At 42.6% G+C, this 144,179-nt stretch overlaps 1 protein-coding gene, 1 non-coding gene and 3 pseudogenes across 2 annotated transcripts; 1 reads left to right on the top strand and 4 right to left on the bottom strand.

The window, feature by feature from the left end:
- The first annotated feature begins 2,348 nt into the window (after positions 1–2,348).
- FBP2 (fructose-bisphosphatase 2) lies at positions 2,349–40,438 on the top strand. The gene is made up of 7 exons (XM_010371999.2): positions 2,349–2,640; positions 7,533–7,695; positions 10,205–10,297; positions 21,968–22,108; positions 25,837–25,974; positions 35,534–35,653; positions 40,019–40,438. The coding sequence occupies exons 1-7, from the start codon at positions 2,471–2,473 to the stop codon at positions 40,211–40,213; spliced, it is 1,020 nt and encodes a 339-aa protein (XP_010370301.1). The 5' UTR covers positions 2,349–2,470; the 3' UTR covers positions 40,214–40,438.
- Positions 40,439–51,026: 10,588 nt separating this feature from the next.
- On the bottom strand, positions 51,027–98,706 carry LOC104669125 (annotated as a pseudogene).
- LOC115894052 lies at positions 87,581–87,683 on the bottom strand. Its single transcript, XR_004054108.1, has one exon. It is a non-coding gene; the product is annotated as a U6 spliceosomal RNA (small nuclear RNA).
- On the bottom strand, positions 96,233–96,681 carry LOC104669121 (annotated as a pseudogene).
- Positions 98,707–99,077: 371 nt separating the features above from the next.
- LOC104669123 lies at positions 99,078–112,113 on the bottom strand (annotated as a pseudogene).
- Between the last annotated feature and the right edge of the window lie 32,066 nt (positions 112,114–144,179).

Genomic DNA, 144,179 nt, shown 5'->3' on the forward strand with positions numbered 1-144,179 from the left:
CACCAGGTCAGGAGATCGAGACCATCCCGGCTGACACGGTGAAACCCCGTCTCTACTAAAAATACAAAAAAAAAAAAAAAAAAATTAGCGGGGTGGCGCCTGTAGTCCCAGCTACTCGGGAGGCTGAGGCAGGAGAATGGCGGGAACCCGGGAGGCGGAGCTTGCAGTGAGCTGAGATGGTGCCACTCACTCCAGCCTGGGGGACACAGCGAGACTCCGCCTCAGAAAAAAAGAATCACATAAAAGAAAGAACGCTGGCCTCAGGTAGCTCTGGGCTGAGATTCCAGCTAGTAGCTGTGTTACCCTTAGGAAGGCCTAGTTTCCTCATCTGTAGAAATAGCACTACTGGATCAAATAATTGGGTGGATTAATGTGTGCCACACACTGAGATAGAGGTGTCATCTCTCTCCATCTGTCCATTCACCTCAGTGTTGAAAGTTGAAATAGATTGAATGAAAATCACAAAAAGGGTATGGGATCCTGTATTTGTTCTATTAAGAGGTGGCATATTCCTCGGCAAATAAAGATAGACCCCGCCCCCCGCCCCCCGAAAAGAATTAGAACACTGTCACATAGCAGTTCTTCTTCTGGGGTTGTATCTGACTGAAGCACCTGCCCAAATATAAGGATGTTTGTTGCTTTACTATTTGAAGAGCAAACTTATCTAAATTATCTGAATGTTCACATGCTGGAAGGAAGCAAGCCTCTGTGTGCTGACTTGGACATCTTCCCATAATATTTGCTTTCTGGAACTAAAAAAATATATGAATAACATATCTATATTTGGGATCTTAAACCTGCATAGTAAGAACTGCTGGTATATCTTAGTTTTATCTGAAAGTTTCCACATAAATTGTGAGCACCAATGCCCATCTCAACCACTTGGTTGCCCTCCTCAACCAGTTTGGCTGATCCAATGCCAGTGCCCACCTCCTGCTGCAGGCATCACCACGCGACCCTGATCTGGCCGACCCTGTGCACAGGGAAGTCTACGGAGGTGGGAGGACGGCTTCCAGGAAAATTGTTCTTTCCTAATGAAAGGGAACTGATGCGGTTGGAGCTGCCCTTGCTCCCCATCTTCAATGGGGGCCAGGTGTTCAGAACGGCAGTGACATTTTGTGCCCACAGGATGCCAAGCAAGGGGCACAATCCAGCAGACCAAGGATGACAGAGACGAGACAGAGGGGGCCCCAGCGGAACCACGAACAGCCGAATGAATGAATGGCAGCTGCCACCTCCTAGTGCACTCGTGGCCTGTGAGGAAATAAAGCCCCACGTGTAAATTGCTCCAGGTGCTCTATTACCTGCAGCTGAACACATTCTAATTGACATGTCAGGGGGAGAAACCTTCAGAGAAATGCGCATGTACTACTGTTTTGTGAAATGAGATTATGTACGATTGCACAATAGTTGTGTGCACGTTGAAAGGCTGGAAGGGCGATAATAGGTAACAAAGTACTGAGCACCTACTATACCAGGCACATCTCATTGCAGCCACTCTGTAAGGTGGATGCTTCCTGTCTCACTCATTTAAGAGTGAGACAACTGAGGTTCCAAGGGGTTTAATAACTTTCCCAAATCATGCAACCAACAGACAGCCAGCTTGGGACTCAGAGCCAGGCCTGGCCGGCCCTAAAGAAAGTGCCTCCACCACCATACGCACCCGGCCAGTGCCTACTGGCTGCTCAGACCGCCACCAGCCCTAGGAGCAGCGATTTCTGGAGAGTGGGGTGGGAGGATGGGCTGGTGGTGAGGAGGTTTTTCTTTATCCACTTCTTTAGTGTTTCCTTTATAATAAGCAATTTTTGTTACAAAAGTGGACATCCAGAGATATTGACAAAATAACACTGGTGCCAGGAACTGTGCTAGGAATATAATAGTTTTCTTCCAGATCTGGATCTCTGTGGATATCCACCGGTCATACACGCTTATTGGAAATAAAAAGCATTCTTTCCAAACTTACTCCAAGCCCTGGCTAAAGGGATTCTGGGGTTGCCATTACGTTACTATGTGACCTATGTCCCAGATAAGGAACCTGCCAATCTGCCACCTCCGCCCTGGAGAGCCAGGCTCTGCAGTCACCATATGTGAATAATCCTTTGGAGCCTGGAATAAGAGGGCTTTATGCGTCATTTTCTTACCAACGGGGTTTCTCACCTCCCACCTGTGCCTGAATGGCGGCTTCTTGGTATCCTGAAAGGGGGTGCTCGGCAGGAGAAGCAGCTCCATGTTTCTAGGCTATTTACAGACTGCTGCGGCTCCCTGGCAGCTGCCACAGTCCCCGAGGCCAGAGGGAGTTCCTTGAGGGCCCCAGCAGTTGTCTGAGTCATGTGTTTTGGGCGCTGTTCCTTAGAGGTCCTGGCAGGACCAGCACAGATTTCTTATCGGCTTCCACACTGCGGAGCCGCAGCCCTCAGAGGTAAGCAAGGTTTCCTGCCGGCCGAAAAGGATTTGAAGCATTCCAGCCACAATGACGGACAGAAGCCCCTTCGAAACCGACATGCTCACCCTGACCCGCTACGTTATGGAAAAGGGGCGTCAGGCCAAAGGGACCGGGGAGCTCACCCAGCTGCTGAACTCCATGCTGACGGCCATCAAAGCCATCTCCTCGGCCGTGCGCAAGGCCGGCCTGGCCCACCTGTGAGTCCGGGGGAGCAGGCATGGGGCCCAGAGCACCTCAGGCCCAGGCAGGGGTGTGGGAGGCGGGAAACTGGGTCCGAAGCTTATTGGCCTGTGTGCCCTAGACGGGAGCTGCATTTCCAGGTCCTAGCATGTGTGCTTTGATCACGGGCCTTTGACTTGTTTTGAGAAAGGAGCAAAAACATGCTGTGAAGAAATATACGTATAATTTTTCCAGTTATCATAATGATACCAAGTGCAGTGGCTTGTTGCATTAAAGTATGTATCGTGTTATCATGACTTGTATTTGCACAGAGAGAGCCTCACTGGCACAAAGAAGTAGAGGGATGACCTGAAACATCTCTTTATGTCTTTCGCAGACGTGAGCGTTTTCTTGTAATAAGCTTTGCTTAATGTTAGGAGCTGGAAATTATTCACGACACGGGAAGCTTGGTAGAGCCCCTTCCTGCACCTGCTCTCTCATCACCTAAAGGAGTGTTTTGCTGGCTACGTGTTTTGTTTCTTCTCTGTGACTCTTGATCTTCACCTCCGCTTGGTGTGCAGGAAGCTGGGAGGCGCTGGTCCTGGGAGGCGAGTGCAGAGGGTTCTTCCACAGGGTTCGCTTTGATGCTTTACTCCGCTTGGTGTGCAGGAAGCTGGGAGGCGCCGGTCCTGGGAGGGGAGCGCAGAGGGTTCTTCCACAGGGTTCGCTTTGATGCTTTATCCAAGCACGGATGAGGCCAAGCTCACATTACACTGCTGATGGTCACAGCCCAGTGTCCAGTTTAAGTCTGATAAAAAGAACCCAGCGGTCGGGCGCGGTGGCTCATGACTGTAATCCTGGCACTTCGGGAGGCCGAAGCGGGTGGATCATGAGGTCAAGAGATCGAGACCATCCTGGCAAACATGGTGAAACCCTATCTCCAATAAAAATACATCATCCTTGCGTTTTTCCGGTGTGTGCTGCTTCAGCTCTGTTTTTACCCCATTTGGCAGTGACAGCCACGCTCTGCATTGAGGCGCCGTCCAGAATGTGAGGGCAGCGGCACCCTGTCCTGCTCCTGTGGGTGAGAGCCTTGCCGACGGATGGTAGACAGGGACTTTGCCTCTCCCTGTGTGGACCCTGCTATCCTCAGCCCAGCTGCCTGAGCCCATCTCAGGGCGATTCACCCACACGAATCGGGCTCCTCCTCTGTGCAGGGCTCCTGGCTACGCAGTGGCTGCCTGTGGTAGGGGTCTTGCTTATCTGCTGCAAAACTGACTTTATGGCAGCTGAGCAAGGAGACAAAGTGGTCCTAGGAACTGGATAATCGAGGTGCTTATTAACTTGGCATTTCCCACCGTGTGATAATGGGCAGTGATTTACTCTCCCTAGGACCTCAGACTCCCTTTGTGAAATGCAGAGGATACTAGCACCCCTAACTCTGAGGGTTGTCGCAGAGTTAGCAAGTGCCTGTGATGACGACTTCAACTGTGCCAGCCCCCTAATACATGCACAGTGCCTGTCACCACCGTCATTCCAAGCTCACACTAGATTTGCCTGTGCCTGAGCCGTCAATGACCACTGGGTGGCAGGCGCAGCTCATGGAAGCCTCTGGGCGGCTGAGGCAGGGTCCTGGGGCCAGCAGGGGCCCCATATCCCAGCCGGGACCCCATATTCTGCCAACTTAGACAGCATCCTTCCCTGGCCCCTGTGTAGCAGACACCCAGGGAGGCAGCAGGGGAAGCCCAGTGGCTAGAAATTATTTCGTTCTAAGAAGATACTTGGGTTATTTTTTAAAAAGACCCTGGCATTGCTTCTCAGGGAGGCAAAGGGTGGTCTTCCATCCTGCAGCAGCCAGGCTGTATGTGGCCTGTCTCACGCCCCCACCACCACCCAGGCAGGGGACTGCAAGCCCCTGGCTCGTTCTGGGGAGACATTTCTAGCACAGGCTCCGTGAATGCAATTTAAAAGTTATGAGCGTCTCCTTTTCCCCTTCTCTTTCCTCTTCTCCTCATGGTAGGAACAAGAGAGGCTGGAATACCCGTCCAGAGCCTCTCCTTGACTTTCTCATGGCCATGGGGGAGCATTTCTTTAGAGACTGGCAGTGAGCTTTAGTGCCAGTCAGAACTCTGCAAGATACTGTCCTACAGGCTAGAGAGCCCCTTTCACCCATCATCTCAGGTGAAGCTATTGCCAGGAACTCCCATCTCCTGGTGAGTTTCCATTCTTTCTAGGAGGATGGGTGCTGCCCAGCACCTGGAGGGAGGATGCAGGGGGTCGGCTGAGGGGTGGGGTTAGACGGATGAGGGGGGATTTGCAAAGCACAGGATGGAGCCTGTTTCTCAGCTGTGCCCACCGCAGGCCTGGGCCGGCTGTTCATTCTGCAGCGGCAGGTGCATCCAGATTCTGTGTCGAACAAGGGCCTGTGTTTGTGGTCCCCTGAAACGCAGATTCAACCTAGTTTTGTTGCTGCTATTGTTTGCTTGCTTTTGTCCTGACCAGGAGGCACAGTCTTTGGGGTGAGGCTGCTAGGAGTGTTTTCCAAGGCAGCTGACTGCTCACATCATGGTTCCTCAGACACCAAATGATGTGCCGTGGGTGGGGGTTGGTGTTGCGGGGTGAAGTGGGGGTGCCGTTCAGGGGAGAGGGTGGGAAATGAGTTTGTTCCCGGCTTAGGGTAGATCAGTGGTTCTCAACCCTGGCTGCTTGTTAGAACCACCTGAGATTTCCTTCCACAAATAAATGACATTCACAACAGGAGGGAAGGGAAATCCCTTTCTTGCCATCCTTTCCTCATCACTCAGTGAACAGACATGGAGCATGTGCTGTGTGTCTGGCACTGCAGAAACAGACAGAAGGACGGATCCTGCCCTCTGCAAGCAGTTCATGCAGCAGGAAGCTGGTCCGTGAGTGTGGTGAGCACTGAGGAGGGATGATGAGGTGTGTCTGGTGTGTGGGGCACACCTGAGAGGACCAGGGAGGTGTCCCAGAAAGGAAAAGGAGGAATAGCCGGAAGAAAGCTGGGCAGAGAGCACTGCTGTGGTGGGAACGCCATTAGTGAAGGCGAGAAGGACCAGAGCCCCTCGCTGGGTGCTGGCCCAGGGACATCTGTGGCTGCTGGAACGTGAGAAGGCGGCAGGGTGGCTGAGCCTCGCTGCAGTGGTGCAGGGTGGACACATGAAGGATACGGCTTCCCTCAAAGTGGAAGAAAAAATCCTGCCACTGTGGAGCTCACAGACAGTAAACAGGAGCTAGATGGTGGTCAGGGCAGAGGAGAAAATGCATCGAGTAGGACGTTGGGGACCGGGGATGCTGCTCTAGATAGATGGGCAGAGAAGGCACCACTGAGACATGAGCCTGGAGCCAAAGCTTGGCTGGGGTGGCCGCCGCAGGGCTCTCGAGGAGGACTGTCCCAGGTGGGGCAGCAAGGCCAGTGGGCAGTCACAACGCAGGTGTATGCCTTGGAGGTTTCAGAGGCTGGGGCAGGCCCTGTGAGGACGAGCGAGACAGGCAGCCATGCCAACCTGGGCACAGAGATTCCACGGTGGTGCCTGACAGCCGCTTGGGGACTTGGATTTTGCCTTTGGGTGAGACTGGAGGGCACTTTAGGAGGACCCCTCCTGCTGCTGTGTTGAGAATCCCCTGAAGGGGCAAGGGTGGAAGTGGGGAGAACTTTGCATATGAATACTCTAAAACCCAAAGCCTCTAGATAGAATTTTTTTTTGAGGTTCTCACTCCATCGCCCAGGCTGGAGTGCGTGGCATGATCACAGCTCACTGCAACCTCCACCTCCCCCGGCTTAGGTGATCCTTTCATCTCAGCCTCCCAAGTAGCGGGGACTACAGGTGTGTGCCACCACATCCAGCTACATTTTGTATTTTTTTGTAAAGACAGGGTCCCACTGTGTTGCCCAAACTGGTCTTGAACTCCTGGGCTCAAGTGACCTACATGCCTCGGCCTCCCACAGCGCTGGGATTACAGGCGTGAGGCCCCGTCCCTGACCAGCATAGAATTCTCATAATAGTACTCTTATATTGCTTGGGATGGCAGTGAAGAAAAAAATGAAATAAGTCTGCCCCCACATTTCCTTCTCAGTTCAAGTAACACCAGGCTACCACAGGGCAATTTTAATTCGTCCCAGCAGGGCGCTGTGTGAGGATAATCCACAAAGGCTTGAAATTCCAGGGGTTGGCCAGGAGCGGTGGCTCACGTCTGTAATCCCAGCACTTTGGGAGGCCGAGGCGGGCAGATTACGGGGTCAGGAGATCAAGACCATCCTGGCTAACACAGTGAAACCCCGTCTCTACTAAAAATACAGAAAAAAATTAGCCAGGCGTGGTGGTGGCATCTGTAGTCCCAGCTACTCGGGAGGCTGAAGCAGGAGAATGGTGTGAACCCGGGAGGCGGAGCTTGCGGTGAGCAGAGTTCGTGCCGTTCCACTCCAGCCTGGGCGACAGAGCAAGACTCCTTCTCAAAAATAAAATAAAATAAAATAAAATAAAATAAAATAAAATAAAATAAAATAAAATAAAATAAAAACATCAAATAAATACATAAAATAAAAGAAAGAAAGAAAGAAATTCCAGGGCTGGAGACTACGGCTCTTTACTTTTGGAGCCCTCAGTTATGGCGATGGGACTGATTTGATGAACCCCCCATCTGCTCCATCTCCCTGTGCTGAGCATGGATTTGTGTTTTAGTGAGACTGAATCCTGGGTCATCTCACTGGGAGGCTAAGAAAACATGACAACGACTCCAAGGTGTAAGGGAGGCAAGGCTGCGAGGCATCATCGCCTTCTTCTGCACGTGTGACTTGGAGACTCCAGAGACACAGAACAAGAGGGGAGTGCACTGCTGGCGTTCTAGCGTCCCCGGCTCTTTGCTGGAGTTAAGACCCCCAGTGACTTCATTTAGCCTTTTGTCTCCTCAGGTATGGAATCGCAGGAAGCGTGAACGTGACGGGAGATGAGGTGAAGAAACTGGACGTGCTATCCAATGCCCTGGTGATCAACATGCTGCAATCCTCCTACAGCACCTGCGTCCTGGTCTCAGAGGAGAATAAGGACGCCATCATCACCGCCAGGGAGAAGAGGGTGCGTCCTGGGGCTGCGGTGTCCGCACTGGCCAGTAGATGATGATACTGAGCCAGAAATAAGCTGCTTTGCTTTTCTTTAATTCCCGGGATTTTCCTCTATTTCTTGACATTTGTTTTCTGGAAACAAACGATTGCATACTTCTCTAGTTGGAAGTCTTGTGCCGTCTAGTGAAAGAACACTCCACAGTAGGACAGTGATTCGTTCAGGAACTAGTTCCGAGTGATGTAGGAACCGCCTCAGTGGACGCTCGTTTGTGGCTGTTCACTTAATCAGTGACAAGTGCCACATTTTTGGGGGCTTAACCTTGTGGAGTCCAGGGAAGAGCTGTGCTATCCAGCCTCTCGCTCCCCCGGCCTTCTCATCTCCACCCCACCCGCAGCCCGCACTTTGTGAGGGGTTGGTTTCAGCAGATTTCTTCGTACCTGACAAGCTGTTAGACTGGTCTGGAAACAAAACCACCAGCCTCCTGCGCTCCTGCCTCGTAGGATGTGAAGCCGGTGAACGCAGGCACGGCTGGGCAGGGTCTGCATTCACTGTGGGTTCACACACAGCTAGTTATTCAGAGAGTTTTGCTGATGGCTAAAAGGTTCAATCAATGTTCAGCTGCAATACAGTCAACAGACAAGAGGCCATTTCTTTGTGATTAGCTGGAGGAATGGAAAAGAAGATAAAGTAAAGCCAAATTTATTTAACCTCTGCTCTATGCCAGGTACTGCACAAGGCACTTTCACCCTCATCTCACGTAATTTAAGCTACATCACACCTATTACTTCCAACTTTCAGTTTCAGTTGATATGACTCTTGTTTCTCTCTCCAGTCTAATCTACCATTGTCTTCTCCGACTGGCCTGAGCCACATAGGTCTTCAGGCCAGTTCCTTTATTTACTTATTTGTTTGAGACGGAGTCTTGCTCTATTGCCCGGCTGGACAGGCTGGAGTTCGATGATGCGCTCTCAGCTCACTGTAACCTCTGCCTCCCGGGTTCAAGCAATTCTCCCGCCTCAGCCTCCTGAGTAGCTGGGATTACAGGCATGCGCCACCACGGCCAGCTAATTTTTGTATTTTTAGTAGAGACGGGGTTTTGCCATGTTGGCCAGGCTGGTCTCGAACTCCTGACCTCAGGTGATCCACCCGCCTCAGGCTCCCAAGCTGTTGGGATTACAGGCGTGAGCCGCCACGCCGGGCCCATGCCAGCTCTTGAATACTCCAAACCTGCTGATCTCTCTGCCAAAAATTCTCGTCTCTAGGATGGGCACAGTGGCTCACACCTGCAATCCCAGGGCTTTGGGAGGCTGAGGTGGGAGGATTGCTTGAGCTCAGGAGTTTGAGACTAACCTAGGCAACATAAATAAAGATACAAAAGACAAAAATTTAACTCGGCATGGTGGTGTGCACCTGTAGTCCCAGCCACTCGGAAGGCTGAGGTGGGAGGATTGCTTGAGCCCAGGATCTCTAGGCTGCAGCGAGCTGTGACCACACCACTGCACTCCATCCTGGGCAACAGAGTGAGACTCTGTCAAAAAACAAGACAAAACAAAAACAAAAAAACAATTTTGCTCTCTAGGTCTCTGTGTGTTCCTTCATCTCTTAATTCTAGTCAGGCCTGTCATCAAATGTGACCCCCTCATGGCTCTCCAGCAGCCCCAGCCTGCGTGGGTTTTCCTTAGGGCACGTGCCACAGTCGGCTTGCGTGTGTGCTGCCCTGTGTGTTTTCTGTCTGATCTCCTACTGGAATGTCAGTGCCAGGAAATCCAGCCCTGCTCTCGGGATCACTGCCCCCGCCGGAAACAAACCCCAGGCCTTGAACAGTTCCCACAGTTCCCAGCATGTGCTGGAAGCTCAACGTGTGTCTGCTGAACGCATGCATGCATGAATGAGTGGGCTAAACTGGATTATTTTTTGAAAACTGGATTATTATACAGATGTTGGGGAATTTCCAAGTTTAGAGATTATCTAACTTTTCTCCTCTGGCTGAGCAAGAAAAAAAAAAAAAAACAGAAACAAAGCTCAAATGAAGCTAGGCCAATACTCACTGGAAAGTCAGGGAGAACTAAATTGAGTGGAGGGAGAAATGACCCTCATTTCACTGGGCGTCGCATTACCCGTGTTTAATTGACCTGGGGGCTCTGGTCCCCTTCACTACGGGTCTCTCAGGACCTTGCACACAGGGGACTATAAAAAGGACCTGGGGACTTCTCTCGATGGCTGGAGCTGCCTGTGACAGCAGAGTTGGGTGGCTGTGGGGGACATGGGTCTCTCAAGACTGCACCCACTTTATCTTCTGGTCTTTGAATCAGACAGGAGAGATGGATAGAAAATCCAGAGGAGTATTTGTGTATAAGCCGGCACCTGCCCTCCGTAAGTCATGGTGCTTTTTGATAAGGATATGCCGTGGCTCTCCATCTCTTTTCGATGTGGTGTACTCTGCCACGCACAGCCCTGACACAGGGCAATTGTGCTAATGGGAACATGTGCTGACCAGTTGGTGCTTCCTTCTCTGATTTAGGGGAAATACGTGGTCTGCTTTGACCCACTGGATGGATCTTCCAATATTGACTGCCTGGCCTCCATCGGAACCATCTTTGCCATCTACAGAAAGGTGAGTAGACAGGCTGACATTTCGCACCTCCTTCCTGTGGCAGTCTCTGGAAGATTCCTGGGCTGAGAGCTGTGTGTTTGGAGTCCTACCCTCTGTCTTCTCACCAATGAGAAAAGCCACTGTAGCAAACCACCAACTTCTCTCTGCCTGGGGCTCCCATTAGAAGAACTGGAATGGCAGTTCTCCCCCTGCCTACTTTCTGGCATTCCTGGGAGGGTAACACAGAAGGACAGCTGGGATCTTGTTTTGAAAGTCTGGGTGCAACACAAATGTCAGACGTGGCATTAGGTTCCAGGTGGCATTCTGAATCTCTGACATCCTCTCCCCCTCTTGCCTCATCTCTCCTGTCCCCAGTCACAGAGTTTTCTGCTAACACTCATTGGATTAGATTGAACTAATCTAACCTGGATGGTCCGCGGTGATCTCCCTATTTGAAATCTGAACCCTGAGTACACCTGCGACGTCTTCGTTGCTATGTAATGCTGGGTGTTCACAGATCACACAGAGATTTTCAATTCTGAAAACTTGTCCTTCATTCCATATAAAATGTACAACAGCAATAAAATCCATAGCAACCTTGCCAGGTGCGGTGGCTCACGCCTGTAATCCCAGAACTTTGGGAGGCCAAGGCAGGTGGATCACTTGAGGCCAGGAGGTGGAGACCAGTCTGGGAAACATGGTGAAACCCCGTCTCTACTAAAAATACAAAAATTAGCCAGGGTGATGGTGCACACCTGTAATTCCAGCTACTCAGGAGGCTGAGGCAGAAGAATTGCTTGAACCCAGGAGGTGCAGGTTGCAGTAAGCTGAGATCATACCACTACACTCCAGCCTGGGTGACAGAGCAAGACTCTCTCTCAAACAAACAAGCAAACAAACAAACCATCCGTAGCAACCAAAGAGAACAGTAAGCAGCGTGCCAGTGATATGGTGTATGAGAGTCTTCTATGTATTAGGACGTTGACTAACCCGTGCTGTTACAGAGTCTTGAGAGGGGGAATCTATGGCAGAAATATGAGTATTTAAGGCCTGTATAGTTTGGGTTGTATTGTGAGAATAATCTGGTAGATATCTAATTCTCAGCCTTAATTCATGCACAAGTGTTGCCTTGGGCTGTAGTTAGGATATCTAAAGTCATATGATTTAAAGACATTGTGGGATTAAGACAAAATACCAGTTTGCCTTCCTGTGTCTTGTGGAGCTGAGGATATGTTTGGGAGTTATTCAGGAAGTATGTACAGCATTTAGTTTTAATTATACATCATGGTCCCCACTGTCAATTACATCTGGGGTTCCTGTGGGGCGTGACAACAGGTTGGCAAAATATACATATTTAACAGGCTGGGCATGGTGGCTCACGCCTGTAATCACAGCATTTTGGGAGGCCGAGGTGGGCGGATCACCTGAGGTCAGGAGTTGAGACCAGCCTAGCCAAAATGGTGAAACCCCATCTCTACTAAAAATACCTAAAATTAGCTGAGCACAGTGGCGGGCACCTGTAATCCCTGCTACTCAGGAGGCTGAGACAGGAGAATTGCTTGAACCCGGGGGCCAGAGATTGCAGTGAGCTGAGATCGCGCCATTGCACTCCAGCCTGGGCAACAATGGTGAGACTGTGTCTCAAAAAAAAAAAAAAAAAAAAAAAAAAAAATGTGCAGGGAGCAGTGGCATGTAACTATGGTCCCAGCTACTTGGCTGAGATATGATAATTGCTTGAACCTGGAGGTAGAAGTTATAGTGAGCTGAGATTGCACCACTGCACTCCAGCCTGGGCAATAGAGCAAGACTCCCTCTCAAAACAAACAAATTACACACACACACACACACACACACACACACACACACACACACACATTTAACAGATTATAGGAGGAGCTATGAGTATCTATGAAGATGGTCCTGACATGTATGTATTGAATAAATACGCATGTATGACCCATGTTTATTTTGGGGTGGAGACTTAACATGCAAATGTATTCCATTTAGGCCCTATCAAAGCTCTTTCTAGGACATAAAGGCACACGGTGTGTGCTTTCTGTAGACCGGCCAGACCTAGCCCGTGGTTGGTGGTCTTTTATCAGGAGAGCTACTGAAATTAATCTCTTGTCTAACTAAAGCTGCAGTTTCGGCTGGTGGAACAAGAGGCTGGGGGCGAGTTAGTCAGCTGATCTGAAGGCCAGCGCTTGTTTGGCTGCTGGAGAAAAAGAAAAACCTATGGCAGTTAGGACACAGCTTCCTCTTCAAGTGCAGGAGTGAGTGACTAACCCTTGCCTGGCGTGGCCTTAGGTCCCATTTCTAATTGGGTATTTTACGGTGACAAAGAATCTATTTTGTCAATCTTAGGGTTTTCAGTTGTGCCTAATTCCAAAAAGTGGGGGAAGGTATAGGGAGGCATGTCTGAGCCTGCTTCCTGCCGCGGCCCGAAGTAGTTTTTCAGTTTATCTGGGGATTTCCTTCAGCCAAGAGGCAGGTCCATTCCGTCTGGTGAGAGGCTTAGGATTTTATTTTAGTTGATATTCTCTCTTTTTTGTCAAGGTATTCCAGGGGCAGTATTGATGGCCAAGCTTTTATTTTGTCCCATATAGATGCTGGGGTGGTGTGGTTACCTTCCCTGGGTCCATCATGTTCCTCGATGGCCCAGGGACTTAGAGTTAAGACAGTGAAAGCCAGTTAAATGTTCCAGGCCAGGTGGGAGTGGAGGTGGACAGGCACTCATTAACCTTAAAACCCCTTTTAAGCAATGTGAAAGCCAAAAACCCAAAGCCAAAAGGCAAAGTTCCAAAATTGACTTATCTACAAATCTATACATTGAGCTACTGTGAGCTTGGCTAGTAGCACTTACCTGCACAAAACGCAAGCATTTTGTTCAGCTGTTGAAGCCTCTGTGTGTCCGTCCTGGATTTGGAGGCTCTGAATTAATTTGATCCCATGAGACCGGCCCTTACTATCTCAGATGCTCACTTCTTCCACGATAGTCCTTAGGCCTGGGGGGATTGAATAGTTTCAGTTCTGGAGGTAAAACAAAATATAAAGAATTAGTGATGTTTTAAAGCATCATAAGCCCAGCCTAGTTCTGAGAATGGCAGGAAAGGAGGTTATAAGTAGTTAAGCATTTTAATTATTTGGTATTAAGGCACCAAATAAATCATATTACTTTAGACAGAGGCAAAATTAATAAATTAATCTTACTGGTTTTGACTGCAAGGCTGTCTTTGTGTCTCATTAAAGCAGGTGACTTTGATTGTCACCTTTGCCTGGATCCAGAGACAACGCTTTGGTTGGCTTGAGTTTGGTATCAATACTGGCAGGAGTCGATGCCTTCTTTAGATGGAATATGCAACCTGGAGTCAAAGCCCTGTAACTTAACTGCACAAGGATTAGTTAATAATAAGGGCCTTTTTTAGGGAGTGGAGGTCGTGGTACTAGAGACTTTGACTTGACTAGAACCTGTAAAATGATTTTAAAACCTCGTGGTGATTAATTGTTACAGGTTTGGTAAACCCCAGCAGAAAGTCAGAAACTGAATTTAGGATTCAATTTTGAAAATGTCAAAGACGTCAAAAGGGCTCAAAACAATTGATTAAAACAGAACTGTAGGTCACTGTTAAACAATAGTTGCTCATTTAACCGGAGTGATAATCGAAAGATTTAAGAGGCAATCCAGGCTAGGCGTGGTGGCTCTCACCTGTAATCCCATCACTTCGGGAGCCTGAGGCTGGTGGATCATTTGAGGCCAGGAGTTCAAGACCAGCCTGGCCAACATGGCTAAACACTGTCTCTGCTAAAAATACAAAAATTAGCTGGGCATGTTGGACCAGCTACTTGGGAGGCTGAGGCATGAGAATCACTTGAACCTAGAAGGCGGAGGTTGCAGTGAGCTGAGATCGCACCACTGCACTGCAGCCTGGGCAACAGAGCAAGACTCAGTCTCAAACAAACAAACAAACAAACAAATAAAAGGCAATACAGAAGGTTATATGGATGCACAAACCTTAATCCTTTCAGATCTCAGCTTTTCTAAGCAATTAAACCCTAATAAAGAAAACATAGGAATTATTTTGATAAAATGTAAAGTGTTATTTCTTAAGCCAATTACCAGACAGGAAAAGAAGAACCTGCAGTGTAGCTGCTTCTCCTCAGGGGAAGCCTATTTGGATAACCTGGAAGTCAAACCTGGAGTGTATCAGGGAAACCTGGAGTGTATCATCAGGGCAACCTGGAGTGTATCATCAGGGAAACCTGGAGTGTAAACCTGGAGTGTATCAGGGCAACCTGGAGTGTATCAGGGAAACCTGGAGTGTATCAGGGAAATACATAATTCTTAGCAACCGCATGAGAAGCTTTCTAATTATGTTGACAAATTTAGACATATCAAGGAAAGTACAGAATCAGGTAATAATGTAGGAAAACATTGCTTTTCTAGACCTTTAAGATAAAACATTTTAGTGCCAGGCCATAATAATAAAATTGGAGGAAAAAGTTCACAAGAGTTGAGGAAAAAGCTGAATGAGAGTTATCCTCTCAGGCCTTCTCAAGGGGAGAAAAAGCTGAAAGCAGCAAGACACAGCAAAGCCAAACTTCCGAGATATTATTCTGAGAAGTTTTTTTTTTTTTTGGAGACAGAGTCTCACTCTGTTGCCCAGGCTGGAGTGCAGGGCGCCATCTCGGCTCACTGCAAGCTCTGCCTCCCGTTCACGCCATTCTCCTGCCTCAGCCTCCCCAGTAGCTGGGACTACAGGCGCCGCCACCGCGCCCGGATAATTTTTTTTTATATTCTTAGTAGAGATGACATTTCACCGTGTTAGCCAGGATGGTCTCGATCTCCTGACCTCGTGATCCGCCCGCCTCGGCCTCCCAAAGTGCTGGGATTACAGGTGTAAGCCACCGCGCACGGCCTATAAAATTATTTTTAAAAAAGGATACAATTTACAGAATTATATAGTCATTAGAATTATTATTTCTACTAACTTTAAATTTTAGTGGAAATTTAGTAAGCAAGAAGTCCTGAACTGTTTGTCAGATGTTAGCATTTTATAGATGAAGTCATTTCACAATTTTAGAACCATGTTTTCCTATATTTTATTGTAAATTAGTCCCATAAATTTATTATAATTCTTTAAAAATTGGAAATGCCCATTCAATAAGCATTTATTATTTAATTTAAAGTAATTTTAAGATTTTAAATTATAGAAAAAAATCCACTTACAAACACATATTTACGTATATTTCATTTATGTGTATTTACTTTTTTTATCTTTAAGTTTATCTAGATTCTTTTTGAAAACGGGTGTTATACAAAGTTAGTCATTATTTAAAGTTATTTCCCTGTTAACCATTTTTAAAGTCAGAACATTAGGTGAACACCTAAGTAAGAACCTCAAAGTAAATCCACGGGCATTTTGCCAATAACTGGAGGATTCGGTTGCTTTCATTGAACTAACAATCCTAACTTATTCTTATTTGTCAAAAACATTACACAAAGATTGCTCTGTGTTTGGTTGGGTTATAGTCTTGCAATCTTTGTGCCAAACCCTGACACTTCAAACTTTTAACAGAGGCAAATATAAAATTCATTTGCTTAGATACAAATGTATGCTGATGACTCTGAAGGCATTTTTGTTTTTATTTTACAAATAATTTTGAAGCCAGTTTCATTTATCAAAGATTCATGCGAACTTGGAAAGCATTTGAACTTAATGTATGTGTACTCATTAGTTATAAGCCAGTTTGGTAGCATGCTAGACGCAACACAGAACATAACTATAAAATGTACATTACATATCTAAACATGTATACATCCATATACAAACAAAGATCTAAGAGCTTTTATCTGAGAACTCTAGTCATGAGAGAGCATCACAAACTCACTGACCTATGAAAGACGGCTGGCTCCACGTTGTTTTTCTGACAAAATTGGAAGCTGTTCACACGGCTAACTTTGTTTGCCCTGGTAGGTAATCCAAGGAAAGCTGGCAGCTGACATTTTGGGGAAAGCAGTCTCTACGGCAGTTTGGTTTTTTTCTTTTTAAATCTTTTATCCTTTTTTTCTGTTCAGTTTCAAATGAGTTTTCAATGTTTACATTCGATTTAGACCATAAACAATGAGTCTTGTCTCAGCACCAGCAGCTTCGTAACAGCAGATTTAAAGCAGGCCGAAAAGAGAGGAAGGGAGGGAGCTAAAGAAGATTCTGCTAAACTCCACAGTGAAGGTTAACTATTTGAACCTGTTGTAATTTGCCCATCAGTTTAAAATGTGCACAAAATGGGCCAGAATATGTAACCAGTCCCAAAGAAGATGACAAAATCAGAGGCCATGATGTCGGAAACTGTTTTTCTCCTTCAAGGCGAACCCCTGGATTGGACAGGAAATGAGAAAAAGAAAAGAGAGAGATGTAGAGGAGAAAGGTCACGTTTTACAGGAAGGAAGAGGAAAGAGAAAGGAAAGAGGGAGGCTGTGAGCCTTCCAGCCACTGCCAGTCATGGAGTCAGTACCCAGGTTTATCTCCTGTCAGGGAGAGCCTCAGCACCCCAGACCTGCATGGTGTGGGATGAACCCTTCCCACCTTTGCAAGTCACCAGTCAAGGTGAACTGTTTCCAGCCGGAGGGAGCTATGGGTGCTTTTGGCCAAGAGGAATAAGGCTGTAGGTGGCTCCAAGATGATCAGGAGGATGACTTGGAAGAAGTTGGGGGAGGGAGGGCTGAGTAGAGCTCCAAATCCCTCACCTCAGTTTCCAATGCCCTCCCCACCCCTGCCCTGGAACAGCCCGAACCCAGCAAGGCCCCAAGGCTGCCACAAATACAAATGCATAAAATGCTCAAATGGTGTCACTAGCGGCCAAGTCTAAATAGAGCAGAGCCCCAGTGACACCCAAAAAGAGGCAGACGGTGGTCAAATGCACTCCGACTAACTCACCAAGTTCCAAACTTTCAAAGTTCCCAAATTCCAAAGTTTGTCACTTCTCTAAAGTCACTTTCATTGCACCAGTGAGACATTGGAGGCAGCAGGCACTGCAGCAGGAAGAGAAAGAGAGGATCCCCAAGACAGAAGCATCTCGGCAGCTGCCGGAGACTCCCTAGCGTTCCAGCCAAGGGGTCAGGCAGCCACAAGCAGCCGGAGCCCACAGGCAGCCCTAGGCCCTGCCCAGTAGAAACCAGACCGTGGGCTTGGGCCCCCGGAGCACACTGTATGGGCCACTAAAATTGTAACTGAATGCAGGTCCACATGCTTGCTGCCTGCAGAGTCCAGCTAACAAGAGTGAGGCCGGTTAGAAAGAAAGTGACTTTATTAACCACAACCAGTAAAGGAGAAGTGGCAGATTCCCATCAAAGCAACCACTTTGACTATTTCAGGGGAAGGGAGGGGTTTAAAAGAGGAAAACTTGACTAAGGAGGGCATGCAGGAATTGTGCTGAGTGCCATATCTCTGTGTCTTGTTTTTGTGATTATCTTTGGTGCCAGTCCACCTGGACCTCAGGCTGACATCGTCTCAACAATGGCTGAGTTGTTAATTAGCCACATTGAAGTAATCTCTGGAATTTTGCAGCTAGGTCTCCATGTTTGGTCTGTCTGTCTCAAGATTACCTCTTGGAACTTCTAAGAAGGCACATAATAGATACTAGCATGCAGCTAGCTAAATGTGCAGGGAGTATATATGGTGAGAAAGGGAGCTATTTTAAAGCTAAGAGAAAAGGCTTCTGCCATTTGCTTCAAGGTTATATCTTGAAACCCAAGAGAAGGGAAAAATGTTTTAAAATATATTATGAAGTTAAGCTGCCCAGTTACATTAGGAAGATGGAAATTAAAACCACAGTGAGACACCATTCTCCTCTTCCAGAGTGGCTAAATCTAAAAAGACTGAGCATACCAAGTGTTGGCAAAGAAACTGGAACTCTTAGACCTCGTTGGTGGGACTATCAAATAGTATGACCACTTTGGAAAACATTTGATAAAGCACCTACTAATGCTAAGCAGATATTTACACACTGTGGCCAAGCAGTTTCACTCCCGGGACCCACACAGAGGAAAGGAATGCTGTGTCTGCCCGAAGTCGGAGAAATTAGTCATAACAGCTCCAAACTGGAAAAATCCAAATGCTTATCAACATGAGAATGGAGAAATAGCGCAGCTTGCAGTCAGCCGAGATCCCGCCACTGCACTCCAGCCTGGGCAACAGTGCAGACTCCGTCTCAAAAAAAAAAAAAAAAAAAGAACAGATAAATAAATTGTGATATAGTCATGCAGCAGAAAACGACATAGCAATGAAAAAGAACAAACTACTGCTGTGTGTAACAACACAGGTAAAATTGCAAAGAAATAAACTTGAAAATCATAAGCCACACAAAAGAGCACATGCAGTGTCATTTCATTTCCATAATGTTCCAAACCAGATGAAGTAAGACTTGGTGATGAAGGTGAGAATAGAGGTTACCGTTGGCAGGAGGTGATAGTGACTGGGAGAGATTACTAGGCCTGGCTTCACTAGGCATAGAGTCCACTAGGTTGCTGGAAATGTTATATAAATGGATGTGGATGTTATGTAAACTATTCTATAAATACACATAAGTGTATATTATATATTTGTAAAAATTTATCAAGATGTGCCATGAAGATTTGCATGCCTGCGATATGCTTTATACCTCCAAGGAAAAAAGTCCACATTTCATAATTTCTACCACCAAATACATGGAGCTCTTGCAATTTTCATTAATTTTACCAAATAGTAGTGGTAGGAAGCACCACCTGTCTGATGGACTTAGATATTTATTGGTGTAGAAAAAAATAAAAAGGCAGCATGAAATCATTTGCAAACTATTATAAAATTTACTGAGAAAGGTGTCATGGCCATGAAGATTGCTGACATAAGCTAGGTTTTTGAAATCTCAGGACCGTGTTAGACAAATACAAAAATGGAACCATTCTATTTTTTTCCATGCATAGAAATAAATTACAGATGAGTTGATGAGTTTGCTGGAGAGGTAGGGAATAAAACCAGAAAGAAAAGACAAGAATATTCATGTCATCCTGTCTTGATGTAGGAGAAATTCAGTATAAACATAAAGACAAGAGACAAAAGCGTATGGAATGTCATGAATAATTTTAATTCTAAAAGTGCACTGCAAAAACGGGCACCATAAATAAAATAAGAAGACAATGACAACTGAGGAAAATATTTTTGACATATACAAGACATTAATATCTTTTATGTATAAAGAACTATTAAACAAGAAGATGAATATCCTGATATAGAAAAATAAGCAAGACATGAAATAGACAACTTACAAAATAAAAATGGTCAAAATAAACATATAAAAGTTTTTACCTGACTCATAAAAAATAGAAGTTAAGGCCAGGCGCGGTGGCTCACACCTGTAATCCCAGCACTTTGGGAGCCCAAGACGGGCGGATCACGAGGTCAGGAGATCAAGACCAGACTGGCCAACAGGGTGAAACCCCCGTCTCTACTAAAAATACAAAAAAATTAGCCAGGAGCGCTGGTGGGCACCTGTGGTCCCAGCTACTGGGGAGGCTGAGGCAGGAGAATGGCATGAACCTGGGAGGCGGAGCGTGCAGTGAGCCGAGATTGTGCCACTGCATTCTAGCCTGGGAGACAGAGTGAGACTCCATCTCAAAAAAAAAAAAAAAAAAAAAGAAAGAAAATCCCAAGGAACCTACAAACAGAAAACCAAAACACTTCCTAGAACTAGTGAGTTTAGCGAGGTCACAGGATACAAGATCAAGATACAAAATCAACTGGATTTCTATATATTAGCAATAAACTAATTCATAATTATAATTACATTTTAAAATATGTGCTATTTACAATCACTCAAAAAATGGAATAGTATAAATCTAAAAAATGTGTATAGGGTTCTTAGGCTGAAAACCACCACGTATGCATGTATATGTGTGTGTGTGTAAACTCACATGTGTGCTGTGTGTGTGTGAACTGAATTCAGTATCCACGGACTATATATGTGTGTGTGTGTAAACTCACATGTGTGCTGTGTGTGTGTGAACTGAATTCAGTATCCATGGACTATATATGTGTGTGTGTGTAAACTCACATGTGTGCTGTGTGTGTGTGAACTGAATTCAGTATCCACGGACTATATATGTGTGTGTGTGTAAACTCACATGTGTGCTGTGTGTGTGTGAACTGAATTCAGTATCCACGGACTATATATGTGTGTGTGTGTAAACTCACATGTGTGCTGTGTGTGTGAACTGAATTCAGTATCCACGGACCAGACTGTGCTAGGTGATGGGAAAACAGACATGAACAAGATGGAGCTAGTACTTGCCACCAGGTCGCTCATAGTCTAGCTGGGAAGTCAGACACTAGGCCCATGAATGAAAATGTGTTGGGAGCTTCAAAGAAGCAGCTCTGAGTGCTCATGGCATCAAGCACTGGAAGACCAGACCATGAGGTCAGAACACTGGGGCAAGAACATTCAGGTTTACAAGGCTTCTACACACATCACCACAATGCTGTATTCCAACTCTAGGTTTCTGGAAGAGAGACTCACATTGGGCCAGTTTGAATCACAAATCTATGAATCTATCCTTGACCCCATCAAATATGTGTGCATATGTGTGTGTGTGCGTGTGTGTGTGCGTGTGTGCATGTGCATGTGTGTGTGTGTGTGTGTCGTGGGAGGTGGGGTAACTCAATACAAATGTAGCAGCTGAGAGTCCCCGTTTTGGATAAGGGGGTGAGGAAGAATCACTTTGCACCGGTTGGATGCACCAAGGGCTAGAGAAGGACAAGAAGGAGCACCAGCATTTAAGGAATCAGAGGAAGAGGTGCTGCGGGGAAGAGAAGCAAATGAGAAGGAGCAACCGCAGAGTCAGAGAGAAAGCCAGAATCAGGGCTTCCTGCGGCTGGGCGAGTTGTGCAGCCTCTCCAGCTGCAGTAGATTGTTCATCTCAGGTGGTTTTGCTCTCAGAGTTCTCCCTCTGAGCCATGGAGGTGATGGTGCTGTCTGCTCCAAAGGGCTGTTGAGTGCGCAGAGTGAGATGCTGCCCGCTCAGCTCAGTGATCTGAGTTGTGAGTATCGTGGCTTGGGAACATGGCTTATGACGAAGAGGGGCTATGGTTTTAGCATCTGGGAGTGCTTTTCCTGGCAGGCTACAGACACATACGTTTGGGAAACAGGAAGGAAGAAGTTCAAGAATGGCCTTTGCCATGGCTCAACTAGAACTGTTGGCAACATGGCCGCTTGTTTCCTCTGGATAGATTTGCAGCAGCTTAAAAATCTTTTTTTTTTTTTTGAAATGGAGTCTTGCTCTGTTGCCCAGGCTGGAGTGCAGTGGTGCGATCTCGGCTCACTGCAAGCTCCGCCTCACGGGTGCATTCCATTCTCCTGCCTCAGCCTCCTGAGTAGCTGGGACTACAGGCACTCACCACCATCCCCGGCTATTTTTTGTATTTTTAGTGGAGACAGGGTTTCACTGTGTTAGCCAGGATGGTCTCGATCTCTTGACCTCGTGATCCACCCGTCTTGGCCTCCCAAAATGCTGGGAGCCACCACACCCGACCCGTAGCAGCTTAAAATTCTAAGAACTGCGCTTCCTTCAGTGGTTTGAGGAGACTGAAGCCCAGGCCCCTGGCAAAGGGTTCTCTCTGGAGACAACAATAACACATGGCATTTGTCTCCTCTCTTCCGCAGACCTCAGAGGATGAGCCTTCTGAAAAGGACGCCTTGCAGTGTGGCCGCAATATTGTGGCTGCAGGTTATGCACTGTACGGTAGTGCAACCCTGGTGGCTCTCTCCACAGGGCAAGGTGTGGACCTCTTCATGCTTGACCCGGTAGGTACAGATTATGGCATCACCTGTGCCTGGGGACTCCATACACCTCTGTGCCTTAATGCCAGTTCTCTGCGATAATGTCCTGGTTATTCCTAATACTTGTTTTGGGGACCAGGGGGCCTGAGAGCCTAGTTTGGGGAGCCAACACCATCATCAGACACCATGAAGGGCTTCTCTCACAGTGAGGGCACTCGGGGGTAGGAGTGTCCTGCAGAGCCAGTTGCGTCAACTCAGGCCCTGTCCTTAAGGAGCTCATTTTCCAAAAATTCACTCAGTCTCTTTGGCTTATGAGAACTCCGTGGTTTAAGAATCACAATTGTGCAAATTTCCAGCAGAAGCTTGGGTTCGTTAGAGCAGCAGCATCTAGTAGAATGCTCTGTGCGTTTCACTTTTAAATGCTGGATGCCTTGTGTATCACTTGTGAAGTGCTTTGCCAAGTATACTGAGGTCTTGTGAAAACTCAGATAGTGTTGACCAAAGAACACCTCAAAACCTGTTGTGTTCACTTAGACCAAAGGTGGGTATTTAAATTTTTGATTTACAGATGTTTATTGAGCATCTACTGTGTCCCAAAGCACCATTCCAGACAGCGGAGATGGAGCATTGATCAAACACACATGCCGGCCCTTGTGGAGTCACATGTTAGTGCACATGTGTGGAGAGAGGAGTTGGCAAAATTTCAAAATGACATGGAGTTAACTCACAAAACAGAGTTTACAGTATGGAAACCCAGAAGCTTTTCAAATAGAATCTTTTGTCTATACGCCCAATAGACCAAGACCCATCACAGTTTGCTAATGCCCTATGTTCAAAGAAGCTGGCAAACCCTGAGAAATTCTGTGACTTACAAATATTACCCTCAGACAAGAAAACACCCTTTCTAAAGTTGTTGTAGAATAACCGCTAAGAGTTAGATAATTCTCCGTAAGCGGTAGGAATGTAAAGTGCCTGCCCTATGAAATTTACATCTGTTAATGCATTTAAATGTCACAGTGGCTCTATGAGATTATGTCCCGCTGTTTTCCCATTTTCAGATGGGGAAAGTGAGGTGTAGAGAGAGAGAGTAACTTGCGCACGGTCAAACTAGTGACTGGTATCAGGAGTCACGCTCCAGCAGTCTGTGCTTTAATTACTCTACCACACTGTATTTCCAAGATAACTGCTCTTGAGTACAAGCAAAATATCTCCAAGAACATTCTGAGCAGTTCTAAAGGTGATGGGAGGTGTTTTGACTCAGGCACCCAACTCAAGGATTCCCAGGCACAGACAGATCCTCTGTTTTCTGCCCTCAGTCATGACAGCAGGGCCCAGTTTGGACATGGGTGGGCGCCAGAGCTTGTCAACATGACAGAAGGAAGAGATGAACCACAGCATCTTTCCAGATCTCTGTGTATTAGCCTGAAACTCTTTAGGATCACATCACCCTCCTAAAAAGGACGTTTGAGCAAAGACCCAGTGCACAAAGCTTAGTGCCTACTTGACATCCAGCAGAGGCAGCTTGTGGCAGTTGTCACAGTTAGAAATGCCATGGACAGCGGCCAGCAGCTCATGGAAGCAGCATTCCCTGGTGGGTCAAACAGCCTGTGAGATCTGTGGGTCTGCAGGACTGGTGATTTGATTTTGTCAGAACACACATATTGTTCAGGCACAGAGAGACCACCTCCTCTTAACCAACTCTCCATTGTGGGATAAAGCTCAGTGTCAAGGCGCTCATTCACAAATGGGAGCTGTTGTTTCTTGTGACAAGGATCTGGTTTCTGATCAGCGGTAACAGAGTGTATGAGAGCCCATATTAAAAATCAGCGGTTGCTGGTGACCACACAATCAGAACAAAGGAACACATTTTCCAGGTTAATAAAATTGTGGAAACAATATTCCCGGGGCCTGGGAGTCCCAGCCCCAGCCCCAGCCCCAGGAGTGCATCAACGCAAAGCGTTTTCACCTGCCCTGATGCAGAATGAGCGCCTCTGTCCAGGTGGTGAGGGAGTGCCGCTGTTCAGGTGACGGTTACACATCTCCACCCTCTTTGCTGAAAAGCAAGAGTAAAACTGACCCCAGCTCAGTTAAGTGAAAGGAGTTACTGCATTGATGGGAAATGCAGGACCCTGGCTAGGAATGGGCAGGACTAGAGGACCAGGAAGCAGGAGGCACGGCAGTGGTCTCGCAACATGGCCGGTCTGGCCCAGACACCAGCCCTGGTGCTGCACCTCTCACTCACGTTTCAAATCCCAGGGAGGGTGTCTCATTTTCAAGCTAAGGCACATGCCTGACCTTGGCCTACAAGGGGCCCAGATATGAGTCTTCCTAGACTGGCATCCAATGAGAAGAGTTAATTATTCAAAGCAAGTCAGGGCACTTTTCAGAAGTAGAAATCAGCGCCGAGCTGCTCCAAAGCAACAGATGCCCACAGCAAATTAAAGCTCATGAGTCAAAGACCATCACTCGCTGCACCTGTAATAACTGGAAGTTAGATTTAGCAGGCACCGCAGAGCAGCCGTGGAGTGTTGCATAAGGAGGGAGTTGAGATGGGCTTATAGCACATCTCAACAGGATTTGAGGAAGAGAGGGTCAGTCTGGATTGGATATTGTCTGGAAGTGGGTGCCATCAATGACTAGTTACCCTAATAATTTTTATCTAGGAGGCAGGGAGATTGAAGTCATTGATACAGAAGTGGTTGTCACTCATGTTAGGCAGGAGAGGATTGCTGAGTTGTTTTTGTTATTGAGTCTCCTTGGCACTGACTGGTTTCGGACGCGGACAGTGCCACCTCTCGTAGCTGCACCTCTGCCATGTGCTGTCATTCTGTGGCCTTGCCTCTTTTTATCCTGGGAATACCTCTGATGTTTCGTGGGAACCTTCTGACCTAGCTGCCAACTGTGACCTGTCATTTTGGAGTTTTTCACTGTCTCAAAATCTTTGACATTCATCAAAATGGATCTGGTTTCCAGGCTCTGATTTTCCTCCTAGTGACTTTGACAGACACGAGCATTTAAGGTGGTATCTGCCACAAGCCGGTCACATTTTTAATGACTTTTAGTGATATTACCAGAACTAGACAAAGGGGTATTTGGGAGATGCCCTACAGGTATTGACCACGGCGGCTCCAGGGGAACTGGAGAGGGACTGGGCATAGTTCTATTAATATGTCTGAGGATTCCTTTAGATTTTACCAACTTTTTCCTTATGCTGGATGAATACAGTTTCTTCCTGTTTTCCCCAGATAAGACTGGGATAGCAGAAACTGTGAATGGTTTCTACAGTTTAATCACTAACATAAACAAAATAACTGTACCACAAATTAATGGTTAAAATGCATCGCTCATACAACAATGTAACTTCTTCCTCTCACTGCTGATGGCCCATCTTCCTGAAAATGTTAATCTGGGGGTGAGAACCTGGGAGATACACACAGTTGGGTTCCTCCTAAAGGAGGAGCCTCGCTGACAGAGGAAGGCACAAAGGAAAAGAAAGAAGACTATGGGCCTCTTCCTTTGAATTGTCTTCCTGCTTGCGGTGTCACTGCTTGAGCTTCCTGTGTGGGCTCCATGTGATCCCTGATCTTCCCACCAGTTGTGAAACCACCACAGGACAGGCTCAGAGTGACCACAGCCAAGCCCTGGCTCTACCAGCAGGCCCCCATCTTCTCCTGCTGATTGTGGGGATCGTGCGGTTGGCTTCTGTTTCCTGGCTTCTCTTTTCTTCCTGGCATCTCTCTTCATGTTGCTAGGCTCTTGGTGAATTTGTTCTGGTGGAAAAAGATGTCAAGATTAAGAAGAAAGGAAAGATTTACAGCCTGAATGAGGGCTATGCCAAGTATTTTGATGCGGCCACCACTGAATATGTGCAGAAAAAGAAATTCCCTGAGGTGAGTGAAGAAAGCCAGGTGGGTGGCACAGAATGCTGTCCCCATGGGGTCCTGTTCGGGTGGTGGCTTCAGGGGCTTTGCTGAAAGAGGTTGGTGCCACTGTTTATGGCTGTGGTCAGTAGGAAGATGATGGACTCTGCCTTTCTTCATAAGCATTTAGTATCTTATATAGCTAAAATTTACCTTCTAAAGGTAGTACTTATCTTTACATTTGAGCTTTTCCAGGATAAATTCTTTATAAAGAAGGTAGGGATCACATTTACAAAATTCAGAGCGCAGGCCGGATCCTCTCTGAAGTCACTTGTTTAAACTAAACTCCAACCTATAGATTCACTCACTCAGTTGAATTTGCTTTTAGAAGAAATAATTATATGAGAGGCCCTCAAAAAGCTCATGGAAAAATGAAATTAAAAGAGATTAAAAACATAAAATATAAACTTTAGTTCTCAACACAAGCTCCATCAAGTTCAGATGATTTTGTAAGGGCTCATACCCACCCTTTAATCCGTCTGTAACGAACTGAGGTATGGGAATTTAACCCTGTCAAGGCTGTCTTTATAATGTTATTTGCCGAAGAAAAATGGGTGCCCTTTAAAGGTTTTTTAAGATTGGGAAACAAAAAGAATTCAGAAGGAGCTAAATCAGGATTGTAGTGATTTTCCATCAAAACCCTTGCAAGACTGCCATTGTTTGATGAGAAGATTAAGCAGGAGCACTGATGTGGTGGAGAAGGACTCCATGGTGAACTTTCCTGGGCTTTTTCTGCTAAAACTGTGGCTTTCTCAGAACACTCTCATAATAAGCAGATGTGGGCCAAGGATGTTTCTCCCCAGTGTTGTAAAAATGAATGGGTGTAATTATGAAGGGCAAATTGTATCCTCTATCTTCAGAGGCCCTTGCTCTCCTCCCCCAAGTTACGAGCATCTATAGTTATCCCTCCCTCCCGCCCTCGCTCCCTCCTGCACTCTCACCTATCTCTCTTTCTCTCTCTCTCTGTCATCTATCTATCTATCTATCTATCTATCTATCTATCTATCTATCTATCTATCTATCTATCTTTGATAGATTTCTCATAGCTTTTCTTTACAGAGCAAAGGCTAAAGAGTAGAAACACCTGTCTCTGTTATGTCAAGTCCTTCTGGGCTAAAACACTAGGAGCTTAGGAAGATGGGTTCCATCTCTAGTTCCTGATAGTTCACTGTGTGTCTGTTGAAAGATTCTTTCTGTATTTAAATGTTTTGATTTTATAACTTAATGTTTTCTCCAAATATAAAAATTATGTTCCTGTGTAACACATCACATGGAAGACACCAAAAAATATAAGAAAATGTAAACAAAATCCATGTGTAAGATACTCCACCCTCAGAAACCCCACTGTGGGCCACCACATCTGGCTAGTTTTTTGTATTTAGTAGAAACAGGGTTTCACCGTGTCGGCCAAGATGGTCTCGATCTGACCTCGTGATCCTCTGGCATCAGCCTACCAAAGTGCTGGGACTACAGGCGTGAGTGACCACGCTCGGCTGAACATCTTGATACATTTCTCTAGGGTTTGTTTTCTGCAAATGTGCTTACCCAGTTACCAAATGTGGTTCAACTGGAAACAGTTTTTAAATCTGCTTTTCTACTGACTTCACGAGCATTTCCGAGTCAGTAAAAGTTCTTCAAAAGCATATTGCTGTACCGTAACATGCTTAATCATTCTCAGGTTGTTCCACACTTAGGCTGCGTCCAGCTTTTCACTCCATAAATAATGCTGTAGTGAGCCCCTTTGTACCTCATTTTGCTGATCTGAAAATTCCCTTAGAAGGCATCCCTAGAAGTAAGGCTGGGCCCGGTGGCTCACGCTTGTAATCCCAGCACTTTGGAAGGCCAAGGTAGGCAGATCACTTGAGGTCAGGAGTTTGAAAACAGCCTGGCCAACATGGTGAAACACCATCTCTACTAAAAATACAAAAGTTACCTGGGTGTGGTTGGTAGGTGTCTGTAATCCCAGCTACTTGGGAGGCCGAGGCAGGAAAATCACTTGAACCCGAAAGGAAGAGGAGGTTACGGTGAACTGAAATTGCATCACTGCCCTCCAGTCTGGGCAACAGAGCAAGACTCTGTCTCAAAAAAAAAAAAAAAAAAAAAAAGGGTATGAAGGCATTCCTAGAAGTAGGATTTCTGGTAAAACAGAATTCTGGAACCTCACTTCAGTCTTCACTCTCAAGTCAGGCCAAGGTGCTTCACCTCGGGTCTGATAGAGTGTTAAGTAACTAAAATAGGAGAAGACTTGGTAATTTTTGCCTAAATGTGGTTTCACGGCATGCAGCTAGGAGACAACAGAATATGATGCTGTAATTATCATTATAATTATGATTTGGGGGTGTTTCAAGGTGATAATAATAATAGCTAACATGTATTGGGTGATTAACATGTCGTAAGCCCTATTTTAATGTTTTATGTGTAATAGCTCCTTTTATCTCATAACAACTCTTGGAGGCAGGTACAGATGGGGAAGCTGAGGCACAGAGTAGTTCAATTACTTATCCAAGGTAAGTGGCTGAGCCAGGATTCGAACCCAAGCATTCTGGCTGTCAACCCATGCCCTTAACCACAACGTGAGCCTGCTTGGAAACAATCAAGTGGGGCAGAATCCTCACTCCCACACACAGGTGCGTGGTTCAGGGCTGCCTAACCTCAGGGGAGACAGCGCCTCCCTGCTGGCTGCGGAGTTTCTGCCTCCTCCACCCCGGTTCCTCTTCCTGCTTTATGAGCTGTGCACCTGCTGGGTGTGGACAGGACAGAAGCCCAGCTGCAGAGCACCCAATTCCGTATCTGGAAGGGAAGAGGAATATGAATCAGGCTGTTCTCAGGAATCTGCTTATTGTGGAGGAAATGAATGAGAAACACTGCTTCAGGGCTCTGGTAGTTTGTTTTGCGTTCATTTTCATTTTTGACAGTTGTTAGAGCATTGCACTTGCCTAATTAGCAGAAATATTTCCTTACATTTGTCACAAATTCCACCTGTTGGTGCAGTGCCAAGTGTGAGCCATAAAATTGGAGTTACTAAAAAGGATGGTGACCATGAATTATGAAGGAGGTGACTAATCATTAAAACTGTCATCATTTTATTTATTTAACTTTATTTTATTTATTTATGTATTTATTTTTATTTTGAGATGGAGTTTCCCTCTTGTTGCCAAGACTGAAGTGCACTGGCGTGATCTCGGCTCACCACAACGTCCGCCTCCCCGGTTCAAGCGATTCTCCTGCCTCAGCCTCCCGAGTAGCTGGGGTTTCAGGCTTCTGCCACCACACCCGGCTAATTTTTGTATTTTTAGTAGAGACGGGATTTCACCATATTGGTCAGGCTGGTCTTGAACGCCTGACCACAGGTGATCCACCTGCCTCGGCCTCCCAAAGTGCTGGGATTACAGGCGTGAACCACCACGCCAGGCCCATCGTTTTATTTTTAATTGACATATAATAATTGTACATATTTATGGGATACATAGTGATGTTTCATTATATATAATGTACAGTGATCAGATCAGTATAATTAGGAAATCCATCATCTCAAACATTTATTATTTCTCTGTGTTGGGAACATTCAATATCCTCCTTCTAGCTTTTTGAAAATATGTCCGGGCCGGGCACGGTGGCTCAAGCCTGTAATCCCAGCACTTTGGGAGGCCGAGACAGGTGGATCACGAGGTCAGGAGATCGAGACCATCCTGGCTAACACCGTGAAACCCCGTCTCTACTAAAAAATACAAAAAACTAGCCGGGCGAGGTGGCGGGCGCCTGTAGTCCCAGCTACTCGGGAGGCTGAGGCAGGAGAATGGCATAAACCCGGGAGGCAGAGCTTGCAGTGAGCTGAGATCCGGCCACTGCACTCCAGCCTGGGCGATAGAGCGAGACTCCGTCTCAAAAAAAAAAAAAAAAAAAAAAAGAAAATATGTCCGATATTATTGTTAACTATGTTCATCCTACAGGGGTTCAGACACCAGAACACATGCCTGTGATGCAGGTGTGATTTTATTTTTCACACTTTTATTTTAGATTCAGGGGTAGTTGTGCAGGTTTGTTATATAAGTAAACTCGTGTCAAGGGGGTTTGTTGTACACATTGTTTGGTCTCCCAGGTACTAAACCTGGTATCCAATACTTCTCTTTTCTGCTCCTCCCCTTCCTCCCTCCCTCCACCCTCAAGTAGGCCCCAGTGCCTGTTGTTTCCCTCTTTGTATCCATGTGTTTCTCATCATTTAGCTCCTACTTATAAGTGAGAACATGTAGCATCTGGTTTCCTATTTCTGTGTTAGTTTACTTAAGATAATTAGGCCTTCAGCTCCACCCATGTTCCTGCAAAAACATCATGTCATTCTTCTTTATGGCTGCATAGTATTCCATTGTGTATATGTAGCACATTTTCTTTATCCAGTCCACCACTGATGGGCATCTAGGTTGACTCCATGTCTTTGCTATTGTAAATAGTGTTGCAGTGAACATACACGTGCATGTGTCTTTACAATAGAATGATTTCTATTCCTTTGGGTATATACCCAGTCATGGGATGGCTGGGTCAAATGGGATGGCTGCTTTTAGCTGTTTGAGAGATCATTACACTGCTTTTCTCAATGGTTGAACTGATTTACACTCCCACCAATAATGCATAAACATTCCCTTTTCTCTGCAACCTCACCAGCCTCTGTTATATTTTGATTTTTAAATAATTGTCATTCTGACTGGTGTGAGATGGTATTTCATTGTGGTTTTGATTTGCATTTCTCTAATGAGCAATGATATTGAGCTTTTTTCATATGCTTTTTGGCTGCATGTATGTGGTCTTCTTTTTTTTTTCTTTTTTGAGATGGAGTCTCTCTCTGTCGCCCATGCTGGAGTGCAGTGGCACGATCTCAGCTCACTGCAACCTCTGCCTCCCGGGTTCAAGTGATTCTTCTGCCTCAGCCTCCCAAGTAGCTGGGACTACAGGCACATGCCACCATGCCCAGCTAATGTTTGTATCTTTAGTAGAGATGGAGTTTCACCATATTGGCCAGGCTGGGTGTGTCTTCTTTTGAAAAGTGTCTGTTCATGTCCTTTGCCCATTTTTAAATGTTTTTTTTTTCCTTATATATTTAAGCTCCTTATAGGTGCTGGATATTAGACTTTTCTCAGATGTATAGTTTGCAGAAATTTTCTCCCATTCTGTGGGTTGTCTGTTTATTGACAGTTTCTTTTGCTGTGCAGAAGCTCTTTAGTTTAATTAGATCTCATTTGGCAATTTTTGTTTTCATTGCAATTGCTTTTGGTGTCTTTGTCATGAATTCTTTGCCCATGCCTACATCCAGAATGGTATTGCCTGGGTTGTCTTCCAGGGTTTTTATGGTTTTGGGTTTCACATTAAGTTTTTAATCCATCTTGAGTTAGTTTTTGTATATGGTATAAGGAAGCGGTCCAGTTTCAACCTTCTGCATATGGCTAGCTAGTTATCTCAGCACCATTTATTGAATGGGAAGTCATTTCCTCATTGCTTGTTTTTGTCAGCTTTGTTGAAGGTCAAATGGTTGTAGGTGTATGACCTTATTTCTGGATTCTCTATTGTGTTACATTGGTCTATTTGTCTGTTTTTGTACCAGTGCCTTGCTGTTTTGGTTATTTTAGCTCTGTAGTATAGTTTGAAGTCAAGTAATATGAAACCTCCAGCTTGTTCTTTTTGCTTAGGATTGCCTTGGCTATTCTGTCTCTTTATGGTTCCATATGAATTTTAAAAGTCTTTTTCTAGTTCTGTGAAAAATGTCATTGGTAATTTAATAGGAACAGCACTGAATCTGTAAATTGCTTTGGGTGGTATGCCCATTTTAACAATATTGATCCTTTATATCCATGGGCATGGAATGTTTTTCCATTTGTTTGTGTCATCTCTGATTTCTTTGAGCAATGTTTTGTAGCTCTTATTATAGAACTCTTTTACCTCCATGGCTAGCTCTATTCCTGGGGATTTTATTATTTTTGTGGCAATTGTGAAAGGGATTATGTTCCTGATTTGGCTTTTGGCCTGGCTGTTTTTGGTGTAGGGATGGTAATGATTTTTTTGTATGTTCATTTCGTATCTTGAAACTCGGCTGAAGTTGTTTATCAGCCTAAGGAGCTTTTGGACCAATACTATGGAGTTTTCTTTTTTTCTTTTTCTTTTCTTTTTCTTTTTTTTTTTTTGAGACAGAGTCTCACTCTGTTGCCCAGGCTGGAGTGCAGTGGCACGGTCTCAGCTCACTGCAAGCTCCACCTCCCAGGTTCACGCCATTCTCCTGCCTCAGCCTCTCGAGTAGCTGGGACTACAGGTGCCCGCCACCACGCCCGGCTAGTTTTTTGTATTTTTAGTAGAGATGGGGTTTCACCGTGTTAGCCAGGATGGTCTCGATCTCCTGACCTCGTGATCTGCCCACCTCGGCCTCCCAAAGTGCTGGGATTACAGGTGTGAAACACCACGCCCAGCCGACCAATACTATGGGGTTTTCTAGCTATACAATCATGTCATCTGCAAAGAGGGATAGTTTGACTTCCTATTTTCCTATTTGGATGCCCTTTACTTATTTCTTTTGCCTGATTGTTCTGGCCATAACTGCCAATACTGTGCTGAATAGGAGTGGTGAGAGAGGGCATCCTTTTCTTGTGCCAGTTTTCAAGGGGAGTGCTTCCAGCTTTTGCCCATTCAGCATAATGTTGGTTGTGGGTTTGTCATAAATGGAGCTTATTATTTTAAGGTATGTTCATTCAATACCTAGTTTGTTGAGAGTTTGTAACATGAAGAGGTGTTGAATTTCATTGAAAGCCTTTTTCTGCATTTATTGAGATAATCAAGTGGTTTTTGTCTTTAGTTCATTTTATGTGATGAATCACATTTATTGATTTGTGTATGTTGACCCAACCTTGCATCCCAGGGATAAAGCCTACTTGACTGTGGTGGATAAGCTTTATAAGGTGCTGCTGCTGTGTATTTTGATGAGGATTTTTGCATCAATATTCATCAAGAATATTGGCCTGAAGTTTTTTTTTTTTTTTATTGTGTGTCTGCCAGGTTTTGGTATCAGAATGATGTTGGCCTTACAGAATGAGTTGGGGAGGAGTCTTTCCTCTTCAATTTTTTTGGAACAGTTTCAGTGGAAATGGTATCAGCTCTTCTTTATATATCTTGTAGAATTCGGCTCTGAATCTCTCTGGTTATAGGCTTTTTTTGGATGATAGGCTATTTTTACTGATTTAATTTTGGGGTTTGTTATTGGTCTGTTCAGGGATTCAGTTTCTTCCTGGCTGTTGCAGGAGAGTGTATGTGTCCAGGAATTTTTCCATTTCTTCTAGATTTTCTAGTGTGAGTGCATAGAGGTGTCCACAGTAGTCTCTGATGGTTTGTATTTCTGTGGTGTCAGTGGTAATATCCCCTTTGTTATTTCTAGTTGAATTTATTTGGATCGTCTCTCTATTTTTCTCTATTAATCTAGTGAGCAGTCTATCTATCTTATTCCTTTTCTTTCAAAAAACAAACTCCTAGTTTCATTGATCTTTTGATTTGTTTTTTTTTTTTTTTAGACGAAGTCTCACACTGTCACCCAGGGCTGGAGAGCAGTGGCGCCATCTCCACTCACTGCGGCCTCCGCCTCCCAGGGCCGGAGAGCGGCGGCGCCATCTCTACTCACTGCGGCCTCCGCCTCCCAGGGCTGGAGAGCAGTGGTGCAATCTCTACTCTCTACAACCTCTGCCTCCCAGGTTCAAGCAATTCTCCTGCCTCAGCCTCCCAAATAGCTGGGACTACAGACACACACCACCACACCTGTCTAATTTTTGTATTTTCAGTAGAGATGGGATTTCACCATGTTGGTTGGGCTGGTCTCGAACTCCTGCTCTCAGGTGATTCACCCACCTTGGCCTCTCAAAGTGCTGGGATTACAGGCATGAGTCACAGGGCCCAGCCATGAATTGTGTTGTGTGTGTGTGTGTGTGTGTGTGTGTGTGTGTGTGAGAGTCTCCTTCAGTTCAGCTCTATTTTGATTATTTCTTGTCTTTTGCTAGCTTTGGAGCTGGTTTGCTCTTACATCTCTAGTTCTTTTGGTTGTGCTATTAGGTTGTTAATGTGAGATCTTTTCAACTTTTTGATGTGGGAATTTAGTGCTATAAATTTTCCTCTTAACACTGCCTTAGCTGTGTCCCAGAAATTCTGGTTATTTTATCTTTTTTCTCACCAGTTTCAAAGAATCTCTTGATTTCTGCCTTAATTTCATTATTTATCCAAAAATCATTCAGGAGCAAGTTGTTTAATTTTCATGTAATTGTATAGTTTGAGTGATTTTCTTAGTCTCGATTTCAATTTTTATTGAGCTGTGGTTGGAGAGTGGCTGGTATAAGTTCAGTTCTTTTGCATTTGCTGAGGATTGTTTTATGTCTGAGGGTGTGTTCAATTTTAGTGTATGTGCTATGTGTGATGAAAAGAATGTATATTTTGCTGGTTTTGGGTGGAGAGTTCTATAGCTTTCTATTCTATAGATGTTCTGTAGCTATAGTTCTATAGATGTCTAAGAGATTCATTTGGTCTAGTGTTGATTTGAGGTCTTGAGTGTCTTCATTAATTTTCTACTTCAGTGATCACTGTCAGTGGGGTGTTGAAGTCTCCCACTATTATTGTGTGGGAGTCTAAGTCTCTCTGAAGGTGTCTAAAAGCTTGCTTTATGAATCTGAGTATCCCTGTGTTGGGTGCATATCATTGAGGATAGTTAGGCCTTCTTGTTGAACTGAGGCCTTTACAATTATGTAATATCCTTCTTTGTCTTTTTTGAACTTTATTGGTTTAAAGTCTATTTTGTCTGAAATTAAGATTGCAGCCCCTGCTTTTTTCTGTTTTCTATGTGTTTGGCTTCCATCCCTTTATTTTGAGCCCGGAGGCAGCACTGCATGTGGGATGGGCGACTTTCTTTTTCTTTCTGTTTGTTTGTTTAGAGGCTCTTTTAAGATTGCTGCAGGATACTGTCTCATACTTTAAGCCGTCCTACATTTGGTAAGTCCAGTCACACAATAAGGTTTGAGGAGCTCATAATGAATGAAATGCACAACTATATAATCTTTTCAATTCCTACACTAGTGGGTGGAGGATAGGGGATCAAGAAGGCAGAGGTCACACCAACTGGACTTGTGACCGCGAGTAGGTGCTAGCTCTTTTTTTTTTTTTTTTTTTTTTTTTTTTTTTGAGACGGAGTCTCGCTCTGTCGCCCAGGCTGGAGTGCAGTGGCCGGATCTCAGCTCACTGCAAGCTCCGCCTCCCAGGTTTACGCCATTCTCCTGCCTCAGCCTCCCGAGTAGCTGGAACTACAAGCGCCCGCCACCTCGCCCGGCTAGTTTTTTATATTTTTTTAGTAGAGACGGGGTTTCACCGGGTTAGCCATGATGGTCTCGATCTCCTGACCTTGTGATCCGCCCGTCTCGGCCTCCCAGAGTGCTGGGATTACAGGCTTGAGCCACCGCGCCCGGCCGGTGCTAGCTAATTCTGAAAGCCACTGCATCTTGTCTCTTCTCTTTCTGTCTTCTAGGATGGCAGTGCTCCCTATGGGGCCAGGTATGTGGGCTCCATGGTGGCTGACGTGCACCGCACCCTGGTCTATGGAGGAATTTTCCTGTACCCAGCCAACCAGAAGAGCCCTAAGGGCAAGGTAATTCTCCCTTGTCCACTGGCTGTGCATCTGGTCAGGGAGGAGGGGAGCTCCCTCCCCTCATGCCTGCTGTTTGGCTACTGCACTGCTTCGTGGCATGTCTGTGTGGGGATGGGCAGGGGAGGAAAAATACAGGGAGCTGTAGTTCCCTTGAGTGAGTCTCCAGGCTGTGGGAAGTTTGAAGAAGGAGGCAAACAGGCTGACGTTATGTGACTGGTGGTTCTCACTGGTCTTACCCCCTCCAGCCTCACACCCACCATTCACCGTAAGCCTGCTGTGTGTCTCATTTTCCACAGTCTGCGTCTGACTTTTGGCTTCAGCACCAGCTGATTTGGTGTCATGGACCCCATAGGGAGCCTAATAAAACTTATCAACACACTTCCCAGAACAAATGCATGTAAACGTACACATTACATACACATTACACATTGAGGGGGTTCACTGATGCCCTGAAGTCCACCCAAATATCCCCTAGAGAATTTCCAAACCCTAGAATAAGAACTTCTGCTCAGAACTCAGCCAGTATATCTGGAAAGGTAGTTCCTGGAAGGTGTAATTGCAATTTAATGATGCAAAACTGAAAATACTTGTCTTATCAAGTGAGAATCTTATGATCCAGCTGTCTTGCATAGAACCTCCCATAAAAATGCATCTGAATTTTAGCCGATCACAGAAATAGTAGGTAAGTAGTCAAATCAAATGAAGGCCTCTGTTTTCTCTGACACACCAACAACCAGCAACACATTTTTCTGTCTCTCAGAGTCACCTTGAGATTTGAGTTATTCGAATGCTAAGAATCAAAGCCATGCTGAGAGATCTAACACAGCACACTGAAGCCAGAGAGACTTTAATAGGTTGGTGTAATCAGGTGTTTCTCTCCATGTGAGGGCTTAGCCCGAGTGTATTCACCCACTGAACTAAGAGCACCGATAAGCCTGCAGAAGAGCTGCTGAAGGGAAGCTAAGCACCATGGAGGACTAAGTGAGGCAAGTAGAAGACATGGAAATTCTTTTTTGTTTTTTTTTTTGGTGGGGGGAGGGGGACAGAGTTTTGCTCTGTCGCCCAGGCTGGAGTGCAGTGGCGAGATCTCGGCTCACTGCAAGCTCCGCCTCCCAGGTTCACGCCATTCTCCTGCCTCAGCCTCCCAAGTAGCTGGGACTACAGGCGCCCGCCACCACGCCAGGCTAATGTTTTGTACTTTTAGTAGAGATGGGGTTTCACCGTGTTAGCCAGGATAGTCTCGATCTCCTGACCTCATGATCTGCCCGCCTCAGCCTCCCAAAGTGCTGGGATTACAGCCACTGTGCCCGGCCAAGATGTGGAAATTCTTAGAACCACTCTGGTCACTTACTCAGTTACACTGGGGAGAATATAAAGATCAATTACTACTGATTATTCAAATGATTGTAAATGAGTCAGAAAATACCCACATGGGATCACATACTCATATCCTGTAAGCACACGTCACTCCATAGATAGATCTGCGTTTGCTGCGCATAACCACCACCCATTCTGAAACTTCTGTTGGATCCTGATCTCTGCGTTTCTGCTGTCATGGTCCCTGTGCCCACCTCTGTGTGTGTGTCTGTGTGTGCACGTGCATGTTCCTATGCTGTGTGTGCCTGCATCTGTACAGCTGTGTAGATTTAATTGCAGGGAAAGTACAGGTCATGGTCGGGTGTGGGGGCTCACGCCTGTAATCCCAGCACTTTGGGAGGCCGAGGCAGGCATATCACGAGGTCAGGAGATCTAGACCATCCTGGCTAACATGGTGAAACCCCGTCTCTACTGAAAATAATAATAATAAAAAAATTAGCTGGGCATGGTGGCACGTGCCTGTAATCCCAGCTCCTCAGGAGGCTGAGGCAGGAGAATCGCTTGAACCTGGGAGGTGGAGGTTGCAGTGAGCTGAGATCGCGCCACTGCACTCCAGCCTGGGTGACAGGGCGCGAGTTCGTCTCAAAAAAAAAAAAAAAAAAAAACTTAGCTGGGCGTGGTGGCGGGCGCCTGTAGTCCCAGCTACTTGGGAGGCTGAGGCAGGAGAATGGCGTGAACCTGGGAGGCGGAGCTTGCAATGAGCCGAGATCGCGCCACTGCACTCCAGCCTGGGCGACAAAGCGAGACTCGGTCTCAAAAAAAAAAAAAAAAAAAAGTACAGGTCGCATGTCACATGGCCTGCAGGCCAAGGTGCCATGAAGTCCTGGGCATTTTGGTATTAAATTTCCTACAACAAGGGCATCTGAGGTCAGAGCAAAAGTAACTTGGCTCCAAGACAAGCACATTATGTACTAAGGCTGAGATTTTTTTGGTTAAAGTATTTGAATCAACAGGGTAATTGATTACAGTCTGAGACTTTATTGTCTGATACCCCAAATCCCCCCCATAAAAGGGGAGAAAAATGCTGAGTGCTACAGGCTGTCAAGGTGAGGGTCTCCTTGGCTAGACTGTCCTGGACAGCGTGGCCTCCAGTGTCCCTCCTGTGGGTAATGAAGGACAGAACTATCCGCCCCCAGACAGCCCGCATGCACCACAACTTTTTTACACCCTTCTGGGCACCCATTACTTTAAGAGCCAGAGGTCTAGGGTGAGGGCATCTTACACTGTCTGACCAAAATGGCAGTAAATACCCCCATGGAGTCTTCACCTACTTTCCCTTGAATGCCTGGATCTCCAGCCTAGACCAAATATATCGTGTTTCTCTCCTTAATATATATAATATATACAGTAGAAAAATATAACAACATATAACATATAAATATATAATATGATATATAATGACGTAATAATATATAAATATATAATAGAACAATAGAAAAAATTCACTATAATATATGACTGTTTCTGAAAGTAGTTTAAACGTATCACCAAAACGGACTGGAAGAAAAGGATGGTAAGGAAAGGCTGCACACAGCTGGGTCAACCATTTTGTAAGGTGATAGTGGAGAATGAACTTCTGGGAAGTCACAGGTTGCACTGATGGGGAGAAAGGAGAAGATGATACTGAGTCATGCACAGCAGCAGGGCCTTCGGCCAGAACGACACCCTGAATCTAAGGTGATGGGGGTGTGTGTCGTGTGTCAGGCCGGGGGCGTCATGACATCATCACAGAAATAGACCTAAAAAGTCCATTCAATCCAACCCCATTCATTTCAATTCACTGTGTACTCACAGGACACGGGCAGCCTCCTGCCAGTTCTCATGTGCCTGCAGGAGGGTTAGAGAAGGCCTTCCTTCCTCTGAACAGGCTCAGCCCGGGGTCTTGTGCAGAGACTGGCAAGCAGGGCACAGGCTGATTTCAACCCAATTTCTGCCCTCGGCTGGGACCCCCAGTGCAGGAAACACAGTGGCCTTGCTTGGACACTTCCTTTGTTTTTGAGACAGGCTCTTGCTCTGTCTCCTAAACTGGAGGGCAGTAGTGTGATCACAACTCACTGCAGCCTTGAACTCCGGGGCTCAGTTGATCCTCCTACTTCAGCTTCCTGAATAGCTGGGATCACAGGTGTGCACTACCACACCTGGTTAATTTTAGAATTTTTTGTAGAGATGGGGTCTCACTATCTCAAATGGGGTCTCAACTTCCTGGACTCAAGTGATCCTTTTGCCTCGGCCTCCCAAAATGCTGGGATTACAGACAGGAGCCAACACTTTCAATGTGTCAGGCACTACTGAGAGTGGAGATAGTACAGGGACCAGCTAGGATGGACAGCAGCCTAGGGAGGAAGCCAGGCACTAAAGAGGCCTCAGTGTGATGAGTGGTACCAGAGGGGAAGTACAGGATGCTATGGGGTGCAAACGATGGGATTTCGCTTAGTCTAAAGGGGCAAAAGACAAGACCATTGAAACACCAGCAAACTAGTTAGAAAAGTCAAAGCTTAAGGTGTGGAGCTCCTCCACACAATCCCAGCCACTGTGGCTGTCCCCAGAGAGGCAACCCGGCATGCTTGAGGTGACCTTACTGTCCCATCCAAGCCTGACTCTTTACCAGCCTTGAGGTCTCACACACGAGGGCTTCCACCCAGGTCTGCAGCATCAGTTTGCCCTTGTTGAACCGAGAAATAGGAGCCTAGATCTCGTATCTCCAAGTCAAGAGGCAGCTCCCTGGTAAGCACAAGGATCACAAGATGGGCAGATACCTGGCTCAGCCACCTGGCCAGAGGGGCCCCAAGGCTTCTGGATGAGCGCCATCTGATGCATCTGGCCTGCTGTAGGCTCTAAAGCTCGGGCCCACTCTTGTGAGGCGCATGGTGCACTCATGCTAGCCAGATGGAAGCTCCACAGTGCAAACTGCTCCCCCAACTTTAGGGGCATGGCTTGGGACATTTGGCCACTTGCAGAGTTTATTCACCTGCCTCTGTTCCTCCACAGCTCCGGCTCCTGTATGAATGCAATCCCGTGGCCTACATCATTGAGCAGGCAGGAGGCTTGGCGACCACGGGGACCCAGCCTGTACTGGACGTGAAGCCCGAGGCAATTCACCAGCGAGTCCCCCTCATTCTGGGGTCCCCAGAAGATGTGCAGGAATATCTCACCTGTGTGCAGAAAAATCAGGCAGGCAGTTAGCAAGCTTCACCCCACATGCTCTCCTCTCTTTGTCTTGTACCTTGTCTAAGGTCCCTAAATGAATGATAAACAGAGATGGTAGCAATGAGTATACAAAAGGTAAATCCACTTAATCACATACAGAAGAGCAACAACAAACTGCTTGTGACAGGTTTGGAAGCCACAGGCGATTCTGTGGTCAATGTGAAGGACTAGAAATAAAGATCCCACATGTGGAAAGAGCGACTTTGGCTTGTCTTCTGTCAGAAACAGCAGCAAATATGGTTATAATTCTGTCTGTCAACCCACATAATTGGCGGCTGTATGCTTGGGGGCAAAGAGTACATAGATTAGTTAAGAATTTGTCAGCCGGGTGCGGTGGCTCACGCCTCTAATCCCAGCACTTTGGGAGGCCAAGGCAGGCAGATCACGAGGTCAGGAGATCGAGACCATCCTGGCTAACACGGTGAAATCCCGTCTCTACTGAAAATACAAAAAATTAGCTGGGTGAGGTGGCGGGCGCCTATAGTCCCAGCTACTCGGGAGGCTGAGGCAGGAGAATGGCATGAACCCAGAGGCAAAGCTTGCAGTGAACTGAGATTGCGCCACTGCACTCCAGCCTGGGTGACAGAGTGAGACTCCGTCTCAAAAAGAAAAAAAACAAAGAATTTGTCTTGGCTGGCTTGAAATTTGAACCTAGTGTCTTATCCTGTAGTGATTACCTCCCTCACATATAAATTTCCAGCTTAGTATCTTAGAAGAGTATTTGTGTCTTATTTTGGATAAACCTGAGTTAGAAATCTCATGGCAGTTAAATTCTGAAATTTCTGACTGAGCCTATTTTCGGAGTCTGTAACTTGGATGACCAGTCACAGTTTGAGTGGAAAATGGGGTCACTTATTGTCAAAGCCAGAAACTAAATAGAGTCAATATTTAGAAATTAACTACTTTTCTCAACCTCTTCCCCTGCATTTTCAGTTTTTGGGGAAACGTTTTAATCTATTCTAGGGACTAACTGGTGTACACTGGTTAAATGACTCGTCACTTGTCCAAATCACGTTCAGACTGGGGAGGAGGTGGCTTATGCATCTGAAATCTCATCTTGTTTTCGGAAGAATTGCTCTGAACACCTATGGACCTGGAGGCTAAGAAGGACATTCATGAAAGATGGACAAATCCAATCCAATCCAGAAGCATTTAAAGCAAAGATGCATCAGGAGAAAGTCAGGCTTAACCTAGAAATTCAAGAATGATTCAACACGGAAAAATCTATTCCAGTAATTCGTTAGGTTAGGGGAAGGCAGTGGGGGTGGGACCCGGCGAGGCTCTGGAGGAAGCCAGGCTGTCCGTTCCCACGTTAGCTCCGGCAGGGTGGGCGTCGTTCTGTACGCAGCATCGTTCCTCAGGCCAGCATGGCCTGGCAGCTTCAGCAGATGCAGCAAAGTCTTATTACACAACCAAAACATTTTCACCTGCCCCAAAAGGAACAAAGAGTTGCTTTGTTCTGGGAAGAATTATGATTCTAAGCAATGGGCTCTTCATACTTTCTTCGGCACGTCATCTGAACTTATATACTATAGATCAAAACTGAAATCCTCCCTCTGAAATATCTTTAGAATACCTTGATTTAGTGAGTTTGCCCCAGGTAGTCTCAAGATGACACACCCGGAAGGAGAAGGCCTTGCTGGAAGCAGAGCTGAGAGGCAGCACCTTCAGCCCTGGCCTCCTTGGTTTGGTGTATGTGGTGGATGCTCAGGGAAAGATCGATTGGCCCTTCCTACGTGTTCTTAAAGCTGAGGCTGTGGGTCCCTGCATATCAAAGCCAAGAACAGGGAACTAGGGGAGAGGCTGGGACTAGAGGAGAGGCTGGAACTAGGGGAGATGGCTGGGAGTAGCCATTCTCAGAGGCTACTTATCAACAGTTTGAAGGCATTGGTGGAACGGTGTCTTGGTAACCCTTCCACAGGCAGGTCCACAAAGACCGTCCGCTGGGCTCCGCCTGAGTGACCTGAGAACGCCTTCCGCTTGGCTGCTCATTCTCTCCTGACAGACTGCCTTTCCAGTTTAAATGGTGGCATCTGTCTCAGAAGAAATCCAATTGCTCTTTCCATTTTCAAGGATTCCTGAGGACTTCACTCTGCAGGTCTGGCTCCACTGGGAACCTGGGAGCATTCAGGGAGGAGGTGGACTCCAACTGTACCTTGGGCAGATGGGCTCCAGCAACTGGGAGGCGGACCCATTAACACATCAAAAGAAGAAAAAGCCATAAGGCCATGTTAATAGGCACGTTTTAAAAAGCAGACAAGCTGGTTGGGCGCAGTGGCTCAAGCCTGTAATCCCAGCACTTTGGGAGGCTGAGGCAGGTGGGTCATGAGGTCAGGAGATCGAGACCATCCTGGCTAACACGGTGAAACCCTGTCTCTACTAAAAGTACAGAAAAATTAGCTGGGCGTGGTGGCGGGACTAGTAGGGGTCCCAGCTACTTGCGAGGCTGAGGCAGGAGAACGGCATGAACCCGGGAGGCAGAGCTTGCAGTGAGCCGAGATTGCGCCACTGCATTCCAGCCTGGGCGACAGAGCGAGACTCTGTCTGAGAAAAAAAAAAAAAAGTATACATTAGACACTTTAGGCACTCTACATATATTTTCTCATATGATCCTTCAATACATGCATGAGATAGGCAATACACTTGGATTTAATTGCTCCATTAGGGTCAAAGACCAAAAACCTCATTACTATGCCAATGTTAGAGATTCTTCTTCCAATTAAAATAAAGTTACCAAACACCATTGCTCCTGCCATAATGAGAAGACATTGGTTGAACCTGCCTTTTTTATTTAAAAAAACATATTTTTGTTTAAAGCCAGCAAAAAATTGTGGGCCTAAAGTTTCAATGGACTAAATTTCAGAGAAAAACAAGCCCATCCTTGGTGATCACAGATTAGCAGCGGAGCCCATCTCTGAGGACATTTGCTGAATCCGGGGCCTTGAGTAGGTAGAAGAACAAGCCTACGATGTGCAGAAACAGCTAGAAATTAATATGAGGGCAAACGTTTACAAGCGGAGTCCATTTGGAATAGCCTGCAGTGAGGATGTACGCCCTAGAGCACATATAACTCAGGGAGAAAACGTATAATTTTACTCAATGTGAAAACATCTTCGGAAATAGCTCACTCCGTGCTGTCCAGATGCAGTCCTGTACTGTACAGACTAAGAATAAGAATCATCAAAGTGGAAAAACCTCTGCCCCCGCTCCAAATCCTGGTTCACACAGGAGTAGTACTACTGGAGGGAAAAGCCGTACACATCCCAAATGAGGGAAAGCCTTTATATATCAGTCGTTTCTTATGAGACATATGAAAATTCACACTGGAGAGAAACTGTATGAACGTTAACAGAAGTGAGAAAGGCTTTAGATATTCCCTACACCTGAATAAACATTTAAGAAAGAACATTCTGGAGAAGCCCTATGGATGTGAGGGATGTGGGAAAGCCTTCAGCAAGCCTCAAAACATGCACATATGAGGAGTCACGCTGGAAAGAAGCCCTATGAATGTGACAAATGTGGAAAAGACTTTGCCGAGTCATCAGAATTAAAAGTCATCTTAAGATTTACAGTAGTGAGAAGCCCCGTGAGTGAAAGGGGGGGAAATCATCATGAATTTTTTTCACCATACTGAACATGTGAGGAGGACACACTAGAAGGGAGCTCAATGAGTTAATATGCATGAGAACATCTTTCCTGAACTCTCATATCTTACAGAAGTGTGAAAAGAAACTCTGTGAAGGTAAAGTCTATGGAAAGCCTTTCATCTTCATTCATGTCGAGTACCTATTTGTTCTCACGCTGGAGAGAAGCTATGAAAGTAAGGAATATGAAAAAAAGCCTCAGTGTTGCCTCAGACTCATAGTTCGTACAAGAACTCATACTGCAGAGACTGCTTATGGAAGTAAAAAATGTAGAGAAGACCTCTTTAAACACTTATCCCTCCTGTTACATGATTCCACACCCAGGAGGGAGATTGCAATGGGAATAAATATAAGAAAGTTTCAGTTCCAGCTCTTCACTTATCGGGCATGAATGAGCACATAGTAGGACTGAAGGACTGTAAATGTTAACAGTGTTGCCATTATCATTGTCTTCCCCATCAGTTAAGACCCAAATTCATAATTTTGTAGTTTTTCCCTTCTTAAAAAAATGGTATGACAGATAGCTGTCTTAGCACCCTTTCCATTCTGCCACCTTAGTGTTGCTATGTAGTTGTAACATGCTTGGTTACAATTCACTCACATACACATGGTTTCATTTTCAATGTGAAGCTCCTTTCAGCTCCGCTCAATTTAGATTTAGAATTCATCTGCTCCATGATACCTTTTTTGTCAGTTTGTTTTAACTGGTCACAATTTGACTGCATTATGGTCACATTATGTGGTTTTAATGGTGCCAATTTGGGGTATGTGTTATGACTTTCATTTTGGTCTAATGTGGCCAATTTGGTCCATTTCCCTGCTATATCCATTATTCTTATCTTCTTCACTAAGGGAACATAGATTCACTTTTCACAAGGAGCACTGTTGAAATGTCTTTATTTATTTATTTATCCTTATTTTATTATTTAATTTATAATATTTTTGGAAAATGGTCTCACTCTCTCTCCCAGGCTGGAGTGCAGTGGCATGATCAGAGCTCACTGCAGCCTTGAACTCCTGGGCTCATGTGATCTCCCAGCTCAGACTCCCGAGTAGGTAGGACTGCAGGCATAACAGCTGTGCACCACCACACCCAGCTTTTTTATTTCTGTAGAGACTGAGTCTCGTTATGTTGCCTGGACTGGTTTCAGATTCCTGGGCTCAAGTGATTCTCCCACCTTGGCCTCTCAAATTGCTGGAATTACAGGCATGAGCCACCATGCTGGCCCTGATTAATGTCTTTAAATGAGTTTCCCAGTTTTTCTCATAACTGCAGTGAGCAGAGCTTATAGTCCTGGCCAGTGTTAAATGCAGAATTCACTGGTTTGGATTTCTGAAAATCTGTTTGGAAAGGGGTGAGTTATTGTTCCTGTTTTCTCTTAACCAAGTTCCCTTTGTTCTCTCTGCTTGCTGCTCTCTGGGAATAGGATGAAATGCCCTGAGTCAGGTTTAGCGACTTGAAGACCATTGGAATGATGGTCCCAACAACAAAACTTTCAATATACAAGATTCTCACTCCTCAAAGGCATGTTGGGTATCCATGGCTGCCCTGGACTATTTCTGGACTTGTTTCATGAAACTAACTTCTAGTAGAATTAAGAAACATCTTAGGAGAGATGTTTATAACAAATTAAATGATAAACCTAAAAAATGAATAAACATATTATAAAAATAAAGAGAATAGACAAAATGGGCTTACAGACGCTGACTGCCACACATCCTTGGCGCTCACCCCCATGGATGCCTCACCTACTGTGACGCTTGGAGAGCTGGCTGCCATCACTCAAGAAGTCAGAACACAGTGGCCTCTACTGCAGCATCAGGGAACAAAAACTAAGACTGTCAGCTCTCAAGAAACCGTACTTATGTGTGCATGTGTGTGTGTGTATGCGTGTGTGTGTGTGTGTATGACATAAATTTATTCAGTGACTTTGAGATATCTCATACTAAACAGATAAAATGAATTAAAACGAGTGCAAATTTCTGGCAACAGTACTTCACCTCCCCATTATTTATCCAGAGCAGTGAAAATTGGCACACATCACAGATCCTTAAGTCATTCTCTGAATCAGGAGGAGAAAAGAGGAGAACAGAGAGAACTCACTGTATGTTCCAGTAACAGGGCTGAGTGCTGTGCCTACATGATCTCACTTGATGCTTGCAATAACCCTGCAAGAGAAAAATAAAAACTCACACACACACTCACACACAAAGTCACATATACACACATACACTCGTACACACACGCACACATAAACTCACACATACACACACATGCTCAAACACACACTAGAAACTGCAGAACAAAGAAAGCATTGACAACTAATAGAAGTATAGTGCTGGCCAAGCAAAGTGGCTCATGCCTATAATCTCAGCACTTTAGGCCAGGAGTTCAACACAAGCCTGGGCAACATAGCAAGACACCATCTCCACAAAACATTTTCTTAGATAAAAATCATTTTTAAAAAGAGGTATAATGCCTAAGGGCTCAGGGAAGCAATACCCCTATGGCTGTATGGTAAGCAGCAGGCAAGGCTGCTTGTCAGACCAAAGTGGTAGTGATTCCAGGGTTCCTCTGCACACTTAGCCAGGAGACTGGCGAGCTCAGCACTGCCTGGGTTCACTTCACCCTTCTACAGCTCTAAAGCTCTGGCAAGTGGGAATAAGCATAAAAGAAAGTGATATTACTCAGGACTCTCTTGACCGCATGTGATGGAAACCTAACTTGATCCAGCAGAACATTTAATTCTCTCTAATTACTAAACATGTCCATGAGTAGATGGGCTTCTGGCTCAGTGGGATCAGGGGTCAACTAACATCAGCAAGGCTCATTCTGTCCCTTCATTTCCTGTGTCAGCTGTGCTTTTCAGGCAGGCTATTTTGAGAGAGCAGCAAAAATGGTCCCATAAATTTCATATCACTTACTTCCTTGCAAATAGCTATGCTAATGGAAAGAAAGCACCTCATTCCCAGCAGTTTCATCAAAAGTGCAGGGATGACTTCCATGAGCCCAGCTTGGACCACACGCCCACTCCTGAATGAATTACCCTGCTGATCTGATTGCCCAGGGTGGGTCAGCACCTCCCAAATCCCATGGACTAGACATGGAGGAGTGGTCCTCCCATGCGAAAAATGGAAGGACAGTACCAGAGGATTACGGGTGGGAGGGCCTCATCTCTATATAAAAAGTATGAGCATATTTGTGTTCTTTGGTACACTCATTTATAAAGTCACTGGCAAGAAAATGAGAAAAACCCACATACGACTTTCTACATGCTTCTGTGCTTTGTTTCCAACACTGAGCTGTGAGAAATTTAATTATTTAAACAGAACTTTGAAAATAAATAACAATTTGGGAGAATGGGGACAGTTAGCTGATGTGGCACAGGTGAACAGTTCTTCTTTTGTGCCCATGAGGACACAATTCTCAGGAGCCCGCCTGGGGTCTCCTAGGACAAGTGTGTGGGCACTCACTGGCTGCAGTTCCACCTTGGAGTCACCCTGGACTCTCAGGAAGACACTGGTTCTGGATTCAGCTGAACTGAATTCAAGTTCAGGCTCTGTTACTCACTGGCTGTGTAATTCTAGGTAAGTCACTTGCTCTCCTTGAGTCCCATATCCTCCTTGGTAAAATGAAGAGGTAAGTTATTGTTAGGTTTTGAAAGCAAGGTGAGGGTTAAAGAAAGAGAGACAGTTGGCAGTTTCAACAGCAACACCTTTATTGCCAGCAAAACCCTGCGGAGGAGGAAACCAGCTTAGTGCCAGTACCAACTGCCACTCACAGGCTGGGGTAATCATGGGACTGGGAGGGAGGGGTCTGGGCAGTAGAGCTTGCTGCCCAGCAGGATATGCCAAGGATGTTCCTGCAGTCAGGCTGTTGGGCTTTTGCCCTGGACGATGTGATAAGGATGTTCCTGCAGTCAGGTGGTCAGGAAAGATATTTCTCACAGCCCGAATTCCCATGGAATGTTTCACTCTGACCAGGGTCTGCAAAATGGCTGGAGGTTTACAAAATGGTACAGGTTAGACTAACAGTAACATGTCCCGGGTAGACAGTTTTTCAACAGCAAACTTCCCTTCAGCATCTCCCTGTATCAGACATGGTGCTAGGATCCAGGCCACAGAAGAAACAAGATAGATGAGGCCCCTGCCATCCTGGTGCTCATGTCAGTTGAAGAAAGCTAACAGGTCATAAGACTAGGTCAGATGGTGGTGGCAATGACAGACGTTACCAGAGTGAGATGAGCTAGAAAGAAACTGAGGGAGCTGTTCCAAACACAGTGACAAGGTGCGACTTCTCCAAGAGGTGACCTTTGAGCAGAAACCTGAGAAATGTGGAGGGGGCCATGGAGAAGGACCAGTCCCTGGAGCCACCCCGGGAGTAAAGACCCAGTACAAGGTGGGCAACAGAATGGCCTGACCTGTGCGTCCTTCATGCTTCCTTCCTCAGTGGTGCCCAAACAGAAACATGGGGCAACTTCACGCAGGGCCCATGGAGGAAGCAGGAAGCAGCAGCCTCACTGCAGAGCTGTGGTAGGGATGAAATCTGGCCCAACAGTGAAGCTAGAAGCAGGTGCTACTTACTGACCACTGACCGTAATGCAGGTCATGAAGCATAACCAGCCCCTGAAGGCACGTCCAGGGCCAGACAAGCTGGCTGGGCTGCCAGCATCTTAGTAGAGATCCCAGGAGATCAGATGCGCTGGTTAGGAGGGGGAAAAAAACAGGAAAGCTTCAGAAAATTCTAGAGGACCCGTGACACTTAGCATGAACTCCCCCTAGTGGGATCTGTATGGCATTGCTGGTTCTAAGGAGTTGGTCCCACCACCCCCACCTGCCTGTTTTCCCATCAGGGAAAAACTCGGAGTGGGGTCCACAGAAACAATCCCTGTGGAAGGGGAAAGGGGGTTTCTCATCCAAAACCAAGGGAGAAGACCCACAAAGCACCACTCATAAGGAGCAGAGGGGCCTGCAGGGAGAAACGGGGTACTGCTGCTCATTTGGGTATCTGCTTCCCAGTAGCAAAGGGGACCATGCAGGATAGAGGGGCTAAGTGAACCCTGGGCTGTGGGGGTAGGGGAGCCGGTGCTGACTCACTGTTGGAGGTGAGCCACCATAGGAGGCTTAGACCCCCTCCCTGCAGCCTCTCCAGTCTTATAAGGAGATGGTAGTGTGGTCAGTGGGGGTATCTGGACGCAGTCAAAGGGCACAGGGATTGATGCCTCCTCTGGACTCCTCTTTCAGCTGCAGAGTCTCCCTATGAGTTCCTGGAACAGCTTCTCCATGGCCCCACCAGCCTGGGGGGTGGTGACAACTCCCAGATGACACTAACCCCATGGCCCTACGCCATCCCTCCTGAGTCCCCTTGGCCCTGCCCACACCTTTGTAAACAGCTTTTTCTTAATGACCCTTCAGCCGCTTTGAGGTCCCTTCTAGCACCTGACTGCCACATTCCCCGGAGGGACCAGACGCCTCGGCACAGGAGCTGAGGTTTCCACAGGCACAGAGAAAACACTGTCCCAACTGTTGGAATGGAGTTGGGAGTGGAAAAAAGAATGTTTGTTTTCAATGCCTCCACTTACCAATTGTTTCTTTTTATCACCTTAAGGCTGTGTGGCATTTTGAAGTAGAATTAGTAATCTACATAATTACAAATTATGTTCTTTTTTTTTTTTTTTTTTTTTGAGATGGAGTCTCGCTCTGTCACCCAGGCTGGAGTGCAGTGGCCAGATCTCAGCTCACTGCAAGCTCCGCCTCCCGGGTTCATGCCATTCTCCTGCCTCAGCCTCCCGAGTAGCTGGGACTACAGGCGCCCGCCACCTTGCCTGGCTATTTTTTGTATTTTTTAGTAGAGATGGGGTTTCACCGTGTTAGCCAGGATGGCAAATTATGTTCTTAAAAATTATGTTCTTAAAAGAAACTGCTCAGTGCCATGCCTGACACAAGGTGGAACTCCACGATGAGATGTGTGAGAAGCCAGGGTGCCATGGTTACAAACAAGGACTCCAGGTGCAGACTGCTTGGTTCAAACCTGGACCAGCAGTGTTAATTTTGGCAACTTTCCTGGTTTTTTCACCTAAAAACTAGAAGTAAACACAAGGTTATTGTGAAAATTATTTAAAGTAAGCAAATTGCATATAACAACACCCCCAGGCACGTGGTCGCACTTAACATGTTTTTCATTATTACTCTTAATGAGGTTAAGAGTGAGTGCACAGGCACCAGCCATGAGCCTGGCTTTCTCTGGCACAGGTGTCAGATACCCTACTTTTAATGTCCTCCATTCATTCATTTGACCCTGACAAGGGAGGAGTCTCATGGGAGAGCAGCAAGAATCCACATTAGGGCCAGAGAGCCCATGGTCAACGTTGAACTCCTCCACTGTTCAGCTGTGTGATTTTGGGCAAGTTACTTGCCCTCTCTGATCCTCACATTCCTTTTTGGTAAAAACGACAGGATGACAGGTCTATGGGGATCAGAGCCAACAGAAACATGTGTGTCTTAGTCTGAGTTTTCTGGAAGTAGATCCTGAGGCACAGATTCAAATATAAAAATTTTATTTGGAGATGACTCTAGGACAGTAATTCTACTGCCAGCTCTTCCTTAGGGTGCTAATCCCAGGAAACACCGGTAAAGGAGTGGGGAACTGAGACAGGAAAGGAATGCAGCAGTTAAAGGGACCTTCATCAAGAACGTTTCCACTGTGGCAGCCAGGACTCAGCCCTGCCAGGTACCTGCGAGAGACATCATAGAACATGCGCCTCAGAGTCATCCCACCCAGAGCAAGGGAGCTGGGGTATTTATCCACCAATACCCACCAGTCAATCCTCAGGGATCCTTCCAAGGGCATAATTCCTCCAGAATGTCCTGCCTGAACTGCAAGGGTCTGACCTGGGGTTGAGGGCAGGGCCCCTGACAGCATCTCCAGCAATGAGCAGGAACACAGCCTGGCGTGCACAGTTTCAGTCACTCAGTAACTCCAACACACACACACACATACACATTCTGTTGGAATGGAGTTGGGAGTGGAAAAAAGAATGTTTGTTTTCAATGCTTCCACTTACCAATTGTTTCCTTTTATCACCTTAAGGCTGTGTGGCATTTTGAAGTAGAATTAGTAATCTACATAATTACAAATTATGTTCTTAAAAGGAGCTGCTCAGTGCCATGTTCTGAGGCACCATGCAGGGCGGTTGTCTCTGGACCTGCGTCTTGGTATCATGGAGCCGGACTGGGCCTGGTGACAGGGCCCTGATGGGGTTGTCCTGGGGTGTCCAGAGCAGATGCAGAATGGAATTGCTGTGAGGATGAATGAGATGACTCTCAGCACAGAACAGGCACCTGGTGAGTGCTCAGGGATTGCCCTCAGTAGCTGCCCAGAGGCCAAAACCACCCACCTGATGGCGACTGTCCCTAAGCCAGGAGGAAGAGAAGAGAGCAGGTTCCACTCACCTGAGTCTGATCAGTCAGCTGTGCTGAGATGTGCCTCTCACCTAGAAAACAGTCCTTCACACAGAGCCACTCACAGACACTGCTGTGTGCCTCTAACTGCTCCACAACACAGAGGCGATGGGGGCTCAGCAACAGTGACATCGTGGGGTGACACAACCCACCAAAATGGGAGCCTATTTGGATCAAGAGGGCCCAGAGTCAGTGTCCTCTACCCCCTGAACTGACATGTGTGCATGCAGTGTGTTTGTGCATGCGTGTGTGCCTGTGTGTGTGTGCGCGCGTATGTGTGGGCTTGTCTTGCTTCTCCCGCCAGGCCTAGCTTCACTCACCAGTGTACCCAGGTCCTCATCACTGTCACCACCAGGGTCTGGGGCCAGCATTATAGCCTCTACAGTGCTCCCCAATCTCTGCCCTCCCAACCCAGGGTGGCCCTGGGGATGCAGAGAGAGGAGGGGCACCCGGCAGAGCAGAGAGGGCTGGCACCCTCTCTAGGTGGAACATAGGTTGTGTGTAAAGTTGTAGGTCTGCCAAGCAGTGCTGGATTCAACATATCTTCTCACGTTTTCTTTTCAGCAGCCCTCCAGGGTGCCCTGACTCACTTTTCCTACAGATGGAGGAAAGGAAGCTCCACAGACAAACCCCCTGCCTGAGGTCACACAGGGGCCAGTTGGCCAGGCTCCTACTGACCAGGCACACCTGACCGGGTCCCCGCTGACGCGTTCCCTAATGACCTCTTCTCCATTGACCAGGTCCCACTGACCAAGCCGCCACTGACCATGTCTCCCTAGCCAGGCCCCCACTTAATGGGTCTCATGGACCAGACCCCAGTGACCAATTTCCCACTGACATGGTCTCCACTGACCAGATTCCCACTGACAAGACCACAATGTACCAGGCTGCCACTCACCTGACCCCCCACTGAACAATTCTCCATGGACCAGTCCCCAGCTGACCGAGCACCCTCTGACCAGCCCCTCACTGACCAGGCTCCAAGCACTAAGGCCCCACACTGACCACGCCCCTAGTATACTGAATAGACCCCATCAACCAGCTTTTCATTGTTTATGTTCCAACCCATCAGGCCCCACTAATAAGGCCCCCACTGACCAGGTCCCCACGGACCAGGCTTCCAATGACTAGGTTGCCAGGTGCCCACTGACGAGGCCTTCACTGAGGAGGCCACTGCTAACCAGGTCCCTGCTGATCAGGTCTCAACTGACCAGGTCCTGATGACTAGGTCATCCCTGACCATGGTCCACTGACCAGACCCCTGAGCAGCGGTGCTCAAAATCTTGTTCCAATGCCCTCCTCAGCCCACAGACCCTCCCTCCCTGCATGTGTGCCCAGAGGTCAGGCCCTGGGGATTTTCCTGGGACAAGGCCTCTCCTACAAGACACAGGGAGGGACAGTCAGCCTCAGGCTCTAGGTACCCAGCTCCACACTCACCCCACAAGACCCTCTGGGCTCATCTCAAAGGAGACAGTGAGGTGGCCTGGCACTGCCTGGACATGCCATCTACCCTATTCCTGAGTGTCAGAGTGGGAGGACGGGAGGGACATTTGGCAGACGAGACACCCTGTGCTGCTGGGTCTCCCAGGGGCCTTCCCGCAGAGCCTGATCTAGAGACACAGCACAGAACCTGCAGGGAGACTAACCCAGAACCCTTGAGGCTGAGCCAGGGACCACATGAGGACTGTCCCCAGACAGCCAGAAGGCCCTTTGCTAGTTTCTTGGTACCTCAGTGGATGCAGCAGCTGTTCTTCTGTTGGGGAGCACCAGTGAGCACGTGCTGGGGAGGGCTCGCCTGTGCTTCCTCAGTGGCTCCACCTCGGCTTCTAAGAAAAATCACTCACTCCAGGGCTGGGGCAGAGAAAATACAAGATTAGCTTAGAACATCTTGTGCCAGAAACTGAAAAAGTGCTGACAGAGTAACGGGGACAAATCAAAAAGACATAAAGTCAGTTTGAAATATCTACCACTGGCCTAATCTTGGGGAATTGGAGCACTAGAATCATGAGCTTTCCCTTCTCCCTTATTTATTGGTTTTGTTTCTCCATGTAGAACCAAGAAGAGAATAAGAAAATAATCATCTGGCAACCATCGTAGCAATAATTGTTCAAACACAAGTCATCCATGAAATGCTAAATCTAGTTGGTTCTGAGGAGTAACAAGATATTTACAGAGCCTCAAAGTATCTCCACACAAAATACTGTCGAACCACAAAAAGGAAATTGTAACATTAGCATGGACAAACCTGGCAGGTACTCCTTAAGTCTCCTACTAGATATAGTAATAAAAACTGTAAAATGCAAATAAGCCTTCAATCACCTTTACTAAAGTATCAATGATGACTTGGTTGTTTGGCTGTTTAAACAGCAGACATTTGGGCAATTTGAGTATGTCAAACTCACTAACAATGGTTTTCATTCGCAAGATCCTCTTAAAACTTAAGGAGGCTAAAAAACATCATTCAAAATACCCTATAAATTTTCATCATACATATGATACAAAAATATTCTATTTCAGTAAATATTGTGATGTTGTATATTTTATGAGAAACAATTAAAATGTCACGTAAATAGCCCAGTAATAAAGTTTTATAATCTTTTAAATCATAAAATTTTTCCTTAAGATTTTATGGTTAAGGCCGAGCACGGTGGCTCACGCTTGTAATCCTAGCACTTTGGGAGGCCTAGGCAAGTGGATCACGAGGTCAGGAGATCGAGACCATCCTGGCTAACACAGTGAAACAGCATCTCTACTAAAAATACAAAAAAAAAATTAGCTGGGTGTGGTGGCAGGCACCTGGAGTCCCAGCTACTCAGGAGGCTGAGGCAGGAGAATGGCGTGAACCCGGGAGGTGGAGCTTGCAGTGAGCCGAGATCACACCACTGCACTCCAGCCTGGGCAACAGAGTGAGACTCCATCTCAAAAAAAAAAAAAAAAAAGATTTTATGGTTAAATATTCTTTTCATTAGATGTGGCTTACCAGTGAATTCCATAGAAGAAAGTAGACGGGAGCAAGTGTCCAACACAGCAACAGCTGGAAAGAAAAAGAAAGAATTATGTTCTTTACCTAAAACATTTCAGTTAACTAAGTGTGAGTTTAAAAACTAAAGAGTCAGAACATTATCAGAGTTATTAGGAATGAGAAATATGTCTGTACAATTACAATACAAAATTACTATTAAATAATTTACACATGTCATTAATTCTAATTGTGGTTAAATATCAGAGGTTTTTCATTCTTCATTCGTCTACTCAACAGCCATGTGCTAAGGTACTAAGCACTGGAATTACAAGATGAAAATGGTATGGTCCACCTCCCAACAGTCATATGCTATAACCTAAAAGACAGGCAGGGAATGTCCGTATAGAGTCCTGGATACCATGACAGGTACACAGCGGGGCACTACTGGAACACACAGAAGGGACATCTATCCCACTTTTGTGTCAATATTGAAGGCTTTCTGGTGGAGGAGATATGTAGGTTGATACCTGAAGGACAAGGAAAAGCTTGCCAGATAGAAGGAAGGGGTGAAGGCAAAGAGCCTGAGGTGAGGAAGAGCCCTGCAGAGTTCCATTCTGTCCAGTTTGGTGCTAGAGCAAAGGGCAGAGTGCGGTAAGTGGTGAGAGACAAGGCTGAGTAACTTGACAAGAATTACATTGACGTGGGTGTTTTTATTTCATGGTGAAAATTGTGGAACTTTTTCTGAGAACAAGTGTAAGCCAATGACACAGTAAATGACAGAAGATTTAAAATGTCACCTGTCAAGTGACTGCTTATGAAAGGTATTGCTCAGCTAAGTATTTCTAAATGAGTCTGAGGTCTGTTGGCCTTCAGTCTCTACCAGAACCCTGAGAACCTGATGATGCCGTTGTTTTCGGAGAACCCTTTCAGTGTGCTGGCTGACAGCTCCATGCGGATGGCAAAAGTGAAGAAACTGTAGAGCCAGTGAAAAGAGATGCATAGACTTCTTGGGAATTTTTTAAGCTATGGAACATGATGAATTAATGGTGCATAAGTATACTCTTCTCTGTGAAAGTTTTTGTTTTCACCTCTTTCATTAGATGTGTGTAAGAAAAAAAAAAAAAACTTAATGTAGCATCTACTAACCCAACAATGAAAAGGAATGCCATTTGCTATTTATACTTTATTTCTAAAATAAACCTAAATTTAATTAATAAATTTTGCCAACATACTTTTCTTTGTTTCTCTAATTATTTGTTCTACACATCCGGCTCCATCTAAAATAAGTAAAAATAGTACATTATCATGAAAATAATATATCACTTACAAAATGTGGCCTTTAGTATTTTTAGTGACTAGACATAACTTGAAGTTTGCTTAAATAGAAAAATCACATAAATAAAGTAAAATTTCTATTTATTTTATTTCATTTTATTTTATTTTATTTTTTGAGACAAAGTCTTGCTCTGTGGCCCAGGCTGGAGTGCAGTGGCACGATCTTGGCTCACTGCAACCTCCGCCTCCTGGGTTCAAGTGATTCTCCTGCCTCATCCTCTCCAGTCGCCGGGATTACAGGCGTATGCCGCCATGCTCAGCTAATTTTTTGTTTTTTTGTTTTTTGTATTTTTAGTAGAGATGGGGTTTCACCATAAGGCCAAGCTGGTCTTGATCTCCTGAACTTGTGATCCACCCACCTAGGCCTCCCAAAGTGCTGGGATTACAGGCGTGAACCACTGCGCCTGGCCTACTTATTTTAAGTTTAGATAACAGAGGATGTATCTGTGTAATGCTGTTTAATCTGACAAAAATACAGTTAATATTGGTCTGCTGCATATCTATGATTGTAGAAAGGTGGTGTTTTATTAGTAGAAAGGTTAAACAATGGACAGGCGTGGTGGCTCATGCCTGTAATCCCAGCACTTTGGGAGGCTGAGGTGGGCAGATCATGAAGTCAACAGATCGAGACCATCCTTGCCAACATGGTGAAAACCTGTCTCTACTAAAAATGCAAGAGTGGGTGTGGTGGCATGCACCTGTAGTCTCAGCTACTTGGGAGGCTAAGGCAGGAGAACTGCTTGAACCCAGGAGGTGGAGGCTGCAGTGAGCCAAGATTGTGCCACTGTACTCCAGCCTGGTGACAGAGTGAGACTCTGTCTCAAAAAAAAAAAAAAAAAAAAAAAAAAAAGATTAATCAAAGTCATCTTTTGCAATGAATGCATTACTTTGAAATTCTTAGCAAAATTCTGCCCTTTATAAAAGTTTAATCCATTTTTTTCACTTCAATAAATTTTTTCTTTAAAAGAAATTTCTATTCTCTACTTATAGCAAACTTTCTGTATAGTAAATTTTTGTTTTTAAAATTTTTTTTTCTCGTTTGTATTCTACATTAAGGTGGTACCTGTGTAGGTTTCTTCCAAAGGTATATTGAGGGATGCTGAGGTTTAGAGTACAATGGAACCCATCACACAGGTAGTCAGCATAGGACCCAAGAAGTGGTTTTTCAACCCTGGCCCACTCGGTCCCTCCTCGTTCTTATTTTCCAGTGTCTATTGTTCCCATGTTTATGTCAATGTGCACCCAAAGTGTAGCTCCCACGAGTGAAAACAAGATATTTGGTTTCTGTTTCTGTGTTAGTTTACTTAGGATAGTGGATTCCAGCTGTATCCATGCTGCTGCAAAGGACATGATTTTGTTCTTTTCATGGCTGCATAGTATTCCATGGTATATACGGAATTTTCCAATCTACCTTGGATTTTCAATCTACCTTGGATGCACCTGGATTGACTCCATGTCTTTGCTATTGTGAATAGTGCTGCAATGAACACACATGTGCATGCATCTTTTTGTTACAATGATTTATATTCCTTTAGGTATGCTGCCTAGTTTAGTAATGGGGTTGCTGCATCCAACGGTCATTCTTAGTTCTTAATTTTCAAACTGCTCTCCATAGTAGCTGAACTAATTTACATTGCCACCAATGACTTATAAATGTTTCCTTTCCTCCACAGCCTCCCCAACATCTTTTTTTTTTTTTTTTTGACTTTTTAACAAAAGTCATTCTGACTGGTGTGAGATGGCATCTCACTGATGTTTTGTTTGGCATTTCTCTGATGGTTAGCAATGGTAAAGCCTTTGTTAACATGTTTGTTGACCATTACATGTGTTATTTTGAGAAGTGTCTGTTCATGTCCTTTACCCATCTTAAATGGTGTTATTTATTTTTTGCTTGTTGATTTGTTTAGGTCCCTTATAGATTCTGGATAATAGGCCTTAGCTGTCTACATAGTTTGTGAATTTTTTCTTCCATTCTTTAGGCTGTCTGTTTAATCTGTGATAGTTTCTCATGCTGTGCAGAAGCCCTTTAGCTTAATTAGATCACACTTGTCATTTTTTGTTATTCTTGCAATTGTTTTTGAGGACTTAGCCATAAATTAATTGACAAGCATGATGTTCAGAAGAGCATTTCCTAGGTTTTCTTCCAGGATTTTTATAGTCGGAAGATGTACTCTTATGTAAGAAAAGCACACATTTTTTGTTTTGTTTTGTCTTTTTTTTTTTTTTTTTTTTGAGACATAGTCTCCCTCTGTCACCCAGGCTATAGTGCAGTGGTATGATCTTGGCTCACTACAACTTCTGCCTCCTGGGTTCAAGAGATTCTCCTGCCTCAGCCTCCTGAGTAGCTGGGATTACACATGTCTGCCACCATGCCTTGCTACTTTTTGTACTTTTAGTAGAGATGGGGTTTCATCATGTTGGCCAGGCTGGTCTCAAACTCCTGACCTCAGGTGATCTGCCCACCAAGGCCTCCCAAAATGTTGGGATTACAGGCGTGAGCCAAGGCACCTGGCCAAGCACAAAGCTTTTAATATAAAAATGGAAATGAACACTTCAGTGTTTTGTTTAATTCATAAGATGTACTTATTTTGGATTCTATTAAATAATAAACATCCATATGTGGTTAAGTGTTTGGATGCCAATCATTCACTTGTGATTATGGGTGGGAAGAGTTGAGATGGTGCAAAGAAACTTTTTTTTTTTTTTAATTTTCAAGAGGTAGTCTTGCCCTGTCGCCCAGGTTGGAGCACAGTGGCAGGATCTTGGCTCACTGCAACCTCTGCCTCCTGGGTTCAAGCAATTCTCTGCCTCAGCCTCCCTAGTAGCTGGGATTACAGGTGCTCACCACCACATCCAGCTTTTTTTTTTTGTTGTTGTTGTTGTTGTTTTTGTATTTTTAGTAGAGATGGGCTTTCACCATCTTGGCCAGGCTGGTCTTGAACTCCTGACCTCGGGACCCACCTGTCTCAGCCTCCTAAAGTGATGGGATTACAGACGTGAGCCACTGCGCCCTGCCAGTGCAAAGAAACTTTATAAGTGGTAGGGCCTGATGTGGTGGCTCATGCCTGTAACCCCAGTACTTTGGGAGGCTGAAATGGGAGGATCACAAGGTCAGGAGTTCGAGACCAGTCTGGCCAATATGGTGAAACCCTGTCTCTATACTAAAAATACAAAAATTAGCCAGGTGTGGTGGCAGATGCCCATAGTCTCAGCTACTCGGGAGGCTGAGGCAGGAGAACTGCTTGGACCTGGGAGGTGGAGGGTGCAGTGAGCCAAGATTGCACCAATGCACTCTAGCCTGGGTGACAGAGCCAGACACCATCTTAAAAAATAAAAAAAGTGGTATGAATCATAGCCAAACTACAATCAATTAGATAGTAAGCCAAAGCATGTCAAAGTATACCATCAGTTATTAGGCAATAACATGCAATTCTGAAATCTTACTTAAATGCAGCTTTCAAATAAATTTTAAATGTGTCAGTTTAGTCACATTTATTGCATAATGTTAGCAAATCTCTTGAAGATGAGAGCTCCAGGGAATTAAAAAATGTAAAGTTCCCATTTCTTTTCTGTGTTAACATGGCTAATTATGATCTTTACTTAACACGCATAAGTCAACAGAACAACTCAGTATTTCACCAAATTGTAAATAAGAATCATATTAGAGAAATTAAACCCAAAAGAGAAACGGTCATATAACTAACCTCAGTCAAGGAGTTCTTGCAGTTATTTGAAGTCTGTGGGTTTGAAGTAGGAATTCTTATGGGCATTTGGGGGGTATATTTTCTGTTGAGTCCTATACTAGAAAGATTTTCAACACAAGGTAACTCTGGGTCTGGCCTCATAGGAAGAGTGCTGAGAAAATATTTCATCCGCTCTTTCTCCATAAAAAGCTCGGTGCTGATCATTGCTATTTTCTTATTTGATCTGTAAAGATAGCAAAGACAAATGCTTAGTATTTTATTTTTCCTTAAATGATTTTTAATGACTTGCATTTTTAAAAAAGTTTCTCTGAGAGTAAACCAAATTACCCACTAAACAGTGTTTTCACAGGAAGATATGTGAGAGCATATCTCTTGTAAGCAATTATAATTTTAAAATCATTCTAAAGAAGTGTCTGTATTTCTAAGGTGATTTCTACAGAACAAACAGTTCAAATAAAGAAGACGGGAGAGAAATAGCTATCAGTGATGTACGGTTCAACAGGCGACCTAGCTGCCTTCTAAAATAGCTCTACTTGTAAGATTCTAAAGATTCCTTTAGAAATACTTGTATTTAAAGGGTAGCTATGTGGGACAATGAATATGTTAATTTGCTTGACTATAAGAACGACTTCACTATAAATAACTATACCAAACATCATGTTGTACTCCTTAAACAATGTAGATTAAGAAAACTAAAATGAACAAAAATAATCTAGAAATACTTGTGTTTAGTAAACCAGTTTCAGGTTTCACCCTTGTACATTTCACCCATGATCTAAGAACAATTAAGTATTTGGCACTGAGGAATAACTCAGAGCAACACCTCCTGGGGGAGAACCAGATTGGTTGGTTGGTGATCAAAGAGAACTAAAGCATCTCTGAAGGCAGTTAGCCCCCAGCACTGTGACCAAGGCACTGGAGGTGGGCTTGTTCTTTCTGCCTTCCACACACCCTTCAGGCTGAACAAGGTGTTTTTCCTTTAACCACCTTGTTACACTTCTTTTCATTCTTGTGATAATTATTCCCTATTTCACAAGGATGCCTTTCTGTAACATCTCGAAAATTGTTACACAAATAGTCTTTCTTGAGGCATCCTCTAGTGATAACACTAAATATCACAATCAAAAACAGTCCCTTCTCAGTGCCAGGATGTGGCCAGAGTAGCAGTACCACTTCGACACTTTGGGTTTAGGTTGTGATCTACCAAAAAATAAATTAAACTCTTTAATATTTCTATTTAGGGAAATTCTGACAAGTAATTTTACAACAAGATCACTTTATTAGTTATAAAGCTTCAAAAATAGTGAAAAAAACTAATAGATCAGGTTAACTACATGAGACTTTTCAGGTGAAAAAAGCCATACAAAAGCGAAAAAAAAAAAAAAAAATGAGACAGAAGCTATCCCTGACTAACATTTTAAAGGTAAGATTTATTTACTAACATTATTTTCCAAAATTACATTATCAAATTAGCATTCACTTCCTACTAATGTCCTGAAGCCATCTCACTAAAAATTATGCTTTCAAAACAAATTAATGAGCTTAATTCATTTTCTGTGAGTGTATGTTTTGATTTACTTGGTTTTTTTTTTTGACATGGAATTGTTAGCTTTCAGAGCTGCTGCAAAGGCTTCCTTATATTCTTCTAATTTGGTTGTAGCCTCTTCATAAGCAGTTTTCATTTCGGAGAATTTACATTCCACATCTTTAAGTATGAGTTCCTTCTTATTTAGTGAAGCCGTATTATCCTTGTTTAACTGCTCTAATTGTTTTTCATATTGTGCTTGTTTCTAAAACAAATGAAAAGAATACACTTTTAAAACAATTATAACCTAATTGCTATATGTTTTTTGCCTTTCCTTTTGAGTCAGTGATTCAAAGAGCAATTTTGAATACATTAAAAAGAGACTGAAGCTTAAAATATTTATTAGCAATATCGAAACTAATAACTGAATTCACAGTTCAGTCTGATTTATAAAAATTTGAAATCATAATTATGTTAGTATTAATGTAATCTGGTCATATAAAAAGTAATAGAATCCATTCATAATTTTAAAAAGTGATCAATGAACAATGTAGCTTAAGACCAATTCAAAAGTATCACATAATTTCTAAATCACAAGTTTTTCTTATGCCAACTGGACTTCATCATCAAATGAGTCCATAGTGAGAATCATTACTCTGAAAGATTGATTTTGTTACAGTGTTGGTGGGACTGTAAACCAGTTCAACCATTGTGGAAAACAGTGTGGCGATTCCTCAAGGATCTAGAACTAGAAATACCATTTGACCCAGCCATCCCATTACTGGGTATATACCCAAAGGATTATAAGTCATGCTGCTATAAAGACACATGCACACGTATGTTTATTGCGGCACTATTCACAATAGCAAAGACTTGGAATCAACCCAAATGTTCATCAGTGACAGACTGGATTAAGAAAATGTGGCACATATACACCATGGAATACTATGCAGCCATAAAATAGGATGAGTTCGTGTCCTTTGTAGGGACATGGACGCAGCTGGAAACCATCATTCTCAGCAAACTATCGCAAGAACAGAAAACGAAATACCGCATGTTCTCACTCATAGGTGGGAACTGAACAATGAGATCACTTGGACACAGGAAGGGGAACATCACACACTGGGTCCTATTGTGAGGAGTGGGTAGGGGGAGGGATAGCATTAAGAGATAAACCTAATGTAAATGACAAGTTAACAGGTGCAGCACACCAACATGGCACATGTATACATATGTAACAAACCTGCACGTTGTGCACATGTACCCTAGAACTTAAAGTATAAAAAAAATTGATTTTGTTATAATAATGGAAATTTAAATATTTAAAAGAAAAAACAGATGCCACTTTTTTTCTAGAACTCTACAAAGCAAACTGCTATAAGAGAGACAGAGGAAACACAATATATACATATCCAAAATATAATTTGCAGTGAAATAAATGAAAGCACATTATGGATAAACTTACCTGATTTAAAAAACTAACCTGTAAATGGATTTCTTTTAATTTTTCTATTGCCTGTATTGCCTTTTCATGTAGCTCCAATTTATATTCTTGTACTTTACCAAGTCCTACCACATTGTTTTCCATATGTGTCTTAAGATTTAATATTTCTTCTTCCAACATCTTTTTATCCTCCTCAAGTTTTTCACATTCCTGTTGTACTTTTTTCATAGATAATAACTCCTGTTGAAGAACTTGATTGTCTTTAGCCAAATTGACACATTTTGAAGATACAGCTTCCTTCTCAGCCGTAAGATCATCAAACCACATGAATAAAATAATAGAGCTTGATAATGAATTAGGCTGAGAATAATCTAATACGAAACCAATAGCAAATTTTGAAATGCATTTACTTGCAATAAAACGTTATCTGTAATGTAGTAGATTCTCCAAATGTGAACCCTTAAATCACCCAGAATTTCAAGAGCAAAGTTGAAGCTACCATGAGCCACAAAACACATTGTTAACTACTAGCATTTTGCCACGCTACCATGAGCCACAAAACACATTGTTAACTACTAGCATCTTTGCCACGCTACCATGAGCCACAAAAACACATTGTTAACTACTAGCATCTTTGCCACGCTACCATGAGCCACAAAACACATTGTCAACTACTAGCATCTTTGCCACGCTACCATGAGCCACAAAACACATTGTCAACTACTAGCATATTTGCCACGCTACCATGAGCCACAAAAACACATTGTTAACTACTAGCATCTTTGCCACGCTACCATGAGCCACAAAACACATTGTTAACTACTAGCATCTTTGCCACAGAATGCCTGCACTTGGCTCTTACTTTTATTTTCGGACAGTTCATTTTTGTTCCTCCTGAAACGGCACTGAGTGTTCTCTTAGTGAAAAGCGTCCAATCCCTTCCCTCACGGCCACACTCCAAAATTTGTCAAAAAAAGTTTCAGAGATATCATATTGAGTGATTTAGGCCAAAGTCTATAAATGGCTCTAGGAATAAGACTTTGAAAATAATACAATACTCTATACTAGGCCTGGTGGCTCAAGCCTGTAATTCCAGCACTTTAGGAGCCTGTGGCAGAAAGACTGCCTGAGGCCAGGAATTTGGGATCAGCCAGAGCAACACAGTGAGACCCTCATCTCTACAAAAAAAAGTTTTAATTAGCCAGGCATGGTGGCTCAGGCCTGTAGACCCAGCTAGTTGGGAGACTGAGGCAAAAGGATGGTTTCTACCCAGAGTTCAGGGCTGCAGTGAATTATGACCACATCATTGCACTTCTGCTTGGATGACAAATACCATACCTCAAAAAAACACAGAATAATGAATCCTGTAAATAAGGATTCTGATGCCATAAGCCTTTCCCTAAACTGCAAATGTTTCATGCTACTTTGAATTGCATTTTAAGAAGTAATGATTCTTGGGGTAAAGGCCATAGAACAACACACCCAGAAATAAATCCACATATTTACAGCCAACTGATTTTGGACTAAGGTGCCAAGAACATACATTGGGGAAAGGACAGTCTCTTCAAATGAATGGCACTGGGAAAACTAAATATTCATATGGAGAAGAATGATATTAGTTTCCTATGTAGCACCATATAACAAAATAAACTCAGAATTGACTGAAGACTGAAATGTAAGGCCCCAAATTATCAAACAACTATAAGTAAACATAGGGGAAATGCTTGAGGACATTAGTCTGCACAAAGATTTTTATGGGTAAGACCTCAGAAGCATAGGCAAAAAACAAATGATAGACCAATGGTACTACATTAAGCTAGAGAGCTTCTGGCCAGCAAACAACTGAGTGAAGAGAAAATCTGTAGAGGGGGAGAAAATGTTGTCAACTATTCATCTAATAAGGGACTAATATCCAAAATATACAAGAAACTCAAACAACTTGACAGAAAAAAAAATCTGAGTTCAAAATTGAACAAAAGATCTGATTAGACTTTTTTTTGGAAAAAAGAAATACAAATAGCCAATAAATAAATTTAGAAAGGCTCAGTATCACTAATCCTCAAGGAAATGCAAATCAAACCTACAATGTGATATAATCTTGCTCCAATTAAAATAAATGGCTATCTTTGAAAAGACAAAAAATAACAAATGCTGGTGAGGTTCCAGAGAACAGTAAACTCTTACATGCTGCTGGCGGGAAGGTAAATTAGTGAAGCCACTATAGAAAACAACATAAGGTTTTCTCAAAAAATTAATAATGGGACTGCCGAGGGATCCAGCAACCCCACTACTGGGTATTCAGGCAACAGAAAAGAAAACAATAGATCACAAGGATACCCGTCCTCACATGTTTATTGTAGCACTATTCACAACAGCTAGTGTATCAAACCAACCGACATGTCCATTACCAAATGAACGGACCAAAACACTGTGGTACACATACACAACGGACTACTATCCACCATATAAAAAAATGAAATCCTCTTACTTGTGGCCACGTGGATCAGTCTGGAGGACGTTATGTTAAGTGCAGACACAGAAGGATAAATACTGCACATTCTCACTCATGTGTGGGACCTAAAGAAAAATTGAGGGCCAGGAAACACAGCTGATGCCTGTAATTTCTTAGCACTTTGAAAGACCGAGGCAGGAGAATCACTTGAGGGTAAAAGTTCCAGAGCAGCCTGAACAACACAGGGAGATATCTCTACAAAGTCAAAAATCAGACAGGTGCAATGGTGCACACCCATAATCCTAGCTGCTCAGGAGGCTGAGGCATAAGGATCACATGAGCCCAAGAGTTTGAGGCTGTAGTGAACTATGATCAAACCACTGTCTCCAGTCTGGGTGACTACAGTTGCCCAGAGCCCAGACGACACTAGTTGTTAAAAGATCCTGTCTCTTAACAACAACAAAAAAGCTCGCAGAAGTAGGGAGGGAGGCTGGTTAACGGACACCGAATTACAGTTAGATAAGAGGAATGAGTTCTGGTGCTCTGTGGCATTGTAGGGTGAATATGGTTGACTATGATTTATTGTGTATTTTTTAAAAGCCAGAAGATTTTGAATGTTCACAATTCAAAGAAATGAAAAATGGTTGAAGTAGTAAATATGCCAGTTAGCTTGATCATTACACACTATATATGTGTATCAAAATGTCACTCTATGGCCCATAATTGTGTGTGTGTGTGTGTGTGTGTGTATATATATATGTCAATTAAAACAAAAGAGAAGCTATATTAATCCCATTAAAAGAAAAGAATATGGGCCAACCTTATTGACTTCCTTCTAATGAATAGAATGCAGGAAAAGGGATACCACGTGGTTTCCCTATCTCAGACTGCTTTCCCTTCTAACTCTGCCCCCAGATTGTGAGAGAGATCAGGCCACAGAGACAGCCTGGCAGTGCCAGTGTCCGTGTTCATGCTGCCTGCCCCAACCAAGGTTCCAGCCAATGGCCAGCATCAACCATCAAACATGTGGGTGAGCAACGCCTCAGAAGATTCCATTTCCGCAGGCGATCAGCTGTTTCTAGGGAAGCTGAGGGGAGCAGAGACAAGCTGTCCTGGCCAAGCTTTTTCCAAACCACAGGTTCATGAACAAAATAAATATTTTTCTTTTAAGCCACAAATCTCTGGGTAATTGTTAGAAAAATAACTTTTAAAAAGAGACAACAGGAAACGTAACTTATGCAGCAGAAAAGAGTCTCCTTTAAAGTAGGATCTAATAAATGTTGAGATTAATTTATTGATGACAAACATTATTGAGAAGCAGCAGATAACCAGGAGAGAGACATAAGCTGCTGAGGAGGAACTTTTCCTAAACCCCCTTCAATTATGAACTCTGATAGCAAGGCAAGGGTGTCTCCTTACAATTTCCCCTCAAGTTCGGAAATGAGACTGCGAAGCAAGAAGACATATGATTTGAAAAACAACTAGAAACACTTGGTTACATAACCAAAATCCGGTATTTACCTGATTTCAATTAATGAAAATTCTAAAAGAAGAGGCTTTGAGTATTTATTAATCAATCTAGTATTCAATTTCATTTTCCTTTTCTCAGTGAGGAAATAAGGAGAACATTATGGAATGATTTTTAGTCTTCACAGAAGTAAAATAAACACAGTGTGCTTTGAGTGTTAAGACATCAAATGCAATTTCTTCTTTACTTTACTCCAAGCTTGTTTGTATGGAGAAGTTAAGACCATCCCACCTCTATGTTACACCACAATGCTTCTCTATAGCACACAACTTGGCTCTGAAATTTCGAAATTCAAAATACTAATCTACTATGTGTCTCTGATAAATTGCTGGAACATTACCTGATTTTGAAGTGTTGCACTCCTAAGACTTTTTCTTGGAATGAGTTAAACTTTATATTCCAAGAACCCTCTACTGAGTTAGAAAGCAGAGCTGTGCATCTCTGTTTCAGGAAAAGGAGGTCTATACAGGAAACTGTGGTTTCTGAGAATGCAAGATCGGCACCAAGAAAAGGATTAGCCACAGTGCTACTCAAGAGAACCAGCTACCACGTGGCAAGAGGATCTGCGAACTGGAAGATGATGACTTCACTTGGTTTCCACTGAGGAAAGCTGGCAGCTCAGACTTAAACTTCTCCTTCCTGGATGGTAAACATCTGTGGAAGATTCTATTAATTACAATGAGTTAGTAAAACATAATGCACTAAATATTAGACTATGTCAGCAGATCCTGTGACCAAAACTTACTGAAAAACTATAGAAGGAGGCACTGAATAAGAGACTAAAGGTTTGAACGAAGAGAAAAAGAAATAAAGTGTGTCTTGTAAGCCTGACTTCCCATCATGTCTTAGAGAAGGTAAAGTATAAGCTGGCCACAGACTCCTTTGAGACACAAAAGGTGAAGTTAAAGATATTCCACTAAATTTTATTTATTTATTTATTTATTATTATTTTTGAGACGGAATCTCACTCTGTCTCCCAGGCTGGAGTTCAGTGGCGCGATCTCTGCTTATTGCAAGCTCCGCCTCCCGGTTTCACGCCATTCTCCTACCTCAGCCTCCCCACTAGCTCCCGACTACAGGTGCCCGCCACCATGCCCAGCTAATTTTTTTGTATTTTTAGTAGAGACGGGGTATCACCACATTAGCCAGGATGGTCTCGATCTCCTGACCTCGTGATCCGCCCGCCTCTGCCTCCCAAAGTGCTGGGATTACAGGCGTAAGCCACCACGCCCGGCCTAATTTTATTATGATGTAAGACAACTGGTAATATGCAACATGATTGAAAAAAGCTTCTCATTAAATTTGATTTGCCCTTGGCATAAGAATAGACATAAACAAACTAAGAGTTGATAATCTAAGAATAAACCTGCACATTTACAGTCAATTGATTTTATACAAGGTTAACAAAAGAACAGAATGGGAAAAGAATAGTCTTCTCAACAAATGGTGCTGGGACAACTGGGTATCCATATGCAAAAAATAAATAATGTTGGAGTCTCTCCAAATATCATATTTAAAAATTGACTCAAAATAAGACAGTTCACTGTAACAGCTAAAACTATAAAACTCTCGGAAGACAACATTGGTGTAAATCTTCGTGACTGCATTTGGCAGTGTTTCCTTAGCCATGACTCCAAAGGAAAAACGGATTGAATGGACCTCAAAATTGAAAACTGCTGTGCCTGAGAAGACAGCATCAAGAAGCGAAAACGCAAGACACTGAGTAGAAGAAAATACTCGAAAAGTGTGTATCTGATAAGGGACTTACATATATAGGCTATATAAAGAATGCTTACAATTCATAAATAACAAGATAACCCAATTTTTAAAACGGGCAAAGATTTTGAATAGATATATCTGCAAAGAAGATATAAAGATGGATAACAAGCACATTAATAGATGCTTAATGTAATTAGTCATTAGGAAAATGTAAATCAAAACCACATGTGGTATCGCTTCACACCACAGGATGAAATCTTTGTTCAATAAAAAAGAGAAAGTAAGTGTTAGGAAAAATGCAAAGAAATTAAAACTCTTATCCAATGCTGCTGGGAATGTAAAGTGTTGCGGCTACTTTGGAAAACAAACTGGCAGCTCCTCAAAAGGTTAAGCATGAAGTTACCGTATGACCCAGAAATTCCAGTCGTTAAGTATATACTCCAGAAAAACAAAAACATATGCAAGCACAAAAACTCATACACAAATGTTTACAGCAGCATTATTAATAAGAGTCAAAAAGTAGAAAGAACCCAAAGGTCCATCACCTGATTAATGGATACATAAAATGTTTGATGTATCCATACAATGGAATATTACTCAGCAATAAGAAGAAATTAAGTATTGATACTGATAGAAGCGGCAGACAGCAAAATGCCTAGGCAGATACAGAACGGTCCCCAGAGAATCTCCAACCAGCCCCACAAGTGTTTACATCAAATGTTATGTGCAGGTAAGGGAACCTGGACTTGTCTTGCCTGGACATGCTGGCAGCAGACTGGAGGCCCACATGCACTGGGGGACGGGGTGGAGTCACCAGGAATTCATGCCTTATGCAGGGGAGGAGCCTGGCTGCTTCAGCTCATGTGCTCCTGGTATTCAATTGTGAGGTGGAAATCTATTTGCAGGACCCCTCTCTTTGCTGAGAGCTTTCCTTTCACTTAATAAATTCTGTCCTCCTCACCCTTCAATGAGTCTGTGTGCTTAATTTTTCCTGGTCATGAAAGAAGAACCCAGATTTAGCTGAACTAAGGAGCAAAAACCCTGCATCAATACCTACTACAGCACAGATGCAGCATGAAAAATTACGCTAAGTGAAATAAGCCAATCACTGTAGACCACTTGCTTTTGATTTCAGAGGCATATAGGCAAATCTATACAAAGAAGGTGGGTGGTTCCCTAGGGCTGAGGGAGGAAGGGAAAACTAGTGAAGATGGCTAAATGATGTGGGGTTTGCTTTTAGGGTGATGAAAATGTTCTAAAATTGATTGTAATGATGACTGCATAACTCTCTGAAAAAAAGAAAGTCAATGAATTGTATATTTTAAATGAGTGAATTGCATGGTGTGTTCATTATTTCTCAATAAACCTGTTACCCCCTACACCAAATTAATTTGGTACTAGTGATTTTGGTATTAGTGATCTGGAGACAAGTGCTGCTTGGTTTCAGATCACTAGCCAGAGGTCAAGGCCTAAGAGAATCAACAGCATGTCCTTTTTATAGAAAAAAAAGATTTCTATTTTAAAAACTATCCTTTTCGTTAATATCAAGTCTGTTAAATTAAAGAAAAATGTTTCTTTCACTGCTTAAAGTGCCGAGAGATTTATATTGAGGAGTAAGACCTTGTTTTCTTTGGTCCCAATTTCTATCTAAAGGGTCTGGGAATCACACGCTTCAAACTATAAAATCTCATCAAGTGGGTTTTATTAACTCTTATAATGTGGCTTACTTTCTAACCTGATTCTGGTACAGCATTACAGGGAGAAGAGGGTGAAAAAATCAAAATATTTTACCCCCAAATATATTTTTTGACATATTTTGAAATGGCTGCCGCAGGGCCAAGAGATTGAAATGGCCGTACAAAGCCGTCTTCTGTGGGGGAAATCGCATCTGTAAGAAGTCTTCATTAACGTAGCCCAATCTCTCCCCTTCTAGATCTTCCCAGATCTAGAGAAGATTAACTAAGAGCCTGATGCATTTAAAGTCTGGAAAGACATATTTACTCTCTATATTCTCTGAGGGCTGCCAGCATAAGGCTTCATCTATATAACAAGAACCGTGGCCTCCGTAACCACCTTATCTTAATTAAGGCCTCCCTTTCTACCTATTTCCAGTTTTAGACAACAGCTTAACTTTCTTTACCAATTGCCACCTAAAGAATCCCCAAAACCCACCTATGACTTGTTAGCCCCTCCTTTTTGATGTCCCACTTTTAGGCTGAGCCAATGTCTGCCTTCCTCATACTGATTTATGATTTTCCCTACACCTTCTGTCTGCTGGAAATGTACAAAACCAAACTGTAATCTGACTGTCTCATGAAACATTCTCCAGATCTCTTGAGACTGGGTAATCCAGAGCCACAGTCACCATACTGGCTCAGAATAAACCTCCTTAAACATATTTTGGCAGAATTTGAGTTTTCTCATCATTAATATTTCCCCAAATTATGTGATTTTTAATCCCAAAACTGATGTAAAATTATCCTATGTTAGAATATAAATTATTCTATGATAAAGATACATGCATTTGTATGTTCATTGCAGCACTATTCACAATAGTAAAGACATGGAATCAACCCAGATGTCCATCAGTGATAGACAGGATAAAGAAAATGCGGTGTATATACACCATGGAATACTATGGAGCCATACAAATGAATGAGATCATGCTCTTTGCAGTGACATGGATGAACTCGAAACTGTTATCCTCAGCAAACTAACGCAGGAACAAAAAACCAAACACTGCACCTTCTCACTTACAAGTGGGAACTGATGAGAACACATGGACTTGGGCAGGGGAACAACAAACACTGGGGCCTGTTGGGACCAGGAGGGAGAGCATCAAGATCAATAGCTAATGCCTGCGGGGCTTAATACCTAGGTGATGGATTGATAGGTGCAGCAAACCATCATGGCACACGTTTACCTAAGTAACAAACCTGCACGTCTCGCACATGATATCTAGACCTTAAGATAAAACAATAATAATAATAATTATTATTATTATTATTATTTCTTTTGAGACGGAGTCTCGCTCTGTCGCCCAGGCTGGAGTGCAGTGGCCGGATCTCAGCTCACTGCAAGCTCCGCCTCCCGGGCTCACGCCATTCTCCTGCCTCAGCCTCCCGAGTAGCTGGGACTACAGGCGCCGCCACCTCGCCCGGCTAATTTTTTTGTATTTTTTAGTAGAGACGGGGTTTCACCGTGTTAGCCAGGATGGTCTCGATCTCCTGACCTCGTGATCCGCCCGTCTCGGCCTCCCAAAGTGCTGGGATTACAGGCTTGAGCCACCGCGCCCGGCCAATTATTATTTTTTAAAAATTTACCTTCTGTTTTAGCTTCTTAATCAGAATATCCATTTTCAGTTGATCTGTTTTTAAGTCTCCATGGCAACTGAAGTCTTCATTTCCAAATACATTTAACATATTTATTGTCATTTCCAGGAGTTTCTTATATCTGCAGAAATGTACAGAATATACAAAAATAGTCAAATATTTTTAAGAGTAAATACTTAATAATTGCTTAAACAGACATTATATTATGGTATATCAAAGAAGCACATCTATAAACTATGATCCTTTCAGTTTCAACTGAACATAGTTTGAAAGCATTCTATATGAAATTATAATCTTAGATAAATAATATGAAGAACAATTTTATGACATATATGGCGGGTAAAATGATATTAGAACCGTACAGTTTTTGTTTGTTTGTTTGTTTTTTTGAGATGGAATTTCACTCTTGTTGCCCAGGCTGGAGCGCAATGGCACAATCTCGGCTCACTGCAACCTCTGCCTCCTGGGTTCAAGTGATTCACCTGTCTCAGCCTCCCAAGTAGCTGGGATTACAGGCGCGCGCCACCACACCTGGTTAATTTTGTATTTTTAGTAGAGATGGGTTTTCACCATGTTGGCCAGACTGGTCTCAAACTCCTGACCACAAATGATCTACCCACCTCGGCCTCCCAAAATGCTGGGATTACAGGCATGAGACACCACCTCTGGCCTAACCATACAGTTTTTTAAAAAAAATAAACTATTCATATCCATTTTGGTATGCTAAGATAAAATAACCTATTACTAAATATAAGCCATAACCTAGAGATGAGTAACCAAGATACAAAAGTAAAACACATATATGTTTGAAAAAGACACAAAAATACACGTTGATACCCACTGACCACAGTCTATAAGAAGAAAAAAAAGTACACACAAAAAGCTTCAAGGACATTATTCAGTGTAGAAAAAGAGAAGAAAACATCTTTAATATCTGAATTGAGGAGAAAAAGAAAACAGGCAGTTTTAGAAAAAAGGAAAGGTGGAGAGATATGTGTGGCAATTTAAAGACTTTGAAGAAGAGATCTAGAGATCTTTGTGACATAATGTCAACAAAATGAAAGAGATACAAAACCATGTAAAGAAAGTCAATGACAGAAAAATGTTGATTAGAATCAGAAAACCAACTTAAGTGCTCAGCAAATAAATAGAAAAGTAGCTGTGTTCAGGGCTTCAAAGACACATTCCATTTTTTAAAAAAATCTGTGACCAAAACATGAAAGCTCATTTTACTCTTTTTCTTTAAGTTATATATATACTTACATATATAAAAAATTTATTTCTGTAAAATAGTTTAATAACATGTATACTTCATGCATACAATGGAGGTACCCATGTAAAATGAGTAAATTTCCACGATATGTTTTATATCTAAAAGAAAAAGAAAGAAGCAGAAACAAAATACAAGCTGCATATCAAGATACATTTTGATGTTAAAGAACGACATGAATAGGTCTTTAAAAAATTTGAATGCAGCAGAGAAGGATACTAAAAAAGGAAGAAAAGAGGATCAAAGACAGCAAAAATATCTTCAGAAATAAAAATTCAGACTAAATAATGAAGAGTGTACTTGACATTATATGTCCAAGGCTTTGTCATTACTGTTTTCAAAATCAAGTGCAGTGGCTCATGCCAACTTTGGGAGGCCAAGGCAGGAGGATAACGGACGGGGTCAGGAGTTGGAGACCAGCCTGACCAACATGGTGAAATCCCGTCTGTACTAAAAATACAAAAATTAGCCGGGGGTGGCGGGCGCCTGTAATCTCAGCTACTCAGGAGGCTGAGGCAGAAGAATCACTTGAACTCAGGAGGCGGAGGTTGCAGTGAGCCTAGATTGTGCCATTGCACTCCAGCCTGGGTGACAGAGCCAGACTCTGTCTCAATAAATAAATAAATAAATAAATAAATAAATAAATAAATAAATGTAATATTTTGGCATTCAAAAAAGTTTTCAGGTAGTGTTGTTTCTTTTTTCATGTATTTTTTAATATAAATTTTTTCATCCCAACCTTGCCCCAGCAGCTCAGCTGACTCCTGCCCCCATGATGCACGTGCCTATAAAGTTGTGTTGTGAGTTTCTGAAATACATTTTAAAATAGAATTCATTTAATTATGAAAATGCAGACATAAAATGATTTTGCATCTAGGTTTTTGTCAAGTAAAATTAGAGTTAAATCAATTAATCAATGGTTAAAATGTTCTACAATATGAAAACCATACCCAGTTCCCTCTTCTTCTAATTCATGATTTTTCTTTCTTATTCGATCCACATTACACTCCAGTGATGATATTAACTCAAAAAGTTTTCTTAATTCTTCATTTTTTGGTTCAGGCTTGACAAAAAGAGTTTAAAATTATTTTTGTAAAATCTAGAGACCCTATTTTATCTTAAAAATAATATTTCTCAGGCCGGGCGCGGTGGCTCAAGCCTGTAATCCCAGCACTTTGGGAGGCCGAGACGGGCGGATCACGAGGTCAGGAGATCGAGACCATCCTGGCTAACACGGTGAAACCCCGTCTCTACTAAAAAATACAAAAAACTAGCCGGGCGAGGTGGCGGGCGCCTGTAGTCCCAGCTACTCGGGAGGCTGAGGCAGGAGAATGGCGTAAACCCGGGAGACGGAGCTTGCAGTGAGCTGAGATCCGGCCACTGCACTCCAGCCTGGGCGACAGAGCGAGACTCCGTCTCAAAACAAAACAAAACAAAACAAAACAAAACAAAAAAAATAATATTTCTCATAAGTTGATGAGAAATACGTATTTAGGCAGGTGTATAAAGAGCATTTTATAAACCTGATGCCAATAAGGGCAGATCTCAAAAATAGTCATTTTCTTAAAACAGCTAAAAATGATTCATACCTTCCTTCACCATTATCTTTTCTGAAATTTAAACTGCCAAAAATGTTTGTTAAAAATGAATTTTTACACATAAAATACTAAGGGTTAGTAAAAAAAAAAAATAAGTGTAGTTATATTTAAATTTTAGTTTTTAAAGATGCTCTAGAAACATTGTCATTAATAGTTTAAGAAATTCCAAGTTAAATTACATCTTACTAACATGATTTTTAGAAAACTTTTATCTAGTTCCTATTACATTTTTGATCCTCATCTATCTTCAGGCTGAGCTAAATACTGTCATTCTCTGTAAGTATTCACCCATACGTTTCAGTTTTCCCCTTTCTGTTAATCATTTCTCCTTAAAGTTTACTTTTTCTGTAATGAGCAAAAACGTAACTGTTGTCTGCTTTTTGTGGCTTTTCTATGATCCTGTTTCTCCCCTTCCATTGGACTCTATGACACATGGCCTCATCCAGAAATAGATTTTTCACCACTTACTGTGTTTTTTATACTGAAATCTGTTATTTTAATAATTCCAACAAAAAAGTCCAAGGGTCACAAAGGACTTTATTCTGCTTTACTCTGCAGCAACTGCGAACAGTGACCAAATGCTCCCTCTGCTCCTCTGATCTTACTTCATTTCTAAATGCAGCAACCTGTTGTTCAGTCCTATCCCTTTCTATTCCCCTTTTTAATTAATTAATTAATTAATTATTTATTTTGAGACTGAGTCTTGCTCAGTTACCAAGCTGGAGTGCAGTGGCGCAATCTCCACTCACTGCAACCTCCGCCTCCCGGATTCAAGCTATTCTCCTGCCTCAGACTCCCACATAGCTGGAATTACAGGCACCCACCACCACACCTGGCTAATTTTTTGTATTTTTAGTAGAGATGGGGTGTCACTACGTTGGCCAGCCTGGTCTTGGACTCCTGACCTCATGATCTGCCCACTTTGGCCTCCCAAAGTGCTCGGATTACAGGCATGAGCCACCACGCCTGCTGCTATTCCTCTTTTTAAAGTCTCTCAGAACTCCTAAAATCTCAAAACTTTAACCCAGATTCCCTAATAATACATTTCTAGCTCTGACCTTTTTACTGAGGCCTCTTCCTTCTAGTACACCTATTATAGACAATATTCTCAACCACACACTCATACATGGCTACTTAGTGCAGATTACTTTTGTAGATAGTGAATCTTGTCTATTTTATGTTGATTCTTATTGATGTTACTTTGAGTATAGTGTTATTTTCTAATCTTGAAGGGAGACTGCCTCACCCTCAGGATATTGACCAGTATTCTTTCTTTCTTCTTTTTTGGACCAGTATACTTTTTCCCTTTTTTTCTTTTTTTGAGATGGAGTCACACTCTGTCATCTAGGCTGGAGGGCAGTGGTGCCACCTCGGCTCACTGCAACTTCCACCTCCTGCCTTCAAGTGATTCTCCTGCCTCAGCCTCCCAAGTAGCTGGGACTACAGTTGCACACCACCATGTCCAGCTAATTTTTGTATTTTTAGTAGAGACAGGGTTTTGCCATGTTGGCCAGGCTGTTCTTGAACTTCTGACCTCAGGTAATCCACCAACCTCAGCCTCCCAGTGTTGGGATTACAGGCATGAGCCATGGCGCCCAGCCCTTTTTTTCTTTTATAATGAAAACTTTCCCATGAGAATCAGATTAGCAATTGTTTGCCTTTCTTTTAAAGAATTACCATTTCCATAGAGATGTGGCATGATGAAAGTCTTGTTCTAAAGTTCCTTTAGGGGGGACACTCAACTATATCACTAGGAAGCTCCAGTCAAGTAGAGATCTCCCTGCTTCCCAACTGAGATTCTTCATCTCAAAATGGTGTCCACCAAATGTCTTAATCAGGTAGTCTCTTGGAAATAAGAACCTTCTGGAGAAGTTAGAGGCTATTGATTAGATGGTTTAATGCTGTCTCTTATTAAATGTTTTACTCCTAAGGCAGACATCAAAGTGGCTAAAATAATTCTATGCCCGATGTCTAATTCAATTCTATGGGAATCTATACCAAACATTCTATTTATGAGACAGAGTCTCGCTCTGTTACCCAGGCTGGAGTGCAGTGGCTTGATCACCGCTCACTGCAGCCTTGATATTCTGAGCTCAAGCGGCCCTCCTACCACAGCCTCCCAATGTAGCTGGGATTACAGGCATGCACCATCATCCCTCAGTTAACTGTTAATTTTTTTTTTTTTTTTTTTTTTTGAGACAGGGTCTCACTTATATTGCTCTGGCTGGTCTTAAATTCCTGGACTCAAGCACTGTTCTTGCCTCAGCCTCCCAAAGTACTAGAATTACTGGCATAAGCCACCTCACCCAACCATGGAATGGTCTGAGAGGCAGTATCTGCACAGAAGCCAGAAGGTTTGGGTCGGAATCCCAGCTCTACCAGATACTAGCTGTGTGACCTTGAGCAAATTAACTTTCTAGGTCTCTGGTTCTTTATCTATGAAATGGAGAGAATAATACCATCTACTTCACTGGGATGTTGGGGAGATTAAACCAGGGACCGACATGAAACACATGGTGCATAGTGAGCTACAGATAACATTTGCTAGTAGCTACATTTGCTATTGCTACAGATAACATTTGCTATTAGCATGATAATTTTTACTGTCTTTTATATCTTGACAATTGTATGTGTTAGGCAGGAGGCATTCCAATGGGAGTGGTCTCCTAGAGCTGCACTGAATCATTCTTCACACCACTGAAAGTGGCAGCAAATGGGGAGCGTATAATTTATAGCTTACTTTTCTCTCTCTATGATTCAGCGGGCAACAGTCATGTATGTACTACAATGTAAACAGCAACTCCTGGATGGAGTAGTACATAACCCACATGACCAGCAGACAGGCTGAGCCACAGAGCTGAAAACTCTGGACCGTACTGGTAAATCAAGGCTTCTGAATCAATCCGCTCCCAGCTGCTGTTGCTGTGGCACTGCTTTTACGAGTGCTCTGCTGAGCGCTCGGATTAAGAGGCCGTGCTATCCTTCATCAGATAAGCTGCAGCCAGAACTCTTCAGCTGACAAACTGGCAACCATCCAGAAATACAGTTTTGGCTACACAGTGAAGGAAGGCAAATTTAGATTCTTTTTCCATACTGAGAAAAGCATGAGCATTTGATTGAACAATTCTCCTCCATTAAGCTAATTGGTTTTAATTTCATATTTAATTGCTAAAAATACAGTTAGAATAAGAGATTTACTGTGTCATTGTCTCAAGGAAGAAATCATTGGTATGGTATAAAGTATTTTGTTCTATGCTAAGAGCTGCCAAGCTAGAATATTTTCAATTTATACAAGGATAGGTGACATGCATGTCAGATATTATTTTCCTTTTAAGCAAATTTATGATGAGACAAAACTATCTTCCACTAAAAATAAAAGTCATGTAAAAATTAAGGGCTAAGTTGTTCTGTAGATGGGCAACGAGTGCTGAGACGTAAGGTCAGTGAGAGTCAGAACAGTCAGAGAAAGCTTCATGAAGAGGAAATTGCCTGCCAGGTCTGAATGAATGAGGCTAGATGAGCAGGAACTGAGAAGGCAGGAAAGACAGCTTGGGTAAAACTGGTGCTGACAGTGAAACCCCGTCTCTACTAAAAATACAAAAAATTAGCCGGGTGTGGTGGCGGCGCCTGTAGTCCCAGCTACTCAGGAGGCTGAGGCAGGAGAATGGCGTGAACCCGGGAAGTGGAGCTTGCAGTGAGCCAAGATCGTGCCACTGCACTCCAGCCTGGGTGACAGAGCGAGATTCCGTCTCAAAAAAAAAAAAAAAAAAGGTGCTGAAATCTGCCCAATTAACTCTGAGGATAGAGTCCAATGGCAGGGAAATAAAAACATACATCCATACAATAACCTGTAAATGAATGTTCACAGCAGCTGTTTTCATAATAGCCAGAAAGTGGAAACAACCTAAAGGTCCATCAGCTGACGAATGAATGGAAAACTGGTGTAGTCGTGAAATAGACTATTATTAGACAGTAAGAAGGAAGAAACTACTGATATGTGCTACAACATGGATACAATTCTGAAAAGATCCTGCTAAGTGAAAGAGCCAGTCAGAAAGGACTTCATATTGTATGACTCTGTGTACATAAAATATGCAGACCATGCAAATCTAGGGAGACAAAAGGGGACGGTAGTTGCCTACAACTGGGGTAGGTGGAGAGACATGGAGAGGGGCTGCAGTCGTGGCTAAGAGATGTGGGGCTGCTTTTCAGAGTGGTGAAAATGTTCTAGCACTGAATGTGGAACGCTGTGCATATACTAACAGACACTGAGTTGTACATTTTAGATGGCTGAACTGCCTGACATGTGAATTCCCTCTCAGTGAAACTGTTTTTAAAATCCCATGGTAGGATCAAGATAATTTTCTCAGCTCTCTATTTTGGATGTACATACTCTATCAGAACTGAATATTTCTATGCCTTTACAGTATGTTTTAAATGAAGATGAAGGCAATACTTAACTTTTCAAATACTTTGTAAATTCACCGAAAATGTGTGCATTTCAAAGAACAGTATGATGGCCTTTCTGTACAAGTTAGCCTAGTATCCATGAAATGAATAGGCACAGCTTCTGTGTCCATTCACAAAAGTGAAGAAATAAGACAACTTTCTGGAACATTCCAGTAAACATTCTCCTCTGACTTGCCTCACCAAGGCAATAAGGAAATTATCTAAAAATTCTGTTTGACAGAAAATAAGTCAATTTTCTGTGAGGAATGATATATCATTCTCAACTTTCCCAAGAGTAAATATTGTAAGAGAAAAAGTATGCAATTATTTTTCAAAATGGCAGAATAAAAGCCAGAGCTGAAGAAATAGGTATATTATAAAGATAATAAAATGGTATTAATTAACTATAATGAAAATATAAAATCAAGCTGTCCACTGAAATAAGTATTCTAAAACGCTTTATATTATTCAACCAGCTACAGATTAGCTGTCTACATGTTAAATTCCACACATCCTTGACTTCCTACTTGAAATAATTTCTCCTTTGAAGCCTGTGTCTCATCCAAATTAATGTGACAATGTGATGTACCTTCCAGTGGAGAATCTGATACAGGAAATTTGTTAAGGTGATTGGCCAGTTCTTCCTGAAGTTGTCTCACAAACACCTGATAAAATATTTTTGTTACTAATTTTATAAAGTGCCTTATTATTATGTTAATAATATTTAACTCTAGCATATATACTTTGAAAATTATTACCACACACAAAGATTCACTTTCTTTTCCTCATATGTACACATTCTTCTTTATTACTGAATTCAGTGAGGGACACAGAAGGTGTTATCTTCCTGCCAAATCGTATTCCCTTACATGACAAATGGATTCAGCCCACTATTCATTCGTCTTAGACCCTCAACTCAACCTGAGTTCCTCACATATTCAGTCGCCTGTTGAAATCCTTCCAACAGATTCCGATCTCAGAATAAAAGTAAAATTCCAACAGCCTTCAAAGCCCTAGGTAACATAACCTCTACCTCCCTCTCTGACCTCAGCTCCTACAACTCTGTCCCGTGCTCACTTCATTCCCACCCTCCGTGAACTCTGCCACCCCTCATTAGTCTGAAAATGGGGAATTCAGTATCAAACTCATAAATCACAGACAGCTACAAGTATCTTTGTACCGGACAAAGTTATATCCAAATGATAGTCACTGAGACTTAAAATGTAAATTATGAGCTAATTATTAATATTCCAAGTAAATTATAAATACCTATCAGTGGGAACATTAGATCAAATAATTTTTGCTAAAATTTACTACATTTATTCCAAATTGTGATTTTATAACAAGTAGATGTCTTTAAAATATTAAGTTGTCAGAAAAATACATAATGTGAGACTGACATATTTTCAGACTTAAGTCACATTGGTATGAATCAAAACAAAGTTGTACCAACTAAAATACATAAAAGAGCCACTGAAGGAAAACCATCACAAGACACAGCAACACACTTCATTTCATCTGGGAAATCTAGAATTAAATGTCAAAGCGGTTCACTTAATTGAATCTTAATTTCAAAATACTCATTTCATGTACAAGCATTTCCATTTACCTGCTTCATTATGGTCTTAAAATGTGGCAACATAAAGACATGAAATTTATTATTTCAGCAGTATAAGACTACATAACTTATCAACAATCTCGTATCTACTGAAATTTCATAGGTGACATAATGTCTTTACTCAGAGGAAAGCACCTGTCAGCTCTACCTTTTATTTCCTGGAAACAAAGTGTGTTTCCAAGCTGATACAGTAAACACATCTTTTTTGTTGTTTTTTTCATTAAAACAGCTTTGTTGAAATATGATTTCTAGTAAAACAGATTTGTTGAAATATGATTTATAGAACTTATCTGTTTTAACATACAGTTCAGAGATATTTAGTAAATTTACTGTGTCATTCAACCATCTCTACAATCCAACTTTAGAGCATTTTCATCACTCCAGGACAATCCCTCATGCCCATTAGCAGTCACCACCCATTTCCAGCCCCAGCCCTACACAAACATTAATCTTCTTTCTGTCCCTCTACATGTATTTCCTGGATGATTAATGTAAAGGGAATTATACAGTATGGTAAACACATTTCCATCCATTTATTTTTATATTGAACTAGGTTCAACTTATAGCCAGAATGAAATGTTTAAATTTTCTTTCCAGAAGGTTAAAAATACTTAATCTTTCTTCACACTTACTTCTCCTTCTGCTTCTTCTTTTTCATACTGAAACAGTTTTTCTTTTAAATAATTATATTCACTCATTAATTTCTTCGTTTTTTCTTCTAGAAGACCTTCCTTTCCGCTCTCAAGACAGTCTCCTTGAATATTAATGACTATCTCTTTATTATTGCCTTCCTTATGAGCATGCTCTAGTTGTTCAAGCAAGAGATTTTTGAATTCTTGTTGACATAGTCTCTCCTCTAAAGAGTTCTGCTTCCTGATGGAGTGACTCTCTTTAGCTTCCTCATTTGGATGCATCTGCTCCGTTTCCTTTATTCAATGCTGTGTTTGCCTTAGGTCCATCTGTACACTTTCTAAAGCCAATGACTTTTCCCTGAGAGCATCTCTTGTCTCATGGAGCTTACCTTTTAAGGACTGAACTTCACCCGAGCTTTAGAGAGTTGTTCAGTAAGAAACTCATTCTTACCTGTTAGTTGAGAAATATTAGAACTCATTTTTTCATGTACAGAAACATTATCTGCTCTCCATAAAACTAGTTCTAGGTCTTTTGTTTCCGCCATTTCATTGTACTCATTTATAGCAGTGGCCAGGCTAGAATGGAGGTATTCAACTTCAGCTTCTAGTTTTTCCTTGTGTTTTTCCTTCTCCAATTTTGAATTCAGCCTTGCATTCTCAGCTTTCAGATCACTAAGCTGTTGAGAATACTGGGCCATTGTTTTTGTTATCATTTCCTCATTGAGTCTTACACTCTTTTCAAAGTTAGTATTTATTTCTGCAATACTTTTAATTTCCTGAATATATTCCTTTTCCTTTTTGAGGTTGTCATTTTTTATTGCGTATAATTACTGTTTGAGCATGGCAATGTCCCTCTTCAACATATAATTTCCATACATCGCATCCTTCTTTTTTCCATAACTTTGAGAATCCTAAATAAAACAAAAGAACTTTTTAGCTAGCACTCAATAAGATAACATATCATGCTTATTTCTCAAGTGAAAGAACCACCTGTACATTCATGCAATTAAAAGTTGCTGTAAATGAATATCCAACTGGAGAAAAAATTGAAGCAAAACCTTGAACTTAGAGAGCATATATTTCAAAAAGTTCAAAAATTTAAGTCTATGAATCTGTAAAAGTAAACACACACACACACATACACACACAGTAGAGAATTTTTAAGAATATCACATTGGAAAAGCCTTTCTCTGAATTATAACAAACTCAAAGCATAAAGTAAAATACTAACAAATTTGACTAAATTAAAATAATAGAAAAAGAAAATTGCATTTCTGCTCTGACATCTAATCCTGACACCACCCGATAGTAAGAGCTTTACCTCCACATGTATTTGGACAGATAACTTTTCTCAAAGTTTTAAAAGTTCTGTTTCCCTGATTATATTCTATTGTGATTTGACTCAACATTTTTTAGTCAGTTGTAAGAATTACATTTACTAAATCATAAATCTAGACATTGTACTCAGCACTTCTACATACATACATCGATGAACTTATTTAGTTATCACAATCCTTAAAGAAGAGAGGTTAAAAATATAAGCAAGCTGCAGGATTTTCCTCAGGGCTTCTGATTCTACTTCTAGTTCTCCACCAGATCACAGGTACTTCTGTGGTGTAAATATACCAACACAACAACAGAGAAACAAGAAGACACAGGCATAAAATGTGTCTTCTGTCTCTGTCAGCTGGATTCTCCACGAAATAGCCAGACTGAGAGGATGTGACATGTGGGGCCTCAGAAACCGAAAAGCAGCTTTCCCTTTTCTGCACTAAGCTATTCTTTCCCCACTGCCTGTTCTCCTTATTTTTTCATTTGGATCCTGGGATACCAAAAAAGCGAAGGTGCTCACTGAAATAGAGGAACCAAAGTTTGCCACAACCCAAGGAGCCGAGTGAAACTGCTGAGTTGCTAGTGCAGAATCCTGGAAAAGGAGATGTTCCTCAAATTTACATCCAATTACCACAAAAGTTTACAGCTGGAGATATACAGTATAGTTGTCCGCTCTAGCCCCATTATCTACTTGGTAATGGAAGTAAAACCAAGAAATACTAAGTAACTCACCCAACGCTCCTAAGGTGGCATTACCTAGCATTTCATGGCACCAAAAAGGAAGATGCAATTACATATTGCTGAATTACATAAATTCCCAGACAAATATATCAAATTAGTCAGATAAATTAAAAGTGTGACTTTGGCAAAGGAATTTAATGGTTCAGAGGGTGGTGGGAGGCCTCATCTGCTTTTACTTTGAAAGAAGAAAATCTCTAGATTTTTGTGTATCTTTAGAGCACAATGTACAGAACTCAGCTTTCTCTATAGAGCCAAATGCTAAATTTTTGGTTGAGGAGTTACGCTACTTATATGATAAAATCATACATGTCAAAACTTGCCATATTTCATTAAACAACATCATGTAAAAGTCTGATTCAACAGAAACATTGAAGAGTGTTGATTTTTTTTAAAATATGCAAAAGTATACGTATTTGTTTCCAAAATATTTAAAATGACCACAATGGAATTATAAGTTTAAACAGTTTGAGTCAAACCAATGAACTTGCATGCATGAAAGCACATTAAATACATTAAACAGACTTCCTTGGCTGGGAATATTTGTTGTAACTCTCAAGGTTAGATACATTTTCATGTCTCTTCTCAGTCATTGCTTCTCTCCCATTGTATTACCATTTTATCATTTAAACACATGTAATTAATTTTTAAGTGGATATAGAAAAAAGAATCTAGAGATTCTTTCTTTAGCAATTTCCTTTATGCTTATCTGGTTCAGAAGGTCACATGGTATATGGCTACATAATTTTCCCAGCCCATATGCATGCCACTTAGAAGATTGAAAGTGAGACTTAGGTTGAACAAAGATTATGAGAATATTTTCCAGAACTGTCATTTAGATAGCAGCACTGATCTACTTTGACACATAATTACACATTTAGATAACCCCACTGTAACTATACACATGAGATTTTCTTGAGTAGAAAACCAGAATGAATCAGATAACTTATAAAAAGAGAAGCAGCAAGGGAACTTCTTTCTTTCTATAGTTGAACTTTCTTTCTTCAAAGCCAGAAACTCTACTTGCAACATGCCTACCTCATTCTTAAGCCTTTGCATATCTTGCTGTAAGTCTTCTTCTAGATATGCTTTTGATGTTCTGTCACTCTGTGGTGGAGAATAACTCACATTTTCTAATTCAGGTTTCATGCTTTTATAGGTATTAGCAGTGGGACTATCACATGTGGGTCCCTGAAACACACTTGCCAGTCATCTTCTAAGCTTTAGAAGAGCTTCTAAGTTCCACATGGCTTGTGGAACAAGCGCTGTATTGGTTTTTGGTTTTTGTAAGTGTCTGTAACAGCAGAAATACTGTGGCTTTCTATCTGTATTACATGCTTCACTTCTTGGAGTGAGCACAAATCAAAAAGACTTTTTGGATTTCTGGACTGAGACCAATGTCTAATGTCTAATTTCCAGTCTGTGGTATTTTGGGTTATATTTTCTTGTCAAGCTCTTGGTCTTCTTTCATTTCAACCATAACTACTGGGTTCCTTAATTTTTCAATTTCTGTATCATTACAACAATTCTTTTTCTTCTTCATCTCTGTGAGAAACAGGCTACATGTCTGGTTTGTCATAATTTTTACAGTCTGATTTATTTTCATTTGAATAAAGCTTAGAAGATGACTGGCAAGTGTGTTAGAGGGACCCAGAGTATAAATGCAATAACAAGACCTGAGTGAGATAGGCTCATTCTGCTCAGGCAATGCCTGGAATACTAGAGTTAGACACTCCAGGTACATCTGCTTCCTCACCATCAGGGCTATGATTCATCAGATTATGGGGCACTCCCTTTAGGTTTGTCCTTCTTTAGAGTTACAACGTAAGAGCTCTTCCTCAGGACAAACAGTAATTTTGGATTTTTCAAAACTTTCACCAATCTTCAGTTGAACTTTCTTGAATGAATTTTTTTTTTTTTTTTTTTTTTTTTGAGACGGACTTTCACTCTTGTTGCCCAGACTAGAGTGCAATGGCATGATCTTGGCTCACCGCAACCTCTGCCTTTTGGGTTCAAGCAGCTCTCTCCGGCATCAGTGCCCCGAGTAGCTGGGATTACAAGTATGCGCCACCGCATCCAGTTAATTTTGTATTTTTAGTAGAGAGGGAGTTTCTCCATGTTGGTCAGGCTGGTCTCGAACTCCTGACTTCGAGTGATCCACCCACCTCGGCCTCCCAAAGTGCTGGGATTACAGGCGTGAGCCACTGCTCTTGGCCTTGTAATGAATTTTAAAGTAAGTCCTGAATATACAGATATATCCTTTTTATTACAATTCTTACTCAGTTCTTGTTCTTGAGACATTTTTTGAAGGTGCAAAAGTGGAAAATTAATTTGCTTGTTTTGTTTACCAGATGTCTTTCTGACAGGGTGCATGTTTTAATATTAACTGTATTCTAAATTAAGTATGAACAAAAAAATAGAAAATAATTAAAATTTAACTGTGAAACTTAATCTATGTTTTACTACCCCTAATTTACTGGATTATAACTAAGAAGTAAAAAATGATTTGCCTTGGCTTAACATAGGAGGAAAACATGAACCAGCAAGCTTAACTCACTGTTTGTTTGAACTAAACTTAATTCATTCTTAATTAAATCTGCCAGAAATGGGTTCACAGATGATATGTAGTATTCTAAAGGCTTTCTCTCTTAATAGGATTTTTACCTCAGCATACCCTAAATAATGAACCCCTACAGTGAATTCATATTTCTGAGGATTAACTAAAGAGTAGGCAAATGCTAATTTATTAGAAGCCAAAATGAACACCAATCAGAAAGAGAAGAAAATTTTTAGATTCTACTTCAAATGCTATACTGTAATATGATAGTGTTATCTAGAAGGTTATCTGCTTATATCCAGGTCTAATATATTCCAAGCTCCACTAGTGACCGTGGGTTAAAAAATTTTAATAACGTTTACTATTTATGTTAAAATAAGAAAGTTATTGTTTGTACCCTGACACCAAAGTCCCACTCTGGAAGGCATAATTCTCTCAATAGGCAGTTGGGTTGATTTTGTGACCCCATCCTCTCACTGAACATAGACACCGACGGCAACCAGAAACCAAAAAACAGACGAAGTCTTTAACCTCAGCGCTGGTGACCGGCAACCTAAAACTGCAAAGTTTGAACCACTGGGAATGACAACTCCTTTAACCTGAGGTGAACTCAGGGGCCATCACTGTCCAATTGTTCAGAATTTCTCTTGCTTCGTAATACAACTCCATATCTGATGTTACCTTCTTTATCATGAAAGAGGTTATAAAAAATTAAAGAGCAAAGAGAGTTCTGGAAATTTCTGGCCTCAATTCCAAGGGTACAGATAGCTATGAGTTACTACAGATGGTAAGAATATTTTAAATTTTATAACCAGATAAAATGTTTTAAAATTCAATATGAAATTATGCTCTGTTGGATTCTAAAAGGATAGTCTAAAAGGTCATTTCATTTGGACTATGCTATGTTATTAAAGAAAAACAAACAAATAAACAAGCAAATCAATATTAAACCAGAAATTTAAATTGTTATATACCTGTGGCTGTTTATTTTCACTTCTTTCGAGCGTTTCTTGCCTTTTCTCTGAAGCCACTTTTAAGTCGTGTTCTGCTGACAAATCCGTATGTTTAGTTAAAATGAACAATTTAGAACAGTTAAAGACTATAATCTTTATAAAAATTGAAACAAAACAACATACTTTTATAAATTGAGAGTTTAAATGAAGCTTAATGTTTACTGGAATATTTACATTTTTAAGAAACACTTCTAATTATCTAAAACTCCAGCAAACCACTTGGGGAGACACTAGATATCAAAAGGTTCAAGACATGCCAAAGTCTCAGGGTCACCCACAAATTATTCCACCCAACATAAAAAAACGAAACTGCTGGAAACAAAACAAAATTTAAAAATACAGTACAAACATATAAAATAACACTTTACTGTTTTCTGCTTCATAATAATATCTTTTTAACAACATGCTAAGCGAGTTGTTATTTAGTAATAATTTGCGAAATTTTTGTTACCATTATACCTTTATAGTGTATACCCTGTTTTCTACATCTGAAATATTTTCCTCTACTATTCTGACAAATTTATTTTTGTGTTTTAAGACTCAGAATATAGGCTGGGTGCAGTAGCTCACACCTGTAATCCCAGCACTTTGGAAGGTCCAGGTAGGAAAACTGCTTAAAGCCAGGAGTTTAAGACCAGCCTGGAGACCATAGTGAAACCCTGACTCTATAGAAAATTTGCCAGGCATGGTGGTGTGTGCTTATAGTCCCAGCTATTCAAGAGGTTGAGGCAAGAGGATCCCTTAAGCCCAGGAGTTTCAGTTTGCAGTGAGTCTCAATAATGCCATTCAGTTCCATGAAAGAGAGGCAAGTTGATCTTTCCTCATTTTCAAGTCATGTACTAACAATATATTTGCATGTAACATCCCATATGCCACTCAGCTTTGTTCTCATTTCACAGATCACCTTACATGAATACTTTTATAATGATCATAATAACAATTTCCATATCGGGTGTCTCCTGTTTTGGTTTGACTCACATTATTTCCTTGAGCTAGTTAACAAATGGTCAAATGACCTTCTGGGGACTGTGCACATGTGGAATGCTTTCTGAATTTGTGTGCCATCCTTAGGCAGCAGGCATGCTTATCTGTTCTGTATTGATCCAATTTTAGAATATGTGCTCCTGAAGCAAGTATAAAGCCCTGTTTTATACATGGATACTCATGAGTCATGGATGAGGTTTAGCTCTGTTAAATCCAAATTACCTACTTTAGATACAGAGAATTCTATTGAATGACTTCCTGTGAGGTAGAATTTTAAAATATTTTAAAAACTTGAGGTAGAGATGCGAATAGCCTGACAGATTTTCATTATTTTGGAAACACATTACTTGCGGGGCCAACTGCAAGTTGGTGTCCATTACTCTATTGAAGGATAATGTGGAGCCTTCTGCTATCTAACAATAGCTGCGACACAGGACAGAAAAAAGCCTCAAGGTACAGATGTGATAACAAAAGGCAAAGGGACCTCTGCTCTCTTCCTGCAACATTATTTGAACATCCCTAACTGTTGAGTACAATCCAACTAACATTTGCTAGAGAAAAGATGGACACTGGTCTCAAAGGATAACATACCATGAAGGTATAGGCTAAGCCTAGCTAAGAGGTGGGCTACAAATAAGGTTTTTAGTGTTGGGGAAGGTCAATTTACTCACTATGCGTGTGGGTAAAGCCAGGAGGCCTTGCTGCCAGAGCAGGGTGCTGGGAACAATGGCTGAGCCTATGTACATGAACTAAAAAACACCCTAGCTGTGGACTCTGTGTATGAGTCACCATGAAGAGTGAGGACTCTGAATCAGTAAGGGCATCCTGGTGGCAAAAGTCAATCATTACCAGATTGCAGGACCAGTTACAATGGCAGCAATACAGCAAGTGAATCAATGGAAACAACAGAATGACTAGAATGGCCTTTTCCCCCTTCTTCTGACTTGTAAAGCAAGATTATCTTCCTTGGACTTAGGGAACCCCTTAACTTTTTGAAAAATTCAGAGGAAGGCATAGGAGATAGCCCCAGGGGACAATACAGGATTTTCTGCTAAACTGGACTTTTTTTTTTTTTTTTTTTTTTTTTTTTTTTTTTTTGAGACAGAGTCTTGCTCTGCTGTCCAGGCTGGAGTGCAGTGGCATGATCTTGGTTCACTGCAAGCTCCGCCTCCCGGGTTCATGCCATTCTGCCTCAGCCTCCCAAGTAGCTAGGACTACAGGCACCCGCCACCACGCCTGGCTAATTTTTTGTATTTTTAGTAGAGATGGGGTTTCACCGTGTTAGCCAGGATGGTCTCGATCTCCTGACCTTGTGATCTGCAATAACTAATTAGAAAAGTCAGGCCAGGCATGGTGGCTAGCAGTTTGTGAGGCCGAGGCAGGAGAATCACTGGAGCTCAGGAACATGGGCAACATAGTGAGACCTTGTCTCAAGAGAAAAAAAAAAAAGAAAAAAGAAAGAAAGAAAAAGTAAAAGATGTGACATTTTTTCTATCTCACATGTGAGGGTTATACTTGGAATAAAATGAACAACACTGAGATCCCTAAGGATCTTGCCCTCATTGCTACTTCTAACTACTCTAGCTTTCTGCTTGATTTCTGGCTAAAAGGTGGACTAACTTGTTGCCATTACAAACTACCTCAACCAAACTATGAACTGTCACCTAATGTATAAGATGCAATATTTGTAATTCTTTTGAACCTTAATTTAGTATTAACCGGTCTCTTAATATAAGCATATACCTTCTCAAATCACAACAAACAGCATAATCTTTGGCAGTTTGGCCAAACATGTCTTGATAAAAGATATTTATATTTTGTTGAAGGAGGAGGCTGACGATACTTGACGAGTTATGCTGAACAGCATGCATGAGGGCTGTTCTAAAATAATAAAGAAATAACAGCACTCAAGAACTTTAATAAAGATATGCAATTAGCAAATGTGATATGCTTTACCAATTTCATATCTTGCCTGTCAGGATAGACATAATAACCATTTACATGTACTAGTTTATGTGTATAAGCATCTTGGGTGCTCAAGTGTTCATCTTGGTAAATTACCACCAAGGCTAACAGGCAGGGACAACAAGGAAGCCTCTTGTCCCACTGGGTTATGACATAATACAAGTTGCAAATTTACAGTCCTTTGACGGCCAGTAAATTATGCTAAGGTCACTTATCAAAAGTAGGCAAAGATTTAGATGAAGATTTCCCCATTGCTTTCCTACTCTGATATATTATAATTCAATGTCAGCTAGGGGTCAGATAAGTAAGAGCTACCTGCAGGCTGAAAACAACAACAACAACAATAATAATAATGGTAATAGTAGTAGTTGTAAACTGAAAGTTAAAGTCTACACTTTATAAAAGTAATAAAATACAAATCCCATTTAGCTAATGTAAGATTATAGGACCAAAAACATCAGATTACAAATAACAGTCTATAAAAGAAGATGAATCCTACTATACACTGTTTTTATGTTGCTCAGTCCAAATAATTGCTTTTCTACCTAACTGATTATTCGTGTTATTTTTTACTATATGCCAATAATTATAAGTTAATCTTTTTATTAATATTTGTGACTTGAGTGACTGTTAGCACTCTAGAACACTCATGATTTTATTTTTAAAAAAACTATTGTACCTTCTGAAATTGTCAACAGCATGTACATTTGCCTGGTTCTTCAACAAAAATTCCACCATTTGCTGTCTCCTACAAATACCAACAAGCAAAAGTGGAGTGTTTCCCTCCTGTAAAAAGCAAAAACAGTTTATAATTAACAAAATTACATATGTCTCAACTGAACTAAAAATCTTCTGTGAGATGCTATGAACTTAAACATGCAACACAGAGAGAAAGTAAATGCAAAGCAGTCCCTTCCGTTTTCACTCCTCTGTGCTTTCCCACACACTGCCTTGCAAACACCCCTCCTCTGCCTCCGCACGTTAACTTTGGTCATCTCCAAAACTCACTTTATTTACCAGTCCCAAAAATCCTTCCTTCTATCTCAGCATTTAGCACAGTACATTGTAATTATTTCATTGTTTCCCACTGAAACCAAGAGCTTCTTGAGGGCAAGGGCTGTATCTTTTTTCTCTATAACCCTAAAACCTAAGACATAGTAGCGAATGCTTTAAGTTTTTAAAATAATGATGTAAATTATTATCGCTAGAGCAGTGTTTCTTAAACTATGTTCCAAAGAATATTTGTTTCACCAGAAGAACTGTACCCTAACAAAAAGATTCCATGATCATTTGCATTTGAGAAGTATTACAAAACTGTATTATATGACCAATAATCCAGAAATCCCTTGAACTTTGCCTAATCTCAATTTGACAATACTTTTTGTGGCAAACATTAACACTTTAGGAACTAGAGTTTCAGGGATATAGTTGCCAGAGCTTCCCAATACAAGTGGCAGTTTCCTCTGGGTGGTACAAACTTGCTTGATTTACTTCCATGGTGTGAGAATGCCAATGTCAGGCAATCCTGATCCAAAGGTGCCACTAAGGAAATGAGCTCTGAATTAAGAGAGATTGGCTTCAAATGCACTTATTTTCCTTATTATTAAATAGTTCATGGGATTTCTCCTAATACAAGAGGACAGATTTTTATTTTTATTATTTTTATTATTTTTTTTGAGACAGAGTCTCGCTCTGTCGCCAGGCTGGAGTGCAGTGGCACAATATTAGCTCACTGCAAGCTCCGCCTCCTGGGTTCATGCCATTCTCAGGTCTCAGCCTCCTGAGTAGCTGGGACTACAGGCGCCCGCCACCACGCCCGGCTAATGTTTTGTATTTTTTTTTTTTTTTTTTTTAGTAGAGACGGAGTTTCACCGTGTTAGCCAGGATGGTCTCGATCTCCTGACCTCGTGATTCGCCCACCTCGGCCTCCCAAAGTGCTGGGATTACAAGCGTGAGCCACCGTGCCCGGCCCAGATTTTTATCATAACTGTTAGAAAGCTCCAGTATGTTCTGTGTAAGAGAGACAGGTTAAAATTTTTTTGAAATTAAATATTAAAAAAGGAAAGCTCAGTAAGAAATTTTATTCTCAATTATAATGATAATCCTGGGATGCTAATGCAACTTTACTTTTTAAATCCATTTGTATTGGTTTCCATTTAAATAGCTATTTAACATTTTTTTTACTTTAGGCAAAATACAAATTAGAAATAAAAATACAATGGCTTATCAATAAAAGTTCTAATACTGATGTGTATTGCTTATTTCTAGCATAATAAAAGTCAGTAAGTCACTTGCATTTCTAAGGGACATTGCTGAGAAGAAAGATATAATGTCTGCAATATTCATAAACTATCCAACTCTTACCAGGGATAATCTAAAAAGGTTTCTAGGCATTCTTATGAGCAGGTGACTATTTGTGATATATATATATAGAGAGAGTTAAAAAAAACTTCTGGATTCTAAAATTCAACCCCATAATTCAGGGATTTATGTAAACTATAGACTATTTATTATAAACCAATATACACCATCTTGAAAACCTTGAAATCTTTATAAAAATACACTATAAAACAGGAGTTGTAAACTCAAATACTTATAAGGATGAAGGTGGTTACCCAAATAAGTGAAGTATTCCGGTGGGCACAGTAGCAAACTGGAGAATATGTGCCTCCTACACAGGGCAACCTCTGCACAGCAGACCAATCAGTGATGCGGTTCAGGGGACACCAGATTTGATTAAGACAATCCTGAGGTCCAGATTTCTGCATGAGTCTACTAAATTTTACATGTTGACTCAATTTAAAGAGGCAAAGAAACAATCTATGTGCCACATTTAGACTATAACTCTTGTGTTTTTATATTTGCTATGATTGTGTTACTAAATGATTTTGTATAAACCAAATATTTGCATGTGAAACTTTTTCTTTCTCCAGTATCATAGGTTTTATAAAAAATCAGCCCCTGATATATATATATATATATATATATAATAAAAATTGCTGTTAAGACTCATAATACCCACCCTCAAGAATTTTCCCAACATTTATTCATTTGCAATCTGCTTGTGTATCATTTTCCCAGATTGTTAACCAAATAGATAACTAGTTTATAGGACTGCTGAAACTAAATTATTAAAAGAATTCCTGTAGTATCCTCACTGACTTTATGGACTTCAGTGTTTAAAACTGACATCCCGATTATGCTAAAGCTCTATAAACTTAAGAGACATACTGAGATAGTCCATAATACAACTTCAACTGAAAAAAAAAGGTTCAAGACTTGCTACTAATTTAATTGAGAAAATCTCACTTGTAATGAACATTTGTTGACACATAATTACTTGAATGGTGACAAAGGAACATGAAATTGTGAAAGGGTCAGCCTCTACTTATTGAAAGATTACCCACAAGCAAATTGCTAAAGACTCTCTGAATGGCAGTGAGTGATTCATGGTGGGAAGCAAAAGGTGTTATTCTGTAAGCTGAGAGCTGTTGCCAATGATATTTCCTTTCACTTCCCAGTCACAAACGTAGGGAAAGACAGATAAGTCAGGCGAATGTTATTGGAAAGGAGAACTTTATGGAAAGTAGCACCTATCAAATGCCAACTCTTTTAGAGATTTCTTATGTTTTTGAGATACGAGAATTTATATACTGCACTTACCTATTCTGTGGTTCTTAATCAGGAGTGTATTCGGATGCTGAGGTATTTTTCTTCGCTCTTGCTGTTGTAAGAGACAAGAGTCTTCCTATGTTTCTCAGACTGGACTCAAACTCCTAGACTGAATCAATCCTCCCACCTCAGCCTCCTGAGTAGCTGGGACCACAGAAACATGTCATTGTGTGTGGCTTCAAGAAAACATTTTTAACTATAAATATTCAGACCTTATTGGCTCTATAACATCAAAATCATCAGAGGAAAGCCGACACTTGTAGATTTTAACAAAACTCCCCAGGGCACTGTAATGTCCAGTTCTAGCTGGTGCATCAGACAGTCACTTCGGTCTCATCTCTCACCCTCACCGCTAATATCCTTAGCTTGGGATGTGGCCAAAAAGAGAAAAGAGTACGAGACAGGTATTTATTAAAACTCCAGTTAATTTTCCTGGGTATGGGTAGAACAGGGACAAGTAAACTCAAAATCTCACTTGATTTTGCTATTTATAAGCTCCTTATCTCCCACCTTCCCACCGAGACATTCTAGATTTGAAAGGAGAGTTTAGACTCTTATCTAAGTGGTTGTTTTTGCCAGGATGGCTAATAAGTCCGTTACTAATTTGTTCCACCCTTTGCTGAAGTGTTTGTCACTTCATCACCACCTATTCACTGCCAATCTGGTTTCCTCAGAGTCCTCTAAAAATTAATCTTTAGGCAAGTTTCAATCACTCTGTTTACCAAACCATAAAATGATTACCCCAAAGCTGAAGAGCGCTTCGTCTCAATACATAGACTGGAAAAACAACAAACTAAAAAGCAAAACCTTTTCTTGGCATTTTCCCTCATTACCTCATGTCCAAGTGACCTGCATGCTTTTGATTGTTCTCCTTTTCCCTTCCCATTTTTCCCTCTTAAACCTTGTCACTGAAAGAAACATCTGTTTCTGTTTTTTTTTTTTTTTTTTTTTTGGAAACTGTCAGCTTCAGCAAGATTTCCGTTTATTGTAAATTGTTTTAGTTTTGAGTTTTAAGATAAAGCCACTTTCCAGGGTAATTTTTTTTCCTGTGATTTTTTTAAATACTAATTAGAAAAAAAAAAAATACACGTGAGGTAGGAAACAAATACTTGAAAAGAAGATGTTTGACCTTAAATTCACAAATGTTTCCCATAAGGGCACTAAACAAGCTGCGCCCTCTAATGCTTCTTTAAAAGTATCAATATTTAAAGTAAAACCTTAGACAATGAAGTTATTTCAAAATGTTTTCATTCAGGTACGCTCGATCTTCCAAATATGAAAAATTGACTCTTACCTATGTCAATGTTAAAACAAACATTTTGAAAAGAAAGTTGATTGATCTATACCTCATTTAGTGCTTCAATGTTTGCACGGTGGGAAAGCAGTTTTTCTGCCAGTGAAGTTCCCTTATTATACACAGCATAATGGAGAGCAGTGTTGCTGTAGATATCCTTAATGTTTGGATTGGCGCCACGTTCCAGGAGAATAATGGCACAAGCCTCTTCCTGGCAATGTACAGCCTATTAGTGTTAGATAAAAAATTAGACTATAAATTCTAAGAATTCAAAATACATATTCCACAGGTTTCACCAACTAGTTATATTTAAATGACATCAATTCATTTTAATTCTATGTATTTATATCAAATCCATTTCATGATGAAGGAGTTGCCTACTATATACCTTCATTAATGGTGTCCTGTTTAGTCTGTCACAGATGTCGATCTGGCAACTTCTGCTCAGCAAGACAGTGACCACTTCCACACGGCCATGGGCACAGGCCAAATGTAGAACAGTCCTATGAGAGTGAGAGTTTTCAGGAAATTGTAGTGCAGTATCTCAAAACCTACAGTGGTTCATGTAATTGTAAACATTGAATAGCATGTTATTCCTCTGCCTTCAAAACAAATACTTTTCTTTTGAAGAAGGTACAGTGTTTATTAGCTCTTACTGCTCCCTACCTTAATGAAACAGCAGCCTATTTGGATAGAATGAGCTTGGATTCAGTTCAACTAGAGCTTGGTGTTTGGATTCAGTTCAACTAGAGCTTGAGTTTTACTTTCAACTCGGTCACTTACCAGCTATTGCTCAGTCTTTCTGTGCCTCATTTTCCTCATTAATAAAGACAACGATAGCTCACAGGACACCACTGTGATGCTTAAATGAGAATCCCTACTAAAGTATTTAGAACGATTTCTAGAACAAGCAACAACTCAATAATTGTTAGATTTTTGTTTTTTGAGACTGGGTCTTGGTGTGTTGCCCAGGCTGGAGTGCAATGGTGCTTATACCTCACTGAAGCTTGGAACTCCTAGGCTCAAGCAATCCTCCTGCCCCAGCCTCCTGAGTAGCTGGGGCCACAGGAGTGCACCAGCATGCTCAGTTAATTTTTTTTTTTTTTAGAAATCATGTTTCCTTTTAATTGAATACTTAATTCACAATGTTTCTTCTCTTCCTGCTACTCTGGTTATAATTAGGTCCCCACCTCTCAAGAACATTGCACCTGACCAGATTGAGAGCCAATGTGAACATAAGCCCCAAACCAGGGCTTTCGGAATAACAAGGAACAGCCAAGCCAGCCTCTCCCTTCACTTAGAAAGGGATTATGAATGGGAGGGTCCAAATCTTCATCAACCAAACACAGAAAACCAGGAGCTCCACACCAACATGGAAACTAAAATGTATCAGGAATGAAGAACAGTACACCTTCACATACTCAAGGTCAGGATGGGGTTGCAGAAATCGTATCTGACCATTTGGCCTCTGCTAGTAGATATGGCCCCACTCCAGCATTTTTAAGAGAAGATGTTTTTGTTTCTATTACTTGTATTATTTCCCCCAAGGGGTATCAAATCTACGAAAAGGAATATAATGAATCAGAATAAATCAGCTCACTCACAAGAAACATTCTTGGGTAATGGTTTTTAGTTGCTGAGTTTATTCAGCATGTTATTTAAAAGCGGCAAAATTCAGGGCAATCTGAGAAGATAATTCAAAAGTAGTGGATACAGGTTTACGTAGGACACACATACATACAACCCCCATGTTTTTCAGTGTATATGTCAAGGGGCCAAGACTGGAGCCCAGTGCCTTGTGGCCTTCATTAACTTGACCCCTCCCTCAGTGGGAGCTGTTTCTTCTACTTGTTCTGCTGGCTTCTTCTCTCTTTCCTCTTCCTCATCCTCATCCTCTTGGGGATAGAGGTCTGGGTATTTCTGCATGCATTCCTGCATGGCCCGGAACTGGTCTACATAGTCTGACCCTTGATCTCCTCCATGCTATAGTGGAAGCAAGAAAAGGCTGACTTGAACTGTTCTCCACAGGGGCTGCTGGCCATTCCCCTAAGTCATGGGCAGTTCCAATTAATGGTTCCATCTGGTAGTATCAATCCATGCTCCTCGTATGGATCATTGGGGTCATCAGTCACCAATTCCGCATTGCTTGGAGTTTTATGATCTTCTTTGGTTACAAATATGATTCGAGCCTTCCCTTTCTGCCGGCACTAGGACATGGCTGCACCCGTCCCTGAGACCTTGTAGAAGTGGCGGTGGCGGCAGCTGCAGCCTTACCCTGCTCAGCTAATTTTAAAAAATATTTGTAGAGTAGGAATCTCACCTTGTTACTCAGGCTGGTCTCAAACTCCTCGCATCAAGGGAAGCTTCTATACTTCTATACCTATTGCCACTTTCAATGGTCACATATTATTCCATGCTATGGTTGCAAATGAAATTTATTTAAAGGATCCATTCTATGGGTTCTTGTTAACATAAATGCTGCGAAAAACAAAGTGCATGTATCTCTATTTTCTAAAGGTATTTTAATACAATGGAGTTGATGGGTAAAGGGCATAGACATTTTTTAAATGTGGTAATTATCTCCAAATTATCCACTTGAAAAGTCATCAGCAACTTAAACTTCAAGCAGCAGTATAAGTACCATTGCTCTTTATTCTCACATTGTGGATAGAAAACAGTCTCATTCCTGTTCTAACTTAAATTCTCTTATGAGAAACACTAAGGATTTTTTCCTATGCAACTTGCGGATCTGCAAAAAAGTACTTTGCTCACTTTTAGAGTTCCTTTCTTGTGGATTTGATTGGAAAGAATTCCCTGTAAAATAAAGATATGCTTTTTATCTGTATATATATATATATCTAACATGTATCAGTAATATATACAATTTTTATATGTATAATCAGTTATATATAATATATATAATAAAGAATTCCCTGTAGGATGAAGATACACTTTTCATCTGAATATCTATTAATATATATATTAGTAAAAATATATATAGTAAATATTTTCCAAGTATCTTATCTTTTGTCAATTTTTTTCTGATACACAGGGGGTTTTAATTTGTAGTTTGCTAAATCAGCCTTCAGAATGCCTGCTTGTGAGGTCATTCTTAGGAGGGCCTTTGTCAATGTAAAATGTACCTGTATAAATAGGCATTTGTGTTTTCTTCTGGTACTTTACTCATTTGCATATGCAAAAATTTCAATTTGTATTCCATCAGGAACTCATTTTTTGTGACAAAAGATTTCATTGGTCTTCTAACAGCAGGCATTTTTTAAATAACTCATCCTTTCCTACTAATCTGAAATGTTACCATTATAAATCCCTACATCTGCATCTTACATATATTTCAGTGTTTCTGGATTTCCTGTTCTGCTTCATGTTTTATGTCTTTTCAGCTGTTAGTAAATAATTGTGGGAATAGCACATTTTGATATTTAGAGGAGCAAGTCTTTTTTCACTCCATTATAAAATTTTTAAAATGTCATCATAATAGTAAGGTAGACAGCAGATATTATGCAAAGATGAAAAAAAACCTTGATATTTTCATTCGATTTCTGTAAAGCTGATAAACATAGAAAGAGCTCATATTTTGAGAAACTGAGTCTTCTCATTCAAGAACCTGGAACCCATGTCCCACTTCGAAGTGTCCCTCTGAGAAGCCGCAGTAAAGAACCTATCTACCCAGGTGGATTCGGATGTGAAACCGACACAGGGTTTTATCTGAGAACCTTCGCCTACTGAAAATGGCTCCTGGTATTTTTGACATGGGAACGAGTTCACATTAGGCACCTCCCTATCATGCATATGACCCCATGTTTTAAACGTGTATACGCTTAACTTCGTGAGTTAAATCTCTCAAATTCTCCACCAAGCGCTACAGGAGGGAAATTGCCAGCGATGGAAAGCAGCTGAGGCTCCGTTTGGCTCCTTGGCTCGAGGGTCCCGGCGCCCTCCAAGGCCCCCGCCTCAGGAGCTGCGGGGAAGCCGGGCCTAGGGTCCCCCTCCCACCGCGGGCTGAGCCCCCGCTACTTGTCCTTTCTGTCGCGGGCGTCCACGTCCCAGAACCTGCGCGTCAGGCAGCGCTCTACCTCCGCGGCGTCGCCCTTGATGGCCGCCCTGTGGATTTTCCGCAGTTCCCAGTCCTGGGTGTGGTACCCGCGACCCGCGTACTCTTCGTCCATGGAGCTCAGGAGCGCCTGGCCCAGGCGTCTCCCGAAGCTGAAGAGCTTCCTCATGGTGGCGACTTCTCAGACGCCCACCACCCGCTCCTGAGCCGCCGCGGCTCCCCGTGGCCTTTCCACCCCCACCCAGTCCCAAATCCGCGATCCCCCCACCAACCTGCGATCCACCCCCAAATCCAAGATCCACCCCCAAACCCGCGATGTGGCTCAGAATCCGCGATCCAGCCCGGTCCACCACAGCCTTCAGCAGCCACACTCGCAGCCTCCGACCTCTCAGACCAAGTGAGCCCCGCGAAGCCGTTAGGCGCGCGCCTGCAGCTCAGCGCTTAGATCTCTCAGACCGCGGGAGCCCGGAGAAGCCGTTAGGCGCGCGCCTACAGTTCAGGGCTGCGACCTCTCACACAGATCGAGCCCCCACGAAGCCGTTAGGCGCGCGCCTGCAACTCAGCGCCAGCCGGGACTCCGGAAGCCGCTCTCAAGCCCGCGTGGCCGGCAGGGGGCGGCTGCAGCTCGGGCTCAGGAGCCGCTGGCTTGCGGGTTCTCCTGGGCTCGCGGGGACGTCCGGGAATCGCCGGCGCGCATCCCTTCCGGCCTAAGGCATCGCCCGGACGTGACTCCCGCCCCGCTCCTCCTTCGAAGAGAGGTCGGGGCCGCTGGCAGGGACCCTCCGCAGCCACCGGGGATGGTGCTCAGGGCTGGTTCCCGCCTCCGTGCAGCCGCCACCGGGCAGACCGCCGGGCTTGGCCGCAGCCAGGGCGACATCTAGCCCCGGTTCTGCGAGACTGGGAGCGCCAGCGAGCTTGGGAGTTGCCAGGCGGCTGCGGCTGCGGCTGCTGCGAGCAGACAAAGGGCACCTGCAGCTTGGGCGCCCAGGCGGCGAGGCGTGGCCTGGGCGGCCTCTGAATCGCGAGTGCACATGGCCTGAGAGCCCGCCAGACCCTGCCCCCGCCCGCTTCTCCTCTGCCTGAGCTCGGGACCGCTAGCTAGTGGCCCTCTGCAGCCACCGGGGATGCGGCTGAGGGCCGGTTCCCGCCCCTGTGCAGCCGCCGCAGGGCAGACCGCCTGGCTTGGCCGCAGCCACAGGGATATCTGGCCCCGGTTCTGAGATGTTAGAAGTGCGGGCGGGCTCAGGAGTTCCCTGGAGGCTGCTGTCTGCACACAAAAGGTGGCTGCAGCTTGGGTGCCCGCCCAGGCATGCTGGAGAGGCATGGTCTGGGCAGCCTCGGGATCGCCAGCGCGCCCAGCCTGAGTGCCCCCAGGCCGTGCCTTCCGCCCCACTCCTCCACCGCAGGGAGATCGGGGCCGCTGGCATGGGCATTCGGCAGTCACCCGGGATAGGGGTGAGCGGCGGGTTCTCAGTTCTCGCCCTTGTGCAGTCACCGGGCAGACTGAATTTCTAACATCGCAAATTAAAGAAAAATAGGCGGCCGGGCGCGGTGGCTCAAGCCTGTAATCCCAGCACTTTGGGAGGCCGAGACGGGCGGATCACGAGGTCAGGAGATCGAGACCATCCTGGCTAACACGGTGAAACCCCGTCTCTACTAAAAAATACAAAAAACTAGCCGGGTGAGGTGGCGGCGCCTGTAGTCCCAGCTACTCGGGAGGCTGAGGCAGGAGAATGGCGTAAACCCAGGAGGCGGAGCTTGCAGTGAGCTGAGATCCGGCCACTGCACTCCAGCCTGGGCGACAGAGCGAGACTCCGTCTCAAAAAAAAAAAAAAAAAAGAAAAAAAAAGAAAAATAAGCAAAGGACTTGAATAGACATTTCTCCAAAGAAGATACACAAGTGCCTAATAAGGACAAGAAAAGCTGCTAAACACCATTATTCATTAATAAAATGCAAGACAAAACCAAAACGAGATGCCATTTTGCATCCACTAGTATGGTTTTCTTTTCTTTTTTTTTTCTTTTTTTTTTGAGACGGAGTCTCGCTCTGTCGCCCAGGCTGGAGTGCAGTGGCCGGATCTCAGCTCACTGCAAGCTCTGCCTCCTGGGTTTACGCCATTCTCCTGCCTCAGCCTCCCTGAGTAGCTGGGCCTACAGGCGCTCGGCTAGTTTTTTGTATTTTTTTTTTTAGTAGACACCTTGTTAGCCAGGATGGTCTCGATCTCCTGACCTCGTGATCCGCCCGTCTCGGCCTCCTAAAGTGCTGGGATTACAGGCTTGAGCCACCGCGCCCGGCCGTATGGTTTTCATAACGACACAGAAAATAAATGTTGCTAAGGAGGTGGGGAAATCGGAGCCCTCATGAACTGGCTGCTAGGAATAGAAAATGATGCAGTCCCTGTGGAAAACAATTTGGTGTTTCCTCACAGAATCACACAGAGACCCAGAAATTCCACTCCTAGGTATTATTCACACACACAAAAAAATTGACAGCAGGGTCTGGAACAGATATTTTTACACCCAAGTTAATTGCAGCATTATTCGTTATAGCCAAAAGGCAGAGACAACCCGTGTCCATCAACAAATGAATGGATACACAAAATATGGTACATAAATAATAGAATATTATTCAGCCATTAAAGGGGATGAAGTTCTGATACATGCAACATGGGTGAAACTTGGAAACATGATGCTGAGTGAAGTAAGCCAGACACGAAAGGACAGATGTTGTATGATTCCACTGATATGAAATATCTAGAATAGGCAAATTTGTGAAGACAGAATGAAGACTAGCGTTTACCAGAGACTAGGGAGAGGAAGCAATGGTGAGTTACTGTTTAATGGGTACTTTATTTCTGTTTGTGATAGAAATGAAGATGCTGGTTGTACAACACTGGGAATGTACTTAGTGCTACTGAATTATATACTTAAAATTGTTAAAATGTTAACATAATTTAAAAATTTAAATATGGATCTGAGAATTATTTCTATATCTATTGTTATTTAAAAGATATTTGCTCAAATGCCATTATTAACGTTTTTCTGAATATATTTTTGTTATTGATTTTTAATTTAGTCCTGTTTTCCTCAGAGTACAAACTATGACTTAAATCCTTTTATATTTATTGAGAATTATTTTATGGTCCAGTTTTAATCTATCTTGATTAATGTTCACATACACTTGAAAAGTAGATTTGATTATTGTCACCTTTACTCTGTTGATGTCTGTTTCACACATTTTGAAGTTTCATTAGGTTCACCCATTTAAGATTGTTAATTTTATGAACTGGTCTATTTTGATTATGACTTGACACCTTTATCTTTGGCAGTACTCCTGTTTTGAAGAGCACTTTATCTAATATTAACGTGGGCACACCAACTCTTTTAGGATTAGTACTTGCGTGGCACGTTTACATCCATACTTTTGCCTAAATGTTGTGTCTGTGTCTAAATAAATTGTGGTTCTTAGGAACAGCATAGTGCTGGGTCTTGTTTATTTATTTATTGTTTAATCTCATCTGAAAATTTGAACTTTGAAATTGGGATATCCAGTCCTTCTATGTTTATTTATGTATCAGAAACAGGGTCTGGCTCTGTCACACAGTCTGGACTGCAGTGGCATGATCGTAGCTCATTGTAACCTTGAACTCCGAGGATCAAAGGATACTTGAAAATGAGATTTCTACCTGGGAAAAGATCTTTTGAGAAGTATACCTTACTCTGGCATAAACAAATACCCAGTGCACAGGACTTTTTTCCCTTCTATTTTTTGGTCATGAACAGTTCAAGCACATACAGAAGCAGAGAAACTGGTACAGACATACCTTGAGACACTGCAGGGTTGGCATGCGATGCTGTTTGATAGCATTTTACTCACAGTAGAACTTCTTTCAAAATTAGAGTCATTCTTCTAATTTTGAGTCAAACCCTGCCACTGCTTTATCAACTAAGTTTATGTAATATTCTAAATCCTTTGTTGTCATTTCAACAATGTTCATTCACAGCCAGGAGTAAATTCCATCTGAAGCAACCACTTCCTTTGCTCATCCATAAGAAGCAACTCCTCATCTGATCAAGCATTGTCACGATTCAACAATTCAGTCATGTATTTAGGCTCCACTTCTTTTTTTTTTTTTTTGAGACGGAGTCTCGCTCTGTCGCCCGGGCTGGAGTGCAGTGGCCAGATCTCAGCTCACTGCAAGCTCCGCCTCCCGGGTTTACGCCATTCTCCTGCCTCAGCCTCCTGAGTAGCTGGGACTACAGGCGCCCGCCACCTCGCCCGGCTAGTTTTTTTTTGTATTTTTTTAGTAGAGACGGGGTTTCACAGTGTAAGCAGGATGGTCTCGATCTCCTGACCTCGTGATCCGCCCGTCTCGGCCTCCCACAGTGCTGGGATTACAGGCTTGAGCCACCGCGCCCGGCCTAGGCTCCACTTCTAATTCTAGTTCTCATGGTATTTCTTCCACATCTGCAGTTATTTCTTCCACCGAAGTCTTAAGCCCCCCAGTCATCCATGAGGGCTGGAATCAGCTTCTTCCAAACTCTTGTTTATGTTGATATTTTTACTTCCTCCCATGAATCATAAATGTCTTAATGGCATCTACAATGGTCAGTCCTTTCCAGAAGGTTTTCAATGGACTTTGCCCATATTCATAGAAGGAATCACTCTCTAGGGCAGCTATGTAGCCTTATGAAAGGTGCTTTTTAAATACTAAGACTTGAAATTCAAAATTACTCCTTGATCTATGGACTGCGGAATGGATGCTGTGTTAGCAGGCATGAAAACAACATTCGTCTCCTGTGCATCTCCATCAGAGCTCTGGGGTCACGGTGCACTGTCAATGACCAAAGACATTTTAAAAGAAATATTTTTTTTTTCTGAGCAGTAGATCTTGACAGTGGGCTTAAAATAGCCAGTAAACCATGCTCTAAACAGATGTGCTGTCATCCAGGCTTTGTTGTTTCATTTATTGAGCACAGGCAGAGGAGATTAGCATAATTCTCAAGGGCCCTAGGATTTTCAGAATGGTAAATTCTGAAATTTAAAGTTGTGAGTTTCAACTTAAAGTCATGATTGCATTAGCTCCTAACAAGAGAGTTAGCCAGTCCTGTGAAGCTTTGAATTCTCCTTCCTGGTTTTTAAAAGTCCTAGATGGCATCTTCTTCCACTAGAAGGTTGTTTCATCCGCATTGAAGCTGTTGTTAGCGTAGCCACTTTCATCAATGATCTTAGCTGGATCTTCTGGATAACTTGCTGGAACTTCTCCATCAGCACTTGCTGCTTCACCTTGCAGTTTTATGTATGGAGGTGGCTTCTTTTCTTAAACATGCTGAATCAACTGCCTAGCTTCCAACTTTTCTTCTGCAGCTTCCTCACCTCTCTCAGTCTTCACAGAACTGAAAAGAGGTAGGGTCTTGTTCTGGATTAGGCTTTGGGTTAAGGGAATGTTGTAGCTGGTTTGATCCTCTATCCAGACCAGTCAAACTTTATCCATATCAGCAATAAGGCTGTTTCACTTTTTCTTTTGTTTCCTTCCTTCCTTCCTTCCTTCCTTCCTTCCTTCCTTCCTTCCTTCCTTCCTTCCTTCCTTCCTTCCTTCTTTCCTTCCTTCCTTCCTTCCTTCTTTCCTTCCTTCTTTTCTTTCTGTCTTTCTTTTTTTTTTTTTGGAGTTCAGCTCTTTCACCTAGGCTGGAGTGCAATGGCATGATCTTGGCTCACTGCAACTTCCGACTCCTGGATTCAAGTGATTCTACTGCCTCAGGCTCCTGAGTAGCTGAGACTACAGGCGCACACCACCATGCCTGGCTAATTCTGTATTTTTAGTAGAGATGGGGTTTCACCATGTTGGCCAGGTCTCGAACTCCTGACCTCAAGTGACCCACCTGCCTGGGCCTCTCAAAGTGCTGGGATGACAGGTGTGAGCCACTGAGCCCGGCCTGTTTCACTTTATCATTTGCGTGTTCACTGGAGTAGCACATTTAATTTTCTTCAAAAACTTTCACAACTTGGGTAACTGGCACAAGAGACCTAGTTTTCAGTCCATCATGGCTCTCAACATGCCTTCCTCACTAAGCTTAATCATTTCTGAAAGCTTTTGATTTAAAGTGAGAGACACACAACTCTTCCCTTTACTCAAACATTTATAAGCCATTATAGGGTAATTAATTGGCCTAATATCAATATTATTGTATCTGAAAGAATGGAGAGGCACAAAGAGAGGGAGAGAGATGGGGAGACAGTCAGTAGGTGAAACACTCAACACTTATCGATTAAGTTCACCATCTTATATGGGTGGGCTTGACAGCATCCCAAAACAATTACAGTAGTAACTTCAAAGATCACTGATCACAGATCACCATAACAGATACAATGTTAATGAAAAACTTTGAAATATTACAAGGATTACCAAAATGTAATGCAAAGACAAGAAGTGAGCACAGGCTGTTGGAAAAATGGTGCCAACAGAATTATGCAATGTAAACCTGGGCAACACAGTGGGACCCCCATCTCTACTAAAAAAAATTAGCATGGTAGCACATGCTACTAGCTACTTAGGAGGTTGAGGTGGGAGGATTGCTTGCATCTGGGAGGTCAATAAGTGTTGAATATGTTCTGACTGCTCCACCCACTGACTGTTCCCCCATGTCCCTCCCTCTCTTTGGGCCTCTCTATTCTTTCACATACAACAATGTTAAATTAGACCAATTAATGACCCTACAATGGCTTCTAAGTGTTTGAGTAAAAGGAAGAGTTGCATATCTCTCACTTTAGAACAGTTGCATGTCTCTCACTTTAAGTCACAAAGCTGCAGTGTGGGAGGTCAAGGCTGTAGTGGGCTGTGATGGCACCACTGCTCTCCAGCTTAGGAGACAAAATGGAAACCATGTCTCAAAAAAAAAAAAAAAAAAAAAAAAAAAGAATTTCTGGATGCAGGGTGGTTATGAACCTTCAATTTGTAAAACATGCAATAGCTGCAAAGTGCAATAAAGCAAAGCACAGTAACATGGGTCTGCCTGAATAACAAGCCTCTATCATCCAGCTTCAGCAAGTGTCTGTCTACACATGGCAAATCTTATTTCATCTGTCCTCCCATCCACTGTCCCTCATTCCTGCCTTGGATTGTTTTATAAAAAATCCCAGACTTCATATCATTTCATCCATAAACACTTTAGCATGTATCTCTAGTAGATAAGAGCTATTTTTATTTCTAAACATAACCACAATATATTATGACATTTTTAAATGTTAACAATAATTCCTTAATATCGTCACATAGCCAGTTCAGTTTCCCTGTCTCGTAACTTTTTTTACAGTTCAGTGGTTCAATTCAGTATCCAAACATAATCCATATGCCCAAGGCATCCATTTGTAATCTGTTTTTTCTACTTTACTCAGCATGTATAACATCGCTATCACATGCAAAATGTTAAAATACACACATCTAAGGAAGGGTGAAAAGGAGAAGCTAAGGTTTTTAAAAAATAAAACAAAAATACTTAAACTTAATTTTCTCATTCATGCCTGTTGCCCAAGTGAAAACAAGAGAGGCTCTTTATTCTCTCCACTTTTTCTGGCTGTTTTTGGCTCACAGCCATCCAAACCTCCCTGGGCATGTTGGAAAGAGAGGGATGAGGAATAAGGGACTCTTGCTTTGTCAAGAACAGCATTCTGTCCACAAGCTGGAAGGGCAGAATCATGTGCAAAGAGTAGTTCCAGTTCCACAAAGGGCAAGGTGGGATTTCTTTTCTTTTCTTTTCTTTTTTTTTTTGAAAATGCTTGATTTCAGCTCTCTCAATCACATTTGTTTGTTTGTTTGTTTGTTTTCAAGACTCCCCAGCTGAAGTGCAGTGGCACAGTGTTGGCTCACTACAACCTCTGCCCCCAGGGTTGAAGCAATTTTCACGCCTCAGCCTCCCAAGTAGCTGGGACTACAGACACCTGCCACCACGCCTAGCTACTTTTTGTATTTTTAGTGGAGACAGGGATTCACCATGTTGGCCAGGCTGGTCTCAAACTCCTGACCTCAAGTAATTCACCTGTCTTGGCCTCCCAAAGTGTTGGGATTACAGGCATGAGCCACAGCACCTGGACCCAGCTATCAATTACGTTAAAAAGTCGTGTAATATGGCCAGGTGTGGTGACTTATGCCTGTAATCCCTGCACTCTTGGAGGCTGAGGCAGACAGATCACCTGATTCCAGGAGTTTGAGACTAGCCTGGGCAACATAGCAAGACCTGGTCTCCACTAAACACATACACACACACACACACACACACACCCCACACACAAAATTTAGCTGGGCATGGTGGTGCACACCTGTAGTCCCAGTTACTTGGGAGGCTAAGATGAGAGAATTACCTTAGCCCAGGAAGTCAAAGCTGCAGTGAACCATGATGGCACCACTGCACTCCAGCCTGGGCAACAAGGATGAGACCGTCTCAAAAAAAAAAAAAAAAAAAAAAAAGTCGATAATGGATCCATTCGTGTGAAAACCATCCTGATATACTGAAATAGCATTTGCATTTTATCAAAAGATTGGTAAGATAATACCTTAACTCGAAGAAATGAAACTCCACTGCTAGAATCTTCCTCTATCCCTAAAAAACATTTAGGTTACACCTCTGCTTCTAGGCAACAAGTGGTTCTTTTACCCTATACACAGTTGGGTTCCTAATCATGGAATTAAACTATTTCTAAGACATGCAAAGCTAGAGGGTCACAGTGCAGAAATTCTCCAAAGCTTCAGCGTTTCTCACACTAGCCGACCTAGAGGTTAGGTTTTCATTCTTCCAATTGGGGTATCGCTCACCAATAAAACCTTGTGGTCCTTCCTGAGACCCTAACAAGATAAGCATGAGAAAATTCACTTTTATTCTTTTTAAAACATGAAAAAACTTTCCTTTGAAAGTTGATTAAACTGGGTCTGGGTCTATCTTACTCTCTTTTTCTAGTCTACGAATTCACTCTTACCAGAATCACTGTTCACCACGCAGAGCAGAACCAGTCCCTTCTCCATATTGGCTAACGAACTCCAAATCAAGGGACAGGGAGGCTGTGCTGAGGTCCAGAAGAACGGCCACCAGGCACTCATCTGTGCCACCAAACATCTGGGCTGGTGGAGGCTCGGCAGCTGGACTCCAAAGTGCCTTAGGGCTCAGGACCAGAGAGGGGGAAGAGAGTCCAGTGCAGCAACCTCCTCCTAAAATTGTCACAAGCCACTTCTGCTTGCTAAAAAGCAGGATGCTTTAGGAAAGAATGATTTCACAAGCATTTTCTTTCTCTTCAGTCATGTGGAGGATGAAAAGCAAAAATCCACAAGAACTTTTGTTATCACTTCCCTAAAGTCAGAGACCACGTATTAGTCTACATGAGTACCCGAAGCCTAGCACTTGATGGAAATGAGAGACACAGAAATGCTCATATCATCAAGGAATGACGGCTGCTTCAGGGTCACAGCCTGAATGTTATTTCTTTTTTGTTTTTGAGACGGAGTCTCGTTCTGTTGCCCAGGCTGGAGTGCAGTGGCACGATCTCAGCTCACTGCAAGCTCCACCTCCCTGGTTCAAGCAATTCTCCTGCCTCAACCTCCCGAGTAGCTGGGATTACAGGTGCATGCCACCACATCCGGCTAATATTTTTGTATGTTTAGTAGACACGGGGTTTCACCATGTTGGCCAGATTGGTCTCGAACTTTCGACCTCAGGCAATCTGCCTGCCTCTGCCTCCCAAAGTGGGTGGCCTCCAAGGAAGGAGCCGGACTCCAGACTCTAGGGGGCGACCTCCCTCCTCTTGCCTGTGCTGGGGCGGAGCGGGCGCACAGCATTTCCGCGGGAATCCTGAGCACGGCCGGGCCCCCACACCTGCCGTGGTTCCCGGATCCGCGTTTTCTCACTCTGTGTCGCGGAGGCAACCTGGGACCCCCCCAGGCCACGGAGCAGTGGGCACCACGGGGGGACACGGCCATGTCGGTGGAGGCGTCAGGAACGGAAACTGGCACTTGGGTGGGGGTCCCGGTGGCTGGGTCTGAGTTTTTGCTGTTCCTGCTCCTTGAGGGGCACAGCCCTGGTGCCCAACAGTTCCTGTGGAGTGGGTAGCCATCCACTGTGGGAGTCTCCGGTCCCCACCGCAGGCCCCAGTTCCCGGCCCCCTGGGCCAGAGGAGAGGCTGGACTTTGGAGGGTGAATGTGAGTGCCTTCGCTGGAACCGGCCCCTCCGCCCAGTGGCCAGCGTGACAGGTGAGGCTCTAACGCTACCACTCGCTGCATCCTGTGCTAGGCTTTTCTGGGTTTGCCCGCGGAGCTGCTCCGTGCCAGGAGAAGCAGCGCCCTGCAGCACGCTGGAGGCTGGGGCCTGCCACACCATAGCTCGCCTTGTTGCCACCGCCTGCTGCGGTGGGTGGCGGCGACCGAGACTGCAGAGTGCTGCAGCGGTAGGAGGGCAGCCGGTTACGGCCAGGGCGCGGGGAGGGCTGCGGCAGTGGCCAGCGGGTAGGAGCCTTGTAGGATGGGCCAATCCGTGGAGGGCGACAGAAGCAGTGGTTGTATTGGTATCAGCGCTAGTGGTGGCAGCAGCAGCAAGTCTGGGGTCGGGGAAGTGGAAGTGGGAGAGAGAGCTGCGGGGGGCCCTCCTGGCCCGGCCTGGCCTGGCGTGGGTAGGAAGCTGTGGGTGCTGTACTGTAGGCCTTGGTGACAGCGGTGGAGGCACAGCCAGGGTAAGGAGGAGTCCCCCTCTTTTTCCTGCAGAATCTGAAGGATCCTTTCCTCCTGCTGACACCTGAGCCAGGTGTGAGTGGAGCATTATCTCACTCTTAACAAAATGTAGGGGATGACTATTTGTGTATCTTTTTGCTTGTGTGTGTGTGTGTGTGTGTGTTTTGTGAAAAAGTCAAACTTTTTCAAATTTCTTGAATCTAGGAGGGGAATCAAGGTATCGTAATAGGCCTTCTGATTCCCTCACCTGTTCTTTTTCCTTTCTTCCAGTCTGTTTTTTCTTTTTCTCGTCATCATCTTCTTTTCCTCTTTATTTGCTTATGCAGCTGCTTCTATATCTTGTTTCTATTCTTGCTTCTCCTCCTGCTCCTTTTATTTGCTTTTTCTTAAGCAATGCCATTAACAACAAACCAAAACGGAGTTAAAAATAAACTACTTGTTGGTGTGTTGTATTTTAAAAATAATCGGTCCATTACTATGTTTTAGAGATTTGCATAATTGTTTAGTTACTGGAATAGCTATGCTTTCCTGATTCTGTTAATGCATTGTAATTTACTCAAGGAATTAAAAAAATGGAGCATCAAGTAAAATATTGGTAGCAAACAGCCGTTTCATCTCTTTCACATATTAGTCTGGAGATACGCAAAGAGGCACGGGGAATAAGTTCCAATGTATGAGATCATTAAGTGAACTGTATTTCCCTTTATGTTATTTCACTGCCGCTATTTTCAAGAGTATTATCTGTATGAGCAAACCTGGTTTGTCACCACATCTTCGCAACAGGAAAAGGAAGGGGAGGATCATATGTATAATGTTTTAAGGCCAAGATTCACAACCAAAAAAGGCTTTATTAACTTTTACCTTTAAGAACCTGCAGTATTGAGTTTTCTTTTATTCCTAGTATTACAACCTTTAGTATGAACTCTTTTCTTTAGTGATTGCTCTAGAAGTTTATGCATTTTATTGACTACTTTAAAGAAACAAATCTATATTGTATCATTTTTTCAAGCATACAGAAATGGATGAGGCCTATAATTTTGACACTTTAAAAATTATTTTTAAGATTATGACATGTAAAACACTGTTGATATATGGAAGAATATGCCTAAGTACCACCAGATAGCTTGTTTTGAAGAAATGATGTCTAAATTTTTGTCCAGAGTAGATTGGTTGCAGTTTCTTGGGTGTGTTTTTCAGTACATTGCCTCAGTGTTTTAAAGAATATAGAAATTGGCCGGGCGCGGTGGCTCAAGCCTGTAATCCCAGCACTTTGGGAGGCCGAGACGGGCGGATCACGAGGTCAGGAGATCGAGATCATCCTGGCTAACATGGCGAAACCCCGTCTCTACTAAAAAAAAAAAATACAAAAAATTAGCCGGGCGAGATGGCGGGCGCCTGTAGTCCCAGCTACTCGGGAGGCTGAGGCGAGAGAATGGCGTAAACCCGGGAGGCGGAGCTTGCAGTGAGCTGAGATCCGGCCACTGCACTCCAGCCTGGGCGACAGAGCGAGACTCCGTCTCAAAAAAAAAAAAAAAAAAAAAAAAAAAAGAATATAGAAATTTGAATACTGTTTGCCCTCATATAGTCCTTTGTTTATAGGTTGTTTAATATTTCTAGAGACTAAAGACATCACAGCCTCCTTTAAGATTCGGTAATATTAACAAAATTTGAGGTATGTAGGGTTAGAATCCAACAAATACAGAGAAAAATTGCTAAATTATATAGCTGTAGAGTAGGAAATGAAAGCTAGGTTCTAGGCTCTAAGGGGGCCATGAGCTACCGTACAATTACATCAGGGCATAGAGCGGGCATTACAGGGTGGTTAAGAGAGTGAGCTGTGGAGCCAAACTCTACGTGAACATGACTTTTTTTTTTTTTTTTTTTTTTTTACGGATTCTCGCTTTGTTACCTAGCCTGGAGTGCAGTGGTGCAATCTTGGCTTACTGCACCCTCTGCCTTAGAGGTTCAAGGGATTCTTTTGCCTCACCCTCCCATGTAGCTGGGACCATATAGGTGCATGCCGCTACACCTGGTTAATTTTTGTATTTTTTGGTAGAGACGGGGTATCACCCTGTTGGCCAGGTTTGTCTCGAACTCCAGACCTCAAGCGATCTGCCTGCCTTGGCCTCCCAAATTATTGGGATTACAGGCATAAGTCTCTGTGTCTGGTTTGGGGGAGTTACTGTTGAAGTACTGTCTTTGTAACCCGAAGCAGGCCTTTTTGAAACTGATGATGTTGATGAAAAATTCCTTCTACTGAAGTCTTTGCAACGTATAATCATTTCACTTCCATTTTCCTACATACTGTTTCTATTTAATGGTTCCTTGTATTCCACAGACTGTGTTTTGGTATTCATAACTACAGTATTCCTTTCCTATGTGGAAAAGGAAAAATGTATTGGCCTTTTTTAACATATAAATGAACTTCACAAGTAACAATTTTTTCAAATCAGTTTTCCCTGTTGTGAATCTCGAAGTGGGGACATGATGCACTTTCCTGTTTAAGGTAAAGTACACATTTATCCCTTATCTCAGAATAGTCAGAAGTCAGCTTCTTACTGTGTGGTTAGTAATGCAAATATTGATAAGGCCGTGTTGACAGTATTTAGAAGAATTCTGAAATAGCACTTGTTAATCTGTAAGTTTTATGCATTTATTACTTTTTTTGAAATTTTTTATAGTGTTCCCAAACTTGACTCTCATAGGCTATTAGTAATAGGTTTTACTTCTAGCTCTTCTGGCCTCAAGTACATAAGATGTATTTTCTTTAGGTTTAGCATATAATATAAAGTCAATTGTTTATTTCAGATTTTAGAAGAACGAAAAGGAACTACAGAATCATTGCTTACATTGACACTGGCCCCATTGTCCCAATGGATTGGTGTTTTTGGGTGAATGTAAAAATTGACCCTGCTGTTAAAGCTTGAAACTTGTATCTGTTTTATCTGAGTTCTCTCCTCAGAAAAAGACCTTCAAGAAGTTCAGATAACTGAAACATACCAGATCACAGCACCACATGCCTCCTGCCCCTCCTTAATTTCTGTTCTCTTATACATGGTTACATTTCTTTCCTGTGCCTGTTAGTCAAGCCAATGGGTTTGAGACTGAGCTCCCGTCTCCTGGGCTGCAGCACCAGGTTAAAGCTTCTTCCTTGGCAGTGCTTGTGGCCTTAGTGACTGGCTTTCTCTCTGGCGAGCAGCAGGGCCTGGATGAAACCCCTGGTGTTTGGGTAATGACAGGAACAACATGTTAACTGTTATTCTTTGTTGGAATTTTACTTTCTAACTTTTGACCCTTCTTCACTATCTCCCATTCCTCTGACCTCATATCTCTTTTGTCTTTGACTTTACAGTCAAGGAAATTAATGCTCCCTAAATCCAAATAGTAAGGTTAAAAGAAGAGAAAGGAAATGTGTGCAGAGAAAGCATAGTTTACAAATGAATTAAAGATGGATTCCTAGATATAGGTTTATAGATTTACCTAGAGTTTTGAGTTCAGGTGACTTTTCACAATACGCAGCAAGTGGAAAAGAATCCCAAGATAATTGTGACATGAAAAAGCTAGATGTTGAAAACCAAAAAGATTTCACTTCGGTATGGCACTTTTAATTCAAGAATACTAGCCACCAAATGATTTTTTCTGACAGTAATCATTGCTCTTTAAAAATTAAGAGAAGATGTATTTATAACTTTTACTTTACTTTTAGTACAGCTTCTGAATTTAGTTATCAATAGACAGGACAAAATAGATGAGCATCTGCTTCCCTTCCCCATAAACAATGTATTCTTACCGAAATGTAATATATTTTTATTTATATCTGAAAGCAGTGTTTTTCAATCTTTTCCATGTTAGTAGCTCAGATCTTTAAGGACAGAGGATGTATACGGGGGGAGGGGGCAGCTTGTGGTCTTAATCCTAACTGGCACTCTGATATTTTAGATTATTCCTTTCATATTTGTCAATAAAACTTCTGCTCCAGTAGGATGAGCCTATTTACCTTGTGACTGGCTAACAGATCTATTGCTTTATATACCAGTTTTTAGAAGCAGACAGATTATGTTACCTGGATTAAAATGTGTTTGACACTAAAGTTAGTTTCAAAACTTAATTTTTACTTATGAGTTACTTTAAGTACAACTTTGCTTAAATTATAGGATCGAGTTTCCATAACTTTCACCATAGTGAAAATGGAAAGCAGGGAACATTCCACAGCAAACCTTGAGCTTATTTATAGAGAGTTAATTGTCTGAGCAAAGCAAGCATTCACGCTGGTGTGTGTGTGTGTCAGTGACAGATGAGCATGGTACTTGAAGCATAATTGTGTTTCTTCAGATTCCGATATCCAGTAATTTTATCATATAGCCAGAGTAACTAATATTAAATCCCCAAGCCTAGTTGGGTTTACTCTATATTTGCGTTTTAAAATAATGTTTTTAAGCTACCAAATAGACAAGTTATATATATTTTTCTGAATTAGAAAACGTTATTTGGATTAATAGAGTTAATAGAATCATCTTTTATGTTTATTATGTCTTTTTTTTTTTTTTCTTGAGATGGAGTTTCACTCCTGTCACCCAGGCTGGAATCTCAGCTCACTGCAACCTCTGTCTCCCAGGTTCAAGTGATTCTCCTGCCTCAGCCTCCTGAGTAGGTGGGATTACAGGTGCCCGCCACCACACCCGGCTAATTTTTTATATTTTAGTAGAGATGAGATTTTACCATGTTGACCCAGGTTGGTCTCAGACTCCTGACCTCAGGCAATAACCCCCACCTCGGCCTCCCAAACTGCTGGGTTTACAGGTGTGAGCCACCACACCCGGCCTATTATGTCTTAAAAGTGCTTGCATCGTCACCGAGATTATCTTTTATCTTTCAATGTGAATTTTTATCGGTTTATTATATGTTGTTTATTTTATTTTTAGGAAGTCATCATTTTTTAGAGGGCATTGACAGAACAGTACTAGCAGAAGGCTAAGAAGGTTAGGAGAAAAAGACGTTTCTTATATTTTCTGTTTTTTTTTAAATTTTATTTTAAATGCAGTCTCACTCAGTCGCCAGGCTGGAGTGCAGTGGCATGATCTCAGCTCACTGCAACCTCCAACTCCCTTGTTCAAATGATTCTCCTGCCTCAGCCTCCTGAGTAGCTGAGATTACAGGCACACACCACCACACCCAGCTATTTTTTGTATTTTTAGTAGACACTGGGGTTTCACCAGGTTGGCCAGGATGGTCTCAATCTTTTGACCTCCTGATCCACCTACCTCGGCCTCCCAAAGTGCTGGGATTACAGCATGAGCGCTTGGCCACCTCCTCTTGGGAGAAATGCACTGATTCTGTTTGCCATGTGGATATATTTTGGGAGTGATATTGATCTAACTTTATGGAAATAATATTAGATAGAAAGTTAGCAGATGGATTCTCTATCTGATGAGAGTTTTGGGCAAATCGAATGCCAAGTTACAGAGTCTTATTTTTTCCTCTGATGCAAGAAAACTAAATTTGCCAGCCGGTGAAAAACTCTCAGAGCTCTGGATGCGATTTTAGGACACTGAATTTCTACCATTCCGTTTCTTACTGCTTTTCTTGCACGGGAATCATGGCACAAGTTGCAGTTTCCACCCTGCCCATTGAAGATGAGGAGTCTGTTGAAGATGAGGAGTCCGCTGAGGATGAGGAGTGTGTTGAAGAGGAGTCTGTGGAGAGCAGGATGGTGGTGACATTCCTCATGTCAGCTCTCGAGTCCACGGTGAGACGTTCTGTTCTAACGTTCTATAGTTGGGTAGTACTGGGCGGTAGATAAGGTTGATTTGTTTTGGTAGAACTTATAATTTTATAATTTATAGTTCTAATGAGTAGATCTTTTTCTTGAATAGTAGTTATAGTCAAACACTTCTAACCAAATGTGCCATGTTGTCCAGCCTGGTCTCAAAATTCTGGGCTCAAGAGACCTGCCTGCCCTGGCCTTCCAAAATGCTGGTGGGATTACAGGTGTAAGCCACTGAACCTGGCCAGATATTTTTCTTTTTATGGCTGAATAATACTCCGTGTATGTATATATTACACTTTCTTTATCCATTCACCTGCTGATGGGCATTAAGGTTGGTTCTACATTTGGCCACTGTGAATAATGCTGCTTTTAAACGGGTGTACAAATTGAGTCCCTGCTCTCAGTTCTTTTGAGTATATACGCTTAAAGGGTGTTGTTGGGTCGTATAATTCTGTGCTTAATATTTTAAGGAGCTGCTAAACCATTTTCCACAATGGGCTGTACCATTTTACTTTCCAAAAAGCAATGCATACAGCTTCCAATTTCTCTATAGCATTGCTGACAGTGCATATTTTCTGCTTATTTTTTTGTTTTGTTTTGTTTTTTTGAGATGGAATCTCACTCTGTCGCCCAGGCTGCAGTACAGTGGCGCGATCTCAGCTCACTGCAAGCTCAGCCTCCCAGGTTCACACCATTCTCCCGCCTCAGCCTCCCAAGTAGCTGGGACTACAGGCGCCTGTCAGGCCCGGCTAATTTTTTGTATTTTTAGTAGAGATGGGGTTTCATGTGTTAGCCAAGATGGTCTCAATCTCCTGACCTTGTGATCTGCCCTCCTCAGCCTCCCAAAGTGCTAGGGTTACAGGCATGAGCCACTGAGCCCAGTCTATGTATTGTATTTTTATAGTGTTTGAAATTAATCTGAGGTTTTTTGCTGATACCAAATTAGGAAAGGTTTTCCAAAAATAATACTGCTTTTTATAAAGAATTTTACGTGTTACTTGATGCCCTGCGATCTATTTTCTCACTAAGAAGAGGAACTTCTCAATTGGGCACAGTGGCTCACCCCTGCAATCCCAGCACTTTGAAAGGCTGAGGCAGGTGGATCACAAGGTCAGGAGTTCAAGACCAGCCTGGCCAACATAGTGAAACCCAGTCTCTAATAAAAAAAAAAAAAAAAAATTAGCCGGGTGTGATGGCGGTTGCCTCTAATCCCAGCTACTCGGAAGGCTGAGGCAGAGAATTGGTTGAACCTGGGAGGCGGAGGTTGCAGTGACCGAGATTGCGCAACTGCACCCCAGCCTGTGTGACAGAGCGAGACTTCATCTCAAGAAAGAAAGAAAGAAAGAAAGGAAGGAAGGAAGGAAGGAAGGAAGGAAGGAAGGAAGGAAGGAAGGAAGCAAGGGAGGGAGGAAGGGGAACTTCCCTCCATCCAGCCTCATTCCACTGCACCAACTCTTCTGCGTTGGGTTGTGCAGGGGAGAAAGGGAGCTTGGCACCTCTTTGCTGTGTTGAGTTGTGGTAACCCATCACTGGGTTGTAAAGTGCATTGCCTCCTCTTTTTTTTTTTTCCTTTTTTTAAATTTTTTTTTTTAAATTTTTGAGACAGAGTCTCACTCTGTTGCCCAGGCTCGGGTGCAGTGGTGTGATCGGTGCTCACTGCAACCTCAGCCTACTGGATTCAAGCAATTCTCCTGCCTCAACCTCCCAAGAAGCTGGGACTATGGTCACGTGCCACCACACCTGGCTAATTTTTTTATTTTTAGTTGAGAGAGGGTATCACCATGTTGGCCAGACTGGTCTTGAACTGGCGACCTCAGATGATCTGCCCGCCTTGGCCTCCCAAAGTGCTGGGGTTACAGGCATGAGACACTGCACCCGTCTACCTCCTCTTTTACTTAGGAGAAATGCACAGATTCTGGGTGCCATGTGCATTTATTTTGGGAACAATATTGATCTAACTTTATGGAAATTATACTAGATAGAATTCTAGTATAGAATATCTATACTAGATAGATAGAAAGTTAGCAGATGGATTCTCTATCTGATGAGATTTTTGGGCAAATTGAATTCTTAGTTTCTGAGTCTTATTTTTCCCCTGATGCAAGAAAACTGAATCATCCAGCCGGTGAAAAACTCACAGCTCTGAATGTGAGTTTAGGACGCTGGATTTCTACTACTTACTTCCTTACTACTTTTCTTGTGCAGGGATCATGGCACAAGTTGCAGTTTCCACCCTGCCCGGTGAAGATGAGGAGTCTGTTGAAGATGAGGAGTCCTTGGAGAACAGGATGGTGGTGACATTCCTCATGTCAACTCGCGAGTCCACGGTCAGACCTTCTATTCTCACATTCTGTAGTTCGGTAGGACTGGGCGGTAGACAAGGTTGATTTGTTTTTGTAGAACACACAATTTTATGATTTTTGCTTCTAATGAGTAGATCTTTTTCTTGAGTAGTAGTTATGGTCAAACACTTCTAACCAAATGTGTGTGCGGAGTTTCTACACCGACTTTTGGACAATCTGGATACCAACTGGGTATGTCACAATTCCATCCTGACACCATCCTGGTGTTAGTGCAGACCCCACAGGATGGGGGCTCAGTCCCAGGAATCTACCCTTACTTCACAGGCCAATTGCAAGTCCTGGGTTGTTACATGTAGTTTTGACCAACCAGTTAGAAAACAGGGTTTCATGACCCCCTTCATGGGTGGAATCATTTGCTAGAACAGCTTGCAGAACTCAGAAAAACAGGTTGTTTTCATTTTTTCTGAGACACAGAGTCTCAGTCTGTTGCCAGGCTGGAATGCAGTCATGTGATCAAAGCTCACTGTAGCCTCGAACTCCTGGGCTCAAGTGATCCTCCCTCTTCAGCCTCACAAATAGCTGAGACTTCAGGTCTGCACCACCATATCTGGCTATGTTCTTTTATTTTTTGTAGAGATGGGGTCTTGTTATATTGCCCAGGCACGTCTCAAATTTCTGGGCTCACATGATCCTCCCACCTCAACCTCCCAAAGTGCTGGGATTATGGGCGTGAGCCACTGCATCTCACCAATTATTTTACCGGTTCATTTTAAAGGATGTATCTCAGAAACAGCCAGTGAAAGAGATGCATATGCTGGGCACAGTGGCTCACACCTGTAATCTCAGCACTTTGGGAGACTGAGGCGGAAACATCGCTTAAGTGCTCAGGAGATGAAGACCAGCCTGGGTAACATGGTGAAAACGCATCTCTCCAAAAAGATTTTTCTAAAAATTAGCCAGGTGCAGTGACATGTGCCTGTAGTTCTAGCTATTCAGGAGGCTGAGGTGAGAGGATGGGGCTTGCGCTAGGGAGGCATAGGTGGCAGTGAGCCATGATTGTGCCATGGCACTCTAGCCTGGGAGACAGAGCCAGACCCTGTCTCGAAAAAAAAAAAAAAAAAAAAAAAAAAAAAAAAACACAGAGCAAGGTATGTGGGGAGGGGTACAGAACTTCCATGCCCTCTATTGTGCATATTACCTTCCTCATATCTCCCTTGTGTTCAGCAACCCAAACATTCTCCAAATCCTGTTGTTGAGGGCGTTTACGAAGGCTTCGTTATGCAGGCATGACTGATGAAATCATTGACCATTGGTGATTAAGTTAGTTTTCAGGCACTATTTCTTCCTGTCGTTATGCAGGCATGACTGATGAAATCATTGACCATTGGTGATTAAGTCAGTTTTCAGGCACTATTTCTTCCTGGAGCCCAGTGGGTGAGGCTGACAGCTCCAAGCCTCTAATCACATGGTTTGGCAACCAGCCCTTTTTCTGAAGCCGTCTAGGAGCTTTCAGTCACCCAGTCATCTCAGTAACATCACCAAATGCATTCTTACTATGATGATTCCAAAGGTCTTAGACGCTCTTGTGTTAGAAACCCGGGACTACGACCAAATATTGAAACAAAAGTTGCCCCTATCACCTTTATCACCGAGGCCTTTATAAGAACTTGAGAAGCTCTGTGCCAGGACCAGGGGCAGAAACCTACTGTGTATTTCTTTTGTTTTTCTTTTGGACACAGAGTCTCTCTCTTTCACCCAATCTGGAGTGCAATGATGCAGTCATAGCTAACTGCAGCCTCAACCTGCTGGACTCAAGCAGTTCTTCCACCTCAGCCTTCTAAGCATATGGGACTACAGGTGCGCACCATCGATGCCCAGCTAACGTTTGTATTTTTTTGTAGAGATGGGATCTTGTTATATTGCTGAGGCTGGTCTTGAACTTTTGGGCTAAAGCGATCCTTTCACCTCAGCCTCTCAAGTAGCTGAAACTACAGATGCATACCACCATGCCCAGCTACTTTTTTCTTTTCTTATTTCTTTTTGTTATTGTTGTTTAGTTGAGGGGGTCTCACTATGTTTCCCAGGCTGGTCTCAAACTGACCTCAAGTGTTTCTACTGCTTTGACCTCTAATCTGTTGGGATTACGATTGTGAGCCACGGCCTCTGTGTTCAACAATCTCAAGGGTCTTTATAAGAGAAAGAGGAGCTGGGCACAGTGGCTCACGCCTGTAATCTCAGCACTTTGGGAGGCCGAGGTGGGCAGATCAGAAGAGGTCAGAAGATCGAGACCATCCTGGCTAGCACAGTGAAACCCTGTCTCTACTAAAAATACAAAAAGTTAGCTGGGCTTGGTGGTGGGCGCCTGTAGTCCCAGCTATGGAGGAGGCTGAGGCAGGAGAACGGCATGAACCCGGGAGGTATAGAGAGCGGACCACTGAACTCTAGCCTGGGTGACAGAGCAAGATTCCATCTTAAAAACAGAAAACAAAAAAACAAAAAACAAAAAACAGAGAAAGAAAGAGTTAAGAAAGTCAGAATTGGAGGAGATTCGCTGATGAAAGCAGAGGTCACAGAGGTAGATTCGAATATGCTTCGCTTCTGGCGTTGAAGATACAGTTAGGGGCCTTGAGCTTAGGAATGGAGGTGGCAATAGAAGCTGAAACAAGCAAGGGAACACATCCTCTCTGGAGCCTCCAGAAGGAATGCAGTCCTGCTGACACTTTCGCTTTAGCCATAATAGACCTATTTTGGATTTCTGGCTCCTTGTACTGTTAGGTAGTAGATTTGTGGCGCATTAAACCACTTGATATAGGGTGGAAGCAAGAAGAAATGAACATGAAGCCAGGGGTAGTGGCCCACACCTGTAATTCCAGCTATTTAGGAGGCTGAGGCAGGAGGATTGCTTTGGCCCAGGAGTTCAAGACAAGCCTGGGTAACAAAGTGATACCCTGTCTATACAAAAAAAAAAAAAAAAAAAAATTAGCAGGTGTGGTGGCATGCACTTGTAATGTTAGCTGTGAGAGGGGCTGAGGCAGGACGATTTCTTGACCCAGGAGTTCAGGTCTCAGTGCATTGTGATCGTGCCATGGCAACCCAGCCTGAGTGACACAGTGAGACAATGTCTAAAAAAGAAAAACACACAAAAAGAGAAAAGAAAGAAAAAAGAAATGAGTGAGCATGGCAGGAATAGGGACAGATAGCGATATTAAATAGAGTGATCAGGGTTGACCTCCTAAGTGAAAATTGAGCAAAGACTTGAAGGAGGGGAAGGAACTGGCCGAGGTGCTGAGGGAAGAGTGTTGTAGGCAGAAACAACAGAATAAAGATGCTAAGAGGGAACTCTGGTGTGTCTGAGGCTCGGGAAAGAGGCCCGTGGAGCAGAGAGAGGGAGAGGAGTAGGAGAGGAGGCCAGGGAGTTGTTGGGCTCAGATCAGTACAGATTGTGTAAGCCCTGGGAGGCTATTCCTAGGGTTTTGGCTTTTACTCTGTCTGAGATGGGAACTGTGGGAGGGCTCTGAGCAGAGAAGCGACATGATCTGTCTCCTAATTTAAAAGTGTCCCATGGCGGCTGAGTTGAGAAAGATTGTGGGAAGATTTGGGTAGAAGCAGGGAGGCCCAGCTGTGGCAACATCAGGTGGGAGATGATAGTGGTTCTGACCAGGGTCCTGGCAATGGTGAGAGATGATTGATTCTTGTTGAAATACTAAGTAATTAATAAAAACCACTACTGCTTTTCCCAATTATATGAAGTATGGAAAGCTAGATTAAAGAAATCTCAAGTCAGGCCAGGTGCAATGGCTGATGCCTGTAGCGTCAGCACTTTGGGAGGCAGAGCTGGGAGAACTGTTTGAGTCTGGGAGTTTGAGGCCACCCTGGGCAGCATAGCAAGACCTCCTCTCTATGCAAATAAAAATTAATAAGGTATAATTATCAGGCATAGTGGTCTGTTCCTGTAGAACCAGTTACTCAGGTTGTTGAGGTGGGCAGATCTCTTGAGGGTGTGAGTTTGAGGCCAGCTTGGGCAACATAGCAAGGCTTCTCTTTCTACAAAAAAAAAAAAAAAAAATAGCTGGGTGTTGGGGTGCTCATCTGTAGTCCTCGCTATGGTGAGGCTGAGGCAGGAGGATCCCCTGAGCCTAGCAGGTCAAGCCTGCAGTTAGCTATGAGTGCACCTCTGCATTGCAGCCAGAGTGACAGAGTGAGACCCTGTCTCCGGATACAAATACAAGTAGGGAAATCTCAATTCAGACCAGTCTGTTTGTGACTATGCAGCCTTTGCAACCCCAGAGCTGTGCGACTGGGTTTGTGTTGCTAGAGATGAGGAGACCCATTGCCCAGGTGTTGTTGCCTGTCTAATCAGTTTATTTTAAAATATATTAATGAAATTTATTTCATCATACTTTATGACCTGATACCTGAGTGGTTTTTGAATTCTCTGAATAGCTTGTAACTACTCAAACATCTTTTGGTTCCATAATTAATTACTTCTTTTTCTAATTAGCTTTTTAAAAGTCAGAATTGGTATTAGACTGCCTAATCAGTTTTTATTAATGAGGAGATGAAATTGAGTTGTTTGTACACTTTATCTAAGATAGTGTCCTATTGGCTAATTCAAATCAACAGTTAAGCAAATGCAGAACTAGAGCTTCTCCAGCATGGAACTCTCTCATGGTTCTTGAAGATGCCATTCCTTCCTTCCTTCCTTCCCTCCTTCCTTCCTTCCTTCCTTCCTTCCTTCCTTCCTTCCTTCCTTCCTTCCTTCCTTCCTTCCTTTCTTTCTCTCTCTCTCTCTTTCTCTCTTTCTTTTTTTCTTTCTTTCTTTCTTTCTTTCTTGCCGGCGTCTCCCTCTGTCACGAGGCTGGAGTGCAGTGGCTTGATCTCAATTCACAGCAACGTCTGCCTCCCGGGTTCAAGTATTTCTCTTGCCTTAGCCTCTGAAGTAGCTGGGACTACAGGCGTGTGTCACCATGCCCTACTAAGTTTGTATTTTCAGTAGGTACGGGGTTTCAGCGTGTTGACCAGGCTGGTATTGAATTCCCGTCCTTGTGATCTACCAGCCTCGGACTCCTAAAGTGCTGGGATTACAGGCGTGAGACACCACGCCCGGCCTCTTTTTTTTCAGTCTTTAATAAATCGCTGCCATCATTTCAGACCTCTTGCTGTTTAGGCACTTAGGAATTTTTCACTGGAATTCATGTAAAGAAAGACCATGGGTGTTTATACTGGATTTAGTTTTCATCATTCGACTGCATGAAATGCATTCAACTCACCCCTAGCGCCCTAATTTTACTAATGAATTTTTCAGATACTACTCAGCTAGCAACTGAGCCTGACCAGCAACCCACCCTCAACCATTCAGTGTCTTTTGTTCTTCTCTGTTCCTTCTGAACGTTGATTACTCTCAGAAGGTGATAAAAACTTGCATTTCTTTTTTTTTCTTCCTAGAGACAGGGTCTTGCTCTGTCACCCAGGCTGCAGTGCAGTGGTGTGATCATGGTTCACTGCAGCCTGAAACCCTGGGCTCAAACAGTGCCTCCCACCTCAGCCTCCTAAGTAGCCGGGACTACATACATTTGCCCCTATGCCCAGCTAACTTCTTTATTTTTTATTGTAAGGACGGGATCTTGCTATGTTGCCCAGGATGGTGTCAAACTCCTGGCCTCAAGTGATCATTCTGCCTCAGCTTCCCAAAGTGCTTGGATTATACGCAGAGGGGTAGCCACCTGTGTTCCACTCCCATTTTCTTTTTCTTTTTTTCTTTTTGAGATGGACTCTCGCTCTGTCACACAGGCTGGAGTGCAGTGGCATGATCTCAGCTGACTGCAACCTCCACCTTCCTGGTTCAAGCAATTCCCCTTCCTCGGCCTCCCGACTAGCTGGCATTACAGGCACATGCCACCACTCTCAGCTAATTTTTTTGTATTTTTAGTGGAGATGGGGTTTCAGCATGTTTGCCAGACTGGTCTTGAACTCCTGAAATCAGACAATCCACCCACCTTGGCCTCCCAAAGTGCTGAGATTACAGGCGTGAGCCACCACGCCCGGCCCTTTTTAAAATAATTATTTTATTGAAATATGATTAAAGTATCCTGCAATTCATTTATCAAAGTATGCAATTCAGGCCAGGTGCAGTGGCTAATTCCTATAATGCTAAGACTTTGGGCGGCTGAGGCAGGTGGATCGCTTGAGTTCAGGAGTTTGGGACTAGCCTGGGCAACATGGCAAAACAGCATCTCTAGCAAAAATACAAAAATTAGCTGGGTGTGGTGGCTCATGCCTGTAGTCCCAACTACTCGGGGACATGAGACTGGAAGATCACTTGAGCCCAGAAGGCATAGGTTGCAGTGAGACCAGATGGCACCACTGCACTACAGTGTGGGTGACAGAAGGAGCCCCTGTCTCTAAACAAATAAAGAAAAAAAGAAAGTATGCAATTCAGTGGTTTTTAGAATATTCACAGAGCTGTGCATCCATCACCACAGTCTCTCTTAGAAGTAATAACCCAATTATCAGTTACCCACTTATGAGTGATAAACCCTCACCTCTCAGCAGCTACCTCCAACTGCCCCCATGTTCCTGTGTCTTCATAAGCAACCACTGATTTATTTTCTGTCATTGTAGTTTTGCCTAATCTGCACCTTTTATAGAAATAGAACTGTACAATGTGTGATCTTTTGTAGTTTGCTTTTTTTTCTCTTAGCACAATGTTTTCAAAGTTCTTGAATGTTATAATGTGTATCAAGATGTCTTTACTTTTATAGCTGAGTAACAGTTTATGTTTATCCATTCATCAGTCAATGGACATTTGTGTTGTTTCTGCATATTTGCCATCATGAGTGAGAGTGAGGCTGCTATGAATACTCATATGCAAGTTTTAGTGTGAACATATATTTTTATTTCTCTTGGATTTACACCCAGGAGTGAAATTGTTGCATTATGTGATTACGATACATTTTGCCTTTGAGAAACTGCCATGCTGTTTTTCAAAGTGGTTACACTAGTCAGGCACAGTGGCTCACATCTTTAATCTCAGGTATTTGGGAGGCCGAGTTTGGAGGATTGTCTTAGCCCAGGAGTTCAGGACCAGCCTGGGCAACATAGGGAAACAATATGTTGATTTTTTGAAAAATCAAATGCCAAGAAAACACCTAAATTGATTATACCATTTTGTTGCCACCACCAACACGAGTTCTGAATCCAAATACAGAGATGACATCCGGTGTGGTCTTGTACATTTCAGGTAGTTTTTCCTGAATTTCTGTCTTAGGCCCTGTTGCCTTCCCGAGGTGAAGAACATCAATGAGCATTTGATTCCTCTGAAGTCGTCGGCTGGTCATGAACTTTCTAGTGTGGATAGTTAACGGTGTCGTTCATGATGGTGGTCTGATGAGAGCCAGGTTTTCTACCTTCAGAGCACGGAGTTACAAATAAGGGAAGGAGAAAGGCTATAATGCATCGTGTAGTGTTGGATTGGAACCAAAAGTATTATATTAAATCATTGTTTTTAGTATACGTACAGATGGATAATTGTAGGAATAAATATAGGTGTGTATAATGTTTGAGTATACATACATCCATTTTCTAGCTCCTCTAACAGAAGGGCCTAGAAACAACATCATCCCAGTAACAATGAGAACACCGTTCTCCAATGGAAGGAACCAAGGCTCCTTGGGGACGTGTTTGACATCAGGATTGGGCAGGGAAAATACAAGATTAGTTTGAAATATTTTATCATGCCAGAAAGTAAGGAAATGCGCACAAAACAGTGGGAAAATGTGAAAAGGAAACAGAACCCAATTTGAATAAACTTCCATAACCAAATTTGAGAAAATTGGGGCAATAAAATAAATAACAATAGTAATATATTACAATCTACAGAAGAAAATTTTCAATTAATCCAGGCCGGGTGTAGTGGTTCACGCCTGTAATCCCAGCACTTTGGGAAGCCGAGGCGGGCACATCACTTGAGGTCAGGAGTTCAAGACCAGCCTGACCAATGTGGTGAAGCCTGGTCTCTACTAAAAATACAAAAATTAGCTGGGCATGGTGGCACATGCCTGTAGTCCCAGCTACTCGGGAGACTGAGGCAGGAGAATGGCTTGAATCCCGGAAGGTGGGAAGTTGCAGTGAGCCGAGATCACACCATTACACTCCAGCCTAGATGACAAAGCAAGACTCCGTCTCAAAAAAAAAAAAAAAATTAATGAATCCATATTGACATAAATAATATATTAAATAAACCAAAGGGGGAGAATGGGCAGCATTTTATTACAGTAAAATTTTATTAAATGTAGGAGACATAAAATATAAGAATCATCATTTTGCAAATACCACAATAATAATTGTTGCAAGAAAGAACCTTCGAGGGATGCTAAGATTAGTGGTGAATATATGTTGGGAAAGAATGTATTTGCATAATATGAAAGTATCTTCCCACAGGATAATTATAGAATAGTAACTTCAAAGTGGAGATGGCACCTTAGCCAAGTGATCAAAGTTAACATTACTAACAATAAGATAAATCAACTTCATGTAACTTCTTATATGATGCACTGAGTAGGACAAAACATCAGTTCCATGGTATTCTTAAGCAAAATGTATAACTTTAGTCCTAATCATGAGAAAACATCAGGCAAACTGAAATCGAGGAGGGACATTCTACAAAATAACTGCCAGTATTCCTCAAAAGCATTTTAGAAAGACTGAGGAATTCTCCAGAGACATGGAGACATGTCAACTAAATGCAATGGAGAACATGGATTGTATCATGAACCAGAGATGGACATCAGTAGAATATATAAAATAACACCCCAATATTTGAACATTAAACAAAGTACTTCAGAAAAACCCATGGGCCAAGAAAAGTATCACACACAAAAAAATAGTTTAAACTGAAAGAAAAAATTTTAAAGCATAATAACGCATGTGGGATGCAGATAAATCATTTATTAAAGGTAAATTTATAGATGTAACACATATATTGAAAATAAAAGACTTAAATCAATGACCTTTAGTTTCTTTCTTAAAAAGCTAAAAAAATTAAGAGCAAAGTATATCCAAATTAAGAAGAAGGAAGAAGATAATAAAGATAAAAATGTAAACCAACAAAATAGCAAATAACCAAAGATGGAGCTAATCAATATACGCACAAATTGGTTCTTTGAAATAAAAAAGTTTTTAATTAAACAATGGCCAGCAAGATTTATCATGAAAAAAAATTAGAGAAGCTACAAAATTTAGATAATGGGAATTAAATAGAGGATGTAACTATAGAACCAACAGACATCAATGTAATTATGAAAACTTTAGGCCAATACATTTGACAAATAAAATAACATGGGAAATTATTTGTAAAACTAATTCTTAAAACTGATGCTAAAAGAAACAGAAAGAGTAATAGCTTCCATGTATTAAAGAATGCTTTTAATTTAAAAAGATTTCTCTATGGTAATTCCAGGCTACATGGTTTCTGAGGTGAATTCTATCAAACAGTTAAGAAAGTACAGAGTCCTCAGCTGCTGGTGGTTTGACTTTCCCTTTTGACTTGATAATGGTGCTTTCATCTCTGTCCATTAATGATGAGCATCAGCATGACCAGTTTTTCACTGTCAGTATAGTTTTCAGTAACTTTCCTGAGGCATTCAATATTTTAAAATGGGCCTTATGGTAAAAGATTTTGCCCAATTGTAAGCTAATGTGAGTGTTCTGAGCAAGTTTAAGGTAGGCGAGTCTAAGTCATGATGTTCAGGTTGAGTAGGTTAAATGTATTAAATGCATTTTAGACTCACAATATTTTCAATTTAGGATGAGTTCATTAAGATATAAGCCCATTGTAAGTTGAGGAGTATCTATGATAATATCAATCTTGAACAGACTCTTTTTAAGACATAGAATTTAAGGGTCAGGCGCAGTGGCTCACACCTGTAATCCCAGCACTTTGGGAGGCCAAGGCTGGCAGATCATCTGGGGTCGGGAGTTTGAGACCAGCCTGAGCAACATGGAGAAACCCCCATGTCTACTAAAAGTACAAAATTAGCTGCGCGTGGTGGCGCATGCCTGTAGTCCCAGCTGCTGGGGAGGCTGAGGCAGGAGAATCACTTGAACCTGGGAGGCAGAGGTTGCAGAGAGCTGAGATTAGGCCCTTACACTCCAGCTGGGGCAACAAGAGTGAATCTCCATCTCAAAAAAAAAAATAAATAAATAAATAAAGAATTCAGAGGGACCCTTCCTATCTTATTTTATGAACCCAGTATTGCCTTCATTCCAAACCGAGACAAAGGCATTATACAACTTTGGTGTTTCTCTCTCAAGGACTCAGAAGTCCTTAAAACATAATAACCAGTTGAATGCAGCAGCACCTAGAATGGATAATAAATTTCTGACAGGATTGCAGGGTTAATTTATTACTATTTGAAAAATCAATTTAATCAATTTTATTCACTTGGGCGGTTACATCTGGCAAAACTCAGCAAACTGTGCACTTAAAATAGGAGTATTTATTTTATGTAAATTGTGTTTCCATACAATTGATTTTTTACAAAAACGTTTCCCAGAGTGATCAAAGTGGAGGGGAGGGAGCAGTAAACATCACTGCTTATGTTATAGCTACTAGAAGCCTTCCAGTTCCAACAATGTGCTTTCAAGCAGGTCTGATCCTTCCCCCGGAGGATACCTCTGACCCAGGTGTGCTACAAATGCATTGCTCCCAGTTGCTTCTATCACCTTAGCGATGGAAGTGAGAAGAGGGGACTGGAGAAAGAAAAGGTGTACAGGGTTCCAAATGTACTTTCTCTTTCCAAAGGACACTCGTGAAGCCAGTGGAAAGCAAAGAAACAAGCTGCTAAATAAGTCACAAGCATGTTCTCATATAGTTTTGTGATTAACTTAATAGGACATTCAACCAATAAAATTTGTTTTACACAGTTCCTCCTCTAATAGGTTGAACTTGTGGATTGTGAGATAGGGCTGATGTAACCTGTTTTCTCTCTTTGCCTCTTTTTTTTTTTTTTTTTTTCCAAGTTTGGTTTGCAATACATTAGGAAAAATATAATTCGGCTATAAAGCTACGAAAACGACTTCCTGGCAGCCTCACACTTGTTTCCATGCGGTACCTGTGTTTGGCACTGCTTTCTCATTCGCACTTTCCTACTTGATTAGTTTATGTATGAAGGACAAGCCTGATCTCTACTGAGAATTTCTACCAAGGTATTTTAGTAGAAAAATAAGTATGCAATGGTGCTGTGGACTGCTACAGTGTGTAAAACATTAAGAATCTAAAAATATGCTTATTTCCCAGTTTTATTCCAGAGCAACTGTGCACTCTGATTAAATTACTACTTTTATTTGAAGTTATCCATCTGCATGTCTAAGAAATAGATCCATACTGATTGTCCCATTTTGATCTCAAAAAGCTCCTGAATATGAGAGTCCTGATCAAGGGACGCTTCATGAAATGTTCCAAAGTTAAAGTGTGCAATGAAACTAGATTCGTTATAGCCTCATTTAAAATAATGATTTCTAAAATTGTTACTGTTTAATTACAAACTGTATCCTTTCAGGATACTTGGAAGATCCATAGCAGTGTTTATATTTTTATAGAACAAACATAAATCATCTATGAAATAATCACTCAGATATAGAGATTACTTCCTATTGGCCTTACATACAAATATAAATAAGTAAAAATTATGAACATAAGCATACTTATTGTATAATTATATAAATGTGTGTGTAATGTTATATATAACGTTCAATAAAGTCACGCTTATACGTAGTTTCAATTCATGCTTCTAAAAACCACTCAGTGTAGTCATTATCGTATGTTAATAAATGATCTCTGGGCCGGGTGCGGTGACTCACGCCTGTAATCCCAGCACTTTGGGAGGCTGAGACGGGTGGATCACGAGGTCAGGAGATCGAGACCATCCTGGCTAACACCGTGAAACCCCGTGTCTACTAAAAAATACAAAAAAAAAAAAAAACTAGCCGGGCGAGGTGGCGGGCGCCTGTAGTCCCAGCTACTTGGGAGGCTGAGGCAGGAGAATGGCATAAACCCGGGAGGCGGAGTTTGCAGTGAGCTGAGATCCGGCCACTGCACTCCATCCTGGGCGACAGAGCGAGACTCCGTCTCAATAAATAAATAAATAAATAAATAAACAAACAAACAAATAAATAATCTGTGAAAATATGCTTGCAGTAGTTGCACAATATCCCATCATAAAGATTGTCATGCTCTTTTTAAGTCATACTTTTTGGTATATAATGTATATCTGATATTTTTCTGCTACATATATCCTATTATAAATCTATCAGTAGTTGATTTTTTGTCAACACATATGATCGTTTCCTCACAACAGAGTACAAGAGTTGGTTGTAACTTTATTTTCTTCCAACTTTTATTTTTGGTTCATAGGGTACATGTGCAGGTTTGTCACATGGATAAAATGTGTGTCAGTGGGGTTTGGTGTACAGATTCAGGTTTGTGACATGGGTAAAATGTGTGTCAGTGGGGTTTGGTGTACAGATTCAGGTTTGTGACATGGGTAAAATGTGTGTCAGTGGGGTTTGGTGTACAGATTCAGGTTTGTGACATGGGTAAAATGTGTGTCAGTGGGGTTTGGTGTACAGATTCAGGTTTGTGACATGGGTAAAACGTGTGTCAGTGGGGTTTGGTGTACAGATTCAGGTTTGTGACATGGGTAAAATGTGTGTCAGTGGGGTTTGGTGTACAGATTCAGGTTTGTGACATGGGTAAAACGTGTGTCAGTGGGGTTTGGTGTACAGATTCAGGTTTGTGACATGGGTAAAATGTGTGTCAGTGGGGTTTGGTGTACAGATTCAGGTTTGTGACATGGGTAAAACGTGTGTCAGTGGGGTTTGGTGTACAGATTCAGGTTTGTGACATGGGTAAAATGTGTGTCAGTGGGGTTTGGTGTACAGATTCAGGTTTGTGACATGGGTAAAACGTGTGTCAGTGGGGTTTGGTGTACAGATTCAGGTTTGTGACATGGGTAAAATGTGTGTCAGTGGGGTTTGGTGTACAGATTCAGGTTTGTGACATGGGTAAAATGTGTGTCAGTGGGGTTTGGTGTACAGATTCAGGTTTGTGACATGGGTAAAATGTGTGTCAGTGGGGTTTGGTGTACAGATTACATAGTCATCCAGGTAGTGAGGTAGTGAGTGTAGTATCTAACAGGGAGTTTTTTGATCCTCATTCTCCCCCCCACCCTCCACCCACAGTAGACCTTGTGTCTGTTGTCCCTTTCCTTGTGTCCATGTGGACTCAATGTTTAGCCCCTACTTATAAGTGAGAACATGCAGTGTTTGTTTGGTTTTCTGTTCCTGCATTAATTCACTTAGAATAATGGTCACCAGCTCCAATCATGTTGCTGCAAAAGACATTATTTCATCCTATTTTATAGGTGTGTAGCATTCCATGGTGTATATGTGCTGCATTTTTTAAAATCCAGTCTACTGTTAACAAGCATCTAAGTTGATTCCATGTCTTTGCTATCGTGAATAATGCTATAATGAAAATATGTGTGCATACGTCTATGACAGAATTATTTTTATCCCTTTGGGTATATACCCAGTAATGGGATTGCTGGGTTGAATGGTAGTTCTGTTTTAAGTTATTTCAGAAATCTCCAAACTGCTTTCCACAGTGGCACAGTGGCTGAACTAATTTACATTCCTGATGAAACTGGAGAGTTCCCTGACTCCCCTTGCAGGATGTGCAGCAGGGATGTGGCTTGTCTGGCCACCACGTGTGCTGTGAAAACTCTTACTGGGCAGGGGAGCATGCAGACAGGCAGGTGCAAAAGCCAGGGCAAGTGGCCATGGTAGCGTCTAGGGGTGGGTGCCTGTGACTCCCACAGCCCAAGTGGGCATGTGTTACAGTGCACTCTTTTAGCTTTGCCATTCACAGACTTAAGTGTTAACCTGTTCAGTGCCCTCTTGGTACCCAGGTCCTTGTGCAGCATCCAGAAAGAATCAAGTTGCACACAGACTTGAGGATGGTGAATGTGGGGGTTCATATTCTTTGCCTATTTATAATGGGTTTGTTTTTTGCTTATTGATCTTTATACATGCTGAGTATTAGACCTTTGTCACGTATGTAATTTGAAAATATTTTCCCCTATTCTGTAGGCTGTTTGTTCTCTGTTGGTAGTTTCTTTTGCTGTGCTGAAGCTCTTTAGTTTAATCCCACTTGTCAATTCTTCTTCTTTATTTTTTTATTATACTTCAAGTTCTAGGGTACATGTGCACAACGTGCAGGTTTGTTACATATGTACACATGTGCCATGTTGGTGTGCTGCACCCATTAACTCATCATTTACATTAGGTATATCTCCTAATGCTATCCCTCCCCCCTACCCACTCCTCACAATAGGACCCGGTGTGTGATGTTCCCCTTCCTGTGTCCAAGTGATCTCATTGTTCAGTTCCCACCTATGAGTGAGAACATGCGGTATTTTGTTTTCTCTTCTTGTGATAGTTTGCTAAGAATGATGGTTTCCAGCTGCATCCATGTCCCTACAAAGGACACGAACTCATCCTTTTTTATGGCTGCATAGTATTCCATGGTGTATATGTGCCACATTTTCTTAATCCAGTCTGTCACTGATGGACATTTGAGTTGATTCCAAGTCTTTGCTATTGTGAATAGTGCTGCAATAAACATACGTGTGCATGTGTCTTTATAGCAGCATGACTTATAATCCTTTGGGGATATACCCAGTAATGGGATGGCTGGGTTAAATGGTATTTCTAGTTCTATATCATTGAGGAATCGCCACACTGTTTTCCACAATGGTTGAACTAGTTTACAGTCCCCCCAACAGTGTAAAAGTGTTCCTATTTCTCCACATCCTCTCCAGCACCTGTTGTTTCCTGATTTTTTAATGATTGCCATTGTTGCAATTGCTTTTGGAATCTTCATCGTGAAATCTTTGCCAGCGTCTATGTCCAGAATGATATTTCCTAGGTTTTCTTCTAGGGTTTTTATAGTTTTGGGTCTTACATTTAAGTCCTCCATCCATATTGAGTTGATTTTTGTATATGGTAACAGGAAGGGAGTGTACCCGCCCCCCGTGATATTGATCCTAATATCCAGGTTGGGCAAGGATGATATTATACTCAATATTGCAGGAGGTGTCAACCACCCTGAATGTTACTTTTAATATCCGGGGAGAGAGGGTGATATTACTCCCAATATCACCCTCTTACCCCCACTCCTCGCATAGTAGAAACAATATCAAAGGGGATGTGTACCACACGTGCAATACTGGGAGTAATATCATCCTCCCCCCACCTGGATATTAGAAACAATATCACAGGGGGTTGTACACCACCTGCGATATTGGGGAGTAATCTCATTTTCTTTCCCCATGGATATTTAGATCAATATCACAAGGGTGGTGTACAACCCCTACTGTATTGGGAGTAATATCGTACTCTCTCCCCCTAGATATAGCAACAATATCATGGGGGGGTTATACACCCTTTCCCTCCCTGGATATTAGGAACAATATCTCATGGGTGTGTACACCCCATTCCATATTGGGATTAATATCATTTTCTCCCTTGCTGGACATAAGGAACAATATAACGGGGGGTGTACACTCCCTGTGATATTGCCAGTAATATTATAGACTCCCTCCCCCAGGGCTACTAGAAACAGTATGAAGAAGGGTGTACATCCCCTGCGACATTGGGAGTAATAGTCTCTTTCCCTGGATGTTAGGAACAATATCACAGAGGGGGTATACACCCCCTGCGACATTTTAATTAACATCATCTTCCCCACTGAGCATTAGGAACAAGTTCACAGGGGGTTGTACACCACCTGCAATATGGACAGTTATATCATTGTCTGTGCCCCGAATATTAGGAACAATATCACAAGGGGGTTGTACACCACCTGCGATACGGACAGTTATTTCATCATCTCCCCATCTGAATATTAGGAACAATGTCACAGGGAAGGTGTACATGACTTGCAATATTTGGGGTAATATTATTTTATTATCCCAAAGTAATAAAAAAGGGGGGATGTACACCCCTTGTGATATTGGGTGTAATGTTGTTCTCTTTCCCCTGGATATTAGGAGCAATATCACGCAGGGGGGTGTACAACCTCTTCAATATGCAGAGTAATATCCTTCCTTGGATACTAAGAACAATATCACAGGATAGGTCTCATTTGCACTTTCCTACTTGATTAGTTTATGTATGAAGGACAAGCCTGATCTCTACTGAGATTTTCTACCAAGGTATTTTAGTAGAAAAATAAGTATGCAATGGTGCTGTGGACTGCTACAGTGTGTAAAACATTAAGAATCTAAAAATATGCTTATTTCCCAGTTTTATTCCAGAGCAACTGTGCATAGTAATATCACCCACTGTCCCCTAAATACTAGGAACAATATCACACTCGGCGATATTGAAAGTGATATGATCCTCTCCCCCCTGGATATTAGGAACAATATCACAGAAGGGGTGTACATCCCCTGTGATATTGATAGTAATATCTTCTCCCCGCCCCTGGATATTAGGAACAATACCACGGGGGGTGTACACTACCTGCGATATTGAAAGTGATATGATCCTCTCCCCACCTGGATATTACGAACAATATCACAGAAGGGGTGTACACCCCCTGCGATATTGACAGTAATAGCCTCTCCCCTGCCTGGATATTAGGAACAATACCACGAGGGTGTATACACCCCTTGCAATATTGACAGTAACATCATCCTCTCCCCACCTAGATCTTAGCAACAATATCACAGAAGGGGTGTACACCCCTGCGATATTGACAGTAATAGCCTCTCCCCTGCCTGGATATTAGGAACAGTACCACGAGGGTGTATACACCCCTTGCAATATTGACAGTAACATCATCCTCTCCCCACCTAGATATTAGGAACAATATCACAGAAGGGGTGTACACCCCTGCGATATTGACAGTAATAGCCTCTCCCCTGCCTGGATATTAGGAACAATACCACGAGGGTGTATACACCCCTTGCAATATTGACAGTAACATCATCCTCTCCCCACCTAGATCTTAGCAACAATATCACAGAAGGGGTGTACACCCCTGCGATATTGACAGTAATAGCCTCTCCCCTGCCTGGATATTAGGAACAGTACCACGAGGGTGTATACACCCCTTGCAATATTGACAGTAACATCATCCTCTCCCCACCTAGATCTTAGCAACAATATCACAGAAGGGGTGTACACCCCTGCGATATTGACAGTAATAGCCTCTCCCCTGCCTGGATATTAGGAACAATACCACGAGGGTGTATACACCCCTTGCAATATTGACAGTAACATCATCCTCTCCCCACCTAGATCTTAGCAACAATATCACAGAAGGGGTGTACACCCCTGCGATATTGACAGTAATAGCCTCTCCCCTGCCTGGATATTAGGAACAATACCACGAGGGTGTATACACCCCTTGCAATATTGACAGTAACATCATCCTCTCCCCACCTAGATCTTAGCAACAATATCACAGAAGGGGTGTACACCCCTGCGATATTGACAGTAATATCCTTTCCCTCCCCTGGATATTAGGAACAATACCACGGGGGGTGTACACCCCTTGCAATATTGACAGTAACATCATCCTCTCCCCACCTAGATCTTAGCAACAATATCACAGAAGGGGTGTACACCCCTGCGATATTGACAGTAATAGCCTCTCCCCTGCCTGGATATTAGGAACAGTACCACGAGGGTGTATACACCCCTTGCAATATTGACAGTAACATCATCCTCTCCCCACCTAGATCTTAGCAACAATATCACAGAAGGGGTGTACACCCCTGCGATATTGACAGTAATAGCCTCTCCCCTGCCTGGATATTAGGAACAATACCACGAGGGTGTATACACCCCTTGCAATATTGACAGTAACATCATCCTCTCCCCACCTAGATCTTAGCAACAATATCACAGAAGGGGTGTACACCCCTGCGATATTGACAGTAATAGCCTCTCCCCTGCCTGGATATTAGGAACAGTACCACGAGGGTGTATACACCCCTTGCAATATTGACAGTAACATCATCCTCTCCCCACCTAGATCTTAGCAACAATATCACAGAAGGGGTGTACACCCCTGCGATATTGACAGTAATAGCCTCTCCCCTGCCTGGATATTAGGAACAATACCACGAGGGTGTATACACCCCTTGCAATATTGACAGTAACATCATCCTCTCCCCACCTAGATATTAGGAACAATATCACAGAAGGGGTGTACACCCCTGCGATATTGACAGTAATAGCCTCTCCCCTGCCTGGATATTAGGAACAATACCACGAGGGTGTATACACCCCTTGCAATATTGACAGTAACATCATCCTCTCCCCACCTAGATCTTAGCAACAGTATCACAGAAGGGGTGTACACCCCTGCGATATTGACAGTAATAGCCTCTCCCCTGCCTGGATATTAGGAACAATACCACGAGGGTGTATACACCCCTTGCAATATTGACAGTAACATCATCCTCTCCCCACCTAGATCTTAGCAACAATATCACAGAAGGGGTGTACACCCCTGCGATATTGACAGTAATAGCCTCTCCCCTGCCTGGATATTAGGAACAATACCACGAGGGTGTATACACCCCTTGCAATATTGACAGTAACATCATCCTCTCCCCACCTAGATCTTAGCAACAATATCACAGAAGGGGTGTACACCCCTGCGATATTGACAGTAATAGCCTCTCCCTCCCCTGGATATTAGGAACAATGCCACGGGGGGTGTACACCCCCTGCGATATTGGGAGTAATATCATCCACTATCCCCTAAATATTAGGAACCATATCACAAGGCGGGGAGTACACCCTCTGCGATATTGGGAGTAATGTCATCCTTTCTCTGCCTGTGCATACTAGGAATAATATCACAGGGGGTGTACACCCCCATGCGCTATTGGGAGTAATATCACCCTTTCTTCCCATGGATGTTAGGAACAATATCACAGAAGGGGTGTACACACCCTGCACTGTATAGAACAAAGCAGGCGGAGGAAGGTGGGATAACCTTGCTAGCTGAAGCTTCTGGCTCTCTTTTTTTTCTTCTTCCCGTGCAGGACGCTTGCTTCTCTCCTTCCCGCCCTTGGACATCAGACTCCAGGTTCTTATGCCTTTGGACTCTGGGACTTGCGCCAGCAGCTTCCCCCAGGCTCTCAGGCCCTCGGCCTCAGACTGAAGACTGCACTGCGGGCTTGCCTGGTTTTGAGGCTTTTGGACTTGGACTGAGCCACTACTAGCTTCTCTCTTACCCTAGCTGGCAGACAGCCTATTGTGGGACTTTGCCTTGTAACTGTGAGCCAGTTCTCTCTAATAAACTTCCTTTTACGTATACGTGTATCCTATTGGTTGCGTCCCTCTGGAGAACCCTGAGTACTACATTTTGTTTATTTTTTCTCTGCTGCCCTTTCCTCTTGTTCTAGGCTTACCTAGACCGCCACCATTCCTTCCCCTTGTCTAAGGTAAAAGTTGTTTTTTTTCTCGCTAAATGCATGGTATTCTGCCCGTTTTCCATGGCTTCCCTCGGCCCTGCTGTTTATTCTTGCTCTCCTAAGAGGAAATCCCTGCCTCTTCCGTGGCTTTTCCCACTTGGTCTACGGACTGGTTTCTGTTGTTCTCAGAGACACACTGAGACCTTTTCCATCTCACTGTCACTTCCTGGAAGGGCTCTCTCTACCTCGTCTGCCTGCTGAGCAACCTTTTGGGGAGACTCGGGCATTCCTGAGTCACTGACCTTGAGCTGTTTGGGGTTGGTACGTTAATTTATCTTCTTAGACCACTTACCACTTCCTTAACTTCAAAAGAGAAGAATCATTATTATTTTCCATGGTTGGTATGAAGAGTAGAAATAACTTACACAAAATGCATTGCAGTTAAGAGATAATGAATGGCCGTGAATGCCCTTATTGATGTTATTTTATCGGTCTGGGCTCAGATACCATCTGTTCTGTGACCTCTACTCTGAATCATATCTGGTTCTTCTCTGGGTTTGTCGTGCTCTGTTCTTAACTACTTTAAAGCAGTAATTGCTCTAACGATTGTAATTAGTGGTCCTTCCCAGTAAAATTTTAATTTTTTAGATCTCTTCCCCCACCCCTACCCCAGCCTAAGCAATGTTTTCTTATTTTTTTGTGTACAGGGTGCATCACTGGTCTTCTTTTATTTGTGGCTAAATAAATGTTGTGTTGGAAGAGTAAAGAGTTCCCAGTTCCACGGGATCTATAGTTCTACAAAATGAATATATACATAGTCCATGTAAATATTTCACTTTTAAAACAAATTTTTAATTTTTAAATTAAATTTAATTTGTATGTGTTTGTATGTTAGTGAGACCAGACATGGTTGGGTGGGGGGCGGGCAGAGGTTGGGTCTCACCATGTTGCCCGGGCTGGTTTTGAACTCCCCTTCAACTGTCCCCATCCTCACCTGGCCCCTCCCCTTGCCTCCTCCCCTCTCACCCCTACGCCAGCTCTGGCCATTCTCCTCCCCGTCTGTAAACTGCAAGACTCAACAAGTGACTTTCTGAGCAATCCCTGCCTGCCGAGAAGAGGCTGTTTACAGACACAGGAGGCCAAGTACAGAAAGAGGCAAAAGAACTAGCTTGCCTTTTTCAGTGGATGTCATTTTACGGGGCTGGCTTCAGATTATTGTTATAGCTTTAAATAAAAGGACAGTTTTCATCTTGGCCCATGGCCTGCATTATTTCTTTACTGTGCATTGCCCTGGGTGCTTGACTAATAATTTAACAACAGATTTTTTTTTTTTGTTTTTAATTTTAAATCATGATACATTGCATTGCTGTGAGAGGAATTAGAGGTAAAGTAGGGCTTGAAACTGCCTGTAGTTGGTTACTTACTGAGATCTTAACATAAATGTCAGGTGAGAGGGTGAAGTTTTAAGTAGCACTGAGTGGAACAGAAATTAAATGCACTGAAGCTGCGGTGTCCAATTCAGTAGGCATAGCCACCTGTAACTGTTGAGAACGTGAAATGCTGGCTGGTCCTGGTTGAGATGCGTTGTGTTAAATACACTGGATTTTGTCGTTGGAGTAGGAAGAACAATGTAAAATATCTGCTTAATAATTTTTTATATTGATTACATGTTAAAATGATTATTACTATGATTACTATTTGGGACATATTGAGTTAAGTATATTTAAAAATAATTTCACCTTTTTCTTCTAATGGGGCTACTAGTACATTTAAAATTACACATGTGGCTCACATATTTATTGGACAGCACTGCTCCAGAAGTTTAGGAAGAAATAAGAAAAAATATTGAGAACAGGTAGCGACAGAAGGAAGTATGCCCTCCTATAAGACTGATTCCAATAAAAATAATAGGTGATAGTTTTAATTGCCTTTTTCCTACTAGAAAATGTAAGTGTACTTTACATGCCTCTTTGTTCTCCCTCTTTCCCCTTCAGTTTCATGGTTAGCATGTATTTACTATCTCTGGCTTAATATTCACTAAGCAGCATTAAGAAGACTTAGGTAAATGATTCCCTGCTGAACACACTTGATTTTCAAAGCACTTTCCTAACCCACTTGTAACTGGTGTAGAGTCAAAGGCAGATGGCTTATTAGTAGTCATCCCATTTAAATATCATGGAATTTTCCCATTAAATCTCAAAGTAAACAATTTGTTTTAGGCTATTTGGTCAAGTGTATGGAAGGGACAGCATAGAACATGTGGTACTTCATTTCCAAATTGCTTGAGATGGTTTTCATTATAATCATACATGATTTGCTTCTGGTTTTCCGGAAAAGCCAGCTAAACCTGTGGTGCATTTAAAGGTAAACGAAATATCCTCAAAGGATTGCTCAAAGTGACTTATGCAACTTGAGTATATATTTTTTCCGTAGGGTGTTTATCCCAAATTACCTGGCCATTTGCTGCAATTTGCAGTTTTTTGGAAAACACCAAATATTTTTCAAGTCAGAGACGTTTTAATAAAAACAGTCATTGTGAGCTGGCAGCAGCCAAATAAAATAACCCTTTATTTCCCAGTTGAGAATTTGAAATTGGAAGGTAATTAACATATGTGAGGATGGTTTATTTGCTTACTGGGTTTTAGGAATGCGCCAAGTTGTTTTCTGAGGGATGTTGTTGCTGTATGTGTCCCACCTACTTTGCTTCCTTACTGAACAATGCAAGTTTGAGACAGAAATATTTGAGAACATTTTTGTCAGTTATGACATTTTGATAGTGAACATTTTGTATCTTCTGTCAACTTAAAATGTTTAATTTTTTATAGCCAAATAATTTGGCTGTAATGTTTAATTTGTTATAGCCAAATAATTTGTTTATCATTGATAATTTATCGAATTAAATTGCTTTTTTCCTGTAGCCTTTCTTCAGTCACATCTGAATAAATCACTTAGAAGTAAGCTAGATATAATATAATGAAATGCTTAAAAGAGCTGTGTATCTTCATATCACACTTACAGCAGTATGATTTTCTGTTGTACCCATTATATTCTACCTGCAGCTAGTTGAGGTAAAGACAGGGCATTTAACTGTCAAGGGAACCTGAAAGGAGACTGTAGAAATCTGGAAAGTCTCTCGGATCTTTGAGGATTTTGGGATGCAGAGAGTGGGGCTGGGATCTCTGGCTAGGTTGGAGCCAGCCTGCATTTGTATCTTTATCTTGGAAGCAAACTTAGAATGCAGAGATAGAGGTGGCCTGGATGCTGCTAACTCTAGCCAACCACTAAATCTTAAGGTGGGAGAGATGCAGGCTTTGGCTGGGTGCTAAGCTGCTGTAGTTGGTTGAATGTAGAGGTCACTATCTTTTCTGAATGCTTGTCAGTAAATTAAATCACCTTCTACTCCCGTATGCCTGCCAACCTAATGGGAAATCGCTATAGAAAAGATGGTTTACATTTTAGTCTTTGAAGTGGTTTATGCATGTTTCTGCAATCAAGATTTAATGCAGACTTGGACTGGATATTGAATATCTATTTGTCTGCTTTTCTCTCCATAGGGAGCATATAGCTTCATTGCACCATGTGTGGCATTTGGGCCCTGGTTGGCAGCGCCGACTGCCTTTCTGTTGAGTGTCTGAGTGCTATGAAGATGCACACAGGGGTCCAGATGCATTCCGTTTTGAGAATGTCAATGGTACACCAACTGCTGCTTTGGATTTCAGCGGTTGGTGGTAGTTGACCCGCTGTTTGGAATGCAGCCAATTCGAGTGAAGAAATATCCATATTTGTGGCTCTATTACAATGGTGAAATCTACAACCATAAGAAGGTAAGTAAAAAGAAACCAGATATCTGCATGCAATTAAACTTCAGAGCTTGTTGGTTACAATGAGATTAGATATTCTGTATCATGCTTTTTACTTCGCAAAGCATTCTTTGTTTGTTATCTCATTTGCTTTAAGTATGTAGACAGGGAACTGATGAATAAAATGGTGAGTGAAATGACCTGGTCACAAAAAAAGTGATAAAAATGGGGATTACAGTTCTGTTTCTTTGACTCTTAGAATTTTTTCTTCTTCTCCCTAGCTTTTCGTTTTGAAAAAAATTCTAACATACAGAAAAGAACAGAATAGTGAGCACCTAGATTGAATAATCATTAATGTTTTGCCATATTTGCTTCCTTTTTCTTTCTACATACACACATATATATACACACACACACATACACACACACACACATACACACACACACACACACACACATGCACACAGTTTTTTGCCAAACCATTTGAGAATATGGTGCAGATTTTGTAACACTCCTAAATATATAAGCATTTATCTCCAAAGAATAAGGACATTTTCCTACATAACATCAATACCATTATTAAACCTAAGAATCCATAATACCACCTGGCCAGGCGCAGTGGCTCATGCCTGTAATCCCAGTACTTTGGGAGGCTGAGGCGAGCAGATAACGAGGTCAGGAGTTTGAGACCATCCTGGTTAACATGGTGAAACCCCATCTCCACTAAAAATACAAAAATAAAAAAATTAGCTGGTTGTGGTGGCGGCGCCTGTAGTCCCAGCTACTTGGGAGGCTGAGGCAGGAGAATGGTGTGAACCCGTGAGGCAGAGCTTACAGTGAGCCGAGACTGAGCCACTGCACTCCAGCCTGGGAGACACAGCAAGACTCCGTCTCAAAAAACAAACAAACAAGCAACAACAACAAAAAAACCAAGAATCCATAATGCCACCTAATATCCAGTTTATACTTAAATTTCCCTAAGTGTCTGGAGAATATCTTTTTTTTTTTTTTTTTGAGACAGAGTCTCAACTCTGTCACCCAGGTTGGAGTGCAGTGTTGTGGTCTCGGCTCACTGCAACCTCTGCCTCCCGGGTTCAAGCGATTCTCCTGTCTCAGCCTCCTGAGTAGCTGGGACGACAGGCCCACCTGTCACCATGCCTGGCTAATTTTTTGTATTTTAGTAAAGACAGGGCCCAGGATGGTCTGGGACTTCTGAGCTCAGGCAATCTGCTCACCTTGGCCTCTCAAAGTGCTACCAAGAATATTTTTATAGCTGGTTTTTGTTTGTTTTGAGCCAGATTTCATTAAAGGTTCACGCGTTTGCTTGTGACGTTGCTTGGTATGATGTTGAGACTTCTTGATAGACACCTGTCATGCATTGATAGAGATTTATCCTAACCACGTTTTGGACATTTTTATCTCTGAAGAATAGCTTTTGTCATTGTTTGTTGCCTGCTCACAGGAACACTCTTAATAAGAGTCTTCTCATTTAAAAAGTTTTAAAATAGTTATTCAAGAAATTCCTTTCATACATTTCTTTTTTTTTTTTTTTTTTTTTTTTTTTTTTTTTTTTTGAGACGGAGTCTCGCTCTGTCGCCCAGGCTGGAGTGCAGTGGCCGGATCTCAGCTCACTGCAAGCTCCGCCTCCCGGGTTTACGCCATTCTCCTGCCTCAGCCTCCCAAGTAGCTGGGACTACAGGCACCCGCCAACTCGCCCGGCTAGTTTTTTGTATTTTTTAGTAGAGACGGGGTTTCGCCGTGTTAGCCAGGATGGTCTCGATCTCCTGACCTCGCGATCCACCCGTCTCGGCCTCCCAAAGTGCTGGGATTACAGGCTTGAGCCACCGCGCCCGGCCCATACATTTCTTTATTCCTTTAGTAAGGGCCTAATATGCACCAGACATCATTTTTCTAGGTGATTGTAGATGAAATGGTGAAAAGGAAAGGCAAGAATGGAATTTCCTGCTAGTGGGAAGTAGATAGAGTATTAACACTTTTCTCTTTCTACCTCAGGTCGGTGTCAGATACATCAGAACGGCAGGAGGCATTACGGCATCATCGGCTTGGCTTTAAAAAGTTATAAGACGTTAACTATTTTGAAAACAATTAATTTCTATTCTAAATTAGTCAATGTTTTATTTGTAAAACTAGAGAAGTTTGTTCCATTGCTTCTACCAAGCGTCTAAGCTTATGTAGTTGGGGCAGCTATAAATCTGTCTGATGAACAGGATGTATATTTTAGGCTTATATAAAATATTCTGAAACATAAGCTCAAAAATCCCCCCACCCCCTTTTTGATAAAAATAAAGTTTACTACTACTGATAAAATACAGCCAGAGGAGTGCTGGAAGTGGAGGGAGACTGAGTGAAAGAGAATAGGAATGGGGTAAAGGCGGGGGCAAAGAGCAGGCGCCTCTCCCTGCAGGGGAATATCAGGGGCCTGCAGCCAAGTCAAATGACAGCATGACTTCAGGAGGCCAGATTTGAGGGCTTTTATCTAAGATGTAGCATCGGAGTTTGGTTTCAGAGAGTAGGAAGTGATACATCCGTTACCCAAAGGACCCTTCTCTTTTTAAAATAAATTACCTGCAAAGTTGAGGCTGAAGAGGTGGGCAAGGTAGATTTGTGAAACTGCTGCTTGCTAATATCACCAAATGCGTTATGGTCACTTACCCTCTAGGCAGTTCAGCCCAGAACAGTCCGCAGAAGACTGTTTCCAGACCCCACCTGCCAGTTACACATCATCCCTGATAGAGCTGAGAGGGGTGACCAGGCACTGGCTTGATAGCCACTGGAAGCAAAGCCCATTTTCAGACAGTTCACTGAGGGCTTACAGACAGAAGGTTCACAAAGGATGGAGTGATCTGGATGGAGTGTGAAGCACATTTACGGGTCATGCACACACATAATAGGGTTACTTTTTGAAATTTGGAAACATGTTTTAAACTTCACCTAGGCTTTCCACCTGATTTAAACCCCTTCTTTCTCTAATGTCAGCCAAAAATGTGAGTATGACAGACAAAGAGGAAGACATCAAGGACTCTTCATCCTCCCAGTTTGCCAGTGATGGTGGAGAGTGTCAGAATTGGAGAGTAGCCTAATCAAACCTTCTTACTCTGCATGCAGTGGCAGACAGTCCCTTTGCTGTTCCTTTGGGGCCTGCAGACGAATAAAAAGCGCCAACATCATTTTATCTATCAGTGAGAAGCAGCTTTACTGCTACTGCAGTGGTGGAAGCACTGGGCGTTGTCGTCCACCCGTGAGGACCAGCAGCTTTGTTTTGGATCATGTATCTGTGTTTGTGATGGAGCCATTTATTTTTCAGGGAACGATGACAGATGATGTCCCTTTGCTTTCCATTTGCATAGCTAGGTCTTGGAAGCTGAACTGGAGGAACTTCTTAGCCAATACTGTCCTCTCAAACCAAAAGCTTACAGTTGCAGAAGACACGTTTTTTAGTGTCATGGCAACCAGGCAACCTATTATCTTAACTTAAATTTAGAGGTTGAGCATCCCGAATCTGAAAATCTGAAATTTGAAATGCTCCAAAATCTGAAACTTTTGGA

This window comes from Rhinopithecus roxellana, chromosome 16 (genome assembly GCF_007565055.1).
Source record: "Rhinopithecus roxellana isolate Shanxi Qingling chromosome 16, ASM756505v1, whole genome shotgun sequence".
NCBI lineage: Eukaryota > Metazoa > Chordata > Mammalia > Primates > Cercopithecidae > Rhinopithecus > Rhinopithecus roxellana.

Coding starts and splice junctions, on each gene's coding strand:
- FBP2 (XM_010371999.2), top strand. CDS start 2,471: ATGACGGACAGAAGCCCCTTCGAAACCGACATGCTCACCCTGACCCGC. Junction 7,696..10,204: donor TCACCGCCAGGGAGAAGAGG/GTGCGTCCTGGG, acceptor TCTCTGATTTAG/GGGAAATACGTGGTCTGCTT. Junction 35,654..40,018: donor AGAAGAGCCCTAAGGGCAAG/GTAATTCTCCCT, acceptor GTTCCTCCACAG/CTCCGGCTCCTGTATGAATG.